This window comes from Mixophyes fleayi, chromosome 10 (genome assembly GCF_038048845.1).
Source record: "Mixophyes fleayi isolate aMixFle1 chromosome 10, aMixFle1.hap1, whole genome shotgun sequence".
In the NCBI taxonomy this organism is placed as follows: domain Eukaryota; kingdom Metazoa; phylum Chordata; class Amphibia; order Anura; family Limnodynastidae; genus Mixophyes; species Mixophyes fleayi.
Window position 1 is genome coordinate 3,386,094 of NC_134411.1, and position 137,874 is coordinate 3,523,967.

The 137,874-nt window shown below is 39.8% G+C and overlaps 5 protein-coding genes and 1 long non-coding RNA gene across 8 annotated transcripts; 2 read left to right on the forward strand and 4 right to left on the reverse strand.

Moving 5' to 3' along the window:
- Positions 1–9,504: 9,504 nt before the first annotated feature.
- Positions 9,505–14,368, reverse strand: CCDC88B (coiled-coil domain containing 88B). 2 transcript variants are annotated; one of them, XM_075187651.1, is made up of 5 exons: positions 13,952–14,368; positions 13,728–13,873; positions 11,248–11,343; positions 10,530–10,672; positions 9,505–9,950 (listed from the first exon to the last, which is right to left on the reverse strand). In XM_075187651.1, exons 1-5 carry the CDS (start codon positions 14,072–14,074, stop codon positions 9,703–9,705), a joined length of 756 nt encoding a protein of 251 aa, XP_075043752.1. In that variant the 5' UTR covers positions 14,075–14,368; the 3' UTR covers positions 9,505–9,702. The 2 variants fall into 2 exon arrangements, with proteins under 2 accessions (XP_075043752.1, XP_075043751.1); XM_075187650.1 differs by having other exon boundaries at positions 9,505–9,953.
- A 1,332-nt stretch (positions 14,369–15,700) lies between these two features.
- Positions 15,701–54,945, reverse strand: LOC142103576 (uncharacterized). Of its 2 annotated transcripts, XM_075187649.1 has the most exons (16): positions 54,713–54,945; positions 45,564–45,685; positions 37,734–37,803; positions 34,751–34,820; positions 33,815–33,873; positions 33,388–33,471; positions 33,106–33,246; positions 31,479–31,636; positions 29,928–30,009; positions 26,615–26,764; positions 26,346–26,492; positions 23,666–23,858; positions 23,242–23,417; positions 21,815–22,609; positions 18,330–21,688; positions 15,701–15,897 (listed from the first exon to the last, which is right to left on the reverse strand). In XM_075187649.1, exons 1-16 carry the CDS (start codon positions 54,770–54,772, stop codon positions 15,732–15,734), a joined length of 5,832 nt encoding a protein of 1,943 aa, XP_075043750.1. In that variant the 5' UTR covers positions 54,773–54,945; the 3' UTR covers positions 15,701–15,731. The 2 variants fall into 2 exon arrangements, with proteins under 2 accessions (XP_075043750.1, XP_075043749.1); XM_075187648.1 differs by having other exon boundaries at positions 18,330–22,609.
- Positions 54,946–55,060: 115 nt separating this feature from the next.
- Positions 55,061–65,112, forward strand: LOC142103582 (uncharacterized). Its single transcript, XR_012679395.1, has 2 exons — positions 55,061–55,201; positions 62,117–65,112. It is a non-coding gene; the product is annotated as an uncharacterized LOC142103582 (long non-coding RNA).
- Positions 60,411–69,930, reverse strand: PRDX5 (peroxiredoxin 5). The gene is made up of 6 exons (XM_075187653.1): positions 69,791–69,930; positions 67,745–67,879; positions 65,171–65,302; positions 63,805–63,843; positions 62,637–62,701; positions 60,411–60,647 (listed from the first exon to the last, which is right to left on the reverse strand). The coding sequence occupies exons 1-6, from the start codon at positions 69,800–69,802 to the stop codon at positions 60,542–60,544; spliced, it is 489 nt and encodes a 162-aa protein (XP_075043754.1). The 5' UTR covers positions 69,803–69,930; the 3' UTR covers positions 60,411–60,541.
- Positions 69,931–70,012: 82 nt separating this feature from the next.
- Positions 70,013–78,573, forward strand: TRMT112 (tRNA methyltransferase activator subunit 11-2). Its single transcript, XM_075187654.1, has 4 exons — positions 70,013–70,241; positions 73,270–73,371; positions 78,181–78,273; positions 78,386–78,573. Exons 1-4 carry the CDS (start codon positions 70,167–70,169, stop codon positions 78,485–78,487), a joined length of 372 nt encoding a protein of 123 aa, XP_075043755.1. The 5' UTR covers positions 70,013–70,166; the 3' UTR covers positions 78,488–78,573.
- A 62-nt stretch (positions 78,574–78,635) lies between these two features.
- ESRRA (estrogen related receptor alpha) lies at positions 78,636–99,786 on the reverse strand. Its single transcript, XM_075187652.1, has 8 exons — positions 99,273–99,786; positions 98,074–98,187; positions 95,539–95,856; positions 91,085–91,201; positions 90,193–90,318; positions 86,594–86,761; positions 84,084–84,353; positions 78,636–83,644 (listed from the first exon to the last, which is right to left on the reverse strand). Exons 3-8 carry the CDS (start codon positions 95,840–95,842, stop codon positions 83,397–83,399), a joined length of 1,233 nt encoding a protein of 410 aa, XP_075043753.1. The 5' UTR covers positions 95,843–95,856; positions 98,074–98,187; positions 99,273–99,786; the 3' UTR covers positions 78,636–83,396.
- Between the last annotated feature and the right edge of the window lie 38,088 nt (positions 99,787–137,874).

Below are 137,874 nucleotides of genomic sequence, written 5' to 3' on the forward strand. Positions count from 1 at the left end.
AAGCTATCAAGTATTTGCATATTACATGAAAATATAGGCAGTATTTTCCTTATGTGAAAAACAAGAGACTACTTTGCACCCCTGCATTGCAGCATGGTTTGTCAATGAGCAGATTTACTCCTTTTTTTTGGCTTTGCTTGCCTTCATGAATCAGGCCCTCTACTTTAGTACATTATATAGAACAGGTCTATATCCTTTTTCTCGCTCAAAGGCATTTGTCTAATTCCTAAAGGGTATTATTAAGGTTTAATACTTTGTTGCTGTTGTTATTATTATTTATTTCTAAATCGCCAACATATTACATAGTGCTATACATTCTGGGTATCATGATACACATAAATAGCACATAAACACATGAAACAGAAGATAGCCCTGCCCAAATGAGCTTACAGTCTAAGAGATGTGTGAAACCATTGACACATAAGGTAGTAGATTAGAAATTGCAGCTGGAGTTGGAAAATGTGTGTGTGGCTGCTGTAAGGCAGAAGCATTAGCAGCCACCAATATTAAAGTAGCTGTTGGCGATTGGCATTTCTGTGCAGTTACTAGTGGTCTGCTACAGCTGGAATGAGGAGAGAGACAATGAAACTTGAAAAGGAACCGGTCACTGTAGAAGTATCAAGACAGTCAGCTGCGGGCAACCAGGACTTTCCTATATAATTTTCCAACCTGAACCTCCTTCCCCTTCTGGTTCTGGAAAAGGCTTTCAGATTTGTGCTGCCTGGGCACTCCTACGGTCACCTGCCAGTTCAAAGTAGTTGTGTGTCTGGTATTTTAATTTGGCATCTTGCTCGCTGCAGGACTCTTGTTACTCTCTCAGAATTTGCGGCAGCAGTAGCTGCTACCAAGTAGGCCACAGAGATCCCAATTTTTATCATGTTTAAAGTTATGTTTATTAAGATGTAAAATCATACTTCACTTACATTTTGGATTTCTTCTCTGGAAGATCCCAGAGGGGTGGTACTGGTGCCAGGGCGGCCTCACTGCCACGATACGCCCCAACCCACTTAGGAAAGTGGGTAGGATGCAGGAGGGTCCACTGCTCTTCCGGGAGTCTGGGAGAACACTTATAAATTTGGGAATTTCCCGGACATGTGTAAAATGCCTGATAACACCTATTTGTCTTTTTATTTTAACTCAAATTGCTTGTCCTCTGTGTTACCTAAAGGATGAAAAGTCTTTGTGACTGTCATGTACAGACGCTCAGCACATGTAAAATAAAGGGGTCTCTTTTTTATAGGCGTTTTCAACGGTAATAGGGTTTGGCATTGTATCACTATATACATCTAAGGGTTTGCCGCTGACGACAACCAAGCCAGCGTTAGCTTTTTGCTTCTTTCGTTTTTGCATGGTGAAGCATAATTAACAAGTAATGAGATGGTATCTCAGGGTCTCGTTAACAGAACAGTAGCATTAAAAGATCATTTATTCTCAGAATGAGGCATTTTTAAAAATGCATTAATGTTTAAAAATATTTAAGGTTTAAAATACATAACATATTTTATACTTTTTTTTTTTTTTTTTAATTAGCGGAACTGTACATCCAGAGCTGGGCTTTTTGTTCCATGCGTCTCACATATACACAAAACTACAGAGGCTGGCCCATTATAGCAGTAGGTTAACTATTACAGCTCCGGCCACTTAGCACCTCTGCAATATTTTTTCCAGAAACGTTATCGATAAGTAATATTGTGGTGATAAAATAATGATACTTATCGCTGCAATGGGAGCAATGTTAGTAAATAGGCACCAAAGTGTTAATGTATCTAAGCACCCATTATGCTCTGAACAGAGTATTGAGAATTTTTTTTATAGCATATAAGTATACTGTTTAAATGTTTAGCTGTAATAGGAAAATGTGGTGTTTCTATTTGTATAGGATGTTATTTCAAAAATGCATAAAGTACCATTTTGATTTCCCTTAATAACTTTACAACAGAAGTTAATCACGTCCTCTTCCTCTTAAGCCAGTCACTGATTAAACAAAACAATGACATCAGAGATATCATTACAGGTAAACCCAGGATTTCTACAGAAGGGTTTTCCAAATGACTGATTTTCAAACAAAGCAGAGGGGGGCAATAGGAGTGCATCAGTACAACATGTTGTGAAGGTCCCACCTGATTGGACAAGTGCCATGGTCACATGGTCAGGAACTGGTTTCACTAAACTCCTCATTTTGACACAACGTGCATTTTGCGTGTCCAACTCTACCTGAGGTGAATAACATAGACCAAAGACTCCACAATAAGTGATCCATTGGTCTTGACTTTCATCAGTTGACTCAGAGGGGAAGCATACAGCTTAAGTGAATGATAGTTGTTTGAATAGACGTTATTCACCATGCACAATGATAATTATATCAATTGTTTCTTTGGACACAAACACTAATAAATGTCAGGAACTGCTGAATGGTTATTCACAATGCCAAACAAGACGCGTAGTTTAATTCAGATAAATTGTATGAGTGTAGAATGTTGAAGATTACCGTATAATAATTTACTGAACACAATGCTTCTGGTGGAAAATGACAATTTCCTTAACTGAATGTGGTCACATCCTATATGGAAATACAGTGTAAACTGTTTTGCAAGTTCTGGTAAGTATTTCAACACTGGTTGTAACATTAAGGTGTACCCATCATTTCCTGATCAACCTCCAGTAGTGAAAGATTATTCCTGTGTAGTCAGTTTATATACTGAGTCTATGAGAAAATGGGAGTATTGTTATTAAGCGCTTAGTAACCAAAGGTGTAAAAAAAAATAATAAAAGACCCCAAAAGGTGCCAAAAGAAAAGTCTCAGGTACCCGGAGGCAAATAGGTTCAGTATCAATAGGTAGACCTGCAGAAATGAATTGGGTAATTTTCACTAACAAAGTAATAAAACATTTTAAAAAAAAGAATGACCACAGTGTTGGGTCCTCATGTCACAGTGTTAACCAGCACTAACTTGATTAGTGGGGGAGCAAGATCTTCCCCTTTCCCAAAGATTTCCATGTGTGAAAAAAGGGTTGATGATAATGATTGTGACCCCCTGGAGTGGCAGTATAATAGAGCGAGGTCCCTAAGAATTCTGTCCAATATAGCCATATAGTATAAATAAACAAAAGAGTATAGTATAAAAAAGAATCTAAGGGCTAGATTTACTAAGCTGCGGGTTTGAAAAAGGGGGGATGTTGCCTATAGCAAACAATCAGATTCTAGCTTTCTTTTATTTAGTACATTCTACAAAAACGCTTAGTAAATCTATCCCTAAGGCTTAATTTTAAGCTAAGGTTTATTTGAATACAACACTCCCCAAACCCTTGTTCATCACTTTAAAAAATTACAATCTTCCTTCTTCTTGATCTGTTTTAATCCAATCACCCCCCCCCCCACACACACACACACACACATACGCATACACATGCACACAAGCCAAGATAATTTTTATTATGGATAGCTCATAATCTTTATCTTAACTTCTCATATCTCTCTATGGATCCTTAATTCATTATGCATTTGCTAGAATCCAATTATGCAGTTCTGCAGTACTGTGCATATTATTTCTATTTGATGAATAATTAATTGGGCATGTGGAGAAGTTTGTGGAGCTGACATTTGGAAAGTCTGATGAGCATGTAAATGACATGTGTGGAGCTCTGATAGACATTTAAGGGATATGTGGAGAGGTCTGATGGGCATGTAAGGGGCACTTGGGTAATTTGGTGGGGCATGTGGGATGATCTGAAGGCATGTAAGAGACATGTGTCGAGGTATGAATGGCATGTGGGGAGGAGTGATGGCATGTAAGGAACATGTGTGTAGGTTGGGGTGGCATAAGGGTAGGTCAGATGGACATATAAAGACCTTGTGTGGAGGTCTGATGGCATATGTGGAGGTCTGACGGCCATGTGAGGAGCATGTGTGAAGGTCTGAGTGGTATGTGGGGGAGTTTTGGAGTACATGAGGGCTCTGAGAGCCTGTGGGAGTTCGATTACATAGGGGTGTATTTTTTGGCAAGAAGGGGTCTGAGGGCACGCAGGCTTTTTTTAACCATGTTAGAGGTTTGAGTTTCATGTGGAATTTTGGAGCAAGTAAGGGACATGTGGGGGCAAGTTGGAATGAGTGATGTGTGTGTGCCAAGGTCGTTTTTGGGATATTTTTTATTTTCAAAATTAAGGTAATGTGCGGCCTTTGAAGGTTCATTATATATATTATATACTGCGTGATCTATGTTACGTATTTTTTTCACTACTAATCAGGTTTTTGTAATTCATATTGTCTGAGAGTTAGCTCACCAGCCACTTCTCTGACAACTCCCTCCTTGAACCTTTCCAATCTGGCTTCTGCCCCCTAAATAACACAGAAACTGCCTTGACCAAAGTCACTAATGATCTTCTCTTGGCCAAATCCAGGGGCCACTTCTCCCTGCTTATCCTCCTGGACCTCAAAGCAGGCTTTGATACCATGGATTATCCTCTCCTACTGCAAACCCTACTGCACACCATTGGCCTTTCTGACACCAGCCTTTTATGGTTCACCTCCTACCTCGCCAACCAGTCCTTCCCTGTTTCTACCTCTTGTTCATCCCGCTTTCCATCAATCCTTCCTGTAGGAGTCCCACAAGGTTCTGTCCTCGGTCCTCTGCTCTGTTCTCTGTACATCTCCTCCCTGAGTGAACTCATCAGTTCCTTTGGTCTCCAGTATCACCTCTATGCTGACGACACTCAACTCTACCTCTCATCCCCTGATCTCTCCCTTTCCCTCCTCTCTTGAGCATCCATTTGTCTCTCCGCCATCTCCTCCTGGATGTCCTTACATTAAGTTAAAATTAACACGGCCAAAACTGAACTCATTGCCTTTCCTTCATCAAGAGTCTTCTCCCCTCCTGACTTTTGTATCACTGTTGACAACATCACTATCCAGGGCATGTGTGTGTGTGTGTATGTGTGATGTCAGGTGGGCATATGGCTATGTAATGTGTGTGTGTGATGGCAGGGGTGCATATGGCTATGTAATGTGTGTGATGTCAGGGGGGCATATAACTATGTAATGTGTGGATGTGATAGCAGAGGGACATACAGCTATGTAATGTGTGTGTGTGTATGTGTGTGATGGCAGGGGGGCATATGGCTATGTAATGTGTGGATGTGATGGCAGGGGTACATATGGCTAATTTAATGTTGGGGTGGTTTGTGGCTATAAATTGAATGTGGGGGATGAGTTTGGAAAGGAGGGCTATTTTTTAAATGTGAATATGAATTATTTAAAGCTGGGATGGTATTTAGGAAATGGTTATATTTATTAAACGTAAATGCTATTAATTTATTGCTGGGGCTTGAAGGGAGGGAAATAGGTTTATTTATTAAATGTGAATACTATTATTTTAATGTGGGGTTGGAGGGAGGCCTAATTATTAAATGTGGGTGCTATTGATTTAATGCCGGAAACGGTTGGAGTTTTCAGAATTTCATGTACCTGTTTCTTTTCCAAATAGGGCCTCCAACATTCCAGAATCCAGACAAGCAGCAAGTGATCTATAGAAACCAGCAGCCACAAGTGGTGAAAGTGACAAGAACAGGTAGGAGAGATCAGGACAGTCTGCCAACTGTCCTGAATGTGTTGGGGCATTCCCAAATTTGGGTGACTGTCTTGCTTAGTTAGGATTTGATCCAACAACAAGGACAGCTGGGAGCAGGCCCGGACTGGCCATCGGGCTTTTCTGGCATTTGCCAGAAGGGCCGATGGCTGTGTGGGCCGGTCCGGTAACCTGCGCCGCGATCACGTGACTATTTGTATACTCACATGATCACGGCGTCGTAGCCTGCCCTCACTTCAATTTTTTTTTAGTTCTTACCTTTTTTTTTTTCTTTCTTTCTATTTGCGAAGCGGGGAGGGGGGGGCCGCCGCGATCTACTCACATGATCGCGGCGCCGGCGTCCTTCGCGCACCCCCCCCCCCCGTTTGCACTGGATGCCCGACAGTCAGTGAGGAGCTGCGCCCAGATGAAAGAAGAAAGAAGAGAGAAAAGAGAAAAGAAGAGAAGGAGAAGAAAAGAAATACAGAGGTAAGTAAAAGAGTGGAGAAACGAAGAGAGGCACAGGGGGATGAAGTGGGGGGAGAGGGATTGAAAATGCACAGGGGATGAAAAAGAGCTGGCATAAAATGCACAGGGGAATGGAAAAGGGGGCATAAAAGGAACAGAGGGATAAAGAGGGGGCATAAAATGCACAGGAGAATGAAAAAGGGGGCATAAAATGCACAGGGGAATGAAAAAGAGGGGGCATAAAAGGCACGGGAATGAAAAAGAGGGGGCATAAAAGGCACGGGAATGAAAAAGAGGGGGCATAAAAGGCACGGGAATGAAAAAGAGGGGGCATAAAAGGCACAGGGGGGTGAAGAAGAGGGGGTATAAAAGGCACAGGGGGATAAAGAAAGAGGGGTGTAAAAGGGACAGGGTGATGAAGAAAGGGGTGGGCAGCATGGCACAGGGTGATGAAGAGAGGCAAAAGCAGAATGTGATGAAGGGGGTAAAAGTAACATGGAGGGCGCAGTGCGATCATAAGGGGGCACAGCGTGGTGGTGATGAAGGGGCACAGTAATGTGGCAATGTAGTGTGTGTGAGGTAGATGGTGGCTAATTAATGGGTGCTATTTTGTTTAAATGTCCGTGATGGTTGCAGGAAATGGTTATATTTATGAAATGTAAATACTATTAATTTATTGCTGGGGCTGTATGTAGGGAGGGAAATAGATGTATTTATTAAATGGGAATACTATTATTTTGATGTTGGGGCTGTAGCGAGGTCTAATTTTAAAACGTGGCTGCTATATTGATTCAACAGCGGTGCTGGTTGGAGTTTTCTAAATTTCATGTACCTATTTTTTTTTTTCAAACAGGACCCCCCAATATTCCAGGATCCAGACAAGCAGCAGCTGATCTAAAGACACCAGCAGCCACAAGTCAGGTAAGAGAGACCAGGACATTCTGCCAACTGTCCTGAATTTGGTGGGTGACTGTCCCGCTTAGTCAGGATTTGGTCTGACTGCAAGGACAATTGGGAGGTATGTCCTACTTCACATTGTACTGCTTGTGAAGGCAGAACTGTGTGCACCTAACAGTAGTGCTCACAGTATTGCTTGTGTATTTGTTGAAAATGTGTCTAATAACCATATTACATCATAGAAGCCCCCCTGTCTTAAGTGCCTAGTGCCTAGGCCCCCCCCCCCCCTCCTGAGCCTTAATCCAGCTCTGGTTGGCAGGAGGAATCTGATAGTTGCTCCCAGTTCCCGGACAGGACACAGCCTGCAGAGCAACCGAGGAGCTCTAAGTCTCATGAGATTTATTAATCTTATGAGACTTAGAGCTTCCCTGCTCACTCTACAGGAAGTTCACACCCTGATGGATGTCAGAAGCATAGATAAGTACAGTGGACTAGGGTGTTGTAATGTGTTTCTGGGGTGGGGGTGGCGGGATGTGGATGAGGAGGGCCTGATAAATGTAATGTTTTATTATAATGTATATATCAATGCACCATGTTGACCACGCCTCCAACATAATGTGGCCACGCCCTTGGCGTCGCCGTCACTGCGCAGCGGCACCAACAGAGATGGGCCTGTATGCTTCAAATGCCAGGGCTGATTTTTAGTCCCAGTCCGGCCCTGGTTGGGAGGTATGTTCTGCTTCACACTGTACTGCTTGTGAAGGCAGAGCTGCGTGCACCTAACAGTAGTGCTCGCAGTTTTGCATGTGTATTTGTCTAAAATGTAGCTAATATGATAACCCCCCTGTTTTAAGTGCCCCAGGCCCCCCCAAGAGCCTTATTCCAGCTGTTGTCATACTTTAGTGGCTTTTGCATTGATTCCATTCCTGCCTTTTGCTTTTTACCTTGCGCTGGTCCCATTCTCAGATCACTTTGTTGCACATATGACCAGCCCCCATTGCACTGACAATATCATCAATCCTTCCTCCTTTGAAATTAGTATATTACCAGCAAACCCTTGGAATAGCTCTCCTATTCACGTATGTCGTTGTCTGCCAACCCTCCCTGCACTGTTGTTAATTCAAACCACTACAAATCACAGGGCATATTTAGGGCTCATACACAATTGTTACAAAAGAAGTGTTTTCATGCAGATGCTTAAAGCATTTCACCTTTGTGGCGATTGCACCTGGGCAGCCATTTATTAGAAGGATTGTTTTTAATGCATTTTTTTCAACCACACAGTACACATATCTATGTATTATATATAAAAAGAGATTTGACTGGTAGTTTGCATCTCATGACGTCAGGGGAAGATGCACGGTGCGTGAGGGGCTCATTTGCTGCTCTGGCAGACTGATCAGATATGATTGTGCCAACATGTTTCATAATAGATAAACGTATTAAACAAAGTAAGATATGTTTCTATGAATAGAATATTGGAAGGATATGTTAGTAGGCAATAAAAAAGTTTGAGCACAGAGGTATAAACCAGTCGCAGATAATGCAAAAGGATTAATATATTTGTGTAACACAGGACTGGCAGCCTTTTCCCTGCATTGCCCTAGTAATGACCCAATGTTTATTAAGTCATCACATCTAGGTTTTCCTAAATGTAACTAAAACCATATTTCAGTAGTTCTAATTCCCGCCTACTTTTGTGTTGGCCCCACCTACAATTGGTCCCGCCCACATGAGGCCACCAAGATTTTTTCCCAGGGCCACTTTAAGTTCCCATAGCGCCCCTGGATGTCACTTAGCGCCAAAAGCTTAATAATAGTTTGTTCTGCATACATTTTGTACAACTCGTCTTGACCCAAGTTCACCCAGGTCCAAGAGATGTCTTATTATTTTCTGAAACTTATGGTTTCTTCTAAATAAACAATGATGATGACAGTTGTATAAATGCACACTTGTTACTACTTTTTCTTGCTAATAAAACCTTGGAGTACATTTTAAACCACATAAAATTAGTTGGACACGTGTGTATTTAATATATACAATGCCAATTTATTGGTAAACAAATATAGATTGCTGTATATATACACAAAATTGTTTCCATGACTACCATCGCTCTGTGCTATAAAGTTGATGCAGAGCAGGTGACTTCTCCTGCCAACGGGGGGAAAACCGCTAGTTTAGTGGAGGAAGAAAGGAAAACCAATAGACATCACCAGTATTCATTTTTCTTAACACCACTAACTCTCCTTCCATCCACTCCTCTCTCCCTTCTTCTATCCTCTATGGAGCTCACTTATGTCCAATATACATTACACAGCAGGACTCCCCCCATGTCCATTATACAGTGCAGAGCCCCCCCTCTGGGTGCTTAAAATCCCTAACAGCGTCGGGCCCCCCCTCTTTGCCCACCACAAGTGTTGGCCCTACAAATCCAGTTTTCAGTACTAAGGAATATGTCTGCCGCTTTATAAATACATGCTAACAATAGTAAATACATCTGCTGTGACCAAAACCATAAGTGTAAATATACAGTATATATGCTCTTTACAATTTAATGAGTAAATACATTTAATCATTCATCTTGTCTAGTTTTGTTCCCAATGGCCAGAAACACTTCCAAACATAAGTAACCAACCCATGGAGTGCAAAATAACAAATCATCTATAATCAGCAGGTGGAGTAGTGGGATAGTTTTATAAAGCAGAGACATATGGGAGCTGTATCCATCTATCACCTTCTCACCAGGCAGCCATTTATCAGATATGATCTCCACCAGTTTATTTCGGCTTCTCTGCCGTCTCTTCTCCTTTGTTCTCTCTTCGTCCCTCGGATGCCATGTCCTCTCCATCACTATCATACACCTGTCCCCTGTACCTCAGGCGGAATTTATCTCGGGGGCTAGAGTCTACATCACTGAACGATTCACTGCTGCGAATGGTGGAGCTTAGCTTCACTCGACGGAACCGAGGAGACGGTTGACTTAACACACTGGCAGAACTTTTACTGCGACGAAGAACCACAGAGTCTGCTAAAGAATCAATAGTACAATATAAATGTTGACAAGATTAATCGTCAATAAAACAGATATTAATGCCCTTGTAGTTAGCTTGTTTGCACCTTAGTGACCAGAACAATTTTTGTGTCATATATATTATACAAGTGGTGCAAAAACAATGGATCATAGCTTTTTGTTTAAGGATTAAAACTATTCATCTGCCATTGTTGATAAATATTATTTTGTCATTATTACCTACAAGTCTTTATACAGTCTCAGGCCAATTGCTTTTATAACAGTAATAGAGTTCCAAAGTGACTCCTAATATCCTTTCTTTTTTACATTAGGGAGTACATTATTTTTTACAATACATGTTTCAATTTGGCACAATACAAGTAGCTTATATGCCTTCAATGACAATACATTTCATTGTGTAATACTTTCAGAACACATCATGTGACAAAAGTGACACACGTGACATCCCTACTCTCCAAATATAAATGATGCTGTCAATACCCACCAAGTATAATCAAGTATTATAAAATATATATACATCCTATAACAAAGCAATGTGTGATTTAACAATGCTAATTAAAAGTGATTCCTCACGTTTAGAGGGGCTATCTGGCTCCAAGGTGTGCTCTTTAGGAGGGTTTAGAAAGCGGGGTGTTTCTCCAGGACCTTTTGAAGGTTTTTCCTTGGTCTTTAGGAGCCTCTTCATTTTATCAGCTATCCAGTTACCTTTCCTGTGACTGTCAATGAAAGAAAATCATCATGTAACCACATATATTCTATATATTGCTCCTACCTATAAGTGCAAAGAACCATTAAGGAACAAACAAACCCTTTTCCAGTATTCTACAGTATACCAAAATCTTCCCCTCAAACTGGCACTATCCTGCTGTACCACCATTTGACACATTTGTCCCAATACGAGGGAAGTTAGGAGAAATGATAGCAAGAACATCAATCCCAAGCTATTTTAGGGGAGGTGAGGGGGCTTGAGGGTGGCATAGCTCTTTAGAAGTGCTGGGCATGCTTCCAGGGAATTTGTGACTCTCAACGTGGCACGAACATGCCTCAACGTGGCGTGATCACACCCAACACTTGGCATTATCATGCCCCTTTTTGTGACTGTGTCGTCACTTTGCACCAGCATGATCAATCTTTCCTGATTATCCCCAGGGCAATGTTTGGCCAAAGGAGAGGGATCCGAAGATCCCAGCCTTACCCTGCTTGCTCCACACAAAGTAGGGGGGGCTGAAGGGCGGGCTGCCTAATACCAGTTCGTCAGCCCTGTGTCCACTACTCAGGAAAGAGGTATTACCTATGTACTGCTGGAGCTGGTTCCAACACTCTATATTGATCCATGATCTTATCGAGTAGTTTTTGCTTTTCATGTTTCAGCTCTGTCAATTTCTCTCTACGGATAAAACAAAGGTGAAGTCATTGTAATATATACGTTTTTTAATTTAATTGTTTTTATTATTTTTAAACCTGTTTAAAAATGAAACAAAATCCAACAGAGCCATACAGCCAATAGTTTGTTGGCTATTACTTGAATGTGGGGCTAAGTTTATGTTCTTCCTGTGTTTGCGTGGGTTTCCTCCGGGTGCTCCGGTTTCCTCCCACACTCCAAAAAACATACTGGTAGGTTAATTGGCTGCTAACAAAAATGTATCCTAGTCTGTCTCTGTCTGTGTGTGTGTATGTTAGGGAATTTAGACTGTAAGCTCCAATGGGGCAGGGACTGATGTGAGCGAGTTCTCTGTACAGCGCTGCGGAATCAGTGGCGCTATATAAATAAATAATGATGATGATGATGAAGTTTGGGGAGAAGGAGGGCTGTTTATTAAATGTGAATACTTATTATTTAATACTGGGGCAGATTGGGAGGAAATTGGTTTAATTATTAAATATGAATACTAATTATTTAATATTGGGGTAGTTGGGGTGGAGAATAAGTGCCTTTATTAAACGTAAATGCTGTCAATTTAATGTCTGGCTGTTTTCTAGGTAAGGATGCCTAATAATTAAACGTGGGTGACAGGAGTCCAACATTCCAGGATACAGACAAACAGCAACTCAACTTAAGACACGGTCTGCAACAGGTAGTGGAAGCCTCAGGAACAAGTAGGAGATGGCAGCACAGTCTGACAACTGTCCTGATTCTGGTGGGGCATTCCCAATTTTGTGTGACTACAAAGATAGTTGGGATGTATGTGCCGCTTGACCCTGTACTGCTCGTTAAGGGCAAGCTGTATGCACTACAGTGAGATGCAAGCAGCTCGCCCTTAATAAGCAGTACAGTGTAAAGCAGGACATACATCTCAACTATCCTTACAGTCAAGACAAAGTTCTGACTCAGAGGGACAATCACACAAAATTGGGACTACCGAGGGCCGTAAGTAGGGCTGTGTGAGAGGGGCAACGGCTCAGGGTGCAAAGCTGAAGGGGGTGCACCGACATGAATATTTTAAGTTAATTGGGTTACAGTTAAGGACTAGGGGGCATCAATTTTCCTTCTTGCCCCAGGCGCTAAAATGTCTAGTTACAACCCGTGTATTTAAAGGGGATGAGAACAGTGGAAGAGCAGCTCAGCACTGTCTCATATGATAGTCACATCCCCTTTCTATTGTATGCCACTCTGGCGGCATGTCGTGTATACCCCTCTCTAGAAATCCTGCATTTTTCCCTGGTAGTAGTAATAGTAGTAAAGCAGCCAAGGTATTTATCTGCCAAAACATTGCCTAAAATATTAGACCCTCACGTTTCTCTTTTAAGATTGCTGAAAGGAGTGGCCTTCTGAGTGGACAACCCAATGTGGCTAACCCTTCTACTCTTCTACACTAGAAAGGCTCACTTTTTGAAATAGGTGTTGCATGAACTATGATTTACATGAAAAACTTAATAAATGCCTACCACTATATAAGCTTATCAACTTGTCTGGATGCCATCCAAGGACTGTCGTTTTTTCCTCTCCAAACTTTCAATTATGATTATATGGCACATTTCTAATGCACACGTTCCCTACCATTTTTCCATGCTGTTTCCTTTTTGCCAATTTTAATTGAAAAAAGGTACAAAATACATATACACATACATACAATGGAGAACTGAAAGGGACAAAAAATTGCTCAAGACCCCTCTCTCTTCCCACAGTACGTAAATTATTACTTCTATATGTAGCAGAAAATCAGAAGTTTAATGGCTTTCACCAGGTACCCACGCAAGGAGCTATGGGTTTTGTTGCAAGAGACGCACAGGTCGTGGTTCTCCAAGCCAGCTACCAACAAAGTAAATAAAATAAGCATAGTCAACAGTTCGAAGCCTAGGGGTTAAACCAAAATGGTAGTCAGGAAGTCAGAAGTCAAATACCAGGATAAGTGAACAGGGTCCAAGGGAATATCCAAAATCAAGATCAGGAGTACCAGAGTCAGAAGCTGGGAGGTCAACTAAAAGTAGGATGCAGAACCTGGAGTTCTGGAGCATAGGGGGACCTGATACTCTGGCACCCTAGTGGTCCCTGAGCCTCATTTACATAGGGAAGAAGGGCTACAAATAATACCAGCGTCGGTGACGTCAGGAACCGCTGCCAAGTTGCCTAGCAATGGGACGCGCGTGCTCAGAAAGTGCAGCCCGATGGCTGGAGCTAATGCGTTTGGTTGCTAAACAACCAGACCTAGCCCGGACATTAGCAGCAGGTGACCATCTCTGTTTGAGCGAGGGGACGCAGGGACGACACCTGATATCAGGTATATTTATTCCAATTATCAATCATGTTTCAAGGTTAGATGTTACCCTTACCGATAAAACCTCTCTTCTTCTTGTCTCAAAGCACCACTCTCGAGACTCCGCTCTAATAGCTCACGATTATCTTGGCTTAGAGAATTTATCTGAGACAACAAAAGATTACTTTGGTCTTGGAGTGAGATTTTCACCTGTGACAACACCTGAAAGAGACACAGACAGTTACCTAGTCTCCTGGATCACCACAAACTCAGACAGTAATACTGGTTCTGAAAACCAACCTGACACTGATCGGAAAGAGCTGTATTGCTGATCTCCAGACGCTGCACACACTCTTTCAGTTCCATGCGCTCTCTGTCTAGCAGATCACGCTCTCTCTGCTCAGCTCCCAGCTGTCTCTTCATTTCTCTCAGCTCCAATACTTTTTCACTATAAGTCTTCTCAAATTGAGACAGCTCCTCTTGAAGCCTATATTGGCAAAACAAGATGACAACACTTATTCATTATCTTTCTACTACTTTTTCCTTACATCTGACTCTTACCTGAGATAGTCAACTAGTGTGGCAACTGGTATTTCTGCAGCCAGAAAGATTTGCAGATCCATTTCTATTTCTCTGCATGGCAATGTGCTTGTAGATATATTGACTGCATTAGTATTTATATGCAGAGTAATTAACTGTCTATACACAACCATAAGATAAAGTGAGCACCTTGCTTCTGCTGGGGGAAAAAATGTTGTGTGTATGTTCCTTGCAGGATAACCCCACCCTTTCAAGCACCTGTTATGGCCTATAAATTGATTTGAGCAGCTTCCACTTTTGTATTTGTCTGAGAGGCATGTTGGTGTCAGTAGCTGAGAGGGGGTACTCGCACTGAATTGCTGTTTGGAGGCTTCTGGGGTACCTCTTTGGTAAGTTGACTCTCAATTTAAAAACACATATGTATGGCCCAAATATATGGGACTCTCATTGTTTAGAGTAGGACCATCCTATTGGCAAAAGCGCCTTGGCGTGGCGGATGGCTTAAACATACATTTGCAAATGTGTGCAACAAAGACTTTTGCATTTTTATCTACAGTAGAAATGGCAGATCTGTTGCTGGCTATAGCAGTGTGCTGGGGGAAAAAAATGTTGTGTGTATGTTCCTTGCAGGATAACCCCACCCTTTCAAGCACCTGTTATGGCCTATAAATTGATTTGAGCAGCTTCCACTTCTGTATTTGTCTGAGAGGCATGTTGGTGTCAGTAGCTGAGAGGGGGTACTCGCACTGAATTGCTGTTTGGAGGCTTCTGGGGTACCTCTTTGGTAAGTTGGCTCTTAATTTAAAAACACATATGTATGGCCCAAATATATGGGACTCTCATTGTTTAGAGTAGGACCATTCTATTGGCAAAAGCGCCTTGGCGTGGCGGATGGCTTAAACATACATTTGCAAATGTGTGCAACAAAGACTTTTGCATTTTTATCTACAGTAGAAATGGCAGATCTGTTGCTGGCTATAGCAGTGTGCTGGGGGAAAAAAATGTTGTGTGTATGTTCCTTGCAGGATAACCCCACCCTTTCAAGCACCTGTTATGGCCTATAAATTGATTTGAGCAGCTTCCACTTCTGTATTTGTCTGAGAGGCATGTTGGTGTCAGTAGCTGAGAGGGGGTACTCGCACTGAATTGCTGTTTGGAGGCTTCTGGGGTACCTCTTTGGTAAGTTGGCTCTTAATTTAAAAACACATATGTATGGCCCAAATATATGGGACTCTCATTGTTTAGAGTAGGACCATTCTATTGGCAAAAGCGCCTTGGCGTGGCGGATGGCTTAAACATACATTTGCAAATGTGTGCAACAAAGACTTTTGCATTTTTATCTACAGTAGAAATGGCAGATCTGTTGCTGGCTATAGCAGTGTGCTGGGGGAAAAAAATGTTGTGTGTATGTTCCTTGCAGGATAACCCCACCCTTTCAAGCACCTGTTATGGCCTATAAATTGATTTGAGCAGCTTCCACTTCTGTTTCTGGTGACATTGTAAGAAATGTTCAGAGTTATTGTCAGGGGGAAGACCTTTATTATCCCATTACTAGAGCCCAGGTTTGCACATTCACTCGCCTCTTTTGCTCTTCTTGTAGTTTCTGGTTTTCCATATGCAATTCTTGCATTCTCTCCATCTGCTCTTGCAATTTTCTCTGCTGCTCCTGCTGTACCTGTTCCCCATGTATGGAGAGCTGAGAAAACCTGCCAGAGACCATATCCAACAACAAAGTGTGTGACACAAATAATCAACAATCAATATACATATGTGTATGTCACCTACAAACACACTAGGGGGGTTATTTACTAAAACATTGAAAATGGAAAAGTTGAGGTGTTGCCCATAGCAACCAGATTATAGCTCCCAATAGATATATTTATAGACTGTTCTAGATAAATGAAAGCTAGAATGTGATTGGTTGCTATTGGCAAGTCCTCCAAATTTCCTTTTTAGAAGTTGTAGCAAATCTACCCCTAGCAATTGCTTTTCATAACAGAATAATAATTTGTTTCAATAAAGTTCTGTTTATATCTGGGAATCATCAAGAAATGGCTCCAGATTTTAGGGATTACCATCATTTGCCTTTTTATCTTCCATCATCCCTCCCCTGTCACCATTCTCCTTGTGCTTATCTGTTCCCCAAGAACTGTACACACAGGATATAATTTATGGTGGTCACTGATTCATTAAGGCACGCAAAAAGAATCTAATGTGCGTTTTGTTAAAAGCGCTCGTGAAACGGGTATGCGCGCATCCGTATTCAAGAAGGAGCGGATGTGAAGATACATGTGGTGATGGAGACGGGTGAAGGTCTGCTCTATTCTACTAGCCAGTAGGCTGCAGGGTACGTCCAATAAATATGTGGAATATAAACTCACAAAGGAATGCATAAAAAAAAAAAATATTCTATCTATGTCATCTGTTAATAATATAGTAATGAATGACAAAACATAATTTTTTTTTTTAAAAAAGTTGTTTTTAAATATTTTTTTCCCCATGATAAACATTTATTAGGATGTAAATAATTTCTACTGTACATAAAAAACATTTGTACAGTTGCTCCCGATTGCATACACATGCTCTAGCATACATACTCAGCCGTCATCACTAGTAATTGGCACTTAGACTAGACCTGTAGCTGGAGCAAGAGATACGACTGAAAAACAAGCACCTTAGAGATAAACAGAACTTGAACTGAATACTGCTGCGTGCGCTCAAGCTTGGCACGCCCTTACTGTCCTTTGCACTCAAAGATGAAAAGTTGTTGCGTTCTGTGGCGCATGGTCCGGTTTTGGGCATGCTCAGGGTAATTATGTGCATTACATACAAAAAAAATCGCCAATTACGCTCCTTAATGAATCAGGCCCTCAATGAGCAGCAGAAAACACATTTTTACACTAGTACACCGATATGATCCAATGTGTGTGCCCAGAGCCGGATTTAGACCACATGGGGCCCTAGGCAAGATACTGGTTTGGGGCCCCCTCCCTGAAAAAATCCATAGCACTATAGTTTTTTAGCATAACATATACCCCTATTCAGGGGCTGGCTGGAAGACTTTAGCCCGGGGGTGCAAGCATATAGCACTGGCCCATAAGTAGCGGCCCATTTTTAAAGGTTGGTCTCACCACTAGCCCTGGGAGGGCCCTCTGGGAACCACTGGGCTCTAGGCAATTGCCTAGGTTAACTAATGGTAAATCCGGCCCTGTGTGTGCCTACACCCTGCTCTCAGGAGATCACCCTGCAAGCCAGAAGTGTGCTTAGGTGGACAGAGAAGCAGAAAAATCTGAAGATCAAAAGTCAAATCTCCTACCACTTAGAAAACTTTCATAAAACTTTAACATCTTTTTCCTCCAATACTGCTTGGTTTAGCTTCATTGATGGCTTAATGTAATCATGAGAGTGAGGACCCTTTCTAACATTTGTATGTTGGAAAGGCTCTCCTCCTGGCTCCTCCTCTGAAGAGGTGTGTGCTTGCTCCCCTACTCTGACTCGGTCGTCTGTTTCCCCTCCCTTTAGGATGTAAGCTCTTATGAGCAGGGCCCTCCTCCCTCCTGTCTCTCTACCTTCTCTTCTGCTCCAATTTCAATATATTTGCTTTGCCTGGAGCCTCTGAAGTCTTGGTATTACTCGTTTATTGTTCTGTACTGTTATTCCCTGTACTGTCCAATGTTTGTACTGTGTTCTGCGCTGCAGAAACCTTGTGGAGCCTTATAAATAAATAATAATAATTATATATGTAGTTTTTGTTTGTTAGAAACTTTGTGTTAGATTGGGAACCTAGAAATGTGCTTCTCTGCCGAAATGTAACTGGAAGGTACATAATGTGTACCATTGAATGTATAGGACAAGACCCAATGTCTGCTAGCTCAGAGCTGTTGTCTACTAATTACTATTTTTGTACTGCTCTCAAAACAAGACGCATCAGTAGGACTACTACGTTCTTAACATGTAACAACCATTATCTACCATACTCCTCCCATTGGCTGGAACAAACTTCTGTACTTCTGACTTTCTATGAAAGAAAGTTTGAATATGTACTACACTTATTCTTTACACATGTTCAACCTTCAGTGTTCTATGTAGCCAGTGAATCCTGGAGAGACACTTGTTAATTGTTACATAACTGTCCTACCTCTCCTGTAGTTCCCGATGTTCTTGTTTCAGTAATCTCATGGCACTTCGGCCCCGACGTAGATCTCTTTGTACCCTTTCCAGCTCTCCCTCCTGCCTTTGCAAGTCCCTGAGAATGGAGTCATAACGTCCCTGCAAATCTGATCTCTCTGTGCGTACACTGTGCAGTTCTAGCAGAAGCAAGGACAGGGGGGACTCGGTGGCAGCTAGAGGGGAATAAGTAGATATGGGCTCAGATACATTTTTGGAGGAAGGTCCAGAAACACCATGGTCAGTTGAAGGAGGCTGAATTGGTTCAATGACCTTGTCCGTAGCAGAGGGCAACAAAGTTGATTGAGTAGATGAAGGAAAAGAGAAGACAGATACAGAGAGAGTTGGTTCTAAGTGGGGAGATGTTGGAAACTTTGGGAATGAAGGAACAGATACAGCATTTGTGGTTCCAAAACAGAATGGAGAACTGGAAGAATCAGATATTGTTAATGGTTTAGAAATTGGAGAAGTGATTTCTTCTAGTGGCCTGCTTAATCTTGGCTCCTTTGCTTCTTCATGCTGCGGTCTTACTTCTCCAGTCATTGCTTCCAGGTGTATTTTACGGGGTTCTACCTCCTGAAAACTGCTCTCCGATTTATTGTTTTCCATTTTCCTCTTGTGGGATGTCTTCTCTCCAGTTCTCTGTTCCAGTTGTCTTTTAAGAGCCTGAACATATTCAGCACTTTCATGTAGTTGTCTCTGAAGAAGTTCAGTCACCTTATTGCCCTCATCTAGTTTAACCTTAAGAGTTTGCTCATATATCTCCCTCTCTTTCAGGTGTTTTATTAGAGAATGCTCCTTTCCTGTGCATTCCTCTAGCTGTCTCTTAAGTGTCTGTATATCAACTTCTTTAGCTTTGAGTAGTTTCTGTGATATTTCTGCTTCCTCAGCACTGACTTGAATTTGCTTTATAAGACATTGTGCCTGGTCATCTTTCTGCTCAACCGGTGTCTCTGGTGAATGTAACTCTCTAGTCGCTGACTGCATCTTTTCATCATGAATCAGGCTGGTCAATGACTGTTTCTCTCTGTTCATTTCATCCAGCTGCCTCTTCAGCATTTGGATCTCTGTATTGTCATTTTGCTGTCTATCTATAGATTGTGTACTTGTCTCATCTAGTTGCCTCTTCAAACATAGCCTCTCTCTTTCACTCCCTTCCAGCTGGATCTTCCACGACTGTTCCTGCTCAGCACACTCTTGTAACTGTCTCCGGAGGAACTGCAGTTCTGCACTGTTCTCCTCCAGCTGTCTCTTTAGTAACTGCTCCCTTTCTTCCAAGCGTCTGTTAAGTAAAAAGTTCTCCCCACTTCTCTCATCCAGCTGTCTTTTATGTGACTCTATTTCTTCTGCACATTTTTGAAGCTGTCCCTTTAAGAACTCTATCTCTTCTGTCCTTTCTTGAATCTGTCTGTTTAGTGAGTACTGAAATGACTCATTCTCTTTCAACTGTCTTTTCAGGGACTGTAGTTCTTCAGTATTCTCTTTTAATTGTATGTGACATACCTGTCTTTCTCTTGCATCTTCTTCCATCTGTCTTTGTTGTACCTTTCTCCTTCCTTCATTTTCCTCCAGGTGTCTTTTTAGTAGCTGCAACTCCCAATCGCTCTCTTCCAACTTTCTGTTTAAGGACTGCTGCTTTCCAATGCTCTCATCCAATTGTCTTTTCTGGGTTAATATTTCTTCTTCTCTTTCTTGAAGTTGACTCTGGAGGGTTTGTACGTTTGCCTGGCTATCCCCAATATTTCTTAGCAAATTGTTTTCTTTATCAGTACTTGTTTGGATCTGTCTAGTTAGACTTTTTACTTGGTCAGACATCTCACAGAGCTGGTCCTTTAGTAAAGTAGACTCTGCTGTCAGGGTCTGCAGAGCATTGTTCTCTACTGCATGCTCTTGAAGTTGTTGCTGAAGACATTTTTCATCCATATCTTTGAGCTGTCTCTTTAATGACTGTACCGCTGTATCTTTTTCTAGCAGCTGCTTCTGTGAGATCTTCATTTTCTCTGAACTTTCTTCCAGTTTCCGGCATAGTGACTGCTTGTCTCTTTCATTCTGCTCAAGTTGCCGCTTTAATAACTGGTTCTCACTAGATGCTTCTTGTAACTGTTTTTGAAGAAACTGGATGGTGACGGTGCTCTCTTCCAGCTGCCTCTTCACTAACTGCTCTATGCCCTCTATTTTCTCCATGTTTCTCTTGAGTTGCTGTACTTCTCCTGTTCTCTCTTCCAGCTGCCTCTTCACTATCTGTTCTAATTCTTCTCTTTTTGCCAAGTTCTGCTTCAGTTCCTGTACCTCTTCTGTTCTCTCTTCAAGCTGTCTCTTCATCAACTGCTCTAATTGTTGTTCCTTTGTCAAGTTCTGCTTGAGTTCCTTCACCTCCATAATTCTCTCTTCCAGTTGTCTCTTCAATAGCTGTTCTATTTCCTCTCCTTTTTCCAAGCTTCTTTTAACCAGTTTTGCCTCTCCAGCCTTTTCTTCCAGTTGCATTTCCACTAACTTCTGTGATTCCTCTCTTTTTTCCAAGTTTCGTATCAGTTTATGCATCTCCTTATTTTTACCTTCTAGCTGCCTCTTCAGTAATTGCTCCGTTTGTTCTCTTTTCTCCAGGTTTCTTTTGAGCATTTGTACCTCACCTGCTCTTTCTTCCAGTTGTCTTTTCACCAACTGCTCCAACTCTTCTCTATTTTCCAAGTTTCTTCTAAGCAACTCTATTTCCTCTGTTCTCTCTTCCAGTTGTTTTTTCCATAACCGCTCTACTTCCTCTCTTTTTTCCAAGTTTATTCTAAGAGTTTGTATCTCTGCAGTTCTCTCTTCCAGTTGCCTTCTTAGTGACTCAATTTCTTTTGAACTATCTTCATACTGTTTCTTTAATGACTGCTCCTCTCTTTCTTGAAGATGTATCTTTATGGAGTGCATATCTTGTGTGCTGGCTGCCAACTGTCTTTTTAGGGATTGCATTTCCTCAGAACTTTCTTGCAGGTGTTGTGTTAGTGTATTTGACTCTTTTACATCAGACAATTGCTTTTTTATGAACTGTATTTCTATAGCTTTCTCATGAATTTCTCTCTGCTGGACTGTGCTCTCTATTTCTTTTTCTTGTACCCGTTTCTTTAATGACTGTATCTCACAAACACCCAATTCAAACTTGGTATTTAATGACTGTACGTCTGCAGCACTTAATTCCAGTTGTGTCTTGAGTGATTGTAACTCTACAGCATTCAATTCCAACTGTGTCTTCAGTGATTGTTCCTTTCCAGAACTTAATTTCAACTGTGCCTTTAGTGATAGTACCTCTCCAGAGCTCAATTCCAATTGTGTCTTTAGTGATTGTTCCTTTCCAGAACTCAATTCCAGCTGTGCCTTTAGTGATAGTACCTCTCCTGAATTCAATTTCAATTTTGTCTCCAGTGTTTGCTCCTTTTCAGAACTCAATACCAGCTGTTCTTTTAGTGATTGTACCTTCCCAGCACTCAATTCCAATTGTGTCTTCAGTGATTGTATCTCCCCAACACTCACTTCCAATTGTGTCTTCAGTGAATGTACCTCCCCAACACTCACTTCCAATTGTGTATTTAGTGATTGTACCTCTCCAGTGCTCAATTCCAGCTGTGTCTTTAATGACTGAACTTCTGTAGAACACAATTCTAGCTGTATCTTCATTGATTGTACCTCTCCAGCACTTGAGTCCAACTGTGTTTTTAATGCTTGCTCGTTTCCATTTCTTAGGTTCAGCTGTGTCTTTAATGACGGCACCTCACGCGCATTACATTCCAGCTGGGTCTTTATTGACTGTAACTCTTCAAAACTTGATTCCAGTTGTTTCTTTAATGACTGTACCTCCCCAGTACTCAACTCTAGCTGTGTCTTTAAGGACTGCTGCTCTACAGAACTCAGTGCTAAATTCTCCTGCTTCAAATTGTCTTCATATTCCTCAGGTGATTGGTTCTCTAGAGAGCTTTCTTCACGTTGGTTTTGGATAAATTGCACATCACAATCAATGTCTTCAAGTTCCAGCTGTTTGTTCTGTATAAGATTGTTTCTTCTTGCATTGTCTTCCAGTGGTATATGGGATTGTTCAATGTCATTGCTCGCGGTTTTTGATATATTAATTGACTGTTCACTTGAATCTTTTGTCTGGGTGTTTTGTGATTGCTCCTCGACAACATTGTCTTCTGGTTTCTTTCTATCTTTCTGGTTGCTGTCTCCATCTCCCAATAGATGATCTTTATCCACTAAGCTGCCACCATCTGGCTCCTACAGAATGAAACAAGTAGAAAGTCAAGATAATTCCCTAAAGGTAGCCATAGTAGTTCTCATATTACAGCAGAACTCTGAAAAACAATGTTATTTGTACCCCCCCTCTCCAAAACTAGCTAAAATGCTGAGGTTCAACCCTGTGTCTGATGATTGCCACCTCATTACTCACCTGGGCAACACATTGATCATTGGGTGACAGTTGTAAGTATCAAGAAAATTATGTTGTTCCAAGAGAAGGGACTAATACAGGGTTTCCCAAACCCAGTCCTCAGGGCTCCCCAACAGTGCAGGTTTTCTGGATCACATGTGACATAATTAGGACCACCTGTGGATCTGTTACAATGTGTCAGTCAGTAATGAATACACCTGTGCTCCAGCAAGGAGATATGGAAAACCTGCACTGTTGGGGAGCCCTGAGGACTGGGTTTGGGAAACCCTGGACTAATACATACAATTAGCAGGGGGAACAGGGTTTGTTAAAATTTTGTTGGAGACTGGAATTGTACTGTTATGTATTTCTTTCCGCCTTAATCATTTCCATCCCACCTGTCACTTTTACTCAGTGTTTTTCACATGGTGAAGCACACTTGTTATCGCATTATTAGTTTTACCATGGGGTTTGCTCTCACCTCTCTGACACACAAGTCTCGTAGCTGGTCTGAGATCTGACCCTCTTGCTTCTGCTGTCCCAAGTTCTCCAGTTCCACAGTCCCTCCAGTAAAGGCCTGCAGTCTTTCTCTGAGGACCTGATTTTCTCTCTCCAAGCGTAACAGAGCTTGGGACAGCTCTGCGTTTAAGTCTAAAACTTTAGAAAGTAAGTTCAATATAAGTAAATGAAAGAGCTTTGCACGTGGAAATACAGGGTTCTGATTTTGTGAAGCAAACAATTTCCAATACTTACATAGTAAGGTTGAAAAAAAGACACAGACCCATCAAGGTCTTCATCTTGGCACTTACGACCCATAACAACAAATCTTTAAACACTTAATAAACAACTAGACTAAGCTACAACTTACCAAATTACATTTTCGTACTGCACTTATCAATACTTACATTCAGCGTCTGTCTCCTGTCTCTCCCAGGAAGTGACATGCTCTCTTTCCCATTTTGAGACTGTCTCCCCTTCAGTCTCATACACTCTCTCCCAAACTTGAGATGTCTCTTCCCTTAGTAATCGTATCTCCTCAGCCAAGGTTAGGTTATCATGGAGCAGACACTGCACCCTTTGACACTCGGAATCTCTCTCCTGCAAAACAGGTTTTAGTCTCAAAGAAAAATAACCACAAACAAGCAAGGCAGTCCCAAATGAGACATACAGTCACCACCAGGTGTTTACTCGTATCAACGTACCATACTAGACACCCAGAACGACAAATAAAGACTGACCCCAAGAAAAACTAAACACGATCCTAGAAAATCGATGGAGCATTTTAAAGCTAATTTATTGCTTTACTCATCCAGCCTGTCATTAAGTGAAACTACTAAGATTCTATTTAAAGTATAATGTATGTTCAGTGAGACTGTGCTATTTAAGATGGTATGCATCATGGGACAACTAGTTAGTGTCACAGAGAATGCAGGTGGTCCCAATTGCTCACATTACAACATATTTTTTCTATGTTCATTACAAGCCCTATTTATATACATTATCAAGACATGAGCACCCATTTGTAAACAAGTTTCTGGACCTTAAAACAGTTACAGGTCTTAAGTAAAGTATACATTTGGTATCTAAAAGAAATACTTAATTGACATGATAAAAAATATATTTTAAAAATAAAAAGATTTATTTCTGGTGTACTCAATGCATAGCAAAATATAAAAATGATCCTGATCTTTACCAGCAATATGCTAGCATTTGAGGGGGCTGTAATGTCAATTCTCAAAATGCTTTGATAATATTTAACATTTTCTTGTGATGCTGCTTTGTCAGTATTTTGGCTTGTATCGCTTAAGGGGGCGATTCAATTAGGTGCCTTGTCATTTTTCTGTGTGTAATGTACTGGAGACCACTTCAATTACAAGACTCGCAGTAATTATCGCCACTGAAAAGAAGGCATGACTTCCCTCATTATAGCACACACCCTAGGAGGGGTTTCCTCTGCTTTTGCAGTTTCCACCCAGCGACTGGTGTGAATGATTATATATTTTCAGTACAGTGAAGCGCAATATGATTGGCGCTACATAAATAAATAATTATTATTGTCAGTTAAGGAATTGGGCTGTAGATACAAATCTTGATTGATAAGTCTCGCACATCAAGGAGAAAAATGTGAGGTTTGACTTTCTTCAGGGCTGAAAACAAAATCCACCTGACCATGGTAGTTTTAGTAGCCAGTGTAGTCATATAAACTAAAGGCACCTAAATCCTTTTCCTACAGAAAAACAAAAAGAAAAATAAACAGTATACACTGCTAATCAGTCATATGGACTAATAAGGGAAAAGAAGAGAAACCTCAAATTCATAATAGGTTAAAATAAATCCATTGCTCACACATATAACTGAAAGCAATCTGTGCAATTACATTTTCTACACTCTTCCCAAAGCACCATGGTAAAGACCCTACTGCCGTTTACACGTTCAAATTACCATAAAGCACAATTGACTGTACAGATCTAGTCACTGAACATATCATTTACACATCCTTGCCAAAAGATATTTGGAAGAAAAGAAGAACAAGAGTCCATTGAAAAGAAAAGTTAAGATGAATTTCCATACCTCATCCAGTCTCACTCAGCCTGGCTTTTAAATTTAAGTTACCCAAAGATTCTCCTGTGAACCTCAAACCTAAGTGGGCACCTATAGCATGTCTAATGCAAGGAAGATAGGAGAAAAGTTATTTTATCGCACTCGGATATCATAAAATTATTAACTAAAAGTGTTTGCCCTGAAGATTATTGTAAATATATGATATAAAATAAGTTTACTGTATACACATATTGGGCCGATCTATTAAGGCACCCAAAATGAATGTAATTAGTTATCCCTAATGCTCACAACAGTTATTCTGTGGAATTGGTCCTTAAAAAGTATACATGAAAAAAAAAAGAAAAGGTTTATTTTGCCTCTCCAACCCATAAAACATTTATTAAGATATTATGTATGTCTATTGTACATAACATTTTTGTAGTTGCTCCTGATTGGAAGCACATGTACTATCATGCATACAAGACCATCATCACAAGTGATTGGTACTTACACCTGACATGTAGCTTGTGCAAGTGATATGACATTAAACACATGCCTCTGAGATGCCCAAAGCTTGAATCAGAAGTGTGCTCGAACTCGACATGCCCTCACTATATATAGACTATGCGGATATGCCCAATCCCTACACATGAAATCATAGGCTGTGGTACAGGTACTTTGTGCTCAAAGATTAATTGGATGCTACTACGTTCTCTGTTGTATGGTCCGGTTCTGGGCCTGCGCAGAGTGATTTTATACAAAATACGACACATATCGGCTATTACATTCCTTAGTGAATCATGCTCATTATATGGATTCAGCCCATACATCTGGATTAACTGATGGACTCTCTATAACCCACCAACTGAAGCCACTGGCAGGAAATGTCAGGATAACAGAGAAGAGATAAGTTATAAAAAGATAAAAAAGACAGCTAAAAATAATCATTATTAATGAGGGCAAGGCATAGAAATATTTTCCCATAAAATATGGAATCCGAAAATGATAATTCCTAATGACAAATACAGTTTAATTATATTATACCATTTCAACTCTCTTGAGTCTCTCTTCAAGTGAATGCTTTTCCCTCTCACACATGCGCAGTTTCTCAGAACGGTCTCTTTCGGCAGACAGCTGATGCTCTAACACTTCTTTATCTTCTAGCAGACTCCGTGAGAATTCTTTCTCCTCCTGACAATAGACATCAAATTAAGAGGGTTCTCTTTTTAAATATCACATTTTTAAAAAAAATGCTATTTAGTTAGTGGTGTACATAATATTATTCAAGCATGCTTGTCTGTCAGTTGGCAGACCTGCAGGGAGCGCTGGTAGGTATCCATGGTGCGCAGTCGGTCTGTGAGAGCATTTACTTGTGCTTCAGAGCGGCGTGAACGCTCTCTTAACGCATCAACCTCATCACGGTAACCACGAGAGAGAGCAGCCAATTGGGAGAATTCACGGACCTAGGGAACAAAAAGGAACTATGTTATCAGGGCATTGCTATGGCACAGATGTAACATGGTTAGTGTGAGAGATGGATGGCACTAGACTGGAAATCTGCACTGCAGATTACATAGTGTCCTACAATTCAGACTTCTGATGGATTAACTGAAAGGAAGAGACAGATGTCTTGAAAACAACCTATAATAATAAGTTTCCTATAATAATAAGAGAGCATCACATAACATGCATCCTACACTCCCTCCCTATGTCTTATATATGGAAACCATAGGCTTAAATACTCCCCCTGATTAAATGGCATCAATGGCATGACTTCTATTCTGAACATCTAGCCTCACCACGCGGGAACTCTACCACCCGGCAATTATACTTATTGCAATAATGTTTTTTACTCATAATTCATGAGTGTACTGTAAACTACTTTGAGTCCCTCAAACATGCCAAATATTTTTAATGGATTTGATTTATTTGAGCATGTCTAATAAATAACCATTAGTAAATTTAAGAATTTGAATAAACTACAGACATCATAAGGCATTTGGGGTCGTTTATATGTTGCAGTACAAAAGTCTCACAAGAACTGGAGTTACTCTATGTGCCAGAGTAAGCACTAAAATGACTGATACAAGGAGCAGAGCACATACACTAGAAGGACAAAAGTATTTGGCCACACCTGTTAATTATTGAATTGAGGTGTTTCAATCAGACCCGTTGCCAGAGGTGTATAAACTCAAGCACTTAACCATGCAGTCTCTATTTTCAAACATTTGTGATACAAAATGGTACTGTGATAAGATGCCACCTTTGTAAGAAGACTGTTCGTGAAATTTCATCCCTGCTGGATATTCCACAGTCAACTGTAAGTGATATTATTAGAAAGTGGAAGCATTTAGGAATAACCGCAACTCAGCCACGAAATGGAAGACCACATAAAATCACAGAGCGGGGTCAACAACTGCTAAGGTGCATGGTACATAAAAGTTGCCAACGCTCTACTGATTCCATAGCTGAAGCATTCTGAACTTCCGCTGGCATTAATGTAAGCGCAAAACTGTGTTGTGAGAGCTTAATGGATGGGTTTCCATGGCCAAGCAGCGGCATGCAACCCTCACATCACCAAGACTAATGCCAAGCGTAAGATGGAGTGGTGTAAAGCACATCGACACTGGACTGTGGAAACGTGTTCTGTGGAGTGAAGAATCACATTTCCTATTTGGTAGTCAGATGGGCGAGTCTGGGTTTGGTGGATGCCGGGAGAATGTTACCTGCCTGACTGCAGGTAACATTCTGTCAAGTTTGGTGGAAGAGGGATAATGGTATGGGGCTATTTTTCAGGGTTTGGGCTAGGCCCCCTTATCTCCAGTGAAGGGCAATCTTAATGCTTCAGCATACCAAGTCATTTTGGACAATGCTATGCTTCCAACTTTATGGCAACAGTTTGGGGAAGGTCCTTTTCTATTCCAAAATTACTGTGCCCCAGTGCATAAAGCAAGGACTATAAAGACATGGTTTGATGAGTTCAGTGTGGAAGAAGTTGACTGGCCCGCACAGAGCCCTGACCTGGCTCAACCCCATCAAACTTTGAGCTGAACTGGAACAGAGATTGCGAGCCAGGCCTTTTATTCCAACATGAAGAATGAATGGGCACAAATTTTCACAGAAACACTCCAACGTCTTGTGGAAAGTCTTCTAAGAAGAGTGGAAGCTGTTATCGCTGAATATGGGGGACCAACTCCATATTTCAGTATATGTATTTGTCATTACAGTCCCTGTTGGTGTAGTGGTCAAGCGTCCGAATACTTCTGTCCATATAGTGTATTTGAAGGCATTCCTTATGTTGCAATGCTATGCAGAGCTTTGTATTTTAACTGAAAATCTTTAAATGAAAAAAGTATGAGAACTGAAATAAAGGCAAGTTCAATACTTTTCTGCCTTACATAATAGGTAAATGAGAGTTAAAAAAAAGCAGCACTGCACATTGAGAAAAAACCCCCCAAAAGATCAAAGTAATCTGTGGGTGTAAATGACAGTGCTTTCAGCTGAGTTCCTTGTGTGACCCTTGTGCTGAGATCAGGGGTGTCAGGCATTGAAAATTAAGGTTTATCCCTTTGGACAACCTCTTCTCGCCAAGACTGTTGTAATACTGCACACATTTTAATGCTTATAGGCGTATATATGGGTGTGCACTGTATAATATTTATGTCACCAGGTGGAGTCGCATGCACAACTACTATTGTGTAACTTGTTCCCTAGAAGTTGCGTCTATACACAGACGTAAGAAGCGGGCATAGAGCTGGGTCAGATGCTGCTTAAGCAGACATGCAGGAGCCAGACATCATGTTGTGCCTATCATAAGGTATGAGCTGGGGGAGAGTCCAGGAACTATCTCTAGTGAAAGTAGGGCCATCCTAGGTGGGAGTTATAGGACAAGCCAGGTGAGGCCACATCACCGTGGGGACCAAGGATTGAAAAAGGTGCAGATGCAGATCAGTCTGCAGGTTGGACTGGTTCTGTTTCTCCTAGACAGTGCTGATGCGCGCTTGTGGCTGGTCGCAGAACGGCAATGAATTTGCTGCAAGTGGATTGAGAAGCTTCTGCAGACATTGCTACTTTGTGCACCCACCAAAAGCGGGAAGACATTAGGCTTATTTCTACCACATGGGTAGAGGAGTGAAGGGTGTGGCTCAGCAGCGGGGATTGCGCTACCAAGGCAATGGTGACTACACTATTGCGTGAGATAGGGTTCTGCAGTGAACTCCCGGGTAATTGTCACATATTTGCTGTTGTTTGTACTGTGTATCTCATCTAATAAAAGGGTGCGTGTTTCACTCACTATTTGCTTGTTAGATTTATTGGCCCACATTGAGGTGCCAGGACGGCCAGTGTGATGCATTAGACTGACCTAGGGCAACCAGTCGCCTGGCAGAGCAAAAGGGCAATATCCTCACAACCCTACCAATGCACAGTGGTTACTTATAAGAGCAGTAGCGTATAAGGAAAAATGTTCTTCCACACTACTTTATGATTGGTAAATGACCCAAAGGAAAAACAGAGAGGAAAAATAGTTATATGATGTTACAAAGTCAGATGACACAGTGAGGATGGATTAGTGAATAAAGGACAATGTTGATTGTATACTTAAATAATCCATATACTATACTGTACCTGCTGATGCATTTTTCTTAACTCCATCTCCACCAATTGCACTTGCTGCTGACTATCAAGTAATTCTTCAGACTTTTCTTCCCTTTGGGAACATAGAGAGCGAAAAAGTAAAACATTAAATCCTAATTTGCTCAGATTTATATTTAAAGTGCACCTGTCACCTAAGTAGTTCTTAGTGAATTGAGGCATCAGTGTCCTAAATATTAGTTCAATCTGCTCCAATGTGTACACTGTAAATGCTACACCATGTCTTGGGCAGGTTGCCACAAAACCTCTCGCCCCACCAACAAGCAGTTCCTCACTCACAAACGTTTTACACTTGAATTTACAATGCAGCATGTCGACAACCTAGCGGTTTAGTTCCACCGTTCTTATGACATCGGCTCATTCCCATTGAAGTTCTGAACAATATAAATCTGGGGGTATATTTACTAAACTGCGGGTTAGAAAAAGTGGATTACCAGCATCTCCTGGCCAACTGTAAAAAACTGGACTGCCATAAATGTGCTTGTGTCCACGTCTTAACGACTCATTAAAACATCTTGTGCTGCTAAACAAAATCCTGTTTTTGCAAATGGTTGCAACACGGTGTGCCTTATTGTGACCAGCTGGCATTTCTGCTTGGATCTCCTTGTTTCAGCCATCAGAAAATGCAAACATTTATACCCCAGTAGATCCCACAATCTTGACTTGCAGATTTATTCACTCCCTGTAAAACCTTGGCCTGGGCCCCTTACTTGTGTTTGCACTTAAAACTAAATGTTGCCTCCTCTCTCATGACCTCTTAAAATCTCTTTTATACTAGACTCAAAAAAATTCCTTTATTAAACACAATTTCAAAACCATTCAGTGGAGTTTACAATGTAATTTCCCTAACACAAGCATACAACAGGTTTTATTTAGCTAGGTTAAACCAATAGCCTAATATGTTTTTAGACATTGGAAAGAAGCTAGAGCACCAGGAAGAAACTCATGCAAACACCGATTGACCATACAAGGTCCATGCAGACTCAATGCTCAAGCAAAGCCATTTAGGAGTATTTGTGCAAACTCAGGGACAACTGAGGAAGAAGGAAAGTTGTTGTCTTGGTCAACCCTTGTTAAGGGCCAAGAGAGACGACTAGGGTTATATTGCTACTGCCTAAGCAATTTACAACCAAAGTATAACCTGTGCAGCTCTGTGACTACTTATAACACCTCACTGGTCCATAACACCAGCCACATCGCAGATTTATCAATTCAGCTTTGTGAGAAGACACAGTAATAGGCATGAATATCCTGCAAGTAGACATGGCTGTGTTTTGGTTGCTGTGTTTTGCACTCCTTCCCGAAATCACATGCTATCTTATCTTGTGGTGTAACAGTACCTAAGACTACATATGTGCTCTTCCTTCCATGCCAAAGGTTACCCTCCATATGTTATGACCTCTGGTCATTGTGATATGTGTTATTCCTAGGACAAGTACAAGGTCCAGCACACAGGCCATTCCAGAAATTCATTCCTGAACTCCTCTACCTACTTTGCTCTTAATACATTTACATATCACTTACAGCTCCAGGCGCACCCGTCGTAGTTTACTCTGTAGATCAGCAATGTGCAGTGAGTGATTCTGCCAAGCACTGGGTTCAGAGATCAAATTTTGGGATACTGCTTGCAACCTGGCATCAAGCGGTCTGGCTTGCTGGTCACATCGGATTATAGACAATCGCTGTAAAAAGGTGACATATTATAGTGTGGAAGCCAAATCATTGGATGAAGTAAACTTAATTAATTAATATTGTTTTACCGTGCGATTGTGACTAGTACGACACGTGTAATGACGCAATCGCACTGATTAACACACACATTTACATTCGCACTTACACTTGTAAATAATACACATTTATTAAGGTTCCAATCCACATTTATTTATTAGTAAAATGTATTAGAGATTATTTATACATAGATAAATCTATAGTTAGGGTATTTATGGTTCAGGTCATCTAAAAGGTAAAGAGTTTGGTCTCATTTTAAAGCATTAACCCAGTTTCGATAGAGTAGCGATTGCATCTAGCGGTTGCAAGTTATAAGCAATACGAGATTAATACTCAAAACTACTTTGTTTGTGGGTCAACTGGTTATTCGGCGGGAAGACATGTAGACAACAGTTGGTGGAAGTTGCCCCCACTCTTTGTTGAAGATCAAATGAACTGACCAATGACCAGCAGACAAATGGAACATTGTTAACCCTGGACCAATGAAGATCTCTCTGAGTGTTATCTGTGTACATAGGGACATCATCAGTGTTTTTTTGTTAACTGAGATTGCATATAATCAAGCTCCTGGGCCATTGTAAATCCTATATCCTCCTGACTACAGACTGAAGCTGAACAATGGACCTGGGCCCAGGACGCGCTTGCAAAACTATAATGTATTCGGTTTTTAAACTTTCCTGTGTATTATAATATCTATTATGCGTCATAATGGCTTGCTGTAAATCCTGCTATATTTTGCAATTAAATCTCTTTGTGCGTTGGAACCACAATAATCACATTGAACAATGTTTATTGGTAAGCGACAAAATGAACATAACAATAGTTATATAAATAATACATTAGATTTTAGAACAACAATGGATGAAATGTATTTTGGATCACCTTAATATTTATGTGTATATATTTGTGTGACTGATAATATATAAAATAATAAATTACACCTATAAAGTTACTCCCATCCCATTTTTTTTTTTTTACTATAAATTGTGTTAGATTACTTGAATAATTGAAATAAAATTTAAACGGCTTCCCAATTGGCTTTGAGAATGCAAAATTACACTGTAAGGTTGAAAATTAGTACAATTTTTATATTGAGTATAAAAGTAAAATAATTTTTTCACTGATCAGTTATAAAAAAATATTCCTAACAATACTATGTTACCCACATATACTATAGGCTGTGTAGGGTAATCGGTCTCTAAACATACTGGGGTTCATTAGCCCTTTCTAGAAGCTGTTTTGATTTTCATATTGGGAGAGATTTAGGTATAACAATGTCTTTATTAAAATAAAAATATGTATAATTGTTAAAAAAAATGTAATAACAGTTAATGGTAAAAAAAAAAAGTATTATCAAGACCCTGTACTGAACACAAAGCACAAAGATTATTCCTGTAACATAAATGTAGGTTTTTGTCCTCACCTCCTGAGCATCATCCCTCTGTCTTAGGATGTCTCTGAGGTGAGCACTTAACATGTGGGCCAAGTCTTCCAGATCAGAGTGCGAGAGGGGAGACAACTCTAGCCCTGGCAAAGATAATATCTTCTGAGAGTCCTGGGTCATCTTCAAAGAAAGTGGAGAAAACGGTAGTGAAAAAAGAATGATGACAGCAATCGGCGGAGAGATTGAGGTATAAAAAGAAGAAGAAAAGAAGATTTGGAAAGACTGAGCAAAGTAGTAGACTAAGAAATACTTCAGTGTCACCTCTTGAATTTTCTCTGCCAGCTTAGTCTGAGAAACCAGGTTCAGATTCTGGATTCCACCTATTATTTCTTCACGACCCTCTCCCTGATGAGATACAGATGGAAGAAGTTATTAAGTGGAGGACTGTAGAAAGTGATCAAGAAACGTGTCTAATAACAATCTTGATAACTTGCATTTAAATAGTGGTTGGCGGTCTGTGGAAGAGGTTTAGGACTCACTTAAAAAAATAAATAAAGACAACTCTTGTTGAGCCCATGGTAAGCTCAGTTCAAGCTGCTGATAATTTCCCAAATTCATGATGGACGCTGCGTGTTGCGTTCATCTCTCTTAAGTTGACGGGAAACTGTCATCCTGTTTCTTGGGCATAATAAACACATAAAACCAGATTTTAGAAAAATAGTTTCAATAATTATCAATGTGTCAGTACCTGAACAGCAGCTCCCAGCATCAGTGAAATAATCTTCTCCATTTCTTGCAGTGATACATCTAGATGGGAAAGTATGAGCAGATAATTGTGTAAATATTCTGAGAAGGTCAGTATACACAGTATACACACTCCACCAAGTGGAAGCAGCAGTAAGGCTCACTCACACATCACAAAAATAACAGATCTGCACTGCACTTTTTATTTGTGCTAATACTCCTAACTGTCCACTGAGAATTGTAAAACATTGGGAATTTCACAGTGGTCCTTGGATTTACTTCCCAGTCCTGGGATTTACCCCCTGAAAATCAACGAATGCCTAGTTTTGCTGATTCATCTGAAAATGTACACGGTGGAAAGCTAGAAACATCACCTGTCATCACCTTAGTACCACTTTCATCATTCAGTTTATTTTTTCCTTTTCCTCCTCTTGAAAAAGTGCTCTGTTTAGCTTCATTTATGTCTTATATTAATCACAAGAGTGAGTGGATTTTGGGACTGTCTTTTATGACATGTCACTTTTGTATGCTCAAATCTTTTTAGGACATTGGTCAAAGCACCTTTAAATGTGTTTTTCTGCAAAAGTACATCTGGAATGTGCAAAATGTGTCCCATTGAACACATAGGACAATCGGATCTACACTATCTCAGTGGTGGTTGAAAGATCTGCTCAATGTTTCCAATGAAATGGTTCTCCTGCAATCACATGTATTAATAGGCAGTGGTTGAAGTGGGTGTGTGATTAGCTGTATGCTATGCCGTTACTTCTCCTACTGCTTTAATTGTTAAGCTAGCAAATTCCATTCACTTACATTTTCCATACCGCCACTAAATATCCACCATTTCTAACTTTCCACTTTGACCACTGCTGATAGGTGTGGTCATTATGCACAGCTTGTTGGACATACTTGGTGTATAGAGGTAATAAATTAGACTGACCTGTGACTGGGTCCTGGCATATAAGGTGCGTGTCTGGAAGTGGCATCAGGATCAACTGCTGGAGCTCATCCTAAAACAGGTAATAGAATATTACATTTATTTTATGGTCATGGACAGAATATCTACATAGGCCTGAAAGCTTATGAAACTGCATAACAGATTTCTAAACTAATGTCACTATTAATGGGTGTGGAGTAAGGCAGACATTCCATCTCCAATACACAAGTGTTGGTCTGTATAGCATCCTTCCCTTTACACTATACTCCTTGTTTTATGTGAGAGCAGGCAACTTCAGTTCAACTAACTGGGCTGTGACTTAGTGACATGTGACATATCTACACATTAATAGCATTAAAGAGGAAATAAAGTGGTTTGTTTAATGTAGTACATTGTGTTTCTCCTTATTTCAGAAATGTATAGATTAGTGGCTCTGTTATTTCAAACCAGCTTTTATTAATTATTATTTAAAACTTAATCAATTAAAACGGCGAAATAAAGGTGAAAAGTGTGCATGTGAATAAATTCAAAATGTGAAATTAAAAATAGCTGGATGCACTTTTAATTATCGTTCTTCTGCTTAGTTAAGGTTATCTTATTCAATGTCATTAGCCTGAGAATTTCACAATTACTAATGCAGATTAGTATAAGGGATTGGAAGAACATATTAAACTTGATAATCACTTATATGTGAATGATGGATTTATTTGTATTTAAAATTAGGTTCCCCCAGCTTAAATTAATATTTTGGATGTAGATTCAATTAGGAGATATCTCACTTTGTATTTGGATCACAGCTTCTGCTCATACTTTTGATACATTTGTAGCTCCTTCACTTTTTGTCTGCAAATGAATCCATTTATATCTCAATATTTAAGCTTACTTGCAGAGAGCTGTGTATCTATTTTCATTCATTTGCATAGAGTGAATTGCTGGCTGCCTATTAGATGCCCCATTCTAACTTTGAGCTATATGGGGCTGTGTTGAACTAGCCATCCAAGTGGTAAATGTATCAAGCTGAGAGTTTTCCGGTGGGTTTGAAAAACCAATCAGATTCTAGCGATCATTTATTTAGTGCATTCTACAAAAGGACAGCTAGAATCTGACTGGTTGCTATAGGCAACTTCTCCATTTTTCAAACCCGCCGGAAAACTCTCAGCTTGATACATTTACCCCCAAGTCTTTAATCAATCTGCCAGTATATTAAATTAATATACCTCCTATTGCTGTTAAAGGAACTTAGTGCAGCCAGGTAAATGAGGACGCGCGTTTTGCTGGTCAGTCTGCTTGTCAGGGCAACCTACACATTAGTAATGTCGTGTGATTGGTTCTACAAACCCATTAGGTAGCAGAGCCTGGCGGTAGGTGGAAAGCCTGGTCTAACCCTTACTGTGCTGCTGAGGTGCCAGATATTGGAATTGTCAGAGTTAACACTGAAGGGGGGAATTCAATTCCTCCCGAAGTACCGCCGCGTTATAGATTTTACCGTTATTACGGTAATATTATCCCGGCTTTCTGCTTGCAGCTCCATGAGCTGCGAGCAAAAAGCCGGCATTAGAACTACCGTAATAACGGTAATTACGCACACTATTACTGTAATAACGGTAATTACGCACACTATTACTGTAATATCGGTAATAGATTTAGCGCAGCGATACTTGGGGGGGGGGGGTTGAATTCCCTCCTGAGTGTTTAGGTAAATCGCAGGATCACAGAGCTCATAGACAAAATTTCAGGAAAACTTGGCCCAAGGTCCTGAACCCCTGACTTCCTGTTGTTATCGGCACTTACTTTATACAATTATTGACAGATGTTAGAATCTCTGTATTGTTGGCCCTCATACTTACAAGCACAACAGGACGTCATCTGTTTAATTCAGTGGTGTTAGATTTCCAATATATATTTTATTTCAGTATACTATACATTCTGATTAAGGACCACACACGTTCAAAACGTATTGCTCTTTTTGTTCCTAGTGATATCCTGCGACTGAAGCCTTCATACACTGTATAGTAAAGCATGTTATGATTGGTTTGTTTGTTGCCGAAATAGGAATTGGTATTGTGTGGTCCACAAATTGATTCTCGTTGCCCAGATACAACCTGCTTATATTACAGTTTATATAACTTACAATGACTATAGTATAGTAATAGTTTAGTAAAGAGATGTGCAAAGTGACTTCCTTCCCTCAGGTGGCTGCAAACGAAGCTTGGAGAACCAAACTCCTTACAGTCTCTCAAACTAAAGCAATGTCTACTGAATGGTCTTAGATGAGAACCCATTGCATTGCATGCAGTTGGCAGATCAGAGGCTTGGGATCAAATTGTTACCAAAATTTCCACCAAGAGCCCCAAAGGGAATGATAGGCCTTGTAACCACAGAACTAGCCACACCAGGCAGCAGCTGTTTTACAGAGGAATAAGGAAGACATTGGCAGAGAAAGGGCAGGCTGAAATGGTTCAGAAACAAAAAACAAGCTGGGGTTGAGGTAAAAAAAACAATCAGGGTCAAGAACAAACCAAGTCAGTATCAGAGGGTCAAACAGACAAATGCCACAAGTACAAAGATCAAAACAACCTGTCAGGCACCAAAGAACAATCTAAATGTCTCTAACCTACACATTACTGCAAGGAGCACAAAACAGACCTGACTATATAAAATGCACCTATATGAGTACAACTATATGAAATGCGCCTGATTGGATGCAACTATATAAAAATATAAAATGTGCCATATGGGCGTGACTATATAAAATACGCCTTTTTACATGTGACTTTATAAAATGTGCCTATATGGATGTGACTATATAAAATACACCATATGGGCGTGACTATATAAAATGTGCCTATTTACATGTAACAATATAAAAAGCGCCCATCTGGCTGTGAAGAAGGACAGCCAAGAACGTAACGCTTGAGTCAGGTGTCATAAAAGGATGAGTTAGTTATACAAAATCTATGTTCACATACATATGTTATGTTATTACCTGGTAATAAGAACGCAGTCTCATTTTCAGGCCGTGCAGATCCACATTTCCATGGTATGGGCGGGAGTCACTAATATCAAGAGACAAAATGATTCATACACAAACCCTTTTTCTAGCAAACTTTTCATACAACTCCACAGTTCCATATCTAGGACATCTAGTTATGAGGGTGTGACAGAGGTGGTTTGTAATCCACAACCCACATTGCATTTATACTTATTATACATACCATAACATATATATATATATATATATATATATATATATATATATATATATATATATGGCAAGGCTTTATCATCATTTTTGAAAGGCTTTTATATACCTATTAAATTCTAAATATAATGAATATATATATATATAGAGAGAGAGAGAGAGACATATAAACATAGTGGGCCTGATTGATTAAGGAAAGTTAAGTGAAAAAAAATAAATTGAGTAAGTAGTCTCCTGGACAAAACCATGTTACAATGCAAGGGGTGCAAATTAGTATTCTGTTTTGCACATAAGTTAAACACTGTCAGTTTTTTCATGTAGCACACAAATACTTGAGAACGTATTTGTACACTGAAATGTAAAGTTGATATTTGTGTGCTACATGAAATAACAGACAGTATTTAAATTATGTGCAAAATAGAAAACTAATTTGCACCCCTTGCGTTGTAACATGGTTTTGTCCAGGAGACTACTTACTCACTTTTTTTTACTTAACTGTCCTTAATGATTCAGGCCCAGTGATACATAGTGTTAGGAGCCTGGGGAACAGCCTTTGAGTCAGTGCTGTGTGTTTGATGTAACATTAGGTCGAACCACTAAACATTCATCATAAACATGCTTCTAATTGTCGGCAAACAAGAATGTGAAAATAATACATGTCTAGTCTATATTCGGGGCGCTAACTCACTGATTGTACATTCTCTAAGATATGTGCAGCTAATCTCTCAGTAGACTCTCTTAGAGTTTTGCTGTCTTTCAGTCTCTGTCAGGACTCTTCTCAGGCCTCCTGCCTGATATAGTGGCTTGACAGAGCCATAGAGCCCTCCTTGGCTCTTCTCTGAGTTGGTGACCTGCCACATGTAGGTCTGTACTGTGGCCCTACACATGTGTGTAACCACACCTTTTCCACCTTGGGAGTGAGTACACTACATTCCCAGGCCTGAACAGGAGTCCCATTAGTGCTACCTAGCTACAGGGCTGCTCTCAGGGGGGTAAAGAGAGTACAGCAGTGTGGAGCACAACAGCAGTATGGGATTCGACCATCACTGAGTCCAAACAGATTTAGGGGGCCTCCACAGTTAATTAAGGGACGCTGCAGGCACCATGCCTATCCAGAATCTGCTCCTGAGATGTGAGGGATGGGTAGAGGCCTTTGCGCTGAATTAAGGGCTGTGTCAGAGGGAACCCTTGTAGGCAACATCTCCGTCTCCACTCCCAAGATGTCAGGGCCATATGGCTGCCACCAATTGATCCAGTCCCAGCCCAACAGGTTCACAACTTCCCTGGAAGAGAGAGGCACCTAGCTGCCAGAAAGAGAGCTGCAACAAGGCAGAGAGGTTCTCTGCAGCATCACTGATGTCATATAAGTAATAATGTCACAACACTGTCATTAGAGAGGAGCCGAAGGGAGCCAGCGAGAAAAAGCAGAGCGGTAAGTAAACTACTGCAGGAGTTAGACAAAATCGTTGGGTAGAGGATAATTTATATATGGGGGTGAATTGAGAGATAGAAGGAGGTGGGCCCTGTCAGATTTGTACTGGGCCAGGCAATTTCTGTGGACAGCCCTGCCTGACTAAATATAGTGTGTGTGTGTGTGTGTGTGTGTGTGTGCGTATACACAGAGTATGCTACTATTAATAATAGTATTACTAGCCTATATTAACATAGAGGGCAGCATACTCTGCGCATTTATTACATATATTACATCAAAGATGTACATATGGGTTGCGTACCTTATGCTTGTGTTAAATTTACTATCCCACATTGTTACATGTATCTCTCTAGTAACCTCTAGTATTTTATTAGCAATGAGCGTTTTGATGTTGCCCGTTAGGTTTTATTTCTATATACTTTCTCCGTTAACAGAGTGTTCTTTATTGTTCATGCGAATAAAGTTATTTCCACGCATGCGCGGAGAGTGGCGGTCTCTGCGCATGCGCCAATATGGCGCGCCCGTTTGTCATAAAGCCGGGGATTTATGGATTGAATGTTCATTATTTTCTTGCTCCTGAGGAAGTCTTGTTGCACCGAGACGAAACGCGTTGAGCCACGATTTCTACCGGCGCCCTTCTCTGTACCTCATGTGAGTTACTATTGTGCTATCTTTTTAATAAATTGTGACTACATTTTTATACTATACTTTTCCTTGTCAATCTCATTCATTACCGCCATTGGACGAGGTTTTGGCAGAGGAACTGTTTGATCGTTCTGATATGAGTATGTCACTTATCATCTGAGAGATACTGCGGCCTTCTGGAATTCTGGTACGCAGATAACATATACCTTTTATATCTAGATGTGCACATATGGACATTTGTGCTATGTAACTCACTTTATCTGGGTTTACCATCTGATCCACTGTATCAATTTTTGGTGGTGGATTTTCTCACACATGGTGTAGTTTATTATATGACAATACTACACTAAATTTGTGTTTTCTGGTTTTCCTGCATTGTCGTTGCATTTGAGGGAGATCGGGAGGGACTACCTTTGAAGAGGATTCTCTATCCTACCAGCTTATCTTTGACTACATTCTCACGGTACGCAGCATATTACCTTTTCTCATTATACATCTGGGGGTAAATGTATCAAGCTGAGAGTTTTTCAGCGGGTTTGAAAAGTGGAGATGTTGCCTATAGCAATCAATCAGATTCTAGCTATCATTTTGTAGAATGTACTAAATAAATGATAGCTAGAATCTGATTGGTTTTTCAAACCCGCAGAAAAACGCTCAGCTTGATACATTTACCCCCTGATATTACTCATTGGAGCGCCCTACCTGTTTTTTGTTGCAGTAATCATCTCTATCACAGGTTCCTTGAGGCTGCCGCTCTTAATTGAGCTAAGTGTTGTTTTGGGACTTATTCTTCAGTTTGGACTTTCCTAGTGCACACACTATCCACACCAGAGATCTATTCAATGGTGTTTACGTTGCGGTAAATAGCGCCATTGTATATCTATTTTGATATATATATATATATATATATATATATATATATATATAAATGTCTAGTGGCGTGTGTTAGTCTGTCTGTGTGTGGAAAAAATAAAACCAAGCTGCAGCGCCACCTGCTGGGCGGAGTTATACCTACTAAATTCTTAGTGTGTGTGGAAAAAAAAATTCAGAAAGGGCTGAAATTTGGTATACTAAGATGTTTTTAATTTGTTAATTTAATTTGTTAATTGTTAAAAGTGTTTATAAAGATTTTAAAAAAATATATATATATTTCTTGAAGGAGAAGTGACAGTTGGGAGTGGATGGTGGTTGCTGGGGGTGACAGTGGGGAGTGGTTGGTGGTTGAGGCCTGGGCTATGGCCCAAATGCATGACAAGAACCTTTTTAACACCTTAAGTAGCTTGATTTGACTAGAATGCATGAGTATCATGCACAGGTTAACTTGTATATATATATATATATATATAAATATATATATATAAATATATATATATATATATATATATATATATATTGATAATATTGTGCGTACCAAATATTAACTTGCCAGTAGCCGTATCAAGTTGAGTCCTCACATCTATCAGGGTGTAATTCTGAATCTCAGAGTATATGCCAATATAAAAAAAATAGCGGAGACTAGTAATAATGTAGTATCTTAGTGCATCCTGTTGAACACCCAGTGATACATATCATACATATACATATGACCAATTAAACCTTGGTGAAAGAGGTCTACCAATCGTGTATATAGTTTGGGCACCAAAACGAGTAGAGAGCATGGTGTCAAATGTCTGTGCTCATTTATCACCCAATGGTGTTAAGCGTACCAGCAATCAGAATATGAGACGCTTATCTGTTACCGATCCTGATAACTGTCCTCTGGATATGAATACAACTTCCTTATATATCCTGGTTGTTGTAACAGCTAGGATATATAACAGCTAGCCTCAATGGGAATACTTTGAAATGTCTCCCATGCACTGAATATAAGTTTCTTTGTTCCCTTCCCACTATAGGTCTTGGAACATTTTAGGTGTATTGCTTGGGATTTCCTGTACTGGTTCTTGACACTTACACTTGTTTGATAAACTACAATTAATGTTACGTAAACTCACTAACTCTTTAATCATTATACCTCCCAGTCTGTTATTATTTGAAGAGAAGATAAAATATATAAAGTTATACTAATGTGACAATAGTAGTAGATCTACTTATATTTTGACACACCCAAGTAGATCCTGGATCAGACTACTGCATCAGCCATTGTCAGGGTGCCACTGGACCCCTAGCTGTCAGGAGGTGGGAGAGAAGAGAAGTCTAACGTTGTATAAATAAATTGTCCCCATACTTACTATGTACTTCATCACTAACAATTATTTACTAACTTGCACCTCTGTTATTCTGGACCAGTCCACTAAAACGTCTTTAGTCTGGAATCCTCACTAACATTTCACTGTTACCCTTTATCTCCTCATTAACACTTCTCTGTTACCATAAACCTTATTCTAACATTTTTCTCTTGACCTGAAGCTCCTCACTAACATTTATTTGTTAGTTAGGATGTCCAAGTTAACACTTTCCTTTTAACTTTAACAAACTCACTATCAATTCTTTGTATCATGGACTTCCACTCTACCACATCTATTTTACTCTGGACCTTCTCACTAAGATTCTCTATTAACCAGGACTTCCTCACTAACATGTTTCTGTTAACCTGGACTTCCTCCTTAATGCCTCAGTGTTAACCTGGATTTCCTCATTTATGCTTCTCATTTGTTCATTAATGCTTTTGACAATAGAGACCCTAAAGCCAAACGCACTTCAACGCAATATGGTTGTGTATGTGCAGGGCCGTCTCTTCCATTGGGCACGATGGGCAGTTGCCCGGGGGCCCTGCAGGCAAGGGGGGCCCGTCCGAATCCTAAAAAAAAAAAAAATATATATATATTTTTTTTAATACTTACCTTGCGGTCACATCAGCAGTGATCCGGCTCCCTCCCTGGTCCCCTCTTCCGTGCTGTGCTCGCAGTGAATGCTTGGCGTGATGTCATGCCCAGCATTCACTGCAACCACAGCACGGAAGAGGGCAGAAGAGACTCAGCGGCGCGGAAAAAAGAAGAGGATCGGACTTAAGGTAAGTTAAGGGGGCCCCTATATATATATATATATATACATATATATATATATATATATATATATATATATATATATATATATATGTAAAAAAAAAAGTGATTATATGTATAATATCTCCTCCGCTCACTCCCCTATCTCCTCCGCTCATTCTCCCCTCTCTCCCATTGCCTCAACCGGCTCCTCTTGTGCCTGGTCTGTCAACCCTCCCTTAGGATGTAAGCTCGAATGAGCAGGGCCCTCTTCCCTCCTGTCTCCATACCTGTTCTTCTGCTCCATGCTTATTGCAGCAGCCTGCCTGGAGTTTCTGAAGTACTGGTATTTTTGTTTATTGTTCTGTACTGTTTCACCCTGTATAGTCTACTGTTTGTACTGTGTACGGCGCTGCGGAAATCTTGTGGCGCCTAACAAATAAAGGATAATAATAATAATAATAATATAATCACGTTTTTTTTTACATACATATATATTTTTTTTACACACACACTATTTATATATATATATATATATATATATATATATATATATATATATATATATTTTTATTATTTATTTTTTTTAGGGGCCCGGCACACTGCATTGCCCGGGGGCCCATAAAGTTGTTAAGGTGGCCCTGTGTATGTGTACAAGGCACTTACCTGTTAAGGGTTAAAGTATTAGTAAGCTCCCTGGCATCCGCCAATAGAATCTGCAGGAGAGGTCCTCGGATTCTCTATATAAGTTTCCTCACTTGGATATTCTGCCTCCTTTGCTGCACAATATCCCTCCCTCCCTTTGCAATGTGATGTGGTGATTTTATTACATGCCTGTTACTAATGTTTTTCCCTCCTTCCTTACAGACGAGGCACAGTTGGCAGGAAAGCACTGCGGTTAGTGGCTCATACAAGGCTCTTTCGTTGATTGGCCGCAGGTAACTGCGCCCTTCAAAGTAAAAGTGGCTCTTGAACTATTTGAGCAGGGGTCCACTTGACCTGTTTTGTGTGGGCACGTCATTGTGTTCCTCTGTTCCCCAGGACCTTCTCACTAACACTTCTCTGTCACCCTGAACTCCTCAATAACATTGCTATGCTAAAATCATCATCATCAGTTACTTATATAGCGCCACCAATTCCTCAGCGCTGTACAGAGAACTTATTCACATCAGTCCCTGCTCCATTGGAGCTTACAGTCTAAATTCCCTAACACACACACAGACAGAGACAGATAGAGAGACTAGGGTCAATTTTGATAGCAGATAATTAACATACCATAATGTTTTTGGAGTGTGGGAGGAAACCAGAGCACCCGGAGGAAACCAACGCAAAAACAGGGAGAACATACAAACTCCACACAGATGTATCCCCTTACTACCATTTCTCTTTTAGGACAGTCTCAATAATCTTTTTGCTGTTAATCTAGACCCTCCTCACTATTACTTCATTGAGTGTTACTTTTAATTTTATAGCTAACACTTTTCTGTTAATCTGGATCTCCTTGTTTATAGTTCTCTGTTAACCTGGATCTTCTCACAGAAACAATGTGCTATCCTGGATTTCCACAGTTCCACTTCTCTTGTAACCTGAATCTCCTAACACTTCTTTGTTATTTACGCTCTCTCATTAACACTGTTGCTAACATGTGTCTCCTTGCTAACACTACTCTGTAAACTTGGACCTCTTCACTAACACTTTTGTGTTATCCTAATTATCTTCACTAGCACCCGGCTTTTAACCTTGAACCTAGCTAGCACTTGTGTTTTAATCTGGACTCTCACATTAACACTATTATTTTAATCTGTGCCTTTCCACTAATGCTTCTCTGCAGGGCCATCTTAACAACATTATGGGCCCCCGAGTAAAGCAGTGCACCGGGGCATACATATATATCTATATCTATATCTATATAGAGACAGAGAGACAGAGAGACAGAGAGACAGAGAGGCCTATTTATCAAAGATCTCTCTAATTTAGAGGTAAGACTTACCACTAAATTACTATGTATTATTGCAGCATCGCAGCAGATATCTCAGATATCTGCTGCTTTGCTTCTCTCATCGGTTTACTGAGCACTCCCCATAACAGTGTATGGGAAGTGCTCAGTACCGCTATGTATCAATGACTGATACTTAGTTTTCAATCATGGTAATGTACGCCATCTGAAGCTGGCGCCATCTGAAGCTGGCGTACATTACCATAATTGAAAAGTTTCACTGAAAACAGCGCTGCTCTGACGAGCAGGGCTGCACAGCGCATGTGTGGAGGGCTCTTCTAACACATAGAAGCAGTGATAGTCACTGGCACAAGCTGCATGCAGCTATTCTGGTGAACAATTACATGCTCTGCATAATATTAGCCAATTGTTGTTTTTAGCAATGAGAAATCTTACACTAGTACATTTGCTTTTTTGTTACCATGTTATTTTATAATTACTTTACTATTGTTGTAGCAGAGCTATGAAATTAATAAAATGAATGTATGACATGTCAATGGCATTTTGTCATCACTACCATTTTTTAATTTACTTAACACTTTGATCATGTGACTTACATAAAACTCATGATGTAGTGCAGGGTGCCCCCTGTTGTCAGCTGCATGTACTCTCTTAGTGGATCTTTCATTGGGGATAATGGTCCATATTCAAATCCACGATTTTGCTCAAAGTTCCGGATCTGTCAATGGAGATAAAATAAAAATGATTATTTATTATAATTATTTAGCTTATTAAGCTCCTTGCTGATTGTGGACACTGCATTAGTCTCCCCTAAGATTGCACTGGGAGCAGGACCCGAAGTAACATGGGGAGCAACTACACTGGCACCCTCCCCCAGCTGCCAGGCTCTGTAAGAGCTGATACTCAGGTAGTTATGTACATGGATCCTGGTACAGAGAGATATGTAAGGTATCATAAGTAATGCATCCTCCAAGGTGCACACCACTTTATGGTCAAATGCACAGACCCAAAAAATCCTCTGCTATCCAGGGAAGGGCTGGCAAGTTTTAGCCCAGGGATAAGACCCCACTCAGCAGCCTAATAGGAACATTTAAAGGAAATAAAATGCAGGTGGCCCAGTGACCCGGGTGCTATGCTCCTTGCACCCCAGCCCAGCCTGTCCCTGCTGCTATCACTGCGTTGTTAGATCCTTTGACCACTGTGATCACTCAGCTGTTTCGCGAAATCATAAGCAAATATTTGCGCAAGTACACCCGTTTCTAGGTGGAAGTGTATAGCTTTGCTGACCAAGATAGCAGCAGTAGGAGCTGATCGGTGTGTTCCTTGGTGAGATTTAATTTTGAGAGACAAGACAATTTAGGAAAAATTCAAGGGGTTAAAAGGGTGTATTTAGGGGGAGGGGGATTCCCTGCATGACATGAACGGGGGTGCAGAGCATTTTTCTTCCTGCAAAATAACTTTCCTTTTAAGCTTCCCAGTGGTGACACACTTTATACAGTACTGCACCTATCTAGATATAGTTTGACAATTGCAACAAAAACATTTCTAGGTACACTTCTACCAATAAAACAAAAATGATTCAAAAGCACAAAGTAAAATGTAATAAGAACCAAACAGTACTTTAGCAAATAAACATAAAAGTAGAAATGAATGTTGCCAGGTCCTAAACTGGTAATAAGCTGGATAATGAAGTTTGTATTTACTCTTTACACCATTTGTTTTTTGTTATTACTCTTTATGTATAAGAAACAGCATAATAAATAGCCCTATACATTGGACAGGGCCCTCTATACATTGAAGGTCCTGCTCACATCAGCTTACAATTTAAGAGGTGTGGGGAACGACTGATACATAAGGTAATGGAATAGCACTTGTAGCTGTTGGTAGGGAGAGGGTGTGGATACTGTAAGGCAGAAGAATTGTCAGACACCAATATTAGAGCCACCTTTGCCATTTTTTGTTCAACTACCAATGGTGTGGTATGGTCGGTGTGAGAAGAGAAGAGTGGGGTAGTTGTGTGCCCAGTCATCATGTGACATCATGCTCACTGCTGAACAGTCAGGGTATTTGTTCCCCATGTTCACAGAAGTTGTGGTGACAGCTACGGTTACCAAGGAGGCCACATGAGGCACCAGATGAGGAACATTGATGGCAACAGCAATGACATTTGAACTCATTGGGTCATCACAGCTGAACTTAGATGACATTCCAGTAGGTCATCGAAACACCCTCGCCCTCGGTGTGATGACTGACAATACTCGGCCCTGTCTGTAACCATTGCCTTCACACTTTTTGAACAGTTTTTATCTTTGAAAACTGTTTAATAAGATGATTTTTTTGTTTAAGGGAGGGTGAAGGGGCAGCGAGGTAGGTGGGGAGGAGATCAGGAGGGAGTATTACCATACAGGTGAAAGGACAACTGAGGGGGTTAAGCTAGCAGATTGGGGATTTAGGGATCAGGGCATGAGTGATAGTGGCCATTTGGCTAGATTACAAACTAAGCAAAGGTTGGTTGTGGAAACAAGTCCAAGGAGTTCAGACTAGTAGAAAAATACAAAAGTTTCTCAAAATGCTCCATCCGATACATGAGCCATACCCAATTGTGCACCCATATAATGATAGGGTATGGGGATTTTTCCATGAGGCCCCCAACTGGCACGTTTTTGCACTTACGATGTGCCTGAACAGCTTGTGGGTGTGCTTAGGGAAAACAGAGATTTTCGAGGGGGGCAATATACATTTAGGATCATGGAGAATTATCAAGTTGATGATGGTAAAGGGCCATGGAGATTACTTACTCCCATACTGACTGGATTTTGGGACAGCCTCACCAGATGTGCAAAGATCCAGGGGTGCCACAATTTCTCCAGCAGACATCTGAAGCTCCTACGGAAGATGCTGCAGAGCTCATTTTGGATGTTGTTATATTTGTGAGCTGATCCAACGTGCAGCCTGCCATCCACGTGCCACATATATTTGAAGCGTTGGGCATGTGTGCTATAAAGTCCTATCTATGGGATTATGTGTGCAATACCCTATATGGGGCTATCTGTGCAAGAGAACATCAGCACAGTCCATGGCCTGAGTAAAGTATCAAAGAATTAACTATGAATTCTGTGTGAGAATGCCATGGACCCACTGAGCTGCTACCAATTGACTTTTTTTGTGGCACGGAGTGCAATGGGCGATTGGTCCTCACGAGGAGGTGTTTGTCTTCTCAGTAAGTCACCCACAGGTTGCAGACCCTGGTTTGTCCTGCTAGGCAGCAGATAATTATGGACAGACCAATATGTATACAATGAGACACAGACGTGGCCAGGGGTAGGCCGAGGTTCAGGTTTGCAGATGGACAGTGGAGGTTGATAATAAATATTCAGACAGACAAACAGACAGCAGGCAGAAGAATAATCAGGCTCAATCCTGTTCACAAATTGTAAAAAAATACAAATACAATAATAATCATGAAATATCAAAATACCTCCGCACTGCAATGTGCACCGGGCTGTCTTTTTAAAAAGAGTCCTAGCAGTAAATAAAGTATGTATAATACTTTTCTATTTTCTCATAAGCATCCCTATAATCAGCACTATATACTCACAGATATGTCAAATCAAATATTACATTATATAAGGGTAACAAAATTATATTCTAGCACTAAATGAAAGCAGAATGAAGTCCTATGTAAAGAACTCCTTTTAAATCCCCAGGATTGCATAACACAGATCCATGATCAACCTTACACTCAGCATGAGAGGAAGACAAACCATACATTTATTTATATAGCGCCACTAATTCCGCAGCGCTATACAGAGAACTCACTCACATCAGTCCCTGCCCCATTGGAGCTTACAGTCTAAATTCCCTAACAGAGACTAGGGTCAATTTTTGATAGCAGCCAATTAACCTACCAGTAAGTTTTTGGAGTGTGGGAGGAAACCGGAGCACCTGGAGGAAACCAACGCAAACACGGGGAGTACATACAAACTCCACACAGATAAGGCCATGGTCTGGAATCAAACTCATGACCCCAGTGCTGTAAGGCACAAGTGCTAACCACTTAGACATCAAACACATGATAATAATTAGGTGAAAATAAAAAAAACAACTCTTGAAGCACCCTACTGACACTATAGCCAGAGTGCTGAGCAGACTAAGATTTGCAGCTGCACTAAAGGGATCCTTGCACATCCCCCTCTAAAAATAGGAAATTGCAGCACTTTGATATCTGTTCAGTGCTCAAAGGTTGAATAACAAATTGTTTACCGGTCATATAAATCCGGAGACAGATAATTCTTGCACAGTAGAGCTATACTGTGACTTTAGTTAAAAATAATAATTCAACTAATAAATAGGCAATGCCTTCTCCCCATATGTAGAATACAATAAATATATTTATTAGTTCCTTCATAAAAGGAGATGACAAAAATGATTAAAATGATACATGCAAGTATAATTTCAGTTGGCCACTGTCAACATTATAAATTCAGAATCTGCAAGAATATAGCTATGCAATCATATTGTTACAGTTGATGAAATAAAATTACTTCCATATATAAAAACACATGAATTGCCTAAGGTTTCAGTTTCAAGGGAAGATATTAAATTCCGCTGTACATATATTATAGTAGTCCCATTGTTTAATGTCTATTAGGAATATACCATAGTTGTGCAGATAATTGTTTGGAAAATTATTCCCTGCTATTTTGACTATTATTCAAAACAAAGAATGCAATCTCTATACACAGATTCGTTAATATAACTATTGTATATAACTAAAATTAAACTTTTCATATTATATACTGACAAATTGTTACCAACTAAATGCTCTATAGCAAGGCAAATATGGAGCAAAGCACAGTACATTCACACTTGTTAATCCATGTTTCCATTTAACTGGATGCTTTGTATGGCTGTCAGTTAGAAGTGTGGCCAGAGAAAGAGTCGAAGCAGAACAAGGGCGACCATGCCTGGTAAGGACATTAATCTGTACCATGCAGCCTGTTGCTCTGCTCCCTCCAGTCCTCCTTGTGCTGAAATCCTCTGTTACCTCTGAGATGGAGGCGTTAACTCTGCATCTGTTTTGGAGAACTAGCTGTATCAATAACATTATATAATATAGGTATAAAAAAATATATTAAGAGTGATATGGAATCTCATGATGAAAGCATACTTGCCAACTTTTCCTTGGTGGCTTCAGGGAGATCCTGGGGGAGGTGGGCGTGAAGGGGTGGGGCTTGACAAATCGCATCATGATGCAATATTTGCGTCATTAAGCCCTGCCACTTTTCTATTGCGGGGGTGAGACCCGGGAGGTTGCACAGTTCTCCCAGGAGGTCTCCCAGAAATGCAGGAGTCTCCTGGACATTCCGGGAGAGTAGGCAACTATGCATTAAACAAAAGCAGCTAATGAATCTCTAGAGACCAAAGTGTCTTTTACATTTCTGTCTCCATTGCTGAAGTCATGTTGTCTTAACCGTCAGTCTTTGATTAAATCTTGGTCTCCATGAAAATGGCCACCTCCGTAGGCATCAATACATGGACATAGGACACAATTTCTGAACTGTGTCATCATGCCACAGATGGCGAAGCCAACCACGTTTTGTACCGGGTCAGCATCAGGGAGAATGCCAGACTCTTCAGGGAGTGAGGGAGATCACCCCTATTTCATGGAGTCAGGGAGAGTTGGCAAGTATGGATGAAAGTATAATTTTACCTCTCTGTCTACAAGTACTTGCTAAGCCAAAATAAGGTTTACCTTCTACGAGTTGGGTATGAAATGTCGAGTCATAATGTCGACACTGTTAATATGGTGGCAGTCATAATGTCTACGGACCTGATTCATAAAGGAAAGCAAAAGAAAAGGATTAACTCTGCACCTTGGCAAAACCATGTTACAATGCAAAGGATGCAAATTAGTTTAATATTTTGCACATAAGTTAAATAAATACTGGCTGTTTTTTCATCTAGCACACAAATACTTGATAGCTTTATTTGTACACTGTAAATGTAAAGTTAATCTAGGACGTGCCCTACTACAACTATAAATCTGCCATCACATTTTAAATTTATATCCTCCTCCAATGCAACATGGTTTTGCCTGGGTGCAAAGTTATTCCTTTTTCTTTGATTTCAGGTCTTACGGATGCATTATGTCTGTTTTTTATTTACATTTTTTCATTGGTGCAATACAGGTCCCAGCAGGCACAGGGCGTTTGAACATGTAGACATTATGACTGTCGACCTTCTAAAAAAACTTTGTTGACATTACGGTGAAACATTTTGACTTTCAACATTTTGACTACATCCCCCCTTTGGAACTTACAAAAAATGCCATTACAACTGCCTTTCTATACAATCACTTTAATATACAACTGCAGCAAAAACATTACAATCTGTGGGCTTTAAATGCGATCATATTTTTTTTAAATCGGGTAAAATTTTATTGCGTTTTTTTCTTTTTTTAACACAAAAAAAAAAAAAAAAAAAAAAAAAAAAAAAGCCCAAAACATTAGGCTAAAACAATAGCTACAGTGATACAAGCCGTGTCAAATATTCATACACAGTAGATTCAAAATGCATCGGTATTCAGATTTTCAAATTAGGGTATAAACACATCATCCCAAAATTTCAAGATACAATAAATGCGATCATATTTAGTCAAATTTGTAAGTATTCAGTTTTCAATACACTCTCTTCAATCAGCTTCAGGACAATCGTTTTAGATGAAAATTTCCACCTAACACGAATGGATTTGGACTTTTACAGTGTAACATGCGGCCAATTCTCCGGTCTTCTCTTTCACATAATCCCTTTATATGTCCAAGAACATTTTCAATCTCATTGAGTGGTATTCTTTTACAATGCTATAGCTTGGATATGTGACATCATTAGGGACGAGGCATGACATCATTAGGGATAATGAATGATGTCATTGGTGGCATGTTCAGGTCCAGAAAGGAGAGAAAATATAAGATTGAACAAAAACAGAAGTTGCAAAAGCAGCTTTCAGTTTCCTCATAGCTTGTACAGAAAGATACCATAAAACTATGTCTTCCATAAACATTTCCGTGTGTTAGACACATTTAAGCAAAACACATTTATGAGGTTAAAGTCCCTAGCAAAAGTTCATCTTAGATATGTTTGATAGAAAAGTGTGATTTAATTATTGTGGATATATTAATGCAATGTACAGTTCAGTGAACACTAAAGAGCGTCTTGCCAATAGTTAACATCATCATTTATATAGCGCCACTAATTCACTCACATCAGTCCCTGCCCCAATGGAGCTTACAGTCTAAACCAGGCCTGTCCAACCTGCAGCCCTCCAGATGTTGTGAAACTTCAAGTTCCAGCATACCCTTCCAGCTATCAACAGGTTGTCTACTGGCAAAGCATGCTGGGGCTTGTAGTTTCGCAACACCTGGAGGGCTGCAGGTTGGACAAGCCTGGTCTAAACCCTAACACACACACACACACATATACAGACAGAGACTAGGGTCAATTTGATTGCAGCCAATTAACCTACTAGTATGCTTTTGGAGTGTGGGAGGAAACCGGAGCACCCGGAGGAAACCCACGCAAACACAGGGAGAACATACAAACTCCACACAGATAAGGCCATGGTCGGGAATTGAACTCATGACCCCAGTGCTGTGAGGCAGAAGTGCTACCACTGAGCCACCGTACTGCCCCAACATATGAACTTGATGAACTTAATGGGTTTCAAATAATAAAATGGTGCAATGTGTATATATGTCCTGTAACCAACAGCAATTAATCAGTTATTAAACAAGTGCCAGTGTCAGTTTTATGACGTCTTCGTTTATGGGGATCTGGAACCCTCTGTGGCTGAAGCCACAACTTCTGTAAGTAAACAGTAGTCATCTGTCATATAGATTTACAGAAGAGATACGAAATGGGAGGTATAAGGAGAACAATGTGCTTCTGTCTTTATACTTCATGAATCCTCTATATGAGGAAACATTATTCTCTGTGTGTATGGTTTATATCTATGAGTCTTGCATTTCTTTGGTGCAGATTGAAAGACCCAAAATCTTTATAGAGCAGTGATCGGTGACTCAATATATTTAAAAGGCTGCAAGTGTCACCCTCCGACCTTCAAAGGGGTTGCACAAGACCCTTCAAGTATGAAGAAACAGCCCCAAAATGACCTTAACATCTTCACACCATTCATCCCAAAATTCCCCCACGATACTCAGACCAACCCACATGTGTAAAAATATTTACCTGCACAGCCAGAGACTGCAGGAGTGGGAGCAGGTAGTGTAGACTATACTGCACACTATCCTCTGGTTGGATGAGTGCTCTCCCTGCAGTGTAGAGATCTGGTGACGCGGAATCCGGCTGCTCCCGTTCACTCTCATTCGCTGCTAAGTCAGAGCGTGGTAGAGCTGGATGGGCCCTGATGAAGGCTTGCTAGGCCGTATGGTGCCCACCGTTGCTGTACAATGACTGTTTTTTATCGTCAATATTATCATCCAGTATTTATAAAGCTACAACACTTTACATAATACAAATTGTAAGGTGAAGAAAGACATTACATACTAAATCAAACTTGCTGAAAGAGTGATAAGGAACCAGTTTTGATCACTTGCAGTAGAATTCATATATCACGCTATTGCAGCAATATGTTCCCACTACCCAAGAAGCAGGGTAGAATCATGCTTATCCCTGGGTGAGAAGACATCACCATTCACTTGTGACAGCATGAAGCCCAGATTAGCTGCAAACTGGCTCTTTTAAAGCATATTTGTTGCCTACACACAGCGGAGGCAGCCATATTGTGGTACTAGGCTGTATTCTCAAGAATATGGGTTGTATCCCAAATAGAACACCATATATGAATTGTGTACAAAAGGTGTTAAGAGTTAGTTTTCTGTAAAAGACAGCTCCACCCAAACCGGCATGTCTGCCATGGTACAGTGAACCTCTCCTTGTTCATGTGGTTTTTACCATACAGGCAAAGTGTTGACCATCAAGCCAGCAGATCACCTCCGGACTGCAAAAAAACCTATTGAATCGTTGGTCTGTATTCATGTTTAAATTATGGAAATAGACTAACTCCTCCAATTGCAGCCACCGATTAGAATACTTGCGTGTTGTATTTAGCAGTAACTATATGTCCATTAGTGGAAGGAACATTCATTGCATTATAGTTTAGCTCTGCTCCTGCCAAGTAAAGAAGTACCGAGAGAAAACAAACACAGTAGGAAGTCATGTGCGTTGCTCAGACCCACACTAGCAGAAACACAAGCAGCCAAAATCAGGGATAGGTGAGGAAGGCAGCAGGCAGCATATCATAACATTTATGTATAGTCTCATTCTATAAATGCAGTTGTATTAGTGAATTGACAAACTCACAAGCTGACACAAGTGCTGGATATGCTGTGGAGTCACCACTATTGAGTTATATATTGTACTGTGTCTGGATATGCTGAACAAAACTAATCCTTCAACCCTTTTTTGCACACAACTGACTATGCATAGGAACAGATGGATAGCCTTTAACATTCCTTTATACCTATGGAAAAAGACATCATGCAGACAGTAAAGTACTCACGCCTACAGCATATGTAGGGTCACAGCTCTATATCCTGTGACACACTCACTGAGTCATAGCTTCTATATTTTAAAATAGAAATTGAATATTATAATATGCAGCCCAGACAGGTTTACTCCTAACAGAATTATATAGATAAGACAGTTTACAAATTGTTTTCCTTACCCATGTGATCAATGCTCCATCCATCAGGTGTTCGATGGTTCGCACCTCACAGCTATCCATGGCTTGTATATTATGGTGCTGGCAATAAAATGTGCCCAGTCTCTGCCACTACTACTCCCTCACTAGGTCAGACATCCCATGCACACTTCTTTCAATCCGCCTGCTGTTTCCCCTCTCGTTCTGCTCTCCCTTCTGAACACTCCTTTTACCATGTAACTCTCTGTGGTTTCTTCATATACATCAGTTCCTCTATCATTGCCTTGTAACCTCCCTTTTCTTACCACACAGGCAGTATGATGCAGGAAGCCCCTCACTGCGCAGGCTCTGGTATCCAAAGTTTTGCAGTTGCATTATATCAACCTCGGCAGCTTGTGAGAACGTCTCTTTAAACCTGTATTTACACCATTCTGTGATAGTGTCAGCCCTTCTTTGTGTGTCAGTATACACTTCTCAAGTATTCCTGAGTGCACGTAATGAACATCTTTATTGGTACGTACATGGAACATGAGCCGTTATTCTGTTTTAGCTCTATGTGCATTAGTAAATGTTATATTATTATTTTTTGTATTGTGATTTTATGTACATGCCACATTATAAAAATGCATAGTGTGGTATTTTGCTCACTGGTGTCTTTGTGAAACATGGACTTTACCTTGGATGGCTTCAAGATTAGCCACCTAGAAATGAACATCATACATTGCAGCCTCTTCTCTGACTTATATTTTAATGTCACCAAACCATTATATCTCATGTTTTAGGGTTATCTTAAATTGCTTAGCAATTCTGACCAATTATCAGACTGGATAATGTTTTATTTTAAGCCAGGGTTTAACATATTGCTAACTTACATACAAATGCAGCCATATAAAATATAAAAACAAGCTACAATTAAATCATGAGAGGCACAAACATGACATTTCACCCGGAGTATAGGACCAAAAGAAAAGAAAGTATGTCTAGAGGCACTCCGGGGTATTGAAATTAAAATAACATTTTATTGGTATGCATTAAAAATGATATATCAAACAACTAGCGAAGTATATTAAAAACATGTGCTGTGTGATAATAAAATGCAGCTCTAACTGCAAAGTCGCTGTGTTCTCACGCTATTAGAATATAATAAGTACAAAAGTTCTATGTTATATGTTATAGTATTAAATTATTCTGCTGATTTAAATATAGCTGTTGTGTCATTCATTTGCCAATAATGTCAAATATAATTGTGCTTAATAACATATATGTTTTTATAATGAGACAAGGTAATGAATTATAATACCTATAAACACATTAAGGTGAGCAACATTGTTCACTTAAATATAGAGGCAATGATTAGCTATCTGAGGCTGATATCAATTAGTGTATGAAATGACTCTGTTTGTGATTCAAGCTCATTAAACTGTCATAATATATTAGGGCACAGATATAATTTTCTTATGGTTGTTCAAATATAGACTATATGTCCTGATACCAAGTGCTAACTTGTTAAATTAATGGCTTAATTCGCTTGGCACCATTGGGTTGCTACAATACGAGTGGCGTGATTGGCACGTAAATATGAATGCCGTTAGCTAGGCTAAGTATTGCCCAGAAGTTAAGGAGATCTGTATCCTATCATTATATCCCCAATAACTAGCATGATTGACCACAAGAATATGATGTATAGTTTCCGAGCCTGAGCTTGATCTGACTTAATACGAGTACACTGATATCTAGCTAAACTATTAATAAGTCAAGAGTGTAACATCAGCAGAGCGTGAGAAACACAGCGAACCCCGACGCGCGTTTCGCTTGTGTGCTTTTTCAAGGCAAGACAAGCCATAGCAATGATTGGATATTTAAGCTGTATACAGGCCATCCCTTCGTCTACGTCATTAATAGAGATCCAATCATATGATATATCTCGCGGGGATGATAGACAGCGGTATCTGCCTGTAGAATGTCGGATTAAAGGTGTCCTGAAATCTTATTGGTATCGGAATAGAAACAGAAAACATGTTTCCTAAAAAGCAATAGAACGGGAACTCAGTTTCAAACTTTGATTAGTGTTATTGCTTATGAGTTGTCATAGGATTTAAGGTGGAGTTTCATTTAATGAACAAGATCTCTGAGCATATTCTGGTAAGTGTTCTCAGTAAATTGTCATTAGCAGTTTACAATATCATGTATTATATATCACCACTGATCAAAGAAAGATATAAATATACAGTAATAATACATAAATTGATCCTATAATACTAAAGTAAAAGACAGTATTCTGTATTTATATACAGCAGTCTGGTATCATATGGGTATAGATATAATATTCATTAGGTGCAATAGAAAATAAAACTACCCTGAGTGTGTTTTGACTAACTAGAATTGTCTACTATTATTATACTATGTATTAACATAGATCATTATTCAAAGTGTTCAAGTGGGTGTTCGCAGTAAATTGTCAATGGTGGTTTACAGTATCATATGTTACATGTCACCATTAGTTCAGCAAAGGTATAAATATAAAATTATAATACATAAATTAATCCTGTAGTACTAAGGTGAATAAAGATGTACTACATTTATATACAATAGTCCTATATCATGTAAGTACAAATATAATATCTATAAGGTGCAATAGAAATACTAAAGGTAACCTTGGTGTATTGAAACTAATTTTGGTTATCTACTAAAATAATTCATTATTAAGAGTGATATTAATCAAATATCACATCCTAGTGAGGTGATTGAAATCAAAAGCTGATGTGTGGAACTGTGTGATGAACCTTGTGTAACATTTAACTTTTATAGGTGATTTAGACCATCCATCATGTTGTAAACATGATTTGATGGATTAAGAGCCAGATCACTGACAAGTGGATAATCAATATTAAAAATGGGGGAGAAGGGGAGAAGGGGTGGTTTTATATTATTATATACATAAGTGAGTCAGATATTATATCTATACGTCTCCATTATTTCTATAATTATTTTTAGTACTCCAGTACTTTTTTAAGATTGAGTTGATTCCTGGTAGTATTAACAGGTCGTGTCATAGATGCATCATTTGATATCTCCCCTTCAGAGGAGTCAATTTCTGACGTTGTATAAGATGTTGATGGTTTGTTAAATTTTTGGGTTCTCCATCTAAAAACTCTATTTTGTGCATAGTCCTTAGTATCCCTAAGTAATTTGTTTTTCTTCTTTTCAATAATTTCTTTTTCATATATATCCAGATCTAATTTTAATTTTTCATACATTTTTTTTTAAAAGATTCATCCTTCTCAAAAGCTTTTAATTTTTCACCAAGTAAGGTGATCTCTTGGTTACATTGTTCTAAAATAATGGTGTCATGTTTGACCAGGATGTTTATTAATTCATTAGCACAATTAGTTAGAGTTCGCTCCCATTCTTTTTTTATTTCTTGCTAAGTCAAAGGCGGGATAAATTTTAGGTCTAAGACCCCTTGGTATCATTTGTTGGTGAGTATATTTCTCAAACATGGCCTTGTTCCAATAGGTTTTCGTCTGTTTATATAAGGCAGACTTTAGTTCATATAAGTGGTCTGACCAGCCTTTCTGTATATCTTCATTGGAATTTAAAAGGAGATCAAAGTCCCCATTATTGATCCATTTTTCTCGTCTTTGATTAAGATCATAACAGATATTAAATGTTGCCATTATAGATTTATAATTTATTGTCCTGATAATATCTGTTAATTGTAATTGTATAGGTTTATAATGTCACTTGTGCTGGTAACACAGAGAGTGAGAAAGACCTCACAAATTAAATTGGGTACTAAGAGTAGAAATGACCGCACTAAGTGGGTTAATAAATGAACAATATTTAACCCCCAATCTTACTTATGATGTATTCCAGAATAACTATCCTATCATAGCTGGAGGGTGCTCCCTTATACTTGTAATTAACACGCGTCGGCATTCGCTGTGTTTCTCACGCTCTGCTGATGTTACACTCTTGACTTATTAATAGTTTAGCTAGATATCAGTGTACTCGTATTAAATCAGATCAAGCTCAGGCTCGGAAACTATACATCATATTCTTGTGGTCAATCACGCTAGTTATTGGGGATATAATGATAGGATACAGATCTCCTTAACTTCTGGGCAATACTTAGCCTAGCTAACGGCATTCATATTTACGTGTCAATCACGCCACTCGTATAGTAGCAACCCAATAGTGCCAAGCGAATTAAGCCATTAATTTAACAAGTTAGCACTTGGTATCAGGACATATAGTCTATATTTGAACAACCATAAGAAAATTATATCTGTGCCCTAATATATTATGACAGTTTAATGAGCTTGAATCACAAACAGAGTCATTTCATACACTAATTGATATCAGCCTCAGATAGCTAATCATTGCCTCTATATTTAAGTGAACAATGTTGCTCACCTTAATGTGTTTATAGGTATTATAATTCATTACCTTGTCTCATTATAAAAACATATATGTTATTAAGCACAATTATATTTGACATTATTGGCAAATGAATGACACAACAGCTATATTTAAATCAGCAGAATAATTTAATACTATAACATAGAACTTTTGTACTTATTATATTCTAATAGCGTGAGAACACAGCGACTTTGCAGTTAGAGCTGCATTTTATTATCACACAGCACATGTTTTTAATATACTTCGCTAGTTGTTTGATATATCATTTTTAATGCATACCAATAAAATGTTATTTTAATTTCAATACCCAGGAGTGCCTCTAGACATACTTTCTTTTCTTTTGGTCCTATACGTTAATTACAAGTATAAGGGAGCACCCTCCAGCTATGATAGGATAGTTATTCTGGAATACATCATAAGTAAGATTGGGGGTTAAATATTGTTCATTTATTAACCCACTAAGTGCGGTCATTTCTACTCTTAGTACCCAATTTCACCCGGAGTGCAAACATCCTACCATAGAATGCAGGCAGCCCACGCATTTTCTATACAGACATGTAATTGGCCCTCTGCAAACCAAAACTATATTATGGTCTCATGTTTCATACAGTGTCACATACACCAGCATCAATGACCACCAACTAGGACTTATTGTAGTTTATTTAATAATATAGGGCCTGATTCATTAAGGATCTTAAATGAAGATTATCCTTATTTCAGTCTCCTGGACAAAACCATGTTAAATGCAAGGGGTGCAAATTAGTTTTCTGTTTTGCACATAAGTTAAATACTGACTGTTTTTTCATGTAACACACAAATACTTGATAGATTATTTGCACACTGAAATGTAAAGTTGATATGTGTGTGGTACATGAAAAAACAGTCAGTATTTAACTTATGTGCAAAACAGAACACTCATTTGCACCCCTTGCATTGTAACATGGTTTTGTCCAGGAGATTGAAATAAGGATCCTCTTTATTTAAGATCCTTAATGAATCAGGGCCCATAGTGAGAAAAGTATTGATGTGATGTAACTCACAACCAACCACACATCAGACTAAATCTTCAGCTGACTGGTTGATAGGATTTAGCGCATAGATTAAATTAACCCCATATGTTGTGCTGCAATTGGACAAAAACCACAGAGAGGGGCTGGGCTACAATCCAACTCCTGATCCATACACAATAAGTAAAGCACGACCATACAACATAACTACAAGCCCACTTGTGGATCATTCCTTCTCTGGTCAACTATGATATTGCCAATCAGTTAGAAAAAAAACCATTTAGCACATTACAGATGTTTAATGTATCCTTTATTATGTATTGTGGTATCTCACATAATACATCATGATATTGTTATTTCTGTAGTGCTATATTTTTCCAAACTGTAAAACCTAATCCCGTACTAAGCTTCGTCCCATCTCATCTCACAGCTGAGATGTTATGTTTCCAGCCAGACTGCATGTCAGACCTGTCCCGTCTTCTTCTATATTAATTGCTTTCACCTTTCCATCTTCAACTATGAGGGAAAACCTGAAAAAAAAAAAAAAGAAAAGAGAAAAAAGGAATGGCGTTGCCCTTTTGAACATCTGGAATGAACAGAACACCGACTTAGAAGCTCTACCGGAAACTGAAAATCCAGTGGAATCTACTAGATATAAGCCCAGTTTCAAAAGGTTACTTACCTGGTGTCCAGCGATTGGGTTAGGAGAGTTCCCTAATTCCCCCTCCTCCTCCACTCGCTTAAGCACACTGTCACACAGCTTGTTGACCACTGACAAGATACTGCTAGCGGAACTGTACAGGAGTGGTGACAGATGTGCACCAGGTGTGTGTGTGTGTGTGTGTGTGGACGACGACACACTAGATACTCTGAATGCTCAACCGCAGATAAGGAAAGTTGAGAAAACTGGGGCATTTATTGCCCAGCGTTTCAGTTAGTAGTCATAACTTTCATCAGGGATGTTTATTATTTATTCCTTATTGGCGTAGTCACTAAAGTGGTGCATTTTTTTGAGCAAATAATTCACACAGGAATGCACAGCTGTGGCTGTAACACAGGTAATACCAACCTGAAAATCAGAGCGACAGCAATTTGAAAATAGCGATTCCTGTAGCTTCCAGGAAACATGCTAAGTAAGTATAGTAAGCTTAACAAGAGAAAAAGGTCAAACTAGTTCAACCCTTCATAAATGGTAAGGGGGAAATGTATCCAACCTTCTAAAAAGAGATAGAAGAGGTGTTGCATCCAATCAGATTCTAGCTACCATTATTTAGAATCTGATTGGCTGCTATGGGCAACACCTTCACTTTTCCTTTTTAGAAGTTTTAATGCATTTTTACCCCTACGCGTGTTTATTTAGAGGAAGACAAACCAAGATCCCCAATATGGCAGTTGCCGATTTAGCCACACAGGGGCAGTGTAGGGGTGGGGGGCGAATACATCCTCCAGATTCCTATGCTGAAATGGCTTTTTTTCCCCCCATTTGAAGTTGATGTCTTCTGTATGGCCCTTGAATAAGTTCTTTAAGCAAATCTCTGTAATGGTATCCAATATATCTATACATATTAAATAGGATATATATATATATATATATATATATATATATATATATATATATATATATATATATATATATATATATATATATATATATGTCTTTTTCCCCAAAGTAATCAAAGCTTGTTCTTCTAACCTCTGCTTGTAATTGAAGCCTTCCATTCACTATTATTAATGAACCCTCTCGAGTATCCCCTCTATCTCTTGGGCAAGGTGGAGTACCCAAAACTGTACCCCACATTCCAGATGCGAGTAGTACATTTAAATTACATGCATTTACCCCCTTTTCATGTATCCTAGGAATACATATATGATTTCACTCATGAGTTTTTACAAACACTGTGATGGATCACAGATTTTTCACTACTCACGATTTATATTGGTATTTGCTTTAAGTACATTTATATATAAATTATTAATGGATACATTTTTCACTTTTTAGAAGAATTTCCTCACCTGTAACTACATCACTTAAAGGAATATCAGAAAGAGGATTTTTCGACTTGCAACAACAGTGTCACATTTAGAAACTTTGTTTTTGGACTTTAATTATTTAGGACAATAGCACAGTCATTCACGTCATTATTGTTGATATAGGTTTTTCAGTCTGTTTTTCAGCTTCAGTCTGAAGAGCATGTAATATACCGACAGCCACAGACCACAGGTATTTTCTCACTAGCGATATACTTCAGGCACGGTACTCCTTCGTGTTTGTTCTACAATCTTCCCTAAACCTGTCTGAAATTAGCTAGTGGATGACTCCAATCCACATGCAGTGTTACTTTCCTAAATAAGTTGATGTTGCCTAGAAAAATGGGTCACTCAGCTTTACAAAATTTTCACTGACAACAGTACAAATGCAATTTGATAACTACTATTTAAAGATGTTATCCATCAGTGATATGCTGCCATGATGGAGAGCATGTGCAACATAATTCAGTAGGAGTTTTAGCTGGGCTCACCTCTTACAACGCTTATTTCCAAAGAGATCTTCCAGCTCTTTTTTGTCCAGAAGTAATCCTGCAGCCTGAGAGAAAAATAAAATAAAAAAATAAAAAATACAGTGAACTAACATGTAATTAGAGATGCTTCTACTAGCCTAAACACCATTGGACTGTGAATTAAACACACAATATAAAAAGTAAAGGTAAAACTGTATGCACACAACATAATACACATGTAGACAACGCCTACACTCAAATGTACCTTGATAGATACATTTTTTAGAGAGAGGACTTTTTTTTTTTTTTTTAGTCGGGAGAGGTGTGCTGTCATAACCCAATTACTAACACCTCTATCCATACTCCTGTCTGGAACCAAAGGCCTCTTCTGACAAAGTAAAATGGAGAACTATCAATCAGTCCAATAAATAAAAACATCTTATAAAAACTTCTACGTTTACATGTAAGGTGCCTTATATGACATTATATCTCCTTCACTAGTGAACTGTGGGCAAATATTTGTCTTCTGTTGCCCCCCCTCCCCCCAGGAAGTGGTCGCTTGTTGTGTCCTTCAAACATCTTACAACCAAGCTTCACTTAATGGCACTATGTTGCATGTACAGAAATACTTCCCCCACCAAATACAACCTCTCTCTAATATCATCATTAAACTATTTATAAATTTCCAACTTCCAAAATGAGTAAAATTCTTGGTAAAGTATGATTAAATATTATAATAGTGTAATACTAAAGCAGATTTCCTGAATCCATGGAAAGATTGCCTATCTGCCCTTAAGCTACAGATTAACCACAAACCCCCTATTTGAAACAACCACACATCAATCCTGTAAAATACATAAACATATTGGAAACATTACGAAAAGTAACTGCTGTAATCCAGTAACCAGTCAGAGGTTTTCTATCTGTATATATATTTTTGTTATCTGTACTAGTTATACTGACTATTTCCATTGGGCTGCATTTTTTTTTATGAATCTGTACACCAATGTTTGTAAATGTCCTTCAATGTGTACTGTAAAATAGGCAAAATGAGGTATTCTTACTAAAGCACAGTATACACAGCACACATGTAGTTACATTACAAGCTGTGCTGATGTAGTGGACGGATTGTTATGAAAGCTGCAGGCACTGCTGCAGTTATTTATAGGGTGTGATTCATAGTAATTACCTTGGCAAAGGCTCCAGTTGGATCGGCTAACATATGAATCTACAGAAGAATTAGATTGTTAGACAATGGATGGAGCATAACATATACTATTACATACATGCTGGAAAACGGTCAAATCTATGATCGTTCTCTTTTAGAAAACAATTGTCATGTGTCTGAATGTATTGGGTATAGAACATTTAAAATATATAGTGCTCTGCAGTGCCAGGATGCGGTCTCTCCCTGTTGAATACAATAAGAAAACACTTTTTGCAGTGTTTAATCATCATGCTCAATTAAGCAAATTTATAAGCTGATAAATGCAGTTTTGTAAAACAAGTAGGTGTCACTGTTGCTATTGCCTTCTATGGACTCACCAAAACAAATGTTGCAACGATGATAACTGCAGGTTATAAAATATTGTTCGACATAGCAAAACAGTTAAAAAACTGTATGTACAGTTAAATACACATTTTTAAAGGAAATAAATTGATAAGATTAAATACAGTGGTTTCCCTTTAGACAACAGAAACGATTATATTTTGAGGTTATTCTCATTTCCTCGTGTTTCTGTCCACTGACAGGTTGCTTTATCTTGTCCTGTCTGTAGTTTATTTGGGCATGAGGTTGTATACCCTAGGTGGACCCATATGTTAAAAGACAAGCTCTACTGTATAGCAATAGTATGTTAAAGATATTTACTTTATTGTATAAATAAATGAAAATGCTTTCCTTCTGGGAGAAAACGCCAATGGGTGAACCATCATAATACTACAATTAAGATTTTATCATGCATCATTGAGTCAGTGTAATCCTTAATATGTTGATTACAGTAAAATAATGGCTAGTAAAATGCCCTGAACGCAGAGTTACACAACAAGCTCTACAAAGGTGGAAGGGAGCCAATTTCAGGAGTTACACAACAGCCAGTCTGAACACTAACTCTTGTACTGTCATCCTCTCGAACCTAAAATATTACTTAATAGAGTGATAGGCAGTCACAAGTAACTCTTCACAGCCTGAAGACTAGCAGGAGATGCCAAAATGATCATGAAACGATGAGCCAGTCAAATAGTCTAGTGGCCAGGGAAGAGGCTGCCAATCAGGGTCTAATACTCAAAAAATAGTCAGCAGTTACTAGGTATGGTTTGTTCAGCTATGTATGGATGTGCCTAGTGATTGTGAAAAATACTATGTTAGAACATACAAATGTATAATTTAGTTACCTGTGATGACACTTCATAACAGAACAGATTACAGCTAATATTGTGTATCATTCTGTAGCACACTTCTGTACTTTTATGTAAATAAAAAGCAACAGGCATACAATGAGTTGTCTCTGCTTCCTAAGCATAAAGTCACAAAATCTGCTATTATTTTTCTTTACCTTGCCTTCTGCCCCGTGCACTTTCCCCCACTCGCTCACAACAAAGGCATCATTAACAGAGATACAAGCCAGAATCTCCACTCCACGGGATTTCAGATCCTCTGCCTGATTTACGTATCCAGGCAAGTGTGTCTGAGAGCAACAAAGAGCAGGAAAGACAAGTTAAATACAACAACAATCACCACCAACTATTCATATGTTTGATCAGGTCAGTATTTTTATAGCTATGAAGAACAATGGGCCACATTGAACACATATCATAAAGACAGAATAAAGAAGTGATTAAAACACATTTCGTAAACGACACGTTTACTTGAGTAAAAACATGTTTCCTTTAGAAACTGATGCAGCATTATATGGCAGATAACAGAGCTACTAACAAAGGGACACACTGGTAGATGTGTGGTGATAAAATGTATTCGTGTCAAGATGTCATGCACAAGATTCTTTAAGGTTACAAATGGCGATGTTGCAGCAGTTTGAGAAAAGCAAGCCCTTCTCTTGCTCGGACCATACGAGACATTGGGGCATATTTAAGAAAAAACGGTATTGCACTATCGTGCACTTACCGTGTAATTTGATCCAGAAAGTGTCCAACGCAAATTTATTAAAGTCCCATCGCACTGATGACTGATGAAAATGACTGCTTTTCACTTCAGATCGTTTTTGCGAGCAGTCACCATACAACAGTATGGTGACTGCTCCTGGCCGCAATCTAACAAGTCCCGAAAAAACATTTTTTTCGGGAACTTGTCATGTTAATGTACAGCTGAAGCTGGCGTACATCATCCGAATTGAAGAAATCTAATGCTGTCAGCTCTGCTCCGAAGAGCAGAGCTGGACAGCGCATGTGTGGAGGGATCACATGATCCCTCCCTGTCACTCACCGCTGTCTCTGCAACGAGAGGGGATCTGTGTGCGCATGTCCGGTTCTTGGAACTGGACATGCGCAATTGAAGAATGAAGAGAAGACCCGGAGACAGCGCTTCCGAAGAGGGGGGTAAGTATGATTTTTTTTATCACTGAAACAGCAGTTTTTCGGAACTGCTGTTTCTGTGCAGGGCTATACATAAATGTGAGAAGTAGTTCAATCCTTATCATTGCGATAAGGATTGAAAACTACTTTTCACTTTATGTGAATATTGATAAATGTGCCCTATTGTGTGAAACTACCAGATTAGCGGAAAGTCGGACTTTGTTATTTTATTACTATCACCAAAGTCTTGCCTGGAACCCCCCTCCCTCCATGGACGACAGACGGGCAAAAATGTTAGGCATATAAAATGCCTGCAGCGGGCCCTGTGCAGCAGCACCGTGGACGCTTCTCTGAACGGCATCGCACTTGCAGTCCTTTGTAAGTTGGCCACAATGGCCCTTCCCAGGCTGAACACCTAGGTGAGGACTGACTGCTTTTAACGTCAACTAGGTGAGTCACGCTTCAGGCAGTCTGCCTTTGTAATATAATACATTAAATATATAATAGTCAATGTCTTTTATTGTAAAGTTAATTATTAGTATAGGTAACAGGAAATATACATAGAAAATAGGTGGCTAGGGAAAATAACGCAGAGACTTGTTTGCTCAGCTATTCAATACCAGCCAAACTTGCTTTTCAGTTGAAGCAAAAATGTAGGATCTTCTATTAATGATTAGTAAAGTAATTTCTGAAGCCTGCCTCTTAAAGCTTTACTTGGATTATATACATATTTTCATTCTAATTAAATATTAGAGGCAAGCATTGATAACTACTTTAAAAATCATTAATAAGGCAGAGGATCCTAATAACATACTTGCTGCATTTATTTAACCATTGGACCCCCCCTTAAAACTACTGCCTCTGCACACACAATGAGCATTCTCTTTGTGGGCAGAGTGCAAATATTCATGAGAATTAGCCTATCAATTCACAGTACTTGAAGTCATCAGGCCATGGTCATGTGATATATACATAGCATACATCACATGTGTGTAGTACAATAGCTTCAATAAGATAATATAACTGTTGTTCAACAAATTCTGATGTACTTACTGTTGTTCACATTCATGTGTAAATATGAGAACGCTCAACACTTTCACTATTATCAACACTTAATCGTTCACCAGATTGTGAATTCTCACACTGTTATCTGAAACAATATAATATCCATCTATATTGTCACTTTGAACCAACTGGCTACCCTTACAGTTAGGGTCTTTTTTTTCCCTTGGGGTGAATCCATTCCAACATTGATAACCAACTAAAATAAAAGTGTGACCCTAAAAGAATTTATAATCTGCTGCTCTCTGTGCCACAGGCCGTTGTTGCAGTGATTAAGAAACATCTTTATACTTGTCATGTGTGGCAATATAAAACCACTGGAAATTTAGTAATGCCCATTTCAACATAGTTCTTACAAAAGTTTTCTCCATGGCAATCTGTGCAGTTATATTAAGTACAGTATGTCTGAGATACACTCACACAGTGCTGTATGGGTCAATTACATATGACTCTCCCATCTTCCATTCCCAGAGTGTACTGTGCACAGTGGTGAATAGAAGATGCACAATTGTATAGTTATAGTAAAATGAACTCACTTTGGAACAGCCTGGAGTAAAGGCCCCTGGAACACCAAAGAGTACCCCCTTCTTGTTACCAAATACATCCCTCACACTGGTCTTGTTTCCAGGTCCTCCATCGTACACCTGTACATCTGGAAGCTGATCTCCAACCTTAAAAAGAGAAATATAGGAATAATGCGGAACAGTGCAAAAGTCTCCAGACTGCAAATACTAAACATTATTATATGTAATATAGCAATTAAGTTGTTTTTTTTTTTTAATATATAAAAGTGGAAAGTTTTCTTAATAAAGGTGTGGCTGGTTCGCATTCTGCTTTTCTACGGTGTTATAGGGTTGGTGTGTGTTTGTAGGGCCCGCATTGTACTGAAATAAGAGGTGATGGATCACCTTACAGCCAGCGAACAAAGAGCTGATTTCACGTTACTAAAGTCCAGCCACACCTGTTTCCAGGTGTCAGCTTATAAATATCCATAGATACTGCAAGCACTATTTTGCATAAATGTTGCATCTTATCAATGACACTACATTTCCTGGCAAACCCATATCTGGGGTTTTCCCCAGAACATTATACTTGCATTAAAGATTATGTCATTCACACCCAGAACCCTCCAACACATGTGTCAGATGGCAATAATCCCAGCGTTTGCACTCAATCACATCCATCAGACATTGGCTTCTACAAACCGCTCTATTAGTAAGATTATGGCAGAAGAACATGACACCATACATTCTTAATATATAAAACACCTCATAACTACTGGAATTACTATATAATTTGATATTAAAAGACAAACACAGTCATGTGTACAGCCACGCATTTTTGTTTCCTTTATTTTAAGTAGTTTATCTTTAGTTTTTATTTGTTTTTAACATGCAGTTTGGGAAGATTCCTTAAAAACAAAATGAAAAGCCATCATGGTACACACCCCACCTTTTGCTCTTAGGGGAAGCCTGAACAAATTAGAAGTGGGTCTAGGTGAGCGGATAGGTAGAAATTTCTCAAAAGGTGCATCACATCGAGGTCCAATCTCCTAGCTCTATAGGAGTATCCAATTGATGAGATTAAACACTGCTGCTTTCCACCTAAAACACTGCCTGATTGAGCCTCATTGAGGTTTTAAATTCATTATGAGAATGAGGGGACATCAAGACATGTTATTACATTGGACAGTGTGTGCTCTACAATGAGGCACACACTACCAGAGTTGATTTAGTACTTCATAATTAACCTTCACCAAACTATTTGTTCATGTGCACTTTTTACTGCTGTAGCCTAAATTCATGGGGAAGGGGGGACAAACTTGCACTTATACAATTTCAAACATTTTATAGACTTTCACATTTTATGATGCCTTTAATACACTAGAGAAAAAACAACTTCCATGTGGACGTAGGCCATTAGTTGCAATCACATACCTATTTCACGGGACAGTTCGGCAACCTCCAACAATCATTAAACTCCAAGGGATAAATGTATCCAGCTGAGAGTTTTCCAGCAGGTTTGAAAAGCGGAGATGTTGCCTATAGCAACCAATCAGATTCTAACTATTATTTTGTAGAATGTAGTAAATAAATGACAGCTAGAATCTGATTGGTTTTTCGAACACGCCGGAAAACTCTCAGCTTGATACATTTACCCCCAAGTCTGAGTATGCTGACAAGACATGATGGAAGTAGTACACAAATACAGAGAGGATGGGTCATGGTCATTATAGGCTTTATATGCACCAAACCCCTTTATACATACACTATAGGGCTCCAATCATTGCAGAACAGATTTATTAACTTTTATAATTACTTTAATGACTGTGGATTTATTTTATGATACATGGTTTAAGCTACATTTTGGCAAACTGAAAACGTTGTAATGCACGGATTGCAATGAAAGGTTTTACAGCCTTCACAAATGTGTGTGATGTAAATGTGTACAGGATAGTGTCAGGTGGCTGGTAACACCCATTATACCATGGGCAGGTTCTGGCGACTGCACAGAAATCAGTGTCTGGCTATCAGTAAACCTGGCCACATGCATCAGAGAGCTCAGATAAATAAAGCTATTACCTTGATCGACATGACGCTGTTCCAGGCTTTGCCGCTTGCTACTATACACACCGGTGCCAAAGAGACGACCGACACTGGTTACTTAACACCTATGACAACCGAGGGAAGGTCTACAAGGGGCGGGACTATGATTTTCCACGACGACACGCCCATCTAAGATGAGGGGGAAGGTCAGGCCTTAGTCACTGCGCATGCGTCTAGCGCAGGAAGCTGATGCGCTTGCGCAGAGTGAGCTACTCTGTCGACGAGACAGAAGGGCAAGTGAAGTGAATCTTATCACGCCCCTTTCTCAGGGTCCGGTCGGTGATTGGTGGAGACTTGGGATCCCGGGATTAGTCGCTGTACAGAACACGTGGTTTACCGGGGAAGGAAAAAGATGAAGTTGTTGACGCATAATATGCTGCGGAGCCACGTTACCGGGGTGTCCCGGGGCTTCCCGCTCATAGTCCGGGTATATATATGTCTTGTGGTTTGTTATTATTAGTAGTGGTTTCTGCATGCCCATGTTACTCTATGTGCATAGTAAGTAAGTGTGGCTGCTTCATGTGTGATATGATCAGCGGTGCATCTGTCGCCTATAGACTTGTTCTGGTATCATACGTTGTATGTACGCTGTCCTAACCACCTGATTTTATATTCTGTGCTTTCTTATTTAATGTGTGTTAAAGCTGAGTGGCTGAAAACAACATGTTAATAACATTTATGAGCATCTCATGGCAGGGAGGTATAGTAATTGCTGAATGTACGTTGTGGCTGACATGCTTAGGGGCATATGCCATAACTGATTTAATGAGCCATTTGCAGCTTCACTGTCCCGGCCGTACCTTAGAGGCATATTCAATTGTCCGTGGTTTCCGCTGCGGAAAAACTATTACCGGTATTACTCCCTGAGCTGAAATCCAGCGAGAAAAGTACCGTAATACTGGTATTTATGCACACTATTACCGTAATGGTCTGCGGGGCGTGTTACTTTTGGCTGTAATGCCAACAATTGAATATCATCATCATCATCATCATCATCATCATCATCATTTATTTATATAGCGCCAACATATTCCGTAGCGCTTTACAATTGGGCCATGGAAGCTCCATTTAAAACGTATGCTCTTTCTGGATGTATCTCTCATACCCCTTATTAAAGGTGATGGCTCACCCTACTAACATAATGATACAGTTCATGTATATACAATGTAACAGTGTTATAGTGAGAAAAGGGGTCCCACAGGGGCATATTCAATTGTCGGCGGGACCGCCGAAAATCCCGCCGCGGAAAAATGAATACATGTAATACGGTAATTTTTAGCTGGATTTCAGCTCAGGGAGCTGCGAGCTGAAATCCAGCGAGTAAATTACCGTATAACATGTTTTTCCGCGCACGATTACCATAATATCGGTAATCGTGCGCGGACCGCAGGATTTTCGCCAATCCCGCCGACAATTGAATACCCCCCATAGTGTTCAGAAATATTCTATGTGCCCAAACTCATGTACTGGACAGATCTTTGAGACAATGGTGACATATGTAAAATAATGGTCAACTGTATTGTGAAAAGAAGAGTGTTAAGACAAAAGATAATTTATATTTTTAGTGACTGTTACAATTAGGGTCCCCATTGTCACTGTGTAGGGCCTGAGAATTTTACTTGGTGATGTTTTTGTTAATCTTGTTTGACATTGTATTTCAGGCAGGTGTATAGCTACAATTCCCAGTATGCCCTAAGTATGTTGTGACTTGTAGTTCCACACCAACTGGAAATCATCAGGTAGCCAAGGTTTGCACTCACTTTGGGAATAAATGGTATAAAAATGTATCCTCTTAATTTATACTATTCATTCTCCAAGTGCTAGTTTCCCAACAACTGGGCATCCACACATTCCAGCATTTGGAAAAAGCCATCAAGAGGAGGTCTTTCAATCCGTAAATGAAGCACGCTGCTTTCTGATCTCACCACAGTAGCGGATCCAGAGGGGGGGGGGGGGGGCGCGGTCGCCCCCTCTAGATCCGCCCCTGTCTCACCACAAACTATATTGTTTATTCAAGTACTCCCACTGCTTTTACTGTATGACTACCATGTGACATCAGTGTGAGGAGAAGATCATACTTGAAATAAACTATATTGTCCTTAGTACAGTTATTATATGTTATATATTTATTTGTTGTGGGACTGACATTGTTTTACCTGCTTCAAGGTAATCCCAGTAGGTCCTATAGGAGGATGTAAGCCAATGGAGACTAGCTTCTGGAAATTACTGTTGGAAAGGGGATGTGTGTTTGCATAGAGTATAATTTTGCCAAATCTTTTTACTGTTGGAAATTATAATAAACAAGTGCTTGAAAAATAGCTAGTACAACCCCTATAAGTATAGGTATGGTATTGGAATAACCCAAACATTATTCAGTTTTTTTTAATCTTGACAGACCTTGATGTATGATAAAATATAAAACCTCATTCATTTTATACTTTTTGTTTTATGTTGGTAATGCCGTGTAGCTGTTGCAAAAATATTTTTTTCTTTTTTATGGATTTGAAATCCAGGTGTTACATTTTCTAAAAAAGAAAAATGGATGTTTTGCCTATAGCAACCAATCAGATTCTAGCTATCATTTTTTTAGATTGTACTAGATAAATGATAGCTAATTGTTTGCTATGGGTAACTTCCAATTTTCCTTTTAAGGAGATTTAGTCATTTACCCCCTTTTGTCCAGATTTGCACAGACAGGTCTCTTTTTGCTGTATTCACTCAACTTGGACTAGGCTACTTAAGAGAGTGACTATTCATTAAATGATCACATGAGTGGTAGCTCTCTCTGGTGTGCAGGTATGGTACTAGTTTTGAAGTTTGTCCCTTGTAGTTACTGTCTCTCGAAGGGCTCATACACATGAATGCCCTTGGGCTTAATTAATGCCAGAGACTGATCCCGTGCATTAGCTTCTGCCTCGCATGGATACAGGTCTGTACAGTTTTGGTTGTTTTCTCCACCAAGTAAGTGATATAACTCAATTTATCTTATAGACTTATAGAAAAAATAGGTCCAAAGCGGCACAGGCTATCATCCATTTAAAGTGGGGATTGATGTAGTGTATCTTTAACGGAGGGTGGTGGTTGCTGGTGTGGATGAGACCATAATATACCATTAAACCTAAAATACAGTTTACCTGTGTAAAATTGTTGCTAGTAACATTAACAATGGTAACATTAGTCAAGTCCTGAACATCCAATTTAGCTTTTGTTGCCACATGACTCGATCCCACACATGTCTTTATGTTGAGGTATGCAGATGTGATCTTGTGATGTTCATGCAGCGTTCTTTATAAACCAGCATTCTTCCTGATCCTAGTAACAAGGGTAACTGGATACCAGTCCAAAAGTGTTTATACAAGACTAGATGTTGGCGTACTAGGACTCGCAGCTCAGTAATTTGGCCACAAACTTCACACCTTTTCATATATATTTGCATGTGTTGTCTTTACTTCTAGGCAGACGAAGTGAAACTCCATTCTGTGGACTTTAACCGAGAGTTTGTAGCTCGTATGATTCCTAAACTGGAGTGGGAGGCATTTGTCGAAACAGCAGAGAGTGTGAGTAGGCCTCGCTGTAATGTAAACTTAAGTTAAACAGCAAGTTATATGTTGTGCATTGACAAATTCCACATTCAGGATTATATATAGATACTTTAGGACATAGACGAGCAACCTTACAAATAAGAAACACAAAATTGAGACCCTACATAGACGGTATCTACAAAAGTGGTTGTACAGTAAAATTAGCCCAAACAGTATGTAATATACAGTGCATCCGGTAAGTATTCACAGCGCTTCACTTGTTGCACATTTTGTTATGTTACAGCCTTATTCCAAAATGGAATACATTACTTTTTTCCTCTCAAAATTTTACAGACAATACCTCATAATGACAACGTGAAAAAAAGGTTTTTTTTGAGGTTTTTGCAAATTTATTAAAAATAAAAAACTAAGAAATCACATGTACATAAGTATTCACAGCCTTTGGCGTGAAGCTGAAAATTGAGCTCAGGTGCATCCTGTTTCCACTGATCAACTGATCATCCTTGAGATGTTCCTACAGCTCAATTGGAGTGGTAAATTCAGTTGATTGGACATGATTTGCAAAGGCACACACCTGTCTATATAAGGTCCCACATTTGACAGGGCATGTCAGAGCACAAACCAAGCATGAAGTCAAAAATTGTCTGTAGATCTCTGAGACAGGATTGTCTCGAGGCACAAATCTGGGGAAGGGTACAGAAAAATATCTGCTGCTTTGAAGGTCCCAATGAGCACAGTGGCCTCCATCATCCGTAAATGGAAAACGTTCAGAACCACAGGGACTCTTCCTAGAGTTGGCCGGCCATCTAAACTGAGCGATCGGGCGAGAAGGGTCCTAGTCAGGGAGGTGACCAAGAACCCGATGGTCACTCTGTCAGAGATACAGCATTCCTCTGTGGAGAGAAGGACAACCATCTCTGCAGTAATCCACCAATCAGGCCTGTATGGTAGAGTGGCCAGACGGAAGTCAGTCCTTAGTAAAAAGCACATGACAGGCCGCCTGAAGTTTGCCAAAATGCACCTGAAGGACTCTCGGACCATGAGAAGCAAAATTCTCTGATCTGATGAGACAAAGATTGAACTCTTTGGCGGGAATGGCAGGCGTCATGTTTTGAGGAATTCAGAAACCGCTCATCACCAGGCCAATTCCATCCCTACAGTGAAGCATGGTGGTGGCAGCATCATGCTGGGGGGATGTTTTTCAGCAGCAGGACCTGTGAGACTAGTCAGAATAGAGGAAAAGATGAATGGAGCAATCTACAGAGACCTCCTGGATGAGAACCTGCTCCAGAGCGCTCTTGATCTCAGACTGGGGCGACGGTTCATCTTTCAGCAGGACAACGACCCAAAGCGCACAGCCAAGATATCAAAGGAGTGGCTTCAGGACAACTCTGTGAATGTCCTTGAGTGGCCCAGACTTGAATCTGAATGAACCTCTCTGGAGAGATCTGATAATGGCTGTGCACCGACGCTTCCCGTCCAACCTGATTGAGCTTGAGAGGTGCTGCAAAGAGCAATGGGCGAAACTGCCCAAAGGTAGGTGTGCCAAGCTTGTGGCATCATATTCAAAAAGACTTGAGGCTGTAATTGCTGCCAAAGGTGCATCAACAAAGTATTGAGCAAGGGCTGTGATTACTTAGTTTTTTTTATTAATACATTTTTTTTAATAAATTTGCAAAAATCTTAAACTCTTTTCACGTTGTCATTATGGGGTATTGTGTGTAGAATTTTTGAGGGGGGGGGGGGGGGGAAAGGAATTTATTCCATTTTGGGGGGGGAAAGGGAATTTATTCCATTTTGGGGGGGAAAAGGGAATTTTTTCCATTTTGGGGGAAGGCTGTAACATAAAAAAATGTGGAAAAAGTGAAGCGTTGTGAATACTTTCGGGATGCACTGTATATAATAAAATGATATAATCCTTGCATAAGCAATATACAATTACTAAATGAGTCTTATACAGGAACATCTCTCTCAAAGCACACCTCAGTTTATACATACACATGCTTACAATCTATACATCTGCATACATGTATGTTGTTTGGCCCATCTCCACATATGGACGTCCCAGTGTTTTAAAAGCCTGCATAGCACATGGAATAAGCCAAACAGTAGTAGAGGTGTAACCTATTGTTTTCAACTTAACACGTCTTTGAAAATGAGGTCATGTGCAGACTACGGACTCCTCTAATATTTCTTTACCATTCATATACCATATTTCATATTTCTATATTCTACTCCTAATCGCTAAAAGTCTTGGTTACAATATTTTTTTAGTCTGTTTAGGAACAAACACCTGATACAGTCTGATATTCTGATGAATATGGTCTCTTTAGTTATGATTAATGTTCAGGCCCTCTGTAAAAAAACAAAACAAAAACAAACCCATATAATCCTAGTATTTCTATGTAAGAATGGCATAATTATCATTGGGAATATAGTGCAATATCTTGTTCTATTTTTAGAAATCTTGCAAATTTCGCACTTTTTACTGATACTGAACTTTGTAATTGTCAATGTTAAACATTTTTAAAACCGTGATAATTGAATTCAATATTTTTGTAGAGTACCACCACTAGTTTATAAATTGGAGGGTAATGCAGTGCATTTTTAATGTATATAGAATATGGAGATAATTTTATATGCGTTGCAGGGACATTTACCTCCAATTTGTACTTGCTCCAATTCGGTAGAATTCTTGCATGATTTATTCTGAATAGTAGTTGCTTAATATTGTTCGTACAAATAACCAGGATATTTTTAAGTCGTTTTGGTATTTATTTTCCAAACTTTAGGGTTTTGCAGAGAAGTGTTTTTTTGGTTTTTTTTTCATAATTTCAAGCACAATGAATAACATATACTAAATAAACTACATTTGAAAATTAACCCTGTTTTTCCCCACACTGCCTCTAGCACTCAGTATTTTAATTAAATTGTTCAACAGTCCTCCGTACCATTACTACCTTAGGACACCTGCCTTACGGTTTGACAGGTGTATCTCCCCAGTCAAACTCCCCACCTGCCATTGTCCTCAGAGCCGGTCATTCTGGTAATGTGCAGATGATTTGGTTAACGTCTCTAGAGTGTTACTCTGCCCTATTCTCCATCATCCCTTTTAACCTGAAGTCATTTTATATGAACCCTTATCTTTATGAATCACTGGTCTCTATTTTATGCTTTCATACTAGCATTTAAGAAAGCTCCATCCTTGTCAATAATCTCTTTAAACATACTTCTTTCTGAAATATTGTAGCTTTCCAATTATTCACATACTTTCTATTTAACCCTATCTTCACATTGCAGGCTTTATACAACCTAATTGATAATTCTGCTTCGGGGTGTGCGGGTGGTTGAGGGGTTGGGGGGGGGGGGAATCGGACGAACAAAAACAAATCTAACACTTGGTGGTTTTCCTAGTAGGAAAGTTTGGAACAACTTCTTCCTCTTTTTTATTTTTCTTCACAAGAACATGCGTCAGTCCCTGAAGCTTAATGATTCACATTTGTTCCACTTCTCTTTCCCCCCTCCGTTTTTTTTTTTTTTCATTTTGTCCTTCAAATTACATAGTCTTAAAGAGCAAGCAAAGTCAATTTTGCAGATTTAAATACACAAAGTTCATTTTGCTAAATTGATCTGTGGGCACATTTATATGACTGCCATTGCAAAAAAAAGAGAAGTCTCTCCTAGAAATATTTGGTTTCTGCTTGTTCTGAAGAGTGTGTAGCCTACTTTTAGTCTGAGCCATTCACTCACCAAGTTCCTTGGCGGTCTTGTGGCAGAGGGTGGTTACCATTGTAAGCATAACACTTTGCAAAAGTGTATGGCTTGAATGAAATTCGTAAGTAAAAGTAAACCACTCTCTCTTCTAAAGGTAATCAGAGTGATGTTAAAGACTTCACTTAAATTTTAGAGGCAATTGCACCTTTAAGGCTAATATATTGCTGAAATAAATAAATACAATTCGAGCTGCTTAGACACCTATAAAGCCCTCTTTAACGCCTCCCCCCACATACCTCTCCAACCTTCCTTACTTGCCCACTATGTTGTCAGTGGCCTTTGCCCTGCCCAACCAGACTTGCACTAACCTCGAATCTTTCAAGTGCTTCCTTCAAAACTCATATTTTCACACTTGCCTACACAATCCTAAACAATCCCTCCTCACACTCAACCTGCCCTTTCCACGCCATCCATAACCCAATTGCTACCTGGCCCATATTAACTTCAACCTCTACCCCTACATCTTGCCTCCCTCCACCTCTATAATCTCCATTTACTTCCTAATCCTTTTAAATATTGACTCTCATAAGCTTGGCCCTCTCTAAATCTTCTCATCTTTGTAATATTTCCTTTTGTTGTAGTTGTGTTTTCTTATGTACTTCCTTTCTCTAGTCTTGTGTTGATTTTTACTGATTTTGTCTCTTGCCACTTATCTGTATTTTGTTTTATTTTTTTGTTAATTGTGCAGAGCTGCAGATTGTGGCACCATATAAATATGATGAGCTACATCTAGCTTGATTTTACCTTAAATGTGGTTATTGGTTCTTCTAAAATCCTTCAACCCACTGACAATTTGAGATTATTCGCCCCATCAGGAAGTAATGATGTCTGAATAACCCCCCACGCCATCTTCCTATATTACATGATTAATCACATCCCTAATTAAATCTGTTGGGTGGTGCCTTCCAATAGATATCTAAATAATATAACTACCATCTTGTGTTCGTGTAGTAACAGCTTAGAATGTGTCATAGTAATTTTCCATGTGAGTATATGCATCTTTTAGTGATGTACTGTATCTGTGTGACAATGGTTTGTGGTCCTCCACAGCTGGGACATGGCTCTGGTCTCACCCGAGAGCTTTCTTCTGGATTTGAAAACGACGAGGAGTTCCTGAAGAAAGTTCATCACGTATTACTGGAAGTAAGACCATGAAAGGAGTGCTGAAGGGTGGAAGGTGGTGTGTATGATACTAATGCTATATATAGATCTATAGAGAGATATTTTATTTTTTTCTTATTCTCTCCTTTGCCAGGTTGAAGTCATTGAGGGAGCTCTGAAATGCCCAGAATCTGGTACTGAATTTCCCATCACAAGAGGAATTCCCAATATGCTCATTAATGAGGAGGAGTCCTAACAAACTGTTCTTCTCCCTGACCTGTAAATAGTTGAGCCCACCACTTTTTCTGTTCTGTGTATTCTCAATAAATGCTGTTTCCTGGATGTCTGCCTATGGCTTCTTTTGGGACAGGGCCCGGTGATCACAGACAAATATAAACAAATGATTAACGCACCATGAAATCTCCCTGATGTTTATTGCAGTCCAGGCTCTTTGGAGCCATAATCGTATACAGTGATCTGTAGATAAGTTTATAAGCAATGAGGTATATTACATATGCACAATATTCTATAGATTCTATATACATGTGTGGAGGGCACCAAGATTGATCAGGGCTACGAAAATCCAACGTCAAAGCAGATACAAAGGCATAGCGATATGGATTACAGAGATTAAAATGCACTGAACACAGAGACAAGAAACGATTAATACAGGTACCCCTGCTTTATATCACAGAAAAGGGGTGAGGACAGAACGTCAGAGGACAAGCGTGTAGTGTATCCACTATAGAAGACAATACAAAACTAATGTGAAATCAAAATTACAAGGTTCAGACTCCATTGTGTTCAAGAATTACAGATCAGATGATGATTCACATGAGACAGGAATTTACACTTCTACAGAGCAGATGGTTGGTCTTTCAACCAATTAAAAACAGACCCACATTTAACAAACACAAAAGGCAGGTTTAAATGTAGCAGTACATTAAATCTGCCTTAATATTTCAACACTGCAAAATGAATGGCTGGAATAGTTTTAATGTAGTGGTTAAACATGGCATTTACATATTTGCAAAAAAAAAGTTAATTTTACCATTCAATGCATAAATTTATTTTTTACATTTATAAGTGCAATTTGTAACGTGAACAGTTGTCTAGGTGGGCAACCTTTGATGTGGTAAAGATGTAATCCTCATTTCAACCATCATATCTTCATGAGCATAGTGTATACTTGTATAGCCAGAGCTGGATTGCAGGTTGTGAACAAATGTTATTTCTTTCCACAAATGAAGTTGGTGACTCTTTAAAGGAATTAGAACACATGTGAGCAAAAGTATGAAATAACTTTTATGCTTCAGTAAAGGGCTGTCTAGCTGGTATCTTCAGGTTGCATGTAGTCCTTTAAAACATTTTGTGACCCCAAGCTGCATCAATTGATGGATGACATGATTTAAATAAAAAATAAAATAAAAAAAATGTCACTGTTATTTGACCCAGGACCACACATAAATCTAACAAGAATTTTTTTCTCTGTTTGGGGAAAAATATATATTCAGACCTAGCATTAAAGTCACACCATTTATTTTTTATCAACAGAAATTCTAAATTTGAATAAAATACATTCTCTGCACATACTTTATTATAGAAATAATCTCTAAGGGGGTATTCAATTGTTAGCGTTAACGGGGAAAAACGAGCGCTCAAAAAATCTTAGCGTTAATACGGCAATTACTCGCGAAATTTCAGCTCGCTGCTCCCTGAGCGGCGAGCTGAAATTCCGCAAGTAAATTACCGTATTAACGCTTTTCACGCGCAATATTACCGTATAAGCGGTAATATTTTTTGAGCGCTCGTTTTTTCCCGTTAACGCTAACAATAGAATACCCCCCTAAATGTTATTGCCCACAAATGACAGAACTGGTGGTCAGTGGTCTAACACACACTGCTGGCAGTAGTGCTCACATAGAGAATGTTATAATAGGAGAAACAATGGTTTATTCTATTATAATAGGACTTTGTTAGTCTTCAAGAGCCTGGTGGCAAGTAAAAAACCAGCTGGGTGGGAGCGCATGTATGTATATGTGTGTATATATTACACATACAATCTCCATCCATGCTAAACTGCTGGTTTAGGAGACTATTTTTTATCTTGCCAATATTTAAGCTGTCCCTATAAGAATACCACATTTCTTTCAAACCAAGATATTTACTTAGGAAAAAAAATGTATCTTAAAATGTGTCTTCACACATATGGGGGAATGATGAAATTAAATACAAATCCAGAAAACTTTATTGTACTCTAATGCTGCATCAGAAGCAACATAACCTATTCTTAAAATTACCAGGATACATTTAGTGTCAAGGTTTTGTAGCAAAATAATTTAATTCAAGTAATTCTATCAAACTATTGCTAACTACTTACAAACAACCTAATAGTCATGGTGTGTATTTGAGTTTCCCTAAATGTTTGGTGTTTTTTTTTTTGTTTGTTTTTGTTTACTATGCAGCAAGTGCTGTGTTAGGGGGGAAGCATCTCTACCAGAGCAGTGAGTCATAGGCTTAGCATACTTGCTTTGCAGAAGTGCACTGTGTGGATTGGTTAATTTCTACAACAGACACAGTAGCTTAAATGACCAACTTTTTGACCTGTATCTTGTGCCATTAACATACTTCTAAAGATGTAGGAGTAGTTTCTGCATTGAAGTATGGTGGTAATACTTTATAGTTATCAGCCCTGGGGTGACACTGAGCAATGTATTTTACCTTCCAAGTTTTATCTTGAAAATATTAATTATGGGGTTCAGTTGTCCTTTGATAATCTGATTTAAATGGGATGTAGAAAAGCTGCAGACTACATACAGTGAGTGATCTAGTTGAAAAAAAATAAAAAACAGACAACTGGTCACATTAACCGACCTTTAAAGAACTTTTCATTCCTCCGCTTGTATGGTATATCCCCTAAATATATATTCACCTGCAGATATATTTGGAAGCCAATAGCTATTTGTCTAACATTAAATGTGGGTTTAGAAATAGTTTGCAGTTAAAAAAAGAGAAAAGGCAACTATCCTGAAATGTGGATTTCACTGAATGGTTGATTATAGAGATGAGGAAAGTTTAACACTTTTCCATGAAATATTCATCTTGTTCCACCTTTGGCTGCAAAACTTTGCACATTTCACCTGTCCTACCTCACTCGCTTTACACAGCGGAATCAATTGGCTGACAGCATAGCTCTATTCATAGACTATAAATTCCACAAAATCCCATGAAGAATAGCGAAACAAAATTAGAACTCAAATACTGGATCTCCAGCCCTTCACACAACTGTGAAAAGGCCGAGTCTGCCACAAAACGTGTGTGAAATTTCATTCCTTTTTAGGAAATTGGCACATTTTCGATAGGTTTTCACAAGTTTTTGTCAAGGCTGGTAAAGGTATTATGAGTTATGGAAGAAACAAAAAGTGTTATGCCCAAGATATCTTGAGGGGAGGCATACATTTTTTTTTTATACACCAAATATTACATTAAAAAAAGTAATGACGCCAAAAACAGAATTTTCAAAGTGGAGTTCATTAAATTCCTTCCGATCTGGTGGGTTACTTGATGTCTGTAAGAATCCAGCAACACCTTCCTTATACTTCAGCTGCTGGCCTGTTTTGTACAAGCAGTGGTGTTGTCCGAGTCCCTCTGCAATAAACTACTTACTCATAGGCCCATAATAGTGGAGGGTTATTGACAACACATTTATTTAAACAAAAGCTTCAGTAGCACTGAAGAGAGCATTGCTGGACTCCTACCGGCATTTGGGGAGATCCCATCTAAATGATATTTACTATTATTTTACTTATTGAACTCTACCAGCAACTGAATTTTGTGATTTGGATAGAGTTATAGTTTGAGCCCATTGATGTTACTGTATGAGTGTATCATGTTAAATTTAGAGAGAAAAAAATCACTTTGAATTCAAATTACTCGAAGCATAGGAACATTTTGTTAAAGTTAGTTGAAATATGCATTTGTAGCACATGTTCTATTCAATTCCCATGTGGCAGATATGGACCCTATACAAAAGAAAATTCAACATGCTTAAGGATTATGTATCTCCTATACCAGGCTTAGCTAACCTGTGGCACTCCAGGTGTTGTGAAACTACAAGTCCCAGCAATAAGCTGCTATATATTGGCAAAGCATGCTGGGGCTTGTAGTTTCACAACACTTGGAGTGCCACAGGTTAGCCAAGCCATACGCTACAATTGCCTCTTCATAAGTGTATGGTGCACTAGACCATGCTTCATTGTCCATGTTCTAGTGTGAATCAACTGGAGCATAATGTATAGAGATTAACAATACCTTTGCGGGCTGAATTGACTTCTGTATAGGCCCAATGAGGAAGGCATATGCACTAAAATACTTCTGTCTGAACAACTCTAGAGTCACAAATGTAAGTCTTACACATCAGCAAGAAATTGTTTTGCTAAAAATAAAATATTTAGAAGCACACCTGGAAATTGCATACCCCAAACAGCACACGCAATGCCAAAGATGCCACATTTTTCATGTAGAAACCAATGTGTGCTTCCCAGGTCCGCACATTCAAAAGGGTAGGGACTTCTAAACACAAATTGTCACTTAATAAGTGACTTGTGGCAGATTTTCAAGAACAATAAAATGAATTAACTGGCATGAAGTCATTCACAATGATGATCAGGACGAGAATCAGAGGGACACAAGCCACCAACTTATTTTACAGTAGTTGTGTGATGTGCCCTATTGCTTATAAGGAGCAGGTTATGGCTCAAGGGTATACTTGAGGGAGGGAAGGACTTGCAGCTCTTCTTGCCGTTTGCTTATCCTACCATAGGATAATAACACATTGCTTAATTATACAGGAATAAAACCATAACACTTTGATCTTGTTATGAAGGATCCAAGAAACGCACCTCTTCTCACTAGTCAATACCACATGGCTTGTTTGTGAACATAGCTTTGGAGCTGTGTGTGCCCGTGACTCTATTCAGCCACAGGACCTAGCTTCATCAGCCTCCACCACCCCTGCAGTATAGTATCTTCCTTGTCAGTCTATAATCAATTCCAGGAAGAAAAAGAATCACTCGATTTGCACATTCATTAAGTAGTCACTGCTTGCATTACACAGATCTTCTGTATCGGGGGGCCCCTGTTATAATAGCCTCACCCTCTCCATTTCAGTCCATCATCGCCTCTAGCATCTCAAGGAAGAGCTTGTGCATAGGGACAGTCCCTTCTTCTCGCAGGGCATGGAAGTGTTGGAGGACGCGGCCAGCAGTCTGTCGCAATAGGGGGAGTGTGAGCAGCAGTTTCCCATCACGACAAGGCTCCTCAGGGTGACGATTTGATTCATACTCACTGAGTGCTTCCTGCAGAGCGTCGCGGAGGCGCAGAACTGCATCTGGATCTTCAATGTGCACAGAGTCTATGAGTATAAGAAGCATGTATGAGACACTAAAACAAATATTACCTAGTCTACAATAGAAGAATCTGCATTTTATGTATTGATCATGCTACCCGATAGTGAGTCAGCAGTTTGTTGGAGTGCTTATAATAAAAAGAAATCAGCATACATGTATTTAGTCTTCATAAATTCTCTCAAGCATTCCACTGCAGACCACATTATCTTGGTGATAAATACACTAGGTGGTCTTGCCTTTTGGCTAAACGTATCCAGACATCATGCATAACCAATATCCAATCTACTAGCCCTAATTATAAAAATTGTATACATTCCATAAGTAGTCAGTCAATGTACCAAAATCTCTTACTATTTGACATATAGGTCCAAATCAAATAAACATAAAAATTACTTTATTTGTAATAATTCTAGAGGAAATCTAGGGGGTTTATCCATATCCCACCTGAGTTTGTAAGGGTGAGGGCTTTCAACATAACATATTCTTCTCTCTCCACACGCAAGGCCCGATACTTGCGTACCAGGTGGAGGACACAGGAGCAGAGGTCTGACAGGCGGACAGAACGAGAGGATTCCTCATCTAATACAAAATCCTCAGCAAACACAACTTCATCTTCATAAGGTAGTGAGCGGAAAACAACCCCCAGAAGAAGCACCTCCATCCAGACACTCTGCAATAGACTCATCTGGTCCGATAATGAAAGGGAGGAAAAACCTATGAAAGACCAAATTTCAAATGTAAACGTTTATCTAGATACTCAGCTGCTAGAGGGTAAAACATGAGAAAGGGAGAGAGAGAGAGAGGGGAGAGAGAAGTCAGAGCAAAGCAGCATTAACATTTTGTATAAACTAAAACAAAAAAGAAAAAAAAAAAAGGAAACGAGAATATAGTGCAGTATTTTTGGGAACATATATTCACAAGAAGGATGTTTATTACCATTAGTGTAACAAGTGATTTTTTTTTTTAATATTCACACTGTGTGTTTAAATTTGTGTGTCACCAACACCCTTCTGTGCATGAACTTAATTTAAAATGCGATGGCAGAGTTATAGTTGAGATAGGGTATATCCTAGATCAGCTTTAAATTTCAGTGTAAAAATAAAGTTATCAAGTATTTGTGTTCTAGATGAAAAAACAGCAAATATTTTCCTTATGTGCAAAATAATAAACTAATTTGCACCCCTTGCATTGTAACATGGTTTGTCCAGGATCAAATGTACTCTTTTTTTGCACTTTAAGTACATTTATTTCTCTGTAATCTTCTGAGATAGCAATCCCAACTCTCTCATTTAGAATTGGAGATCAGATACAAATGCGGGATTTATCCATCAATTAAAAACCTTAACCCCTGATGGATTGAATCGTGATTTCTAATTTAAATCTTTTTTTTTATTTTTATAAAAGTCGCTTTTATAATATGGACTTTGGTGATGATGATGATCATGTATGTATTATATATTCATCAGATTGTTTTATATGGAGATTTTAAATGATATGTAATACAAATGATTCCTCATGATTTGTCAACAGAAATTGGCAATAGAGGTGCTGTTCTACATTGGTAAAACTATTGTTTTACATCAGTTTTATTTACAATGAGGGGCTTTTTATTGAAAGCCCCTATTTTTTAGTGATATTTATGCTGGATGATACATCCACAAGCCATTACTTTTTATATGACTCACAAGCGCTCCACCTTGTGGGCATAGCGGTCTGCTGATATAAGTTAGCAGCTTTATTCACTTACCAGGAAACTCCATCCTATCAGGTTAGAGTGTTTTATCACATGGTTGAACCTGCCTGTCTTCTGATGCATTCCAAGCCTCGATTACCCCCCCCCCCTTGCTTCAATTCACGATAAGCATCAGTTGTGAATGTGATGCATATAGGTTTCCATGTTTTATGAATATTTTTTATAATATCATTGTATGTGATAAGGCTTTCAACGTTTTTGTCAAGGACCATTTATTAGGATACAATTTGCACAAGAAACTATTAAGAATGCCATTGGCTACTGCTTTGTTGTGTCACTATTCATGGTGAAAAACATCCTTCTGATATCTACTATTCTACTATATAAAAGCCTAGTGGCGTGTGTCTGTGTGTGGGAAGAAAAAAAAACAAGCTGCAGCGCCACCTGCTGGGCGAAGATATACACTGACCTACTAAATTCTTAATGTGTGTGGGGAAAAAAACTCAGAAAGGGCTGAAATTTGGTATACTAAGATGTTTTTAATTTGTTAATTTAATTTGTTAATTGTTAAAAGTGTTTATAAAGATTTAAAAAAAAAAAATATATATTTCTTGAAGGAGAAGTGACAGTTGGGAGTGGTTGGTGGTTGCCGGGGATGACAGTGGGGAGTGGTTGGTGGTTGCCAGGGGTAACAGAGCGAGAGGAGTGTGATACTCAGGACCGCTGAGAGAGATCCCTGTGTCTGGATAGACATCTGGATAGATGTGGCGAAAAAAAGATGAAGGATGAGGTGATGGAGAAGAATGATGAGGTGGTGACATGTGGACAAAACCACGTTAAAAAAGGGCGCTTGCGTCGGGAAGTAACGCTCTTCCCCTGAGGAGGCCTGGGCTATGGCCCAAATGCATGAAAACAACCTTTTTAACACCTTAAGTAGCTTGATTTGACTAGAATGCATGAGTATCATGCAGGGGTTAACTTGTGTTATATATATCTCCGAAAATACTACACCATATTCTTATTTCTTTGATTGTTTTTTGGGTGAGCAATAGAACAATACCCCTTAGCTGATCTGAAGTCATTACTGCAAGACCTCTGAAAAGTTTCCCATTATCAAGATTTTTATTTTTTGGAAGTCCTAATAGATTAGTAAATGTGGAACAGAGGCAATACCACTTTGTATTGTTGTCATAACTGGATTCGATGGAACCTTTAATAGGTCTAGGTTTATAAAGAATTGTTACTCATACTGCTCACACACCTGGGATGTTCTTGGCCCAGCTGATGATGATGACAATCTCGCGGTCAGCAAGGTCACACAATGTGCTCATGGACTTCAGGTAGCCATCAGGAAGTGCTGGGTCAGGCATAGCAAACAGCTTATCTGGCTCGGCCACCAGTAGATGTGAGACTACAGTGTTCATTGGAGCTAAATAGCAGACAAGACAAAAGGTGTAATAGAGAAGACCAAACAGTTATGTATTGTATACATTTATAAAGTATAATACCGTGGTGGCAGTGGGCTGGTGTAGGACGGTAGGTCATACCACCACGTCTCCCCAACCACTTGGTGATCAATTGTCACAAACAGATTTGTCTCCAATTCAGAAGCCAAAGCGAGCAAGTTATTTACATAAGAAAAATGTCTCCCGCTTGTATAACTAAGTCAGTAATAGAGACACACTGTAAGATAGAAGCTAGTTCACCTGAAACCAACGTGCTGGCAAAACTTTAGGAACCGTCTCTAAACAGAATGAACGAACCAGGATCTCTGCTACTTATTTCTTCATTACTCAACACCCATCTCAGGACACAGTCAGGTACTTTAGTTATATAGCTAGATTTCTGCATACTGGATGTTAGTCTTGGGCTCTGTTCTATATGGGTGTGTATGGAAATATGTTTGTGTGTCCCATTTGTGTTTGTTTGTTTCTGTCTGTCTGTCTGTGTATCCCACAGAGGGGACAGCACTTAATAGGTTTCCTATTTTACTAAAAAACAGTGTTAAAAACATCTAATTACGAATAAAATTATTTTAAACCTCTCAAATTCCCTAAAGCTTCAGGGGCTAGGCTATCGCCAAGTATTTCTGAGTATAGAGATACCAGATGTACTTTTCTCAGGATTTCATTTGGTTATAGGGTCAAGATAAATGAAAGAGAGAGAGACCGAGATATATATAGCTAGTGAAATTGGTATTGATTCCATAGTAAAGAATTGTAGTTTAACAAAAAGTTAACAAATTAAACCCTTTATTATCGTAGATTTGTAAGGCACTACTTTGCGTCTGGGGGCTAAATGAGCAAAGTTCCCCAGGAGAAGAGATGACCAGTGAGAAAAGCAAAGGGCTAAGAACAGAGCCTTGTGGGACCCCAATACATAGAGGGAGTGGGTGGGAGGATGTGCCAGGTAGAAACACTAAAGGAGTGGATCGATAGGAAGTGAACCAAGAAAGAACTGTGTCACAGAGGCCAATGGATATAAGGGTGTGTAGGAGAAGAGAGTGATCTACAGTGTAGAAAGCGGGTAACTAATGGACGAGTGGAAAGGAACATTTGCTCGAACTTGTGCAGGGCAATGGAGGAGGTGAAGGATACTTTACCCCCCCCTGGCTGGGGTAAATATAATGTTTGTAATAACCGGGATCTGAATTTTAAGGAATTAGGGATATCCAAGTTGTTACATCCCAATTGCAGTTTAAGTGATCCCTCCCCCTTCATGCCCATATAATATACCTATGCACACTGCTACGTGGATTTAAGAGCAGGAGGAAAATCTCTACACTAAAAAGCAACCACACTGTAATCTTAAATAATACATTTGCAACAAATCTGTTGCATGCAACGTCACACTAAAGGGGACTAGTGAAGTTGATCATACCATAAAGGACTGCTTACTAATGCCTGGGCCAACAATGTATCGAAGTACACCACCGGCAATGGTCACTACAGTTCATAATATTGTTGTATTTCACTATATTCAATTCAGATTGCACATAGTGTGTATGGATGGTAGAATACAGATGTAAAATAATTTATTTTAGTGCTTGGCATATATGCAAGTTATATTGAAAAAGTATTTTGATATATTATAGTTGCAACAGTGTTTGGAAGGTTATTACTCACAAAATCAGTTATTGCTATTGTATGATAAATCTACATGCCATTCACAGATTAATAATTTGTATATGCAGGTTCGACACAGATCCACAATAAGTGTTCTTTTATCCTAGTAGGTCAGTGTTCGTACATACAACTGTCGAAGTCGTATAATTGGATGAACGAAAGTATATTGGTTAATATTGTTTTATTGTGCGATTGCACTCAGTTTGCCACACTACACGTGGCATACTGCGATCGCACGGTAAAATACGCACGTACACACTCGCATTACAACATTTAGTTATTTATATAATTCATATTGGTTCCGTTATACAGTGATTTATGAGCAGATAGTATTTAGTTTATTATTAGTTTATATATTATGATTATATGTACACTTCAGTGTTCTTTTAGGTTCAGGTTATAGGAAATGTGTCACGTCTGATATCATTTTGATCCCCTATACATCAGCAGCTGTCCGGTGCATTCGCCGAAGAGATCGCATATTGCATACTCTAGTTATTGATGTTAGGGAATAAATAGTCAGAGTGATACCAAACCGTAAAATGCTAATGGACTAGTTGTAACTGGTTTCTGGGCGGGAGAATCATCTGGAATGTTGACCCTCAGCCTTTGAGGGGGTTGTTTGAACTAGCCTATGACCTGATTACCCTGGACCCACCTGAAGTCTGGACCTATAGAAGCAAGCCACGTCATCTACATTGTTCTCTCTGTAGGACTGAATGTATATAATCATAGCTGTGCTCCCACTAGCTTCAGTCATTCTCTGACCACAGTATTCTAGAGTGATATACTGTCCACTGGTACCCGTGGGAGCGCAGCGAAGCGCATGCGAACGCAGCGGTATGTATATCTTTTGGTATTGGCTGTACTGTACTGTATTATATAATAATAATGTATTGAACTGTTAACTTTTTACATCTGCTAAAATAAATTACTTTGTGCGTTGGAAACACAATACAATCGCTTGGGCAATGCTTATTTGAAAACAATAGAATTACTTTAATACCTCTAATACTGTTTAACAGTATAAACCCTCTGTACAAGGTGTGAAATAGGGTCTCAACCTTTCATTTAATGAGATATATGTTGTAATAGACTAGTACTAAAGTCATAAATTGTTGTCCTAATTGTTATTCATTATTTGCCAATTCCAAGGTTCTTAATTTGTAAACCACGATCTTTACCGAAAATAAAGTGTTCATTAATTTACTTTTAAAACTCCAAATAGTGCGTCTCTGTGTGAGGAACAGGTATAGAGATCTGGTGTTTGAGAGGAGGTTTCTTGAAGTGACTTCTGGGGTTATATTTACTAAACTGTGGGTTTGAAAAAAATGGAGATGTTGCCTATAGCAACCAATCAGATTCTAGCTGTCATTTTGTAGAATGTACTAAAAAATGCTAACTAAAATCTGATTGGTTGCTGTTGGCAACATCTCCACTTTTTCAAACCCACAGTTTAGTAAATATACCCCCTGGTGTTTGGACCTTAAACCACTGCCCTGGTTACTCATCCAAGTTTCAGATGGAGACACTAGATTCCTGCTGACACCCCCTGAAAAAGTAACCCTCGGATCTAATAATAACTACTACATCTATTTGCAATGATTTGCATTTGAGAACCTATTTCTTTGCATTTAACAGGGTATTTTTCCTGCATGGAAATCCCAGTGATATCATATACTGATGTCAAGAGAGTTCCATCAGTGAATAGTGAGCACTGAACAAGAGAGCTCACCTTGTTTTTTGACAACGGTTGCTGTACTTTGCTGGGACTGTCCCCCTGGTGTATATTGGAGAATATCTCCATCTGGCCTCCTTTTGTACTTCTGTCGACCCCCTCTGACACGATCTAAACGCACCCCTGCAAGTGAAGAAAATATTTCAAACACAGAACTGAAGGCTATTTCAAAATACATAATACAAATCCTAAATCACAGCAAATAATAATCAATTACAGGACCATTATTAAAAAGGTATCTTATAACATCCTGAAATATATATGTAAAAGTGCCCAAACCTTGACTAAACATGGGATTTAGTCAATAAATATGCGATTTGAAGTTAACCGTTCCTGGTTGTGGAATAAAAATAAAATAAAAATCTACTAATAACCGGGACTAGTGTGTATGCAGTCATTGACCAACCACATGGGATTAAATTGTTTGGCCAGATCACCAAACATCCAGATATATCCAACACACACGTATGGAATATTAATATTAAAATTTAAATATTCTTCTGCCTTTGCACAAATTTCCAGTGGAGAATTCCCTCTATCATTATTTTTCCATCAAGAATTCAAACCCTGCCACAGAGCAGAATGAATTAACCATTTAATATAAACTATAAGTTCCCTGAAATGCAATATTGCAAAAACAGTACGTAATAGGGAGCTTGAAGATTGTATCGCAGCAACTTCACACCTCTGTGATGCGGCTGTAAAATTTGGTGCACAATATTTACGCAACTTTGTTCATCTCTGTGTGCACCAGAATTACAAAGAGCAGGAAGTACTGGGCGCACAACTAGGAGCATACGGTAAACTGAACATTATGGCTGATAATAAAAAAAAAAAAAAAAAAATTAAATAACAGGAGTATAAGAACAAGAATACAATGCAGACCCACCTTCCTTTAACATGCCCACCCGAAGGCATTTAGTGAAGCGACAAGCTTGGCATGCCTTCCGTCTTCGTTTGGTAATTTCACACTCATTGGTGGCAGGGCAACTGTACTCAATATTACCTAAGTGTGAAAAGGCACAAATATTTTCCTAAATAAGCTGGATTTCTGTAGTTCTTGACACAATCACATTACCTATGACATAACAGGCAATGACAGTGAGTTTTAGATAACGCAAACATTAACGTGCAGCTTTTGGGGAAATAAACCCCAAAAAAAGTAGATAAGTGGGATGGACTTCCACAGAAACAAGGCATGATTCAGTGATTAACTTCTAAATATTTCTTAACCTCAAGAATTAAGAAAATGCAAATACCAGTTTCCTATGGCTCCTATATTTGTTCTGTGTTCTTTGATTACCCTTAAGAAAGTGAATTCTGACTTAAAGCAACCAAGGGTAACAGCTCCCTAATCCAGAAAGCAGCTGCAAAAGCTAATAAAATCCTGACTGGAGATGGGTAGAAGTCTTCTGGATAAGCACAGGGGGAACCAAATGTAGAGGCTGGAAAAAAGCAGCCTGTAGAACCTTGAAAACCAGGTTAAGGTTGCAAGGAGCAAAGAGAGCGCAAAAAAGGAGTCCAACTACGGCCAGACACTTTGCAAGATAACGTTTATTTATGGAATTATAGCTAACTGGAGCTGGAAAAGCACCAAGACGGCAAAAAATTGAACTTTGAGTTTCCTCACGGTCAGCCTTGACTTATGACCCCCGGAGGTATAGGAGCAGATGAGAAAGCTTCAAAACTTTGTGAACAAACCTGCATTCATCACACTATAAAAGACAGGTCTTCCAAAAATTGTGGTACATGCAGAGAGAAAGGCTTCTGTACCTTTGAGCATTGTCCGAATCACAGAGTCAGTAAATCCATTACTTTCCAGAATTGCAGCTTCAAGAGCCAGCAGCTTTATGTAAAGAGGAAAAAAAGGAATTTAGAAAAGAAGGTTTAGCCAATGAGTAAGATGTACCAGAACTGCATGGGCCAATCTGAGTCATTGTGAAGTGCCCAAAGTCCTTCTAAATACTCTGGAATCTGGGGATAACTTGACTGGAAAGAGCTATATGAACTGGAATGGACACAAAACTGCAAGAGCATCAGGTAGAAATGTCTCTGTTCCCAAAATCTGGAGCTGTAGAGATGGAGGTAATGATTAAGCTGTGACACCAGCAGATCTATCCCTGGGAACCCCAAAACATCGGTGAGACTAAGACGTCAAGATAAAAGGGATCACTCATTTCGTCTAGGAGTTGGCAACTGCAAAATTCTCCCTTACAGTTGTATATACCCAGTTATCTAGGTTACCTAGATGGCCATAAGAAATTGCTCTGCCCATCATAGAATTTAAGTTACTACCATAATGTCCTGGGTGCTGCAAGTTCCTCGTGATGGCTCAGGCTAGCCATAACAGTGGCGTCTGTCTGAAACCTGTCCACCTGGCCCTTGAATAGTCCTAAATTCCCAGACATTCAGTGGTAGGGAGGACTACTGAGGAGACCATTACCCTTGGAACCACTGGTAAGGGCAGGGAAATTCCCGACATCTCTGAATGGTACACCAGCTCCAACATTGAAGGCTTGAATCCATAGTGACCACCTACCAAACAGATGCATTGTGAAGGGTTTCTCCACCAGCAGGTGAAATGGGTCCATCCACCACCTCAAGGTGGCCATGACCTTGGGAGACATTTGGACGGCATTTGAAAGTTGTTTGAGGCACACTCTGAAGTGGGCATGTGTGTAACTGTGCATATGGGAATGCTTCCAAACTGGAGACTATTTGTCTAGAGGAGACTAAATTGCCCCTGGAGAGAGAATTTTGTCTGAAGGAATGAAAAACATCTGTTGCACTGCATCAGAAAATAAGACCCATAAATAACATGAAGAATTATGGGACTAGAGATGACTTGAAGTTGTTTATATCCAGCCATGGCCTTCCAGGGTCTGGATGGTCAAATTCATATGTTGGGTTCCCCAACTCTGTGGACTGGATCTTCACTAGGAAATCATCCAGATACAGGACAAAAACGACTCTCTTTGCAAGACAGAAGCACTGACATGTGGCCATGACTTTGGTGGAGACACGGAGCTGAGGACAGGGCAAAGGGGAGCACTGGAAATTGGAAGAGTGACCGCTGGTCTGCAAAACAAAGAAACACTAATGGTCCTTCTGGATTATTCAGAGATGCCAGGAGTTTTCCTGCTGTCTAGGTCTGGATTATTGGTGGATCTTGAATTTCTCCATGGAAGGAGGGCATTCAGGCACTACACATGGCAAAAAGAAAAGATTCTTAATGGAAGAGATTAGAATAAAACTCAAGACCTCTATAATACCCCTCAATAGGACAGACACCATTGCATTCAACAGCCCCATAACAAGGAACAGTTATTTTTTTATTTTATTTTTAAAGGGATGAATTACCACACTGCACACCATGAAATAATTTTTTGAAGGCATTTATACAATGGGTCCAAACAGCGCCTCTGGGTGAGTTTATTTTCACATACACTTAACATATTACTGTTGTTGAATGATGCTTTATACTATACATTAGTTTCTCTTTTGGGGTCAGATTACTTCTGAAGCATTAAAGTCAGGAAGACTCGCCTGTGCATTTGGTGTCCGTATGGTCCCAGAGGAACTCCCATGAGCTTTCAATAGACTGTGTGTTACCCAAGGGACACTTGCACCAAAAATGGATGTGTTACAGTCTGTTCTGGTAGAGAAAGATATTCTTAACCAATATGGTGATACTTTTGCAGCTCAAGACCAAAATTATTTTCCCGATTAAGGCTACGCAGACAGGTATTTCTTAGATGTGCTGCCCACAGGATCATGTGTTCGTCGTGGCTCTTCACGCTAATCTAGCAGAGTCTAAGGGGTATATTTATTACACTGCGGGTTTGAAAAAGTGGAGATGTTGCCTATAGCAACCAGATTCTAGTTATCATTTATTTAATACATTCCACAACATGACAGCTAGAATCTGATTGGTTGCTATAGGCAACATCTCCACTTTTTCAAAGCTGCGGTTTAGTAAATATACTCCTAAGGCTACTCTGCCATGCACAAGGACAAATCCTCTAACCAATCCGGAGGTGCTCTGCCCTTCTAGCTGGAAAAGCAGCAGACCCACATGTTGAAACCTACTTTTGAAAAAGCCCTCTAGACTCTTGTCTGAAGGGTTTTGAAAGGATGGCATGTTTTGGAAAGGTATCATGGTCCTCTAAGACATTGGGGCATCCACTCCTAGGGATGTCTCCCCTCAATAAAGGTCTCCCTTGGAGAAGGAATACAAAACCATAAAAACTTGCATTTGTCTGGATCCGCCCATTCTCCTTACACCAACTCATTAAAGAGCTAGTGCAGGGGGAAAGGAAGGCCCAATGACACATTCATTTTCTAAAAAGGGAACGCATACGCCGTTTCTGATCATGTATGTTCAGAATCAAAAGCAACACTAATCAGATGGCAGACTCGGCCACTGGAAGACACTCATTGGATTCTGACAGTGTGGTCAAGTTTTCCTCCTTAGACTGGTTTTCCTCCTTGCCTGCTGAGGAATTTACTACTTACTTGTCTAAAATACAAAGTGCGAGTCCTGGATACAATCGACCACAAACTAAATCTGAGATCTGGTCCATGTGTGTTTAAGGAGGGATCAGAATCATCTGAGAGGACCCTCCCTCCGAGGGTGCAGCCTGCGACAGCAGGGCAGTACAGAGAAGTATACACAGGAGGACTGGTTGTCCTGCAAGCAGTTTGGTCTGGCATTTCTGTGGACCATTAAGGTAGAACTCTTCATCTTAAGCATGTGCTCTTCACAGTTATACATATCCACTCAGGAAGAATACCCAAGGGAAGAAGAGCTTGCTAAGCTACATTACAGTGTAAGCACAAACTTTTCACCCACTAGGCTAAATTACCAGGAGAAGAGCAAGTATATAATAAAGAAAAAAGAAGCATATCCCTGAAATGGAACTGGTCCAAGGAGAGCATGAGCCAGAGGTTGGTGCTACTATGTCTCTTGTCAACAGGGCAAGATGAAGGGACACATGTGCATCTGGTATGAGTCTGCATCCATGACAAGCTGTATGTCACAGGCTGCATTTGCTTCTGTTGCTGGAGGGACAGGCTGTTGCTGCTAGAGCACCAAGCTGCTAATGGTGGGTCCAAGTTCTTGTCCCAACCTACAGCCAGACGAAGACTCCTATGAACCACCTGCCATGCTCCAGACATGGTAGGCACAACATTATAGGGGAGAGGAGGTATACAAACCAATGCCCGTATCCCGCACTTGTCGATGAAGAAATATATTTCCGTGCAGGTAGATTACAAGAAGCTGGAATTATAATTAAACCATAATAGATTTTGTTGAGTGTAACTGGACCCCATGACCCTCACCTTGTATAGTACGCTTGAAAAAAGCTTTACAAGCTTCACATGAGGCCACCCCGTAGTGATATCCTGATGCCACATCACCACACACAAGGCATAGCCTTTTGGGGATGGAGTTTAGGACATATTTGCCCCTTCCTGGGGTATCCTCTTGTTCGTCATCACCACCTCTGCAGCAACGTGGCCCCTGTGGGTCAGGTCCATGCCCACTGCTATCGCTAGAGCCACTAGGACTCCGGCGCCCAATGCTCTCTGGGGTTCCTGGTTCGGCCTTAATGCAGAGATCAGGGCGCCTGTCACGAGAAGACATGATACAGATGTGTTCTGCAAAGAAAAATAAACAAAAAAGTATTAATACAGAGCATCCTAACCTACCCAAATAAACTATACAATACACACGTGTTGAATGACATGGTGTAGGCACATATTATTTATTAACATTTATCTGTACAGATCACACACATTACGCAGTACTTTACAGAGAATAGGATTTTTAAATAATCATACAACATCTTATATTACTCACACACAATGGAGATCATTTTGATTTAAGGCATAACTGATGCACCCCAAAAAAAACACCTTGGTTTTGCACTGGTGCATCTGGATGGTCTGCCCAGTGCACATCAAGGTCCATGCCTATCCTCTTATCTCAGGAAATCTCTTTGCAAACAAAAAATGTGCCTGAATATTCTGAGAGACAGAAAAATCTCCATAATGACACTCTACAACCATGTAGACGTCACCAATTAATCCAATGTCCTACCACTGTAGAGCCATTCTTTTCACTAAAATAAGTGTTTACCTAAAATACTGCTTGTGTTTGCCTTATTTGTTGCTTCAGCTAATAATCAGAGTGAGCCACCCAGACTGCCTTTATGTGTGTGTTAATGTTATTAATACATTGCTCGGATTGCGTCTGGGAAAACATTCCTCTGACACAGTGCAACAAGTAAACACAAAATGGGACCCATCTGAAGTATTATACAAGACCCAAAGACTGTCAAATTTCAGCTGGAGAAAAAACGGATGTCCTTTTTGCGGAGTGGAAATGAACAGGCATTCCTCTGCACAACAAGGAACTCCCCCAAAAAATGCGCCCCCTCTCCAGCCATTTTCTCAGTACGATAATCTTGCTCTGCAAACGTAACTCTTGTTTCTCTAGAACTGCTTCTAAGCCGTACGTTACTAGGAACAGCTTCACTTCTGTCTTGCTGTGCAAAACCCATGCACCTCAGTAAAATCCTAGACACACTTGCGCAAATTAAGGCATGCTGCTTTTTCACTGCTCTCTTCATAAATGACTTCCAATATGTTTTAATAACAAATAACACTTTGTGCAAATCCATCTCCTAGACTGTACTTCAGCAGTGGCATAGATTAAGGTACCTGGGCACTAGTGCACGTTGTGGGCCGGGGACCCCGGAAATGCAGACGTACTAGCCCGGCCTGTTTAGCAGATATCTGAGACTTTATAGTTCTGCATTCTCCCAGGAGTGCTATGTAGTGATGTCATCTCACAATGCTCCCAAATTAGAAAGCTTCTTATAACTGCTGAAAGAGCTACTCTGGTGTTTCTGAGGTCACAAAAAGAAAGAACTAAGCAGTTCTGAATCGACACTGGATATTGGGGTTACTGCTTGATAAAGCTTCACACTTATTACACCATATCTACTTTTAAAGAGCTGTAGCGTTATGATAGGACTTCTTGTGTACATTGTTCAGATAGAGCAGTTACTAGTACATAGACTACATACACAATACAACACAATCCTGTACTAATGGCCCAAACATCATAGTTACCCACAGAAAGAAACAAACAGGGAGGTAAGTGAGAAGCAAGGAAGGATACATAGTGACCTTTGCTCTGTTTAAGTCTCATACACACAGTTTAGTTAGACTGGTTTAGCAATAACCTCAGGGTGTAAAGGACAGGATAGAAACAGTAGCACAGTTGTAGCAACACAACTATTGTTGATGGCTTGCAAAAGAAAAGTGCAAGAACAGCAATGTCTGATTTTGTTTTCAGAAAACAAGGGGTAATAGACTAATGAAAGTAAACAACAAGACGAAAATCTACAGACAAATCTCAATGTATAATGCAGGCAGCCATAATAAAGGATAATATATAATAATGAGCGATTTTAACTATTTGTAAAAATGTATTAGTCTTGGTGGCGGTGTAGATGGCTTCGTATGGGAGCAGAGAAGCAGAGTGTAATATGAAGTTGGTATATAAGAAGTAGCACAGTGCTCTTTAGTGTTGTGGGGAAGCTGGTAGGTCAATGTAATAAAAGCAAAAAGGTACAGGACAGGAAGGGAGTGCAGAAAGTTGTCCACTGGTCAACATAACCTTTGACCTGTCCCTCCCCCCACATACTCTCCAATTTCTCAGCTCACTGAGCATAGTTCCTGGGCTGAGGTTGTTTTATTTATAGAGCAACCAATTTGTTCTAATTAGCTTAACCCATACACTGCATCTTGTATCAATATTATGTACACATAAAAGACACAAAGGTACATGACATGGTAGAGACTCACAAGAAGAGACACATGAAGGCAACAACACTATTCCCGTGGGCTGAGTCAGACAGCCTGTGCTGACAGGTGGTTTGACGAATCCTGTGCTTACAGTGGTTATAACATAGGTTTCATCTGTAGAAAGAAAGACAGAAATATGAATCCACAGATAGGAAGCAATAAGATACATATTCCATACCTATGATTTTGTAATAAAAAGTACTGCTTTCCCTTAGTACTGGCAGGTGCTTTAACGTGACCTATCGTACATGACCTATACAGAGGAAATAATAACTCCATACTGCTATGTTGAAACATCTAAATTATAACATAAATAAACCATTCCTTGGTCTAAGAGGTTATAATATATTTTTTATTAAAACCATGTACAGAACATAATTGTAGGTCACCATTTTTACATCTTTTCAGAAAACAATAAACATTTGTCTCTAGAAACCAAAATTTAAGAGAATACGATTTACTTTTAACCCATACATACAAGAAGTAGTCTATGTAATGAACAAGTACCCTGAACTAGGTCTCCAAAATCCTATGACCTTGTCTCAAAGTCACTGCAATTCTTACAAAAGTTAAGTGCAAGCTCAGTAGACTAGCAGTAATACAATAAGCACATGGCATTGTGTATACATATATATTCAGAGACATACATATATAGAGATTTTTATTTAGATAGATTATTGTTTATCCCGCACACACCAGATTATCAAAGTTTCCAATAGTCACTGTCTGCAAAGGGTTAGAAACATAAGTCATAAATATACATTTTCTCGTGTATAGTAATTTCTTTCATACGAATTAAAGGCAAATTGAGTCTTAACAGTAAACTGGCGAAAAATAATAAAAACCACAGACTACACAAAATAATAGAAATTGTAAGGTTATTCAATAATGCCAAGGTGTTATTTCCACATAATAATTCCATCATGACAATGGTGTTACATGATGACACTAAATAAAGCAGGTATATTTATAAAGTGTGTCATGTCTACATATACAAAAACACAGAACGACTTTCAGACAAGATATACAAATGACACAGAATGTAAGTTGAGGAAAGTATAAAATATTACACCCTTATATAGCCGCAGCATTCGTTATTTACAAACTTAATCCCCACATCTATAGTAAACATACTATTAAACAACTGTGCCTGCAGATTTCACGATACAGCACATCCCCCACTCCTCCTGGAAACTCACATCAGGGTCCTGTTGTCATCCCGCTGCTTGTGTCCAAGGATCCCCGAGTCACCCTCACCAGGGTCCTGTGCACTCACTGTCACCGTAGGCGGAATCCTGCGGCCAATAGACCGGTGTGTAAATACGATCTGTACAGTGCTCATGTATAAATAGGCAGCATTATTATTACATGTTAACTTGCTATATGCCACTACAATGAGTGTGACCAGCTATCCTGTGTCGGCAGCAGCACTGTGTGAGTGCAGGACCGGCAGCTGTAGGACACGGCAGAGGACACAGCTCATTCACACTCACACACTCACCCCGTGTCACACACTCACACACAGACACACTTCCTACACTGTCTCCTCCCCTCTCTGACAAGCAGGGACTGGGAGAGGCTTCGCGAACCGCATGCTCAGCAATCATATTGCATATTCTATAAGCTCCCCGGCATTGGTGCGATGTCCTGAACCGCTTCTTCTACGGCTTCCATACATAGGTCCTGCCGCACCGACTGATTGCATATTTAAATGAGGCTGATTAACATTGTTCACCTCGTTACAGTGCTGCTGTGTGGGTAACATGTCTCACATATGTGTAAATACTTTGAATCCTAGCTACATAAGCTACCTAGTGAAAGTCTGTGTGACAGTTTAGCTGGCACTGCCCAGGCAAACAATTGCAATAGCTATTACTAACATGTACCTTGTAAATAGTTATATGCGTATGCCTGATGCATTGTGTGATCATTGTGTGATCGTACGGTCATTATCCCTATATTTAATAGGTACGAGATTTACTATAATGCAGCCTCAAATTGTGCAACTATAACAAGTTTTAATAGGCTTTTTGTACTAAGAGGGAGCGTGGATGTTATTTGCCTGTCTTGGAACAACTACGAGCTGTTCCCAGATGTTCGTTCGAACGACCTTGTGTGTAACCTTGAGCCAGTTTGTGGGAAATTGTCACTTTACTGGCGCTAGGTCCTCTAACTCCTCCTGTGCCTCAGTGTGATCGTAGGTTTGTCAATGACACAGCCAGTGACCTTGTGCAGTTTCGCCAGCTGATCCACTATGTCTGTCAGGCAAACATTTAGATTATGTGCAACAGACACAGCATGACAGAGAAAGTACCATGTCCTTCATTTGACCTCTAGAAGAAGATCTCTATAATGGAAACACCTTGCAGCATAGACATGCCTGCATTTGAAGCAACAACGTGTCCCAGAATCCTTACAGTTCAGTAATCTGCTTTCTGACAATGTTCACATTTTAGGGCTGTAATTCATTTTACCACAATTGATTGCTGTAAACCAATATGCATAACATTTATACAACCGAATGGGAGGATTCCTTTTTAGAAGGCTGAACTATCAAGTTTTCCTGGTTGTCAGAACAGACCAGTTGCAGGTTGAGAGAACTGGATGTAAACTGAAGTCTCACCCCATTTCATAGATAAAAATATCACTAAAATGTAAGAACAGATTCTGGAATTTAACAAGTCAGTGAACTAATGCATAATACCAGTATGAATTCGGAATAATACTGATTAGAAAACATTGTGCCAAAATGGTTTGCACTGTCTGAACTAAACTGCTTAACAGATGCTTTGCAAGTGCAATCATTAAATACATTTATTTAAAAAGAACACTAAACTTGACCAAATATTTCCATAAACAGAATGATTGTTGTTCAGATAAGCTCATCATTGTATATATTATATCATAAGCCACTACATATGTTGCTGCCTTTTGGTATCTAATAATAACATTATAGAGATGTTTGTGTAACTGTAAGTGCAAGTTTTAGAACATATCAGTCAATCCCTAGTGGACCGTACATCAAACATATTAAATTATATAGTTGCATATTAGTGCAAGTTGAACTGGACAAAGGACACTTGGCTTCTCCACATGAGCTGTCATGGGACACCAATGAATGATGAACGTCTCATAAGTGGGAACAAGGAGAACTTTCACAAACAGTATATGGGCTAACTGGACCCGTCTTATATTGTAGAAAATGTCTAAGCAGAATGTGCTTATATATATCCACCAATAAGATATTGCTCAAACTACTATCTTCTGCAAATCTTATAAAAGGTCATGATTAAAAATGTGTTAGGCTGTGATGTCACTTGTACCTAGTCAGTGGCTGGAGGACAGTGGGGCATCTGGCCCCCAGGCCGATCCCATAGTGGGCTACTTGGGCTGGGTCACTGGGCTACCTGTATTTTTTTTTCTTTAAAATGTTCCTAATACGCTGCTGAGCCGAGTCTTGACCCCGGGCTAGATTTTGCCAGCCAGCCCCTGATCATAGTTGGTTTATAGGCTTACTATTGGTCCACGGGCATTGAGTACACTCTAATGGCGATCCACCATTTTGTGATAAGTTGGAGCACTCATTATACATTGTTAAGCTCCATCTCATATGACAGATCAACTGGGGTATTTGGGTTTTATGTCAGTCTGAGATAAGTCAGATGAACCAAGTTGTGCTATCTTCAAGTGGACATTTAGAGATATTGATATGCATATACAGACGCACATAACAACCTGTGTGATTTGTGTCCTGTTTGCGAAATAAGCAAAAGCGTCCACACAGCTGTATAATTATGAGGATCTACCCCAGTTTTGCACTTTTATCTATTCATTCATTTATTTGTTAATGTTTATTTATATAGTGCCGCCATATTACTTAACACTGTACAGATAAGATTTAATCATTCACAACAGTCCCTGCCCTGTTGGAGCTTACAGTATAAATTCCCTAGTAGACACACACACTCTAGGATCTATTTTAGTCAGCAGACAATGAACCTACTAGTATGTTTTTGGACTGTAGGTTGAAAACTGAGCACCTGGAGGAAACCCACACAAACAGGGAAAACATACAAACGCCACACAGATAGGGTCCTGGTTGGAATCAAACTTGTGACCCCACCATTGTGAGGCAGCAATGCACCTTTATATAATCTTTTAGACCACCTAATTTGTTGTTTAAATGCCATTTCAGCCTAGGAACATTTAAGGGTCTACTGTATGCTGTAGTAGTTAAAAGAAAAGAAAAGCCAACACAGATAAATGTAAGGTTATGCATTTAGGGATCAAAAACAAGAACACAATCTATAAATTAAATGGAATTAATTTAGGAGAATCTATAATGGAAAAGGATTTGGGAGTGCTCGTAGACAGTAGACTTAGCAATAGTGCTCAATGTCAAGCAGCAGCTGCAAGGGCAAACAAAGTATTGGCATGCATAAAAAGGGGCATAGATGCAAGGGAAGACAGTGTAATTTTGCCACTGTATAAATCGTTGGTCAGACCTCATCTTGAATATGCAGTACAGTTCTGGGCACCACTCTATAAAAAAGATAATTTGGAACTAGAAAGGGTTCAGAGAAGGGCAACAAAATTGATAAAGGGTATGGAGTCATTAAGTTATGAGGAACGGTTAGCCAGTTTAGGCATGTTTACTTTAGAAAAGAGGCGTCTAAGGGGAGATATGATTACTATGTACAAATACATTAAGGGTCAATTCAGAGAACTTTAATAGGAACTTTTTACCCCAAGGACTATACACAGGAATTTCTGCTAATGTAGGATTTATTTCTTAGTACTAACTGCTACTTCACTTGAAACCATACTTTTATTAAATTGCACTGTTTTTTTCTCTCCTAAAACAGTGCTCAATTGACCCCTCCATTTACTGATCTAGATATATTTGTCCCCACTGTCATATGCAGATTCTGGTAAACCCACTGAATACTTAGGGGTAGCATTATTACTGTTACTACGGTAATGGCTGTGCATTATTACTGTTACTATAGTAATTTCTCTGCTGATTTTTGCTCGCAGCTCTATGGGCCGTGAGCAAAAAGCCGCAGAGAAATTACCGTAGTAACAGTAATAATGTTCGTCTAATTGAATCTACCCCCTTAATATCTACTCTAGTTCATTATCATATTGTTCCAACACACTGCAATCTATTTTTTGCATGTGTGTCCATAAACAATGTGCATTGTGTGTGTCTGACCAAGAGTACCCATCAACCAGAGTAGAAAAAAACACTATCCAACTCTCGGTGGGATGGCAAGTTTTGGCCTGGGGGGCAAATACAAGTAAGAAGCCCTGGCTCTCCAACCAGTGCACTGCAATAGTAAAATGTGGATGATGGATGATGAAAACCGTGCGGGTGTGATTTGTCTAATGTGGGTGTGATTTTATAAAAATAAAATATCAGTAGATAACGTAGGCCGAGTGCAGTAAGGGCGTGTTTGCTCAATTCGGAGCAGATGCAGGATGAATATATATATATAAATATTCAGGAGTATTCTACAAACCAGCATTCTAATATTAGACAGATTGTGCAGTTCTCTTAGAGTTCTTGCTCTACTCTCTGGCTTGTTCTTGCAGCTTTGTTGTCTTGTAGCTGGTTTCTGGGTCCTGTTTTGCAAATGTATAAAAGTTATATTATAATGCAACATGTTAACAAAACCCTAAATGATTAGGCTCAAGTTAGTTCAAACACACCACTCCATTATGGCCAGATAAAACTACCCCATAGTACAGGCATATAGGTAATATATGAACATTTGAGGTTAAAGATCTATAATCAAACAGAAACATCTACCAGCCCCATCAGACTAGTATTTAGCATCCTATTGAATGGAGAGGCCACAGAGTGCATCCTTGTAACTACCACACAATGCAGAGATCATGCCACCCCCTCCAAAGCTGCTCTTTTATTTTATTTGTTAAATACCCCCCGCAGCCATTTAATTACCCCTTCAGCCATTTTAATTACGCTCCCTTCAGCCATTTTTATTACCCCCATTCAGCCATTAATTATAGCCCCTGCAGCCATTTGTTGCCTCAGCCTCCCTGCCATCATTTTTATTACCTCAAACCCCCTACAACCATTTTCATTACCTCAAACCCCCCTGCAGCCATTTTCATTACCTCCCCCCTTGCAGAAATTTTCATTAACACCCCATTTCAATACTTCAACCCTCCCCCTTACAGCCATTTTCCTTACCCCCCCCCCCCCCCCTCCTTACCTTAGTCCTTTTCACTAACTCCCCACCTGCAGCAACCCACCCCTTCCTACTCAGACTTGTTAGCATGGAGCGCTAGGCTTCATCTTCTGTGTTTCCCTGGTGGTGTAGTGGGACAGGAGTTGGGCAGTGATGCGGTTGTCCTCATGCCGCTGCTGCGCGTGCGTGGGACAGAAGTTCAGCTCTATTCTGATGCATGTGTGCGAGAAGACGTAGTTATTAGTAGCTGGTCTGCTCCCTTCACGAGCCTCCTAACTGTCCTTGTAGTTGTACTAATCCTGATAAGTAGGACAGTCCCCCAAATTTGGGACTGCCCCCATAGATTCAGGACAGTTGGCACACAGTTCTGCTCTTTCCCACCTGTTCGGCTGGTTTCTTTAGCTCAGTTGCTTCCTGGAGTGTTGGAGGCCTGTTCGGAAAAAAAGAGAGGTATATGGTATTTAGAAAGCTCCAGCCAGCCCTGACATTATATCAATAGCACCCATGTTTAATAATTATGCCTCCATGCCTGCATCCAACCGCAACATTAAATAATAGTATCCACATTTGATAAATAGGTATATTTCCCTCCAACTAACCCTGACATTAAATTAATAGCATACACATTTAATAAATATACCTCTATACCACAACCATTCACAACATTAAATAATTCATATTCACATATGCCTCTCTTGAAGCCTGCACCCATTGGATGATGCTCCTGTCATGTGGTGCGTGTCCCATGTGAGACATTGTCATTGTCGGGCACACATAAGGGAGAGGAGAGGGGGAGGAGGCAGACACTCATAGGGGAAGGGAGGGATGGAGCATATGATCTGCAGACACAAGAAGTAAGGTGACTGGTCCCAGAGAGGGGTGAGCCACCATGTACTATACAGTCCGCTGCTGGCACCCCTTGAACCGATACTATATGAGCACCTGGTCCAGGGGGTCCCCTGAGAGAGCGGGGCCTGGGGCACGTGCTCCCTATGCCCCCTTCCCCGTGCCTTAATCTACAACTGCCGGAGAGCCTCTCTTTTGTATGTGGTCTGGGCTGAAAGAGATCTGGCATTAGCCTACACTTTCAATATCAAGGTCATAAAAACTTACAAACATCAAATAAATAAGCTCAATGTTCCTTTGCGCTTGTGACTTATTTAAGGCATGAAATGAGGTTCAAATGATCCTTATTCTGGTAGGAAAATGTAAAGGTTGTAATTAACAAAGGGCGTATGCTAAAGTTCGCTTGGCAGAACTTTAAAGGCAAGTTTTGCCTTTAGAGACATTGTCGTTTTAAATTCTATTTCCCCTGAATATCGGCAATATGCAAAGTCTGCAGTTTAATATATTTACCCCTTGGTCAGAAAAAAACAGACCTTCCTCTTGTCCCTATAATAATATATAATATACACATTGTGGCAAGAATTATTTTGAAAATGTTTGGAGTTGGAAATTAGTTATTTAAACATGCACTCAATTCTAATTGTTTTTAATATAAAAACCCTCCTACATCTGGCTAAGAATTAGGTTCCAGTTTTCGGGGGGCCCCACAGTTCCTGAGCACCAATACCTGCCTTGGCTGGTTAATAGTCAGTCCTCCAAGGACCCACACCCTGATGGACTTTAAATGAATACAAGAAGCAATGTAAGTATATTGAGAATACTTATTGGACTATATGGCAGCCCATGCAACTAGACACAGGAACGCCACGGTTATGGCAGTTGAGAAAAATGGCCTTTTATTGAAAAAAAACATTTAAGTAGAATTTTTCTTTAAAAACTCCAAGCCCCATTTTCCCCACACTCTTAAAGTGCCCACAGGGACATCCAACTGCATGGTCCAACTGCCCAGCGGCTAATTCTCTGACAGATGGACCATATATACATACAAAGTAATAAAAAGTAACACTTGGTTCTGAGACGAAACGGCTGGATCATAGAATGTACAGATAATACTTTCAGAAGATGATTTCATGCAGAGTTGGATGTGGTCTTTTGGGTCCAGACATGCTGCAATTTGTATCCAATTGTTAAGTGTAAAATGACTAAACTGGTTGTCAAACTAGAGAGTATGGGCATTTTAGTCACTTTCTTTGATCAACAAATGAACTGCTTTGCCATTAGAAATTTGTGTTACAGCAGACATTTATTTTGCAGGTATACGCTTGTATGTATTCAACTAGAAACAGATCTGAAGAAACGTCTCTTGTTGAACACAGGCCTAGGTACGCGCTGCAAAGACAGGCACATTACACTGCAGGATACGTACAAGACATATGTTAAATATAAGGTCCAGGAGAATGTGCAGAAAAAGTATTCAATTATTGACACATGTTAATAATATTGTCATTAATGAAGCCCCCCCCCATGTTCTTGATTGCAAACACACGTTCTAGCATGCAAACACATGTTCTAGCATGCATACACAACCGTCATCACTGTCACTCAGCACTTACATTTGCCCTGTAACTGGTGCAAGTGATACAACTGAAACTCACATACCCTAGAGATGCCCAAAGCTTAAATAGGACGTTACTGCATGTTCTCAAGCTTGGCACGACCCTTACTGTACATTGACTACGCCCATTCCTGTCTTATTTGTCCTTGGCACTTGAAGATAAATTGCATACACTTGTGTTCTTTGGAGTACAGTTCATTTATGGGCATGCACAGTGCAATTTAACACAAAATACTGCCAGTATCAACATTTACGTTCCTTAATAAATCAGGTACACAGTATGCATATTATGTATAAAGACAACATTGGAATTTCTTATGTCAAAGTTCTGCTTTGCGTCATACTTTAATCTCGGTATAAAAACCACTGTGAGAGACATCGTTAAGTCCACCTCAGTCAGAGAAAGGTGAGACTTTAGAATGAATGTAACGAGTGATGTAGTGACAATCAAATTGGTTAACAATATCAGCTTAAGTCAGTATATAATATCCAATGTATCATTGGACACAAAATAATATATGCTTCTTATATAGATGTAAAAGAAGTTTCATTTGTGAGTTTAGTTTAACTTTATATGATCTGCTTGTAAAAAAAAAGGTGCAATTTGGCTTATATTTAGTTATGTGTATCTTCAGTTCTGAAGGAGAGAAGTAGAGTTAACATAAGGAGTTCAGTGTATATTACTGTGGTTCATGGTGCAGTGTTGTAGGGGAGGAATCATATGACACCTGTAATTACCGAGTCACCTTAGGAAGTCCTTGATGAAAACACAGAAAGGAATTTTGAACAAGAGGACGGCATACAGAAAGAAGGGTATGTGTGAAACTGCGGCCAGTTTTCACAAGATATACCCATTAACCTATATATGCATATCACTGGTGAATTAAATTGTATTTACTTTATTTCTATGTAAACCTGAACCTCTAAATTGGGCTCTTCTGATTTTTTCCAATAATAATTGGAAATCAAAGTATTAAGTAATTTTCTGCAGAACATTGTTGTGACACTGGTAGGAGAGATATTATGAAAGCTGTGAGTATTGAGGAAAAAGTTTAAAGAAATTAGTTATTAGCAGGAGAAGGGTACCCCAATACCCAGGAGGTAGGGGTGCGTCATGCAACTTTCATGGATGTACTTTTCTGTTTGAGGATTTCAGATCTGTCTGCTTTTTCCCCGTGATTCTGTGATTAATTCCAAAACTTGTAATCTGAAAAAAGAAAACAGCATAAATCAGAATGCACTGTTTAGGGATGAACAATACAGCTGCCTTAATGTATTATAACTCCAGAGCAAAATTTAGAGCAACTCTATAGGGACATTACTGCATTTATTATTCTGGAAACACTGCATAGTGCAATAACTACAGAGGCACGATCCTATTCTGAAAGAATACCATCTAATATGCCTAAAAAGGAAGCATTCATGTCTCTCACTCATGTCTCTCTCATGTCTCTCACTCACTGGTGCCTAGCCATGCACATAGCAAAATCGTACTTGCCTAATTATATATATTTTTTTTCCTTCGGAAGATCCCGGAGGAGGGGGTGTGGTGGGAGGGGTGGGCCGATCGCGTAGTTTTGGCCCCACCTCCGTGATGAAATTTACATTTTGTCGCGGGGGAGGGGGGACAGAATGACACAATTCCCCGCAAATCACGTCATTGAGGCGCAAAATGAGCAGAATACTAGAGAATTGCCTGCTCTCCTAGGAGACCTGCCCGGAATTCGGTGGTTTCCCGGACATTCCACGAGAGTGGGCAAATATGAGTACAATGCAGTTTACACTAAAGCCAATTAGAGGTGCGATCAGCAGTTATCTCCCAACCGCATTTACAGCACGACTGTTAATGAACTGATCAATTTCTATAGGGCATTGTAGCTGTTTTGGGGGTACACAGTGATATTGGGTCAGCTTTCTGCCTAATATCATTTGGTAAGTCACAATGTGCATAGCTGGCATTACAATGGAAGATATCCGGGGGGAAATGTAGTAACCTGCAATTATAGCAAAACGCCGATATTCAAACTTGCCTTTAAACACATTGCCATTTTAAATTTGTCTGGCAAAGGATTTGCTAAAATTGCAGGTTAACACATTTACCCCCTGGTGGCAAGAATGCTGAAAATGGGTAATTTGAATTGAGAATTTTATTTTCCTGTAGTGGACTATGGCAGTGGTCACTGGATGGGTTAATTCCTCCTCTGCCATGTGTGGAGAGTAATTATCAAGATTTTTAGTTTAAAGCCCCTCCCCTGCTGTGAACTGGCCAGAGCCAGGTGAGAACAGTGTTGGGAAAATGTTGAACACTGCCATGATCCGGAAACAAAAAAAAAGGAAAATGCAAACTTCCTGTTGTCCTGTACTGTCACGTGGCACCAGTCACTGATGGGACCACAGCAGACTAATTTGAAAAGCATGGATGGGGCACTAAGTAGCACAACACATTTTAGTCTACAAGCCAAAACTTTCATGCCCAGAATTCTTGGGCAACAGAAATAGTGTCAATTTTATAATTATTTATTCAGAAGTAAACGGAGAGCACTGAATACAAGAAAACACTTCCAATAACGCAAAGTGTGTTTGTACAACATTTCCTACTGTTATTAATCATGTACTAATAAGATCATATTGAAACTCTATGGTCTGTCTCTCACCACACACCACTCCACCATTATCAGAACAAGGGTTGTCCTTAGTGACAACAGTGATGCTCACTGACCACCATGTTTTGGATCTGGATTAGCTTCTTGTTTTGGTTTTATCAAAACCTCCCTCGTGTGTTTTGGTTCTGGATCTGTATTGTTTGAAAAATTGCTAAAATCACATAATTTTACTCTTTTTTTTTGCTCCGACATTATTATTAATCTCAATAACACCAATTTCCAGTCATTTCCAGTCAATTTAGACCAGGTCACAATATTATTTTCATACACTTTCGGGCACAGACCGCAGCGACTTGGCTGAATGCTAAACAACGTCACAAACACGTCAGTTCATAGCACATCTAGAAAACATTGTCACACAGCAGTAGCAGAAGAAAAAGAAAAGTGGTGCAAGATGGAATTGTCCTTGGGCCCTCCCACCCAACCCTATGCAAGATATTGAAAAGGACATGTATGGTTTAACAAACCAAGCACTCCAGCGACAAAGAGTGCCACTTTTGTGGCTGAAGTGCTTGGTTTGTTTGGGCCCCCATAAAACAAGCTATCAATAGCTTAGCTGCCTTAAGCTCAACAGTGCTGTCAATGAACTCTACATTATTAAACCATGTCTGCTTGTGCTGCATCTTTAATCTCCTTCTCCTCTGTGGATATCTCCCTCTCATTCCTGAAGAACTGCCAAACTTATGTAGACACAGGAGTGGATATTACAACTGGAGTGGCATTAGATCTGCTTCAGACTGACACAGAACATGTGGGCAGCATGGAATCCATCATGTTGGAATACGCTGCATTGAACAGACATTTAAACCAATATATAGATGCAGTTGAGGAGACCGTACTTAAGTTAAAACGTGACCCATCGGATGAGATCACAGATTTAAGAGAGCTTGTACATGAGAGATACACTGCGCTTCAGAAGAATAATATAGAGGCAGGACAAAAATTATGTCCAGTTTAAAGAACAGCTAAGAGGCCTGAGAAAACAAATGGGTGCGTCACCGGCCCCTGCAGACTAAGCTCTGGAAGATGAAGACAAGGAGATCACAGTCACCCCGAGCACTCCTATAACACAGTTGGGGATGGTGAACTCAGTGAAAACAAAGTATGTGGTCACACGTACGAGAGAGAAGCAGAGAACGGATGACTGAAAACAAACTTCAGAAGGGTAAATCCAGGGCCGCCTTCAGAAAAAATCGGGCCCCCCCATGAGCAACACATACTTACCTGGGGCTCGCCGCTGGTCTCCGCTATTCTGTCTTCAGCCAGGCACCAGGATCCGATCGCAGGGGTGGAGGATTCATTCCCCCTGCGATCATGTGCTCTGCCTGTGACAGATCACATGATCGCAGGGGGAATGATTCCTCCACCCCTGCGATCAGATCCTGGTGCCTGGCTGTCACGGTGACAGCCAGGCTGAAGACAGAATAGCGGAGACCAGCGGCGGGCCCCAGGTAAGTCTTTGCTGAGCTGTTGTACCGGGCCCCCTGGTGAGCCCGGGCCCGGTACAACAGTACCCCCCGTACACCCCTGATGGCGGCCCTGGGTAAATCCGCCAGGTGTCCAAAAATTGGCTGTGATCACTCGGACATGAGTATATTGGATCTTGTTACATACAATGCACTAAAAAGACATTCATTGACATTCACATCAAAAAACAAAGTCATCACTGAGCTTTGAATTGTCCCCAATCCCCGAAAAATTAAACTAAAGTTAGGTACCTTTGACATAAAGTGCAGATTACAAACACTTTGTGCAATACTGAAAAAACAGCAGCAAAGTGGAAGGTTTGAGTAATACATATACACGTCTATTTAGACATCCATGCTGCTTACATTACTTCTGCAAGCAACATTGTTCTTTGTTAATAAAACTGTTGTCTTTCTACCGTTAAAAAAAAAGTCCTCCACCATTCATTGGATGTTGACAGTAGAATAAGGTGAAATTACGGCAGCAGTGTAAAGAATTTTGGTTAATTCTTTTAGAGTAGACCAGACCAGGGGGTAAATGTATCAAGCTGAGAGTTTTCCAGCGGGTTTAAAAGTGGAGATGTTACCTATAGCCTATAGCAACCAATCAGATTCTAGCTATCATTTTGTAGAATGTACTAAATAAATGATAGGTAGAATCTGATTGGTTTTTCAAACCCGCCAGAAAACGCAGCTTGATACATTTACCCCCAGATGTCAAAATGTTGTGCTGAGTCATCTGCATCATCAATGGGTGTCTTGGGAAACCTAAGTTTTGCAAAGCACACAACAATTTATAGCACATTTAGCTAACATTGACACACAGCAGTAGCTGAAAGGAGAAGTGGTGGAAATCGGCGACTTTGCAGCTAAAATTTAAAGCGGCGATGGCTTGTAAAGGCAAACTTGCCTTTACAAGCCATCGGCGCTTTCAATTTTAGCTGCAAAGTCGCCGATTTCCAGCGATTTGAAAAAAATCGGACTTTCATACATTTACCCCTAGGTGTTAAGACTCAGCAGAATGTTTAGCAAATGTGTCACCGAAGATGGCAGCCTCCAGTACTGCAGACAGAAGTTACGCTTGTCCCAGGATAGAATGCTGCATTCGACCAGGAGGGAGATGGACGGTGATATGGTACTGCCGAGTGGTGTAAACAGGACTTAGACCCCGATTTGTGACAGATACTGTTGAATCATGAATTGTCGACTGTTACACAAGCTTATAGACCAAGCCCAAAATGTCAAACAGTACAAGATGGAATTGTCCTTGGGTCCTCCCTCCAACCCACCCTTATGTTGGATCTTAAATAGGACATGCACACTTTAAGAAACCAAACACTTCACCCACAAGGAGTGACACTTTTGTGGCTGAAGTGCTTGGTTTGTTTGGGCTCCGACAAAACAAGTTAACAATGGTCTTAAAGCACCTAAGCTAACTGTGCTGTTAATGAACTCTACAGTGGCAAGATGTTGTTGTCATCATCCTCAGCCTCATCCTCACCCTCATCAGTGTGTACATCATCCTCACACATTATTAATTCATCCCCGCTGGAATCCACCATTACAGAAGTCTCTGTACTTTGATGCAATTGGCGGTAAAGGCCGTCCTCATGGAAATTGTAGTTCATTTTGATGAACATCATCTTTTCCACATCTTTAGGAAGTAGCCTCCTATGCTGATCGCTGACAAGGTTCCTGGCTGTGCTAAAAACTTTTTTCGAGGGTGGGCAGCTTAGGCAGTGCAAAGCGAGTTGGTACATAGGGCTCCAAATTCCCTTCTTTTCCTCCCAGTATGTAAAGAGACTGTCTGATGTGTCTATTTCTATGCTGTCGTTAAAATAATCCTCCACCATCCTTTGGATGTTGATAGTAGGATCAGGTGGAGTTACTGCAGAGATGTCACGGTTATTAGTCAATTCTTTTAGACCAGACCATGGGGTAAATGTATCAAGGAAGATTTTTTCAGCGTTTTAAAATCTCATCTAGCTGCGAGATTAGTAAATACATCACTGTTATACTGCCCTGTCAATACAGCCGCAGGTCCCCACGGCTGTCAAAAGTTTAAAAATAGATTAAAGTGACTTTAAAAAAAGGGCCTGATTCATTAAGGAACTTAAATGAAGAAGTTTCTTATTTAAGTCTCCTGGACAAAACCATGTTACAATGCAAGGGTGAAAATTAGTTTTCTGTTTTGCACATAAGTTAAATATTGACTGTTTTTTCATGTAGCACACAAATACTTGATAGCTTATTTGAACACTGAAATGTGCATGGTGGGACCTCTATGTGCTGTGTCCCCCTAAGATGCTACAATGACATAGTTGCCTCTGTCTTTAATTTCCAGTGACAGTCACAGACTGTAAAGAGGTGTAACGCATTATCAGATACTGATATGTGTCTACTGCATGGTTTCCCCATGGCCATGACAAGATGGGGGTGTGGTCATGTAGCAATGGGGGGCGTGGTCACAACTTTAAAAGTGCCAGTGATTTGGCCATACCCCCATCATTCTTCTACTAACATACAAGGACGTCAAAAAATTTGCACCGACATACATCGCCTCACTTGTCTCAAAATATCTCCCGACTTGACACCTCTATTCTGTACAAGATCTGCGTCTCTCTTCCACTCTCATCACATCCTCCGATTCCCGGTTACAGGACTTTTTTCGGGCTGCACCCACTCTGTGGAATTCCCTCCCTTACACAGTAAAACTTTCCTCTAGTCTCCAAACCTTCAAGCGTTCTCTGAAAACCCCTCTTCAGGCAAGCTTATGATATTCCTCAACCACCATCTTAATCTCCCTAGATTACCTGAATACCACCCTCTACACAGCTAACACAAGTCAACAACCCTCTGACCAACATTGCTGATCACGCAGCCCACTCAATACTTCTACCTTTGCATTCTAGCTAGTCCAATGTGAAATATGATGTAGCACATGCCCTTGTGTTTCAAACTCCTATTGTCCCATAGATTGTAAGCTTGTGAGCAGGGTTCTCTGACCTCTCTGTCTGTATGTGTTACCCAGTATTGTCTTATTAATGTTTGCTCCCAATTATAAAGCGCTACGGAATTTGCTGACGCTATATAAATCAATGTTTTTGATTATGATGATGATGCCATAGCCACGCCCCGAGGCCACCTACCCAAATGAAGGGGGGTATGCAATAAGACAACATTAGATATTAGTATCATTATAATAGTCGTACACTATTATAGTAGTACAATTGCATAGAGCAGCCTCCACCTCTTCCAGTAAACATCATATTATTTATGTAGTCAGAGTTACAGTACGTTAGATATTATTTAGGTTACTTTTACATCTATGTGTGATTATGAATCTGTTCTCACTTGAAGCATATCTCCCATCTGTCCCGAGTTTGGCAGGACATCCCAATTGGCGAACAGCAAAATGGATGTGGCTTGCCCATAGAGGGTGGCGTTTACCCTACAATTTGATTGTGTGTGGGTGGAATTTACAAAAATGTAATTTGGTGTGGAGTTTGGACGGAACGTGTGTGGGGCTTACTTTGTCCTGATTTTGTGATTCTAAATGTTAGGAGGTTCTCTCCCATGTTATTACCCACACAATAACTGCATGAAGGACATAGCAGGTTACATACACAATTAACCCATGGACTATATACCAACATACTACTAAATGTCTAAGTTTAAAATTCTACATGAATTAAAAAGTGGAAAAAAAAAACATTCCAAGAAAAGATTTATATAATCAGTATTTATTTTGCCTCTCGGCCGGGCAGAAGCATCTGAAGTAGCTCATGAATACCCGTGCAAGTCTTCTTGCAACCATTCTTACAATACAGAAAGGCTTCAGCCATGGGCACCTTCTTCTATACCTTCCTTGGTCCGGTCTCTCTACCCCATTATACTTCTCTCCTTCATCTCCTTCAAGATCAATCCAAACTTCTAACCTTCCTGTAATCTCTATGAGATCTTCGTCTAGCATGCTGTTGTACAGCTCAGCTCTTTCCTCCTCCATCATAATCTTCAATCTACTCTGCAAGCTAATGGTAATAGAATGTACTCCTCGGCCCTCAAAATATCAATGGAAAGGGGGAATAGGGGTAAATAAATTTATATGTAGCTAGCATAAATATCAATACATTTAAAAGTGAATATCACAATTGGCTAAAACCAAATACAATGCATAAATACACACAACATAAATAGGAAAATCAAAATATGTCTGCAGACAGTACTACATAGCAATATACAAAAAAAGAAAAAAGGGGATGAACAAGACAAAAACTAAATATAAAAAAAATAAAAAATAAAATAAAAATAAAAGCAAATCCAAAAAGGGAGATGGAGTATTCATAAAGATAATGTATATTAGAAAGAGATGTTGAATCCCTATTGGGTCTGCAACGGAACTTCCATGCAATGCTGCCTCAGATCATCAAGCAGTGATCCAAAATGCACTTAGTCCTAAACGGTAAAAAAAAGTTTGGTACCTCAGTATTATAGTATAATCCACAGTTCGTCTGTCCAAAAAATGACTCCTGTTCCTAGTCAGAGTAATTACTGCTGGAGAGACACCGGCCAGGTCTTTCCTATGCACAGTCTTCCGTTCACAGCTGGGACCACGCGGGTGCGCATGCGCACCCCTCCGTCAGTAGGTCCTAGTGAATAGTAATGAAAAAAATTTCCAATCTCCGTGTCACTATGAATAAAAAATGAGATGAGTGTGTCTCTCAGATAAAATTTCATGAACTGAGTGATCAGTTACCACACCCAGAGATAATGTATGATGTCATAAAGCCCAGAAGCATAAGAACATCTGAGTGATTGTGACATCACACTACATCAGCAGGAGTCAAAATGATTGGATGTCAGTTTTCCTGACTGTGACCACTCGGCTGTCTCAAACTTTCCAATAGGAAATAATTTTTTTAAAAATGTGTAGTAACAGACTAATCTATGTGTTCCATTATAACCCCCTATTGTCATGTACTGTGCAATAATATACCAGATCTGTATGGAAAGTGGTATGTATTTGTCAGGTGCTTTTTAAAGAAAATAATACTAAACTTAATTTCAAGGGTGTAGTTCCTCTTGAGAAGTTACAAATACAGGAAAGAATACTGTAATAGATCATTTTTATTTGAGATCGAGAAATTTGTTTGATCGAATAATGTACGAACCCTGTAGACCCCCGGTGAATGGACTGTAAAGAAGCTAATCGGAAAGGACTGAGAAACATGACAGTAACTTTATAAAAGGAGCTTACAGGCACTGTGCCCTCATACTGCCAGGTCAGAGCATGGCAAAACCAATCTGTATTGGTGGGGTATAGCCACAATTAATGAACTACTTTGATATATTTTATTTATCAGTCTATTGCACCGAGGGATTATGTTAATGCATCTTTTCTCATCACTCCACATCTGCTGTGGGGATACCCCCCTTCGAATGTGTGGTTGAAATGCTCAATACCAGCCTTATCGGGAAGGGGGGGTCTTGTAAAAAGCCAGAGTAAAGGGGGGGGGGGGTGGGATCCCAGGGGTGGGATCCCAAGGCCTGGAGGTGCCAGGGGGCATTGAGGGCCCCTTCTTACTGGTTGTGATAATTACAATTATGGAGTTGATGGCTGCACTGCTGTTTTCTTTGCCATCTTTCAAGAGCTTGATTGTAAAATAAAGCTGTGACCTCTTTGTCACCAAACAAATCTCATGTTTTTATTTCAAGCAAAAAAGGGGTGGGTAGCAAGAAGGGGGGGGGGGGGAATCAGCCGTCAGGCAGTTTAGAAAGATATAAGCATTGAAAATAATAATATGGTGTATATCTACAGTGTAATGCCCAACTGCAACCAATCAGATTCTAGCTATCATATTCTAGAATGTATTAGATAAATGATATCTAGAATCTGATAGGTTGCTCCGGGCAGAGGGCCTGATTAACCAATAGGCTGATCAGTCTGCAGCTTGGGGTGCTGGAATCTTATTCATGATTATGTGTGCCAGGAGCTGCCACTCCCCCTCCTCCACACTGTCACTCCCTCTTCCACTCCTCTCCTCCCCTCTCCTCACTGGCTGTTGTGCGTGATGTCATCATTACATCCTGACAGTGTCAGTGAGGAGCCCGGCAGAGAGGAGCAGTAGCCCGAAGATAAGTTTAAGGTAAGGAAAGTATAATGTACAGAGGAGAGGGGCTTTTTGCTGCGGGGAGGTGGGACATTGTGATTCAGGGGGCAGTGTAATGGAGAGGGGGGCAGTGGTGTAATGCACAGGGGGGCAGTGGTGTGTTGCACAGGGGGGCAGTGGTGTGATGCACAGGGGGACAGTGGTGTAATGCACAGGGGGGCAGTGGTGTGAGGCAGAGGGGGGGCAGTCCTGTGATGCAGAGGGGGGGCAGTGTTGTGATGCAGAAGGGGGGAATCAGTGGTATGATGCAGAGAGGGGACAATGGTGTGATGCAGAGTGGGGAGCAGTGCTGTGATGCAGAGAGGGGACAGTGTAATGCAGAGGAGGGGGGGCAGTGGTGTGATGCAGAGGAGGGGGCAGTGGTGTGATGAAGGGAGATATGCGTGATGGAGGGACAGGCTAGAGCTGGCCATTGCTTTTAACAAGTGCATAGATTTATTGTGTTTTTTGTTCCGAAATCTAACACCTGGATACCTCCACTCTAGAAATCCTGTGTGTGTGTAGGTGAGTGAAGGCTTCTAGCTGATGATGGACTGCTTGTTGTTATTTTATTAGCATAAGTTTCTGATTTTCCCAACACCTTGCCATGAACTTGCGTCAAATGGTGTAACATGCAGAAATGCTGAAAGAGGGCCTTCTTTATGGGTACACTATCAGAATGCTCACAATTACACATTGCACTCATGGATGGACTCTCCTCAGGGATTTGTGTCATTTCTGAATCTGAACATACATTTTCCTCTAATGCCTTACTGTTTTCTTCCAGCTCGGCTTTTACACATAAAAGTATCTGGGCACCACTTTTCGAGTCCAGTAGCAGTAGCAGATCTCGCACTCACAGAGAAAAGCGAAGGCCTCATTATTTCTTTGCCACTGCGTGTGTAGAGTGGTATGTTGGCAATTTTATTTTTTTCTACAGATAACTTTGCATGGATTACAGCTTTTTTTTTCTAGACCAAGGTAAAAGGTGTTTTTTTACTTTTTTGTTTCCCTGACTTAAAAACACTATGTACTTTTACATAAGCTTTACCAGATGATGTACAGGGATTACTATCATCATGACTGGTGGCAGGAGCTGCTTGATGCTCCTGCTCTACTGTGTACAGCTGTGAATCCATTATGATAACACCGTACACTTTGACTGCAAATTCAGAAGAAAAGCCTGCCAGGGCTAGTATTTGTATTTCAGCAATGACAATTAGCAATGGAGCAATGAAGCTCTTCTCTTTGTGTGTAACCTATATAACACAATACAATTTGGCAAAAAGTCTGAAGAAATGCTGCCAGGCCTAGTATTTGTATTTCAGCAATCACAAGGAGCAATGGAGCAATGGACCTCTCCTCTTTGTGTGTTACCTATATAACAGAGTAGAATGTGACTGCAGAATTACACCAAGCCTGCCAGCACTAGTATTTGTATTTTTCTGCAATGAGACTTAGCAATGGAGCTCTCCTCTTTGTGTGTTACCTATATAACACAATACAATTTGGCAAAAAGTCTGAAGATATACTGCCAGGCCTAGTATTTTTATTTCAGCAATGACAATTAGCAATGGAGCTCTTCTCTTAGTGTGTAACCTATATAACACAGTAGAATGTGACTGCAGAATTATACCAAGCTTGCCAGTACTAGTATTTGTATTTTTCTACAATGAGAATTAGCAATGGAGCTCTCCTCTTTGTGTGTTACCTATATAACACAGTAGACTGTGACTGCAGAATTACACCAAGCCTGCCAGCACTAGTATTTCTATTTTTCTGCAATGAGACTTAACAATGGAGCTCTCCTCTTTGTGTGTAACCTATATAACACAATACAATTTGGAAAAAAGTCTGAAGAAATGCTGCCAGGCCTAGTATTTGTATTTCAGCAATCACAAGGAGCAATGGAGCAATGGACCTCTCCTCTTTGTGTGTTACCTATATAACAGAGTAGAATGTGACTGCAGAATTACACCAAGCCTGCCAGCACTAGTATTTGTATTTTTCTGCAATGAGACTTAGCAATGGAGCTCTCCTCTTTGTGTGTTACCTATATAACACAATACAATTTGGAAAAAAGTCTGAAGAAATGCTGCCAGGCCTAGTATTTGTATTTCAGCAATGACAATTAGCAATGGAGCTCTTCTCTTAGTGTGTAACCTATATAACACCGTAAATTTGACAAAAAGTCAGCAGAAAAGCCTGCCAGGCCTAGTATTTGTATTTCAGCAATGACAAGTAGCAATGGAGCAATGGACCTCTCCTCTTTGTGTGTTACCTATATAACACAGTAGAATGTGACTGCAGAATTACACCAAGCCTACCTATATAACACAATACAATTTGGCAAAAAGTCTGAAGAAATGCTGCCAGGGCTAGTATTTGTATTTCAACAATGACAATTAGCAATGGAGCAATGAAGCTCTTCTCTTTGTGTGTAACCTATATAACACAATACAATTTGGCAAAAAGTCTGAAGAAATGCTGCCAGGCCTAGTATTTGTATTTCAGCAATGACAATTAGCAATGGAGCTCTTCTCTTAGTGTGTAACCTATATAACACCGTACAATTTGACAAAAAGTCAGCAGAAAAGCCTGCCAGGCCTAGTATTTGTATTTCAGCAATGACAAGTAGCAATGGAGCAATGGACCTCTCCTCTTTGTGTGTTACCTATATAACACAGTAGAATGTGACTGCAGAATTACACCAAGCCTGCCAGCACTAGTACTTGAATTTTTCTGCAATGAGAACTAGCAATGGAGCTCTCCTCTTTGTGTGTTACCTATATAACACAGTAGAATGTGACTGCAGAATTACACCAACCCTGCCAGCACTAGTATTTATATTTTTCTGCAATGAGAATTATAAATGGAGCAATGGAGCTCTCCTGAATGTCATTGTAGACTTTGTTGAACACTGCTGCCCCCCTCTTTGAATTCTATCTATGCTGCTGCCCAACTGTTCTACACACTGTGCTACCCCTTCTGTGTCCATCTTTCAAATGGCGCTAGATCGCCGTGGAGGGCGGTATTGATAGATTTCAAAAGTCGCGAGATCTGAGATCCGATGATGCAGCAATGACATTTTGCCTCGTTTTCAATTCCGAAAAAGCGTGAAAGTACCGAGCCGGCTCCGCGGTTCTCGGATCCCCTAAGTTCGGTTGTGCTCAGTTCTCGAGGAACCGAGCCTGAGTATCTCTAATATATAGATAAATAGATAGATAGATATATATACATAAATAGATACAAGTCTATAAAATATATGTATGGTTAAAAGTATTCTTAATAATAAAAAATTAATTTCATTGATTGCAGCTATTGGTCCCCCCTTCCCCAAGGAATGACATCAAAGAAAAAAAATGTTCTTTGTACTTAACAGCATTTTCTAAATGAAGGAAGAGAAAACACAAATTAGTGAATAAATTACCTCAGCAGTGTGCTGGCATTCACTATGTGTTTCACCCCTGGCCAGAAGCTAAACCACGCATGTGGAAGGCTCCTACACGGCTGCACATGATGTCAAGACGTCACATTGTGCGACCGAGCGAAACTGAAGCAATGCCCAAGCAGAGCGCCGGGAGGTGCTACTGTTCGGGTGTGCATATGCCATTTGCCAGAATTGCCAGATGACCAGTCTGCCCATGCAGACAGAGTATCCTTGTTTCAAAGGATAATGATGCCTCTCTCTTTAATGGTACCACTCTGGGTACATGCAGAATAATGGGGACTTTAAAAGATTTTTTCTGAGCCATAAATTCCCTACCCTCACATTTTCACTGCTCGTTGACCAGCTGGCGCATATGTGTGCACTTTGTGACATCACGGCGTGTGTGTACATGTGACCTAATGACATGACAGCACTAATAGAAAACCCACCAATCAGGGTTTACAGTGATTATTATTACTATTCTTGTGTTTTATTTGTAAAGCGTCACAAAGGATTTGTACCTTGTTGAATTGTCTCAAACTCTCATCTTGATACATTTACCCCCTGGTCTTTTGTACAGGGATGGATGTTCCTGCTAGATGGTGTGGGGGCGCTGTATCCACACATGGCCATTCCCCCCTGATCCTCCATCTACGAAAACTGGGACAAAGGTAACTGTGTAATAGAATCGTACTGTAACCCATAGCAACCAGTTACATTGTAGCTTTCATTTATCTAGAACAGATGGGAAAATGAAAGCAAATCTGATTGGTTGCTGTGAATTGCTGTAGTTGTTTTGCCCAGTAACTTGTGCACCGTTTTTCATAAATATCCCTATTGTACTTTAACAGTAAATAGTCGTTAATGCTTCTTTTGCAATAAGGGCAGAGTCAGGGAAGGGTTGGCAAATTTTAGCCCGGGGACAAGACACGATTCTGTAGCCTATTAGGAACATGTAAGAGCAAAAACAAATGCAGGTGGCCCAGTGACCCAGCCCAAGGTAGCCCACTATGGGACCGGCCCAGGGGGCAGATGCCCCCATGTCCCCCACTCCAGCCAGCCCCTGGGCAGAGTTAGAACTCCAGACGTATTACATTTCTGCTTCATTAATATAATTCTATTACTGTTATTTTATAGATGACAGCGTTTGGTTCCCAGGTCACAACTCTGAAGATATAGGTGCTCAGGAGCTATGTGAGTCCCAGAATGTGCATGGTGGGACCTCTATGTGCTGTGTCCCCCTAAGATGCTACAATGACATAGTTGCCTCTGTCTCTAATTTCCAGTGACAGTCACAGACTGTAAAGACGTGTAACGCATTATCAGATACTGATATGTGTCTACTGCATGGTTCCGCCATGGCCATGACAAGATGGGGGTGTGGTCATGTAGCAATGGGGGGCGTGGTCACAACTTTAAAAGTGCTAATGATGTGGCCATACCCCTCTCATGCAGTTGTCACGCCCCCCTGTCCCGAGGCCACCTACCCAAGTGAAGGGGGGTATGCAATAAAATAACATTAGATATTAGTATCATTATAATAGTCTTACACTATTATAGTAGTACAATTGCATAGAGCAGCCCCCACAACTTACAGTAAACATCATATTATTTATGTAGTCAGAGTTACAGTACGTTAGATGTTATTTAGGTTACTTTTACATCTATATGTGATTATGAATCTGTTCTCACTTGAAGCATATCTCCCATCTGTCCTGAGTTTGGCAGGACATCCCAATTGGCGAAGAGCAAAAAGAAAATGGCTTGACCATAGAGGGTGGCGTTTACCCTACAATTTTATTATGTGTGGGTGGAATTTACAAAAATGTAATTTGGTGTGGAGTTTGGACGGAACGTGTGTGGGGCTTACTTTGTCCTGATTTTGTGATTCTAAATGTTAGGAGGTTCTCTCCCATGTTATTACCCACACAATAACTGCATGAAGGACATAGCAGGTTACATACACAATTAACCCATGGACTATATACCAACATATTATTAAATGTCTAAGTTTAAAATTCTGCATGAATTAAAAAGTGGAAAAAAAAACATTCCAAGAAAAGATTTATATAATCAGTATTTATTTTGCCTCTCGGCGGGGCAGAAGCATCTGAAGTAGCTCATGAATACCCGTGCCAGTCTTCTCGCAACCATTCTTACAATACAGAACGGCTTCAGCCATGGGCACCTTCTTCTATACCTTCCTTGGTCCGGTCTCTCTACCCCATCATACTTCTCTCCTTCATCTCCTTCAAGATCAATCCAAACTTCTAACCTTCCTGTAATCTCTATGAGATCTTCGTCTAGCATGCTGTTGTACAGCTCAGCTCTTTCCTCCTCCATCATAATCTTCAATCTACTCTGCAAGCTAATGGTAATAGAATGTACTCCTCGGCCCTCAAAATATCAATGGAAAGGGGGAATAGGGGTAAATAAATTTATATGTAGCTAGCATAAATGTCAATACATTTAAAAGTGAATATCACAATTGGCTAAAACCAAATACAATGCATAAATACACACAACATAAATAGGAAAATCAAAATATGTCTGCAGACAGTACTACATAGCAATATACAAAAAAAGAAAAAAGGGGATGAACAAGACAAAAACTAAATATAAAAAAAATAAAAAATAAAATAAAAATAAAAGCAAATCCAAAAAGGGAGATGGAGTATTCATAAAGATAATGTATATTAGAAAGAGATGTTGAATCCCTATTGGGTCTGCAACGGAACTTCCATGCAGTGCTGCCTCAGATCATCAAGTAGTGATCCAAAATGCACTTAGTCCTAAACGGTAAAAAAAAGTTTGGTACCTCAGTATTATAGTATAATCCACAGTTCGTCTGTCCAAAAAATGACTCCTGTTCCTAGTCAGAGTAATTACTGCTGGAGAGACACCGGCCAGGTCTTTTCTATGCACAGTCTTCCGTTCACAGCTGGGACCACGCGGGTGCGCATGCGCACCCCTCCGTCAGTAGGTCCTAGTGGATAGTAATGAAAAAAATTTCCAATCTCTGTGTCACTATTGTTGAAGTCGTATAATTGGATGAACGAAAGTATATTGGTTTAATATTGGTTTGCCGTGCGTATTGCGAAGCGTACGCCACGTGTTACATGGCGTGATCCGATCGCACGGTAAAATACGCACGCACACACTCGCATTACAACAGTTAGTTATTTATATAATTTCATATTGGTTCTGTTACACTGTAATTCAGGAGCAGATAGTATTCAGTTTATTGTTAGTCTATATATATACATATATATATATATATATATATATATATATATATATATATATATATATAGTGATTATATGTACCTTTCTGAATTTGCACTTCAAAGTGTTTGGGGTCTCATATACTCCCTTCTAAAAAAGACTGTATTTTGTGAGTGCTGAAATTGTAATATAGCCCTGTATTTTTCTGAATTTGCACTACAAAGTGTTTGGGGTCTCATATACACCCTTATAAAAAAAAAGCTGAATCTTCTGAGTGCTGAAATCCTAATATAGCACTGTATTTGGAAACCCATGTACAAACTTGCTATGCAATACCTAAGCTGCCCACTCTCCAGTGTGAACTCAGAAAGAGTTTTCAGCACAGCCGGGAACCTTGTCAGTGATCAACGTAGGAGATTTCTTCCTAATAAATGTGGAAAAGATTAACTATATCTTCCACGAGGAAGGCCTCTACCGGCAAATACATCCAAGTACTGACACTTCTCTAATGGCGGATTCCAGCGGAGATGAATTAATAGTCTGTGATGATGATGTACATACTGATGATGGTGAGGATGATGCTGAAGATGATGCCGACAACATCTTGACAGTGTAGAATTCATTTCACAGCACTGTTGGTATAACATGCCTTTAGGGCATTGATAGCTGGTTTAGTGGGGGCCCAAACAAACCAAGCACTTCAGCCACAAAAGTGTCAGCCCTTGTCGCTGAAGTGCTTGGTTTGTTAAAGTGTGAATGTCCTTTGTAAGATCCAACATATGGGTGGGTGGGAGAGCCCAAGGACAATTCCATCTTGCACCATTAATCTTTCCTGGCACTGATGTGTGTTTCTGTCAACAAGCCCATTGTTTGCTTGTTTAGGGAGGGACTAGCAGTGATTAAACTGTATTTTTCTGAATTTGCACTAATAAGTGTAAGGTCTAATATATACATCCTTATAGAAGAGCTGCTGTGGTCATTTTTATTAATCTACAATTCTTTGCAGGCTTTTTGCCATGTATTAGCTGTAGAATTACCTCACTTATCCAAGAAACAGGTGGAGCGATCGTTGCCATGTATTAGCTGCAGAATTACCTCACTTATCCAAGAAACAGGTGGAGCGATCAAATGAACCATAACTGGCTTCATGATCCAAGGACAATTCCATCTTGCACCACTTTTCTTTTCTGCCACTGTTGTGTGCCAATGTGTCCTAGATGTGCTAGGAACTGCGGTGTGTTTGAGTCATTGCTCTGTCGCTTACCATCCAGCCAGGCCGCTGCAGTATTTGGCTAAAAGTGTAGGAAAAGCATATTGTGACCAGTGAGATGGTAAAAATTGAATGGAAATCATTTGTATTTAGTGTTATTGAGGTTAATAGTAATGTAGGTCAGTGCCGAAACTAGACGTTTTAGTGCCCTGGGCAAGACAGGGCACCGGCGCCCCCCATCTAAGTGGGAGTGACATTTGCCAAATGGGTGTGGCTAACCTAATGTGTGGGGTGTGGCTATCACTTTACTGAAAGAATTCTATTACACATATTTGCAAATGCATGATATATATATATATATATATATATATATATATATATATCATAGAGAGAGAGAGAGAGAGAGAGATAGCTCTATCTATATCTCTGATGAATTTGGCTTATCATGCATTTGCAATTATGTGTAGCCAAGCATGGTCTGTGTGTGTGTGTGTGTGTGTGTGTGTGTGTGTGTATATATGCCGTGTTTCCCCCGATAATGAGACCTACCCGGATAATAAGACCTACCCTTACTTTCCCCGAACGGTGCACGATAAGCCCTACCCCGAAAATAAGTCCTAGCTAAATCCCCATTTTGCCCAGTCCCTGCACTACGATGCAATGACCCCAGCTCCGACCCCCCCCCCCCCGCATGAAATGGATGCCGCTGTTAAACATTTAACAGTGGCATCCAATCACAGCTGCAGCGTCTCATTGAACGTGCACTCTCCCCTTGTTTTCTGTGTTTCTGTGAAAACGGTAAGTACGTTAAAGTATATGTTAATTAAAATAAGCCCTACCCCGCAAATAAGTCCTAGGCAGTTGATTTAGCCCCCAAAAAATAAGACAGTATCTTATTATTGGGGAAACATGGTGTATATATATATATATATATATATATATATATATATATATACACAAAACCCATTAGACCCTGTCATTGTGTTATATAAAAGAATTTGACCTACTGCTCCTCTTTTTTTTTCGTGTGTTCCAGCGGTGGAACTAGTTAGGTGATGTTTTGTAGCTCACATATGTCCTACGACAAAATAAATGCAAATAAATATAAATAATTATTTTTTTATATATATATATATATATATATATATTGAGGAAAATAAATAAAAACGAAAATACATACATAAAAATAACAATATATATTATACAATAGAAATTTATATTAAAATTTTAAATAAAAAAGAGACTTAATGAAATATTGTGAAAATCAAACTAAACATAGTTTAATTAAATAGTTGAGAAATAGAGATAGATTGAGTAAAATAAGGTGTCAGTGAGATCATTGGGAATAGAGGTGGGTGGGAAGAGTGGTGGTATATAAGTGGGCTGGGATAGGGTATGGAGGAGGTAGGTGGAAGGTTTGAGTAAGAAAGGTAGTTGTATAGAATTCAGAAATATGCTCTTATAAGAGCAGTTTGTTATGGATATTACTTTTCTTTTTACTTACAGTGGTGGTCAGCGGTGAACGGCGCTGTAGCTGCGGCCAAGCGGCATCCTGCATTAGCATTTGGAACGCAAATTTGCATTCCAAATGCCGAACTTCCTGCCAGTGGAACGCATTTGCGTTCCAAATGCTAATGCAGGATGCCGCTCAGCCGCAGCTACAGCGCTGTTCAAGCTTCCGATGCCAGGAACAAATTGTTTCTGGTGGGGGAAGCTGTGTCCAGTGATTGAGTCATGGCACAGAGGTAGGTAGCAGGTGGCTGCTGCGCCCCCTTGGGCTTGCGCCTTGGGCGACAGCACCGCCCGCACCTCCCTAGTTACGGCTCAGATGTAGGTACAACATAATACCTGAATTATGTGATTTTAGCCCAAAATGGAATTTTTAAAAAAATGGCTACACAAAACCAAAACCCGAAGGTAATCCAGATCCAAAACCAAAACAGTGAGCATCTCTAATATATACATATATATACATTTTGTTTTATAAACTTATTTAAGTTAATAAATGTAGATTTCAACTACATGGCTGCCACTGTAATTTACCAACATAGTGCAAGTGCTTTCAACTGAACCACAACCCTCAGATCGTATGCAGCCTGGCTGTCATCATGACTTATTCACTGACTTCAGGCCAACAACAGGAGATTTCAAAAACCGAGGTTCATATGGAAGGAGTGGTGCAGCGCTGTTGAACTACAGTGATACCTGTATAAAAAAACAAGTACCTTTCTTTGTTATGAATAAATTCAAATAATTGTAGCAGTACTGCATTAAACAAATCCTTTATTCTAAGAAAAAAGCATTTTTAATGCTTCTGTTCAGGTAAGGCCAGACCAGGGAGTACCAACTTGAAGTTTGATAAATAGGATCCCCAAATTAATATATTGAGCAAAGGGAAAACCAGCCCTTTCACTGGTGAAAACAAACATTTTCTCCAGCTAAATGATGTTTTTCAACAGGTGGTCAACAACTCATAGTGAGTATAAGCCACAAGGACCGCTTGCTTCAGGACGTTCATTTGTGCTTTGTGTATCTCTAAGTGGTCTTGTAAAGCGTCACAATGCACCTCTACCCTAGTGTGGTCCATGTTGAGGTCCGGACGAAATGTGATGGTGTTGGTTGCTCCTAGGAGAGAACCACTTGGCTAAGGGAGCTATCAGAGATACACTACAACCAACTAAGCAGCTTAGACCTGAAAGGATGGGTCACGAAGAACAAAGCTGTATCAGTGGGTTGGAAAACATAGAATCACATGGGACATCACCAAAGTTGATAAACAGGCAAACAAAACAAGACTATTTGAAATATCAGCAGAGAGAGCAAAGTCCAACTTTACTTGTGCAAGGTTGATGGAGCACTGCATGCATCTGGTAATGTGGCAGATTCTTACAGCCCACTTGTTAAAAGTGAATGTTTCATTTTAACTTAAATTGACGATAGACTGTATAATAGAATGGAGATATAAGGATTAAGTAAGCATTTGACAGCTGCTGAGGCTCTGACCGTTGTCAAACAGTGATGTGTTTACACAACACGCTGCTAGCAAGCAACTTGTTGTATCTGGCATGTTTTCAGGCAAACTCAGGAGAGTTTGCTAAATCGCAGATTCATACATTTGAGACTTGTGTAGCTAGAGTGGCAAACAGTCGGGAGTTTGATCTCTATCGAATTTGGAAATAGCAATTTTGACAACTCTGGCGATTTTACATGAAATCTCAGCTTCATACATCTGCGAGTTTCAACTCTCCCGAGAAAATCGCACCTTGATACTATATATATATATATATATATATATATATATGGAGTAATTCTCAGAGACTATATTAGAACTGCACTGAATATCCTTACTTAAATCAGCCATTAACTGTCGGCAACTGTATCAACTTAGAGATACTGATATCATCAGCGCTATCAATTATTGCAGCCGTTCGAGAATTATACATACCTTATATTAAAAGCTACAGATCTCAATTGAAGCAGGGAAGAACAGGGTATCCTTGGAGGAAAGTGTGAACTGGTGCGCTGCGACGCTTTAATCAGCCGCTACTTAAACTACTGAAACTGCATCATAAAAGACAGTGCCTAAACTCTATCTGCCCTACAAAAGTGAAATTATCAGAATCGCCTCTATTCTTGTATAATATCATTCTAACCACAGAGACCATTACCTTTAATTTAGTAGTATACAAAGTGTTGTTAGGTAAAGACTTATGTTTAAACTGCATATTGTTGACGCCCCCTGTCCACTGCACAATCACCTTCCCACATGTTATAACTTAATACTGTAAATTGCAAATAAAGACTCGGACACAGTTGTAAATTTGGCAACATTAAGTCACAGTTTTAATTATAATAAATTGGTGTCGAAGAAAGCAAAATGCGAGACAGCTATAAGAACTGAATACTGAATCAAACAAGGGGATGGACAAATGGCCCTGAAACCACTAAACCAAGGAGAACTTCCCTTACTGAATGGCCAGCGCTAAATCTGGTGTCAGAGTGACTATACCCCCTCTAGAATCACAATAATGTGCCCACATAAAGCAGGTCAAGGGGCTCCCCACACAAAAGGACTAAGAGCCACCTTTCCTTCCATTGGAATTATCTCCCTTGAGAAAGTCTGTTAAGACGAAACGCGTTGGGCCTCCGCCCTCATCAATCTATTGGCCAATAGCAACTCTCCGGAAGTGACCTCAGACGCGGCAGTCAGGACCGGAAGCGTGTCACACGCCTCTTGTGGACCGCTAATCTATCCTTACAATAGCGGGGTTGATCACCCGCTGCTGTATATATCAACTGGACACTGCATCCTGCACGCCGCGGTCCCTTAGCGGGACACTTAAGACTGACTGATATCATTATTGAAGCTCCACATAATCGCAAGTATTAGCCTCACGAGTGTGTGGGATACATATGGACCAAGTATAATTTTTCATCAGGTTGATACTGTTGTCTTACATACCGTTATTGCTGTATTATTTAACAACCAGAACGTGATTACTCACGTCAATTAACAACCGCGAGATCATTAAGAGACATTATATATTTGCAATTTAATTACGGGCAATCGATCTACTGAATAGGAATACAATCTAACACCTGAGGATACACCCATTGGAACCACAGACTGTGTCTTATTAACGATACCTGTATCCATCTTGGTTGCGCCACAATTATCAATCTTGGCATTGGACTTTTAGCTTACCACAAGGATACGTATTCATTTGTTTTAGGAATGTTTTATTGAATTGCCTTTTAGCATTTTCAGCGGAGTACAAGTACATTATTTATATGTTTTAGAATTGTTTATTTAATTATTTTACCCTAATTTGTTTACATTTGTATAGGGATTAATAAATGTGACCTTTTCTGCCTATAGAGGTATGTCCAATCATTAGAGGTTATCCACTACCATACATCAGGTAGACTATATAATACATATTAGTATCTTAATCATTTAGCCAGTGAGCACACAGGGTAATTTTTGCTTGCTATTGTATTACTAGGGAGGGATCCCTGGTCCTGTTTTGCAGCTCCTGCAACCATCAGGAGGCGAGCGCATAATCTTCACCCCCCCCTTTTTATCAATTGCGTATATATATATCCATTAGATTTGCTGCTCCCCCCTGAACTGCAAGATAGTAACCATACTATAATAGGATGTCTAATAAGTATAGAGATCCATTAGGCCTGAGAACCACACGCAAATATACATCTAGTGTAATTTTTCCCACTACACTTCAATCCAATGTGCCTGACATCCAAGGGAAGAATTACTGTCTCCAGCTACTCGAATTTGAGAAATTAATATATAAAGAGATACGCACCTGGTGGGATATTCACAGTTTAGAAAAGTATATATCTGAAAACATTATACCTAGGGGTCTGAAACTCAAGAAAATTCCCTCCTGTTATAATGACAATTCCACTTTTTTGAGCGAGTGGCGGGCCATTCTTAATGATTGTTCTTCCCGTCTCATTTCTCTACTCATTTCTCAACACAAACAACATCTGAGTGTATTAGAAGATAGAATTAATTCTATAGATCTAGAATTAAGCCCTCTTAAGAAAGAACCAGTATTTGATGATATCCTAAAATTGATGAAAAGTAGATTAGAACATAAAGAAAAAGAGATCATACATACTAAGAAATCCAAGTACACTCGAGACAAATCTGGATTCAAACATAAATCCACAAAAAAGTCTCAAGCAGAGAATAAGAAACCCTCTTTTAAAATAGATGGTCCATCAGCTATAGACCATCACTCCCAATACATTGGGAAAACAATACATGAATCACCCAAGAAACTCCAATCCAACAAGCGGAAAATATATCGTAAATTAGGATTAACGCATCAGCAGTACATGAAATTGATTCACCAAAAATCAATTATACAGATCAATGCTGACCAAATAAACAATACTATTGATACCACAGAAGATACCTCATACTCATCAAGTAGTGAACCAAGTTTGGAATATACCAAAGACTTGCCATCAAATCATTTGGAAGTGGTTGGCAACATGATCTTACTATACATATAGAATCCCCTACCACTATACAAGATCCACTAATGACACCTAAATGTATCTACCCATATCCTCAATCCCACTTCCCCACAACAAATACGAGTATGACATTATACTCTACCCCACTGAGCAAACCCACATTGTTCCATACCACCCCACACGATTCTTCTACCATTGACGTAGAATCCCAAAATCCAATCTCAAAACTGAGTAATTTTTTAGGCCTGGGACCTCACCCCCTCATTGTGTCTAATCTGTCATAAACTGCATATTGTTGATGCCCCTGTCCACTACACAATCACCTTCCCACAAGTTATAACTTAATACTGTAAATTGGAAATAAAGGCTTGGACACAGTTGTAAATTTGGCAAAATTAGGTCACAGTTTTAATTATAATAAATTGGTGGTGGAGAAAGCAAAATGTGAGACAGCTAAAATAACTGAATACTAAGCCTAAGGGATATATTTACTAAACTGCGGGTTTGAAAAAGTGGAGATGTTGCCTATAGCAACCAATCAGATTCTAGCTGTCATTTATTTAGTGCATTTTAGAAAATGACAAGTAGATTCTGATTGGTTGCTATAGACAACATCTCTACTTTTCAAACCTGCAGTTTAGTAAATATACCCCTAAGAGTGGATGGCCAAATGGCCCTGAATCCACTAAACCACGGAACACCTCTCTTACTGAATGGCCGGCACTAAAATCTGGTGTTAGAGTGACTATACCCCCTCTAAACTCTCAATGACGTTCCCAAACAAAGCAGGTCAAGGGGTCCCCACACAAAAGGACCAAGAGCTACTTTCCTTTGAAGGGGGCAGCGACCTGCAGCCAATCAGTGATAACTCCATATATATCAGTCGCTAAACGCAGGGATATCCTACCACTGCTGTATTCCTTTAATGGACAAACAGTCCGTCACCAAGCAATCTAAGCCAACCCCCTATCCTCCAATAGATTTGTTCTATGAACAGTCATTAACTATCTTCAGTGAGGTGAACCAAATCTTGTCTAAACAAGGCGGCCCGTTCCACCGTAATTAAGGCATGTTTACTTACCAATTCTCCAGAGAGTCCTAATGACAGTGGGCATTAACCCTAATTATATTTATTTCATTTTTATTATTGAGACTCCTTATAATGGGGGCACTAAAATGACCCCCTCACCTGGAAGGTGAATCCCATTATGCCTGACGCATCACATGGTCCACTGCAATCAAGGTGTGTTCCATTACCACCTTCCCCAGAGGTCCTTAACTAAAAGGCCAGTGGACCAGTTCAGTTTGCAGAAATCGCCTCATGCTGGAGCCGCTAACCATTCCTGACAGCAGATCCTAGGAATATATCCAATTAGCACAATTTACCCCTGGCCATCTAAGCTTCATCCCTCTAAATTCCAGCCTGATTTTAATCAGTAACTTAACAGATTTGCTGTAATCAAATCATTTCCTCCAAGAAGTTTGACAAAAATGTTGGGAGGGTCTTGAGTTTTTTTTTTTTCTTCAAACCAAAGAATCTCAACAGAGTGAGGAAAGGATGACCACAAGGATCACATAGTGTCTGGATGCCCACAACACAAATGAACAACCATCTGTATCGTCCATGAACACACCTGCAAACAGAATACCTTCACCTCAAATACATCAGCAAATAGTCGCTGGGTAAAATCAGGGGGAGGAGGGTTTACGCATTTGAAGATTTTAAAAAAAAACATAAGCCCTCGGAGGCACATAACGAATCAGGCGTTTGCCCGAGGAAAAATAAGAAAAAATCCTTTCTTGCCCTCACTAAAAGTGATAAGCAGCAAAGCCTTGAGTTACTGAGGGTAGGGGTCGGGCATACACTTTCCAGAAGGCCTGATATATGTCAAGGAGGAATCAGGCTTCCATAACTCTAATTGCTTTAATGCTGAGACGGAAGACCCATCAAAAGCTGCGGCTGTAGAATTCCCAAACCTAAATGAATGGGCGCCATAGTGTTTTGGGTCCAAGCTGATAAAAGTAGTGGACCACATAAATTGCGCCAAATCAAAATTTAGGCAGGGTGAAGCATCTCATTGGAACAAAACGTGACAGCCCCCTGCATACATTCAACTACGCACAGCACAGAAGGCTGACGGACATATGGTGGATCAGCTAGAGGATGGATGTAGTCCCAAAGTCTATTACTCAAATGGTGTGTCAGGCATCTCCAAATGTTACCCACAATATGTGTACCTCCAAGTAACATGTGCCTAAAAATGCGAGGCCTTGTAGCTATTGGACTTCCCTCCTCCTAACTGCATTAAAGCTTAAATGTAAAAAAACATCCAAAGCTACAGCAGTATCTGCCCCAATCCTAATCGAATGGGTGCTATATTCCTTAGAGCTTGACATGCTCCCACTTGCAGTTTAGTCAGGGGAGAAATATTAATGTTTATAAACCCTGCGGTCTAACGGCTACATGTGCTATATCAACCAGACATATGGTCGGGTCTGCATATTAAACCAAAGACCAAAGACTAAATGGTACTACTCAGTCCTCTGAATGTTAGTCAAACAGCGAGTGTCTCTGTAGTATAGCCTTCTGAGAAGACAATAGCTGTTTGTGATCACCAGACTGTAAAATTTATTTCAGTCTATTTTATAATTATATATAGTCACAGGGAAGGTACTTCTACCTAGTCCAAAAAGCAGAAAGAAGACAAGTGTTGTAGTGCACTTAATACAGTGTTTCAGAAAAAGTGTTAAAATCGTGTAAAGTGTAGTGGGTAAAGAGTTTATACTCTGGAATGATCTCTGTTAGATTACTGAATAAAAGTGTGTTATAATATGACCTCTGAGTAGAAATTAGTGTAGGCAGCAAGTGGTACATTGTGGAGCACAAACACGAAAGAACCTCAGAGATGTTATCTAACTCGATTGAAAGTGCCAGGTATTCCGCTTGGTAAAACACAGACACATAGTATCCCCATGAAGCTAGTGTTTCTAAATTGAACATGTGTAAAGTATAGAGAGTTAAGAACTGTACTTTGACTATATGAAAGGAAATTGACTATGAAAAGTAGGATACAGGCTTGGAAGATGTTTCCACTCATGGTCACAGGGCGTATCAATCTCATTAAAATGATTCTACAGCTAAAAAATTTATATGTCCTACAGCAATTGCCTCTTTATGTCCCTAAAGTTGTTTTTCAGAAGATAGATAATAATGATAAAGTATCCTTGGTATGGGTGGACAAGAGGGCTCGTGTTAAGCTCAACACTCTATGCAGACCTAGAAGAATGGGTGGACTTGACCTCCCGAATTTCCAGTTATACTATTGTGCCTCACAGTTGGCACATACTAGACAATGGGTGATGTCTGAATCTCACACTGACCTACATGATTACTTAATTGCTGAATAAGGCTCCCCTTATGTACGGATCCATTTGCTTATGACGAATAAACAATCTAAGAGATGTTTCCATTTGCAGTCTCAGGCAATGAAAATATGGCACCTTTCATCCAGGCTCATTGATGGTTCTGGACATGACCTGGAAACCCCCTTTGGTTCAATACTAACCTTGGTGGAGTTATACGTATGGATGGTGCAGCTGCTTGGCGGAGGTTTGGGATCTATTATCTGGGTCAACTATATGAGGGAGGATCCCTTCGATCCTTTCACCAACTTAGATTGGCACATGGCATTCCTAGGACCTACTTTTACATATCTACAGATTTGACATGTTCTTACTTTTCAATTTAGAGATTCTGCCCCACAGCTGTTGAGTGATCCCTTCCAACTCCTATTACTAGGCTATGGACCTCGTGATCATATTACCTTAATTTATTCATATCTATTTAATACGTTGAATATTGATGACCTCCCTAAACTACGAACTGACTGGGAGACAGATCTAGGATTACTAGATGATAGGGACTGGAGTAGAGTATTGTCCACCTTCTTTATATTGGCTAAAGTTGTTATTGTCAGAAAATGGATGACACCAGAACTTCCGTTGCTTGGTGACTGGATTGATCAGGTCAATGATAAAGTTGGTCATGGAAGATACATGTATATGAGTCGTAATAAGTTACATAAATATTAGAAAATCTGGCATCGTTGGCGAAAATAATCATTTGTTATTGAAAAACTATGAGTTGGATTGGTCCTGATGGAATATGCTATCTGGGGAGACAGCCGGTCATTTGAAACCCCATGGGGTATATTTTTTTTTAAATCCAGTATTTTTATTGTAATTTTTTAAGATATAAACATACTAAACAACAAAAAGAAAAGAAAAACAATCGCATACAAATCGGAATTAAATGACGGAATTTACAAGATTACATTAAAGCATAATAATAATAAATGTGCTATATTCATTCAGGATCATACATCGTAAATGCTTATACATAAGTATGTTACACATGCAGGGTTTATTACATGGACTCAGATACTTATTATAAGAACTGCGGTAGCCGTACATTTAAGTAGATAGAGCATCTGTACTAGATGACATAGAATAGAATGGAGACTAACCATCTGTACCATATATTCTCAAATTCCTTCAGAGCCTGTCTGCTAGTATAAACAAATCTCTCGTGCCTTATGGTGGTATTGACCAGTGCCTTCCAATTTTTAACGGTGGGACTCGTCGGGGCCAACCACAGCCTCGCTATACAGACCTTAGCCAACATCAATAACTGTGAAATTTACATTTTTGTCAGTTTATTAACTTTCCCCTTCAATCGGAGCCCAAAGAGACAAGTGGCCGGTGAACTAAGAGACACTTCAATTCCAGTAACCTGAATACATCTCCTGATCCTTCGCCAGAAGATTTGTATACATGAACACTCCCATAGAAGGTGCCAAAAGTTAGCATTGATCGAATTGCATTTCGTACAGTTAGGGGTAGCATCCGGGCGAAATTTTGCCAATCTAATAGGGGTAAAGTAGGCCATGTGTAAGATAAACACATGTATTTGTTGAAGTTTTAATGATGAAGTATAACCTTTAGTACTGTCTGTAACCATTTCCCACTCCTTGTCTGATAAAGGGCCAATATCTATTTCCCACTGATTCCTCAAACCATCCAAATCATCTGCAGTGGATTCATACAGAAGACATGAATACATTCGAGAGATCAGACCTCTATAACCCAAGGCCTGTAATTGTTTCCTCAGTGGATCCACCCCAAACACCAAAGTCTCCCCTTTAAATTGTGTGTTTAGGGCGTGTCGTAACTGAAGGTAAGAATAAAACATTGTTCTGGGTACAGAGAATTCCCCAACCAACTGTTCGAAGGATTTAAGTACATTTGTATCATAAAGCTGACCTACCGACACCACACCCAACCGATATGAGTCGTTGGGATATACATGGGGTATATTTACTAAACTGCTGGTTTGAAAAAGTAGAGATGTTGCTTATAGCAACCAATCAGATTCTACTATCAATTTTGTAGAATTTACTAAATAAATGAAAACTAGAATCGGATTTGTTGCTATAGGCAACATCTCCACTCTTTCAAACCTGCAGTTTAGTAAATATACCCCCATATGTAGATATAGCTTGTGTTTTACTGCTTTCATATAATCTGTTCTTTGTGAAAACAACTTTAACACTGTATGTTTAATGAGATTATAAAATGTTATTCATGCTTTATTAACTATAAAATATTATCACTGATGGTTTTGTACTGTATTACTTCTTTTATGTACACTACTAAACTTAGTAACACCCATATAATACCCCTACATGGGTTATAATTGTGTGACTTGTTATTGTTTCTTAAAAATCAAATTAGTTTGAATTAAAAAGAGAAAAGAAAAAAAGAAAAAAAGAACTGTACTTGGGCATGATCACGGTGTTATGGCTTTATCTAGATAGTAGGGCATAATATGCCCTCAAAATAGACATCAGTGTAGGCTACTTATAGCTGCGATAAGACCCTGGAAATTTACTGAATAAAGAGCTGTCGGACATGCTCCGGAATAACAAGATTATTGACTCAAATTTAAAACTAGACAAATTAGGTGAAATTACATTGGGCCAAGAGGGAACATGAACTGTAGAGCCCAATAAGGAAGATTAGGCTCACTGGCGATTTGAGTTAATGCTAAATCTGAGTCTACTTATAATAGCACCCAGAATAGTCTCATTCTCGTAGACTAGGTATGCCCTGTAATTAGCAAGCCACCGAGCGGTAGGTAGGTATGATAAACCGGCATATTGTACCACATACCAACACTACTTAGTTTTGTCTGTGTACTGCTTGGGAGATCTTTACCTCTCTGTCGTGGTGGGTGCTCTTGTCCAGCGAGTCAAGTTGGAGCGAGAGAAAGGAAGACCGGAATGAGAACTCACCATATAAAGATGCCACCTTTAACCCTATAACCTGTATGCCCACTTGTCACCCCCAGGGCAATTTACAAGCACTGGTTCTATTTACACTTTGGGTGGCTGGGGGCTATGTGTTGTATTTGTTTATTGAAACTTTTTTTTTTTTTAAAATGTGAGCTATGATGATGATGTCTGCTGTATTTTATCTGTGATCATATCAAGATATGCTTAAAGCGTATCTTGATGTGGCCACATACTTACACAGTATTTTGAAATGTACATGTCTTAAGTTGCATGCTATCAAGATACACACATTCAGACCACAAAATTGCAGCCTACTGTAAGTCATGCTCAATGTGTACATACTTTGGTGAGTTACTGTATGCTTCATCCTTTCAACATACCAACCAATGGTCCCTTATCCCTTTTTCCATCTGTTTTGTCCTTGAAGCTAACCTCTTTCCTCAACCCTGACAATAATTTGTTATTTGAAAAAAAAGAGTTGGCATGGCGTCATATGCCTCTACTGTCCAATGACAGTACATGCGATTTATCAATACATAAAGAAACTGTGCATGTGGAACATATACGTTGCAGAGGGCCAAATTATCAGGTACTTCATCAGCGCATTAGAAACCCTCAAG

Excerpts from the sequence above, each read along its gene's own strand:
- CCDC88B (XM_075187650.1), bottom strand. The coding sequence starts at position 14,074 with ATGAAGAGACAGCTGGGAGCTGAGCAGAGAGAGCGTGATCTGCTAGAC. Across the intron at positions 11,344-13,727 it reads GAAGAAGAGAGGTTTTATCG|AGAGAAATTGACAGAGCTGA; the intron begins GTAAGGGTAACA and ends TTTTATCCGTAG. Across the intron at positions 9,954-10,529 it reads GCCAGATAGCCCCTCTAAAC|CAGACTCTGTGGTTCTTCGT; the intron begins GTGAGGAATCAC and ends TTGATTCTTTAG.
- LOC142103576 (XM_075187648.1), bottom strand. The coding sequence starts at position 54,772 with ATGGATAGCTGTGAGGTGCGAACCATCGAACACCTGATGGATGGAGCA. Across the intron at positions 23,418-23,665 it reads ACAGGAGACAGACGCTGAAT|TTTTAGACTTAAACGCAGAG; the intron begins GTAAGTATTGAT and ends TACTTTCTAAAG. Across the intron at positions 22,610-23,241 it reads GAGACTTGTGTGTCAGAGAG|GAGCCAGATGGTGGCAGCTT; the intron begins GTGAGAGCAAAC and ends TTCATTCTGTAG.
- PRDX5 (XM_075187653.1), bottom strand. Across the intron at positions 65,303-67,744 it reads TTACTCCAGGCTGTTCCAAA|ACACACTTGCCTGGATACGT; the intron begins GTGAGTTCATTT and ends TGTTGCTCTCAG. Across the intron at positions 60,648-62,636 it reads GGAAATAAGCGTTGTAAGAG|GTTTTCCCTCATAGTTGAAG; the intron begins GTGAGCCCAGCT and ends TTTTTTTTTCAG.
- TRMT112 (XM_075187654.1), top strand. The coding sequence starts at position 70,167 with ATGAAGTTGTTGACGCATAATATGCTGCGGAGCCACGTTACCGGGGTG. Across the intron at positions 70,242-73,269 it reads GCTTCCCGCTCATAGTCCGG|GCAGACGAAGTGAAACTCCA; the intron begins GTATATATATGT and ends CTTTACTTCTAG. Across the intron at positions 73,372-78,180 it reads TTGTCGAAACAGCAGAGAGT|CTGGGACATGGCTCTGGTCT; the intron begins GTGAGTAGGCCT and ends GGTCCTCCACAG.
- ESRRA (XM_075187652.1), bottom strand. The coding sequence starts at position 95,842 with ATGTCTTCTCGTGACAGGCGCCCTGATCTCTGCATTAAGGCCGAACCA. Across the intron at positions 91,202-95,538 it reads TTTCAAGCGTACTATACAAG|GTAATATTGAGTACAGTTGC; the intron begins GTGAGGGTCATG and ends TTTCACACTTAG. Across the intron at positions 90,319-91,084 it reads GGTGGGCATGTTAAAGGAAG|GGGTGCGTTTAGATCGTGTC; the intron begins GTGGGTCTGCAT and ends CTTCACTTGCAG.